The sequence below is a fragment of the Trichosurus vulpecula genome, chromosome 2, assembly GCF_011100635.1.
Source record: "Trichosurus vulpecula isolate mTriVul1 chromosome 2, mTriVul1.pri, whole genome shotgun sequence".
Lineage (NCBI taxonomy): Eukaryota > Metazoa > Chordata > Mammalia > Diprotodontia > Phalangeridae > Trichosurus > Trichosurus vulpecula.
In genome coordinates, this window is record NC_050574.1 from 7,753,383 (window position 1) to 7,897,561 (window position 144,179).

The 144,179-nt window shown below is 41.6% G+C and overlaps 5 protein-coding genes across 5 annotated transcripts in view; all 5 read left to right on the top strand.

The window, feature by feature from the left end:
• Positions 1–9,154, top strand: part of LOC118840394 (zinc finger protein 883-like) — a 12,779-nt gene extending 3,625 nt beyond the window's left edge. Inside the window, exons 3-4 of the mRNA XM_036747886.1 lie at positions 167–293; positions 6,717–9,154. Coding sequence (XP_036603781.1) covers positions 167–293; positions 6,717–8,560 — 1,971 coding nt within the window. The 3' untranslated portion in view covers positions 8,561–9,154. The remainder of the gene's footprint in view (positions 1–166; positions 294–6,716) is intronic.
• A 20,874-nt stretch (positions 9,155–30,028) lies between these two features.
• LOC118836180 (zinc finger protein 317-like) lies at positions 30,029–49,563 on the top strand. Its single transcript, XM_036743541.1, has 6 exons — positions 30,029–30,111; positions 40,919–40,970; positions 41,594–41,663; positions 44,475–44,601; positions 49,224–49,439; positions 49,535–49,563. The coding sequence occupies exons 3-6, from the start codon at positions 41,631–41,633 to the stop codon at positions 49,561–49,563; spliced, it is 405 nt and encodes a 134-aa protein (XP_036599436.1). The 5' UTR covers positions 30,029–30,111; positions 40,919–40,970; positions 41,594–41,630.
• Positions 49,564–49,573: 10 nt separating this feature from the next.
• LOC118836181 (gastrula zinc finger protein XlCGF49.1-like) lies at positions 49,574–51,237 on the top strand. The gene has a single exon (XM_036743542.1). It carries the CDS (start codon positions 49,574–49,576, stop codon positions 50,375–50,377), a length of 804 nt encoding a protein of 267 aa, XP_036599437.1. The 3' UTR covers positions 50,378–51,237.
• Positions 51,238–74,140: 22,903 nt separating this feature from the next.
• LOC118840004 (zinc finger protein 345-like) lies at positions 74,141–99,425 on the top strand. Its single transcript, XM_036747515.1, has 5 exons — positions 74,141–74,275; positions 78,316–78,425; positions 80,991–81,076; positions 88,408–88,534; positions 94,289–99,425. Exons 3-5 carry the CDS (start codon positions 81,044–81,046, stop codon positions 96,457–96,459), a joined length of 2,331 nt encoding a protein of 776 aa, XP_036603410.1. The 5' UTR covers positions 74,141–74,275; positions 78,316–78,425; positions 80,991–81,043; the 3' UTR covers positions 96,460–99,425.
• Positions 99,426–141,867: 42,442 nt separating this feature from the next.
• Positions 141,868–144,179, top strand: part of LOC118838155 (zinc finger protein 665-like) — a 13,501-nt gene continuing 11,189 nt past the window's right edge. The window contains exons 1-2 of the mRNA XM_036745381.1: positions 141,868–141,967; positions 143,259–143,373. Coding sequence (XP_036601276.1) covers positions 143,290–143,373 — 84 coding nt within the window. The 5' untranslated portion in view covers positions 141,868–141,967; positions 143,259–143,289. The remainder of the gene's footprint in view (positions 141,968–143,258; positions 143,374–144,179) is intronic.

Below are 144,179 nucleotides of genomic sequence, written 5' to 3' on the forward strand. Positions count from 1 at the left end.
TTAATGACTGGTTTCAAATGTTGACTCTGACACTCATAAAGGTTATATGAGTTGTGGGCACATCCCTCTTCTGTGCTTCAATTTCCTCTTCTAAGTTGTTGAGGTGTGGACTAGATGAATTCTGGAGTCTCTTTCAGCTCTAAATTATGTGATTTTGATGGTTTAGGAGTTGGTGACATTCAAGGATGTGGTTGTGGACTTCACTGAGGAGGAGTGGTGCCTCTTGGACCATTGGCAGAAAGAGCTGTACAGGGAGGTCATGCTGGAGAATATCCAGAATTTGCTGTCCCTGGGTAAGGACCATTTCCTCTCTTTTCTTGGTGTTAATTGTCAGACCAAAATTTGCACAATCTGCAGAGAATAGATTCATGCTCTGTTGCATCTCAGCCTCATAAGGTGATATGACAGCCCAATCTTCTGTGTGCACCAACTGTCCATCTACTTTGGTCTTGACTTTCACCCTTTTCAAGTTAAATAATTTACCATCATTCAGGTAGCTGGAGATAAAGATCTGGGTTTCTTCTCAGAGGAAGCAAGTGAAGTTCAAAATACCCACTCCTCCTTAAAGAGATATTTCAAATGGTCACAAGCCCAAAAAGAGTTCTTGGAAGAACTTAAAAAGGATTTCAAACATCAAATGAAGGAGTGAGGAAAAATTAAGGGGAAAAAAACATGAGCAGCCTAGGAAATAAAAAAAAAATATGAAAAGAAAGTCAACTAATTAAAAAAACAGATCCAAAAACTTAAAAAGAAAAATAACTTCTTAAAAACTAGAATTGGGCAAGAGGGAGCTAATGACATTATAAAACACCCAGGAACACTAACTAAAAATCAAAAGAATGAAAAAGTAGAAGGGAATATGAACATTTCATTAGAAAAGCAAATGATATGGAGAATAAACCAAGGAGACACAATATAAGAATTGTTGGACTACCTAAAAGGTATGATACAGTACAAAGCTCTAGATACAGTATTCCAAGACAATATTAAGGAAAATTGCCCTGAAGGTCTAGAACGATTGGTAAAGTAGGAATAGAAAACAATTTACCATTTGCCAACTGAAAGTGATAACAAAATGAAAACTTATAGTAACATTATAGCCAAGTTTCAAAGCTCCCAAGTTAAGTAGGAAACACTGGATGCAACAAGAAAAACAGGATGTAAATACTGTGGAGCTAGAATCAGATAACACAAGACCTAGCAGCTTCTACATTAAAAGACTGTAGGGCTTGGGATGTTATATTTCATAGAGCAAGGGAGCTGTGGTTTTGAACAAAAATAAATCGCTCAGAAAAGCTGAGTCTAATCCTGAATGGAAAAAAGGACAAGTGAGAGACATTCAGATGTTTATGAGAAAAAAGAGCAGAGCTTGATGGCAAATTGGACATGGATGATCCAGGAGAAATATAAGTTAAAAATTAAAGACCAGTTATAAGGGGCTCAATGAGGTCAAACTGTTTACTTTTTATACATGAAGATGTTATCAGTGCCCTTAAGAATGTCATCATTACTTGGGTAGTTTGAAAGAAAAGCTTAAGCTGAGTTGAGTATGATGGGTTGATTCTAAGAAATAAAATTCGGTAGGGAGAAGTAAAATGGAGAAGTTATTACACATTAATAAGTCCTGAAAGGAAGAAGTGAGACAGGAAGCAGATGGGAGTGGAGGACTGGTAGTGGGGGAACCTTATTGTCATGAAATTAACAGGCAAAAAAAAGAATATCTAAACCATCTTGTTTTAGAAAACAAAATTGAACTGACCACAAATGAGCTTCCTAAGAATAAAGCAGCAGGACCAGATGGATTTGCAAGGGAATTCTACCAAATCTGTAAAGGTCAGCTAATTCTAGTATTAAATAAATGATTTGGAAAAATAGACAAAGGAGGGCAACTACCAAACTCCTTTTATGATACGAATATGCTGATATTCAAATCAGGAAGAATAAAAAAGGAAACATTATAGGACACTTCAATTAATGTATTTGGATGCCAAAATCCTAAATAAAATACTAGCCAGGATATTACAACAATATATTGCAAAGATTGTACATTGTGACCAACTGGGATTTATACCAGGAATGCAGGGTTGGTTTAACCTAAGGAAAATTATATACATGATTTATGATGTCAGTAATAAAAATAACAATCATAGGAATATATCACTTGCTGAAGAATAAGCTTTTGATCAAATTGAATACTCATTTCTCTTAGGAACACTTGGAAGCATAGGGGAAATGGATTTTTCCTTAAATTGACAAAAGCAGTTACCTAAAACTGTCAGCAAGAGTTACTTGTTATGGGGAGAAGTTAGCAACCTTCCCAGAAAGAGCCAATGTTCAATAGAAATGGCCATTGTCACCAATATTATTCAACATTGTAATGGAAATCCTAGAATAGCAATAAGAGAAGAAAAAGGAGTAGAAGCAATCAGACTAGGGAATGAGGTAATAAAAATATCTCTTTTTGCTGATAATATGACGCTATCCATGGAAAATCCCAAAGACTGAACTACAAACTTGGTTGAAACAATTATTTTAGCCACGTAACAGGATATAATATATACTCACATAAATCATCAGAATTCATATACATCACCAAGAAAAACCCTGCAAGAAGAGATAGTAGGAGGTACTGTATTTTAAAATGTCTAGACTAGATGTGGGGAATCTATGGCCTTGAGGCCACATGTAGCCCTAGGTCTAGGTCCTCAAGGGTGGCCCTTTCAACTGAATCCAAACTTCACAGAACAAATCCCTTTAATGAAAGGATTTGTATTGTAAAACTTGGACTCAGTCAAAAGGCAGTGCTTAAGGACCTAGCAGGGCACATGTGACCTGGAAAGCACAGGTTCCCCACCCATGCGGTATAAAATTCCTGGGAGTACAGCTGCCAGAACAAACCCAGGAACTACATGAACACAAATTAGAAAAAAAAAATCCAAATCCAAACATACTTAAATAATTGGAGAGCTATCAGTTGTTCATGGGTAGGGAGGACCAATATGATAAGACTGACAATTTTACCTAAACTTATTTATACCTTCAATGCCATCCCAATGAAATTATCAAAACCTTATTTTACTGAGTTAGAAAAAATAATACCAAGACTCATTTGGAAGAACAAAGGTCAAGAATATAAAAGGAACTAAGGAAAAATAATGTAAAGGAAAGAGATTTTGTAGAACCTGATCTTAAACTGTAGTAGAATGCAGTAATTATCAAAACTGTTTGGTGTTAGCTAAGAAATAGAAAAGTAGGTAAGTGGAACAGAGTAGACGTACAATTTACAGCAGCAAATAGAGTGATCATCTATTTGAGAAGTGAAAAGACAACATTTTGGGATAAGAATTCAGTATTGGGGCAAAATTGTTGGGACAGCTGGAAAGACGTATGGCAGAAATTGGGCATAGACCAACATTTTACACTTTATCAAGATAAGGGCAAAATGGATACATAAGCTATATGTAAAGAGAGATACTACAAGAAAATTGAAGATCATGGAACATGTTACTTATTAGACTTACGGACAGGTGAGCAATTTATGAACAAACAAGAGACATGGAAGAGAATGAGGTCTGACATGGATAATTTTAATTACATTAAATTTTTTTTTTTTAGAAATAAAAGCAATGTACCCAAGATCAGAAGGAAAGTAGAAAATTGGGGGAGGGGTGATTTTCTTTGCAGTTTCTCAGATAAAGTTCTCATGCCACAAATATACAAAATATACAAAGATCTTTGTAAAATCTGTAAGAATATGAGTCATTCTGCAGTTGAGAAATAGTCAAAGGATATGGACAGACAGTTTTCCAATTGGAGAAATCCAAACAATTTAGTCATATGAAAAAAATACTCAAAAGCATTATTGAGTACAGAAATGCAAATTAAAACAATCTTGAGATATCATTTTACACCTATCAGATTGGTTAAAATGATTAAAGGGAATGAGACAAATATTGGAGGGGGTGTGGAAAAATTGAGATACTAATTTATTGTTGGTGGGATTGTGAACTGATCCACCCATTTTGGCGAGCAATCTGGAGTTATGCCCAAAGAGTTATTAAACTGCCACTGCCCATGAACTTGATGATTTTAGAAAAAAGATGCATAGACCTGCACAAAATAATGAAGAAGGAGCAGTAACAAGAGAATGTTATATATAGCAACAGCAAAATATTTTTAACAACAACTTTGAGTTCAATTAGCCATTTTGACTATTATAAACAACCGAAAATAGAAAGGACGTGTGAGGGAAGGCGCTTTCAGGCTTTAGAGAAAGAACAGAAAAATAGAAATATGTTTGGAATGATTTCATGTATACACACATATACACACATATCTGTTGGTAGACATCTCCAGGGCAAAGGGAGGAGGGAAAGGAAAAAAAGAAATTTACATGATAATTACCTATTTAAAATGAATAGGAAATTGTTGAGTCATAATTGATTTGCTACTTCATGTGCAATCATCTTTTTTTAAATTATACCATGTTATAGAAATGCTTATTTTATTCCATGAATTAAAAATAAAATAAAGAAAATAAAAAGAAATCACTAATGGTAGTAATATTTAAAAAGCTATCTAGAGCTGGCTAAGAGATAGAAAGGTAGATGAGTAGAACAGAGTAACTTTGTGTTTGAAAAATGCTGACAAGTTTTTGTGATAAGAATTCCTGATTTGGTGAAAATTGTGGGGAAAGCTGGAAAGCAGTATATCAGAAATTGGACAGAGACTAATATACTCCATTCACCAAAATAAGGTCCAAATGGATACATGACCTAGATATAAAGGAGACATCATAGGAAATTCAAAGAATATGATAGAACATATTACCCGTCAGACTTATGGAGAGGTGAACAGTTTGTACATAAGCAAGAGATGGCATGGTGAGGTGCAAAATGAATGATTTTCAATTACAGTAAGTAACAAAGGTTTTGTACAAATAAAATCAAGGTAGTCAAGATCAGAAGGAAAACAGAAAATTGGAGGAAAAAATTCTAGACAGTTTCTCAGATAAAGGTCTCATACTTTAAATATATAAAGAACTTGGTGAAACAGTAAGGCAGTAATAACAATGTAGGTGATAATTGTCAAAATGCCTTTGTAGCTCTGTTATCTCAAAGTATACAAGACTCTCCACATAGAAGGTAGGAGAAGTAAACCATTTATTCAGACACCAGAGAACAATACCCCATAACCAGATGCTCACCTCTCACAGTCAGTCAGTCCACTTCATCATAACAGCAAGGAACCACAAAGATTTAATAGAGAAAATCACAACATGGAGCCTGATCATCCCAAAATCTCTCTGACCCCCTGCTGGGGTCTTCCCAAAACAAACTCTCAGGACAGCTAAGTCAGCCTGTTCAGTTCTTTTTTTTTTTCCCAGGATTGTTATTTATTTTATTTTTTTTTATTCCCTTGGGATAAAAAACCCCACTGGCCTTGTCCTAGACACAGTTCTACTCCTATGATCAATTTAAATATACGACTTAGAACTTTTCATTGGTCCCATTGGAGGTGTGAACAATTTGAGGGTGGGAATCTAGGTTACTTCTCACCTGCATGACAAAGCCAATGTTGGGGCTCCTCCTCTCCTCCCCCCCACCCCACTCCCTCCTTCACTTTTTATCACCTAACACTCCCCTACTTCAACCTATTTGTTTACTGTTATACAAACTTCCAACCTCACTCCTAGAACGATAGAAAATCAGCACCTCAGAGTTGTGACCCAGGTACTATAGCTGCTACAAAGATGCTGTTATGAAAGTCCCCTCCTTCCCTTGGCACAACACACTCAGTCCTGCCCCCATTGTCTTTTTTTTTTAATTTATTTATTTAATTTATTTAATATATTTAGTTTTCAGCATTGATTTTCACAAGAGTTTTAATTACAAATTTTCTCCCCATTTCTACCCTGCCCGCTCCAAGATGGCATATATGCTGGTTGCCCCATTCCCCAGTAAGCCCTCCCTTCTGTCACCCCACTCCCCTTCAGTCCCCTTTTCCCTTACTTTCTTGTAGGGCAAGATAAATTTCTGTGCCCCATTGCCTGCGTATCTTATTTCCTAGTTGCATACAAAAACTTTTTTTTTGTTTTTGAACATCTGCTTTCAAAAGTTTGAGTTCTAAATTGTTTCTCCTCTTTCTCCCCACCCACCCTCCCTAAGAAGGCAAGCAATTCAACATAGGCCACATGCGTATCATTATGTAAAACCCCTCCACAATATTATTTATATACATACACACACACACACACACACATACACACACACACACACACACACACACACATATACATATTCCCTTCAAGTACCCTAATACTGAGGTCTCATGAATCATACACATCATCTTTCCATGTAAGAATGTAAAGAAAACAGTTCAATTTTAGTAAGTCCCTTGTGATTTCTCTTTCTTGTTTACCTTTTCATGCTTCTCTTGATTCTTTTGTTTGAAAGTCAGATTTTCTATTCAGCGCCGGTCTTTTAGCTGAGGAAGCTTGAAAGTCCTCTATTTTCTTGAAAGTCCATATTTTGCCTTGGAGCATGATACTCAGTTTTGCTGGGTAGGTGATTCTTGGCTTTAATCCTAGCTCCACTGACCTCTGATAGTGATGAGAAGGTCATGAGCTGCATAAATCTTCAGTATCCATTGCTATTACATTATTTATTTGTGCAAATCATTTTTTGTATGTATGTTTGATGGATTGTTTTCTTCAGTTGTAGGGACCAGGTTTGAAGTAAATGAAATAACTAGAAAGCTGGGAATTTTTGTGGAAGGATGTGACCTGCAAAGATTCATGAGTGATGCTCCCTGTGACTTCCATTTGAGAGAAATCCATGACTTTAGTATCGAGGAAGACAAAAATCCAAAGAGCGACTGTGAATTCAGTGAAATTGGAACAAGATTCAAACAGTCTTCGATCCTGAATCACTGTAAGAAAATTACCTCAGGAAATGACTGTCCTCCAGATATTGATTATAGGAAATGCTTTACTGAAGAGGGAAAGTTTTTTCAGTCCCTACCAAAGGCTTCTAAAATGCAAATGTATCCTGGTAATCAGTGGCAGATGGCCATCAGCTGGAGTTCAGACATCAATAAGCATCAGAAAAGTGATATTGGAAAAATGCTTTCTGTAAGTAAGAAAGATGCGAAGGCCCTGATTCAGAACTCTAAGCTCAGTACTCATCAGCAAATTCCCATTAGAAAGGAGTCTGATGAATATAATGAGTGGGAAGCAACCTCATCCCACCAATCAGCTATTCCTTGCCAGCCTAGATTTCAACCAGGAATGAAAAGATATACATCTCTTCAGTGTGGGAAGGCCTTTGGTTATAACTCAGACCTTGATAGACCTCAGAAGATTCATACTGGGGAGAAGTGTTATGACCATAATGAATGTGGGAAGGCTATCTGCTATAGATCTCTACTTATTGGCCTTCAGAGAATCCATACTGGAGAGAAACTTATTGAATGTAATCAGTGCGGAAAAGCTTTCACACAGAGATCCAGTCTTATTGCACATCAGAGAATCCACACTGGAGAGAAACCTTACGAATGCAATCAATGTAGAAAGACTTTTAGAATGAGCTCCAGTCTTACTGCACACCAGAGAATCCACACTGGAGAGAAACCTTATGAATGCAATCAATGTGGAAAGACTTTCAGAATGAGCTCCAATCTTGATACACATCAGAGAATTCACACTGGAGAGAAACCTTTTGAATGTAATCAGTGTGGAAAGGCCTTCAAACAGAGGGCCCATCTTGTTACACATCAGAAAATCCACACCGGAGAGAAACCTTTTGAATGTAATTATTGTGGAAAGGCTTTCACATATAGGGGCAATCTTACTGCACATCAGAAAATCCACACTGGAAAGAGGCCTTTTCAGTGTAATCAGTGTGGAAAAGCTTTCACAGAGAACTCCACTCTGGCTAAGCATCAGAGAATCCACACTAGAGAGAAATTTTTTGAATGTAATCAATGTGGAAAAACTTTAAGAAATAAATACACTCTTGCTTTACATCAGAGAATACACACTGGAAAGAGACCTTTTGAATGCAGTGAGTGTGGAAAGGTTTTCACACAAAGGGGCCGTCTTGCTGCACATCAGAGAATCCACACTGGAGAGAAGCCTTATGGATGTGATCAATGTGGAAAGGCTTTCACAGAGAGCTCCCATCTTGCTGCACATCAGAGAATCCACACTGGAGAGAAACCTTATGTATGTAATCAGTGTGGAAAGGCTTTCACAGAGAGGGGCTATCTTACTAGACATCAGAAAATCCACTGTGGAGAAAAGCCTTACGAATGTAATCAGTGTGGAAAGGCTTTCACACAGAACTCCAGTCTTGCTAAACATCAGAGAATCCACACTGGAGAGAAACCCTATGAATGCAGTGAATGTAGAAAGGCTTTTACACAGACGGCCCATCTTGCTGCACATAGGAGAATCCACACTGGAGAGAAACCTTATGTATGTAATCAATGTGGAATGGCTTTTAGACAGAGCTCCAATCTTGCTACTCATCAGAAACTCCATGGTCGAGAGAAGCCTTAGGGATATAATCAATGTGGAAAGACTTTCAGATTCCCCTCCATCCTTACTTTACATCAGAGAATTCACGCTGGGGAGAAACCCTAGGAACTTTATTCATCCCATATTAGGGCATGATATAGTTATTGTGTTCATGTGTCAATAATCCTTAGCAGTGTTGGTTCAAATTCATGCAGTATTCATTAACTTTTCCTTACACAACTGTTGCTTTCAAAATTCACCACATGCACATATGTTCTCAATTATATCCAAATAAGTTTTTGATAGGTCTTAAAATTCCAGGCTTGGTCTGGTCTGTAGGTAGGCTAGAGGAAGGGGGAGTACATTTGGTGGACTTGAAAGGACAGCTTGCCAATAGAAATTTAAAATCTTTAATTCACTGAATAAGTAGAAGGGAGCAACTACCATGGGAAATGATGGAGAGGAAAGCTGCTGGAATGTTGGATAAGGAGGACAATCAGCACAAATAGTAAATTCTGGAGTCTTGTATCAATACAGTGAGGACTAGTGTACACCCAATGAATAAATAGTTGGTTCAAAAATGTAACTTTATGGGGCATCTAGGTGGCGCAGTGAGTAGAACACCTGTCCTGATGTCAGGAGGACCTGAGTTCAACTCTGGCCTCACACGCTTGACACATTTACTAGCTGTGTGACCTTGGGCAAGTCAACCCCAATTGCCCTGCCTTCCCCTCTCCAAAAAAAAAATGTAACTTTACTATATGCTAATTATTAAAATATGTAATTTGATTATTTTCTAAATGATAGCAGATTATTATTATCACTTATTATTTAAAGTTTAGCCCATCAGTTACCTTACTTTGGCTAGGAGAGGTCCTAGTTCCTTAAATTGCAGCCTTACAGTCACTGAACACTGTCAGCAGGGCTGGGGAGATCTGTTCACAGGTTAAGTCAGAAGTGCAAAGGAACCTCACAGACAAAGATTTCTTCAGAGGATTTTGCTATGCTTTTCTCCCAACAGTTAGTCACTTATTATTATCATTAGTTTCTGCGTTAAAACAAAATGTGCTTCATTATTTTTCAAATATTTTGTTTCGTCCTATAATAGATACATTTAAGGTCTAAAGCATTCATGTTAAAGGTAACCTGCCTTAACTGCTTTTTTTTTAAGTTAGAAGAGAAAAACGGTTCAATAGAATGGGTTTTCAAAATATGTTACAGGGAAAATCAGTCACCCTATCGCCCTTGACATTTTAGTAATCATATGTGATGGCATCAAAAACCCAAAAAAACAGTCAGTTAAAGAAATAGTGATACTTCATTTCTACAGGATTTACCACAGGCCTGGCTTTTCTCCCAAAGCATTTCAGAGAGCTGTGAGGGCTTCCACCCAGCTTGCACTTGCCTCCCCCTGCCTCTAGGTGACATACCACCTCCTCTCTCTCCCAAGAGTTTAAACTTGCCTGTTGTTGTGATTTGTCCTTCATCCTAGAAGAGGATCGTGATGTCAGGCAGGTGATGCCATGGCATGCAAGTCTGTTGGATTTAAGTGAGGCAGGGCTGTGCCAAGTCACCAGCCTCACTTTCTCCTCCTGGGCCATCTGGGCCTAGTGGCAAGATATAGATCAGCAGAACTGAAGATGGCCCAGGATGCATTGGGGATTTTGGCCATTTCAAGCTATGGTCTTTTGCAAGTCTCAGTTTGACTGAAGCAAGGTCCATTCAGTGATTCAACAACAAGAATTGAAGCAAAGAATGGTCTCTTTACCTAGCAAAAATTAAAAGTTAAAAACAAAACAGTGTCCTGGATGGGGAAGACCCTCAGGATTTCTGGCCAAGACAGAAACAATCGCTATTTACATTTTTTTAAAATGGGTATTAATATCATAGAAGAAAACTTCATCAACCCAGAAGAGGACTGAAGACATGGGAGATTCCTGAGTATGCTTTAAATGCCAGTAACCTTTCAAGTTTATCCTTGCTACTAATAATAAATTATTGTACTGTACTTAAGCATTCGGGTCCATTTTATCAGGATCATAATGAAAACCCTACATATAGGATTTTAGCCTTTTAAACTACTGTTACATTTATTTTCTTGAGTATTACTGTTTCCACTTTATAGCTGAAGAAGTAGTTCTCCATACTTCTGTAGCAACAATGCTGCTTGCAGCTGCTGTAGGGGTGTAAGACCCAACAAGACCAGCAACAAAAGCTGGCAGCACAGGTTCTTTGATCTGCTTTCCTAAGGAAAGTAACGTTAAGGGGTTAACAATCTCACTTTTTAATCAAACATGCATATAGAACTCAGTTTGGGAGGAAAAGCCAGCAACCTGAACTTCAGAGCAAATACAGACAAATTACAAAGAGACAATATAAACAGACCAAATCACAATTCATAGTTACCGAAGAACCAATGAGTCTGGGTTAGCAAAGCCAGGGGGCAGTTACAACGGCTTGCCTAGTCACACACCACTCTTCCAGTCAGTGATAGCCCCCAAGGAAAAACGTGAACTTCTGAGTTTATATACCCTGTTTAGGGTCAAAGGGGGTCACAAACATGTGACTCAAACCATGTAAACTAGGCTTTCCCTTGAGGTAGGCAGGTCATCCAAGACTCCCAATTTAATCAAAGAAACAAAGGCCAGACTTATCGAGGGCTCCTGATGAAATAAATGCTCCAAAAGAGAAAACAGTAAAAAAGTCCCACCTTAATTACTGATAAAATTTCAAACTAGTTTAAATTGCAAATCTAGTCATCTGGGAGGATGATATTGCTTCTTTCATTGTTGACAAATGTTCCAGAATGTGCAAAGCTGGCTTTGCAAGAGACAGTGCCCCTCAGGTTGTCCTCCCTTCCATTATTGGGCACCCCAGACATCAGAGAATGATGGTAGATATAGGCAAGAAATCTCTATGAGGGATGAGGCCCAGAGCAAGAGTGATATTCTGACCCTGAAGTACCTCATTGAACATGGAATTTTTAATCCATACTTCTTTCTCTGGATGTGCATAGCATTTTCCATCAGGAGTCTTTTGGAATTGTCTTGGATCATTGCATTGCTGAGAACAGCTACGTATAACAAATTCGGTCATTGTACAATGTTGCTATTACTGTATACGATGTTCTGCTTCTGCCCACTTCATTCACCTTCCAGGTTGTTCTGAAATCTGCCTGCTCATCATTTCTTATGGAACAGTAGTATTCCATTACATTCATATACCACAGCTTCTCCATTCCTCAATCCATGAGCATCCCCTCAAGATTCAAGGCAGTCCTCCCTGTCCCAGGAGAGACTGAACCAATCTGCTCTCTGAGGGGAGGTACTGAATTGATGTGGCAGATTGGTTCAGTCTCTCCTGGGTCACAATCTTCCCTCTATGCCCCTAACATGAAACTCCTTGGTCTGTTCCCCCCTCTCCAACATAAGTCCCATGTTCAAAAATGGCAGAAAATTCCTCCCTGGGGGTGTGTAAGGTAATAATTAGCCAATTAAGTGTGCCTGGTAGCCATTTGACCCAGTTTTCTCTTCAGCCCTGACCTTTGTCTGGCCAATTTAGACCAATTTTCCTAAAATCCTGGTTCTGAGGTTTCTGCAAAACCACAAACTCTCTTCCCATTGGCTTGGGACCCTCGTGTTGATTAACTTTTATTCCTTCTTTGTTCAAACCGACAATTAATTGTTCTGCATAACTCAATTACTTATTCTGTAGAACTTAACTCTTCTGTGGAAACTTAACTTTCCCTAACTTTTACTCATCTCTCACATAAACAAGCCCTTTTGAAGTTTATAAAACAAGGGGGATTGACAGGGACCCCAGAGACTGGGCTTCCTATTCACCCCATCTATCCTTAGAACTGCTGTGGGCTGTGCCTTTTCACTAGCCCTGAGGATTGCTCTGAATGGGCAGAACCAGTCTGAATAAGGCTTTCACCTTCCCCTCCTTTCCACACACATAGTAATCCATTACCAGTTTTATGTTTCAGGACTTAGTTAACAATCTTACAATTATCATAAGTTAGAGGCAAATTCTTTTAGCTTGCAACTTCCTCTGAGCTATAGGCTAAGGTGAAAGTAACCCAGTTTTCTAAATGGCAGTTACAAAACATGACAGGGGTAGCAGGAAAACCATTTTTTTTTTGTTGCCCGAAGGCATCACCACCTTGATTATATTCATAGTTTTTCTCAAGTGTGGAACTCTTTCTATTAAATATGCTAATATTAGTAAATAAAGGTCTGTCACATTAATGACACTCCTGAGGTTGGTCTTCAGTGTGGATTCTCATGTTTAGTAAAGTTGGAGCTCAGTGTGAATTATTCCACATTGATTATATTCATAAGGTTTCTTTTCAGTATGGCCATTTTAATGTCCAGCAATAATGGAGCTGTATCTGAAAGCCTTTCAATATTGACTACATTCCTAGCAAATAGCAAATAAAAGAGCTGATTTCATGAAAAATAAACAGTAACATAGATGAACCTTTCATTATTTGATTTTAAAAAAAGAAAACCAAATTACCAGTATCAAAGCTGAAAAGGGTGAATTCACCACCAGTGAAGAGGAAATTAAAACAATAATTAGGAGCTATTTTGCCCAACTGTATGACAGTACTAGAAATGTTAACTTTAGAAATAAAAGAAATTGAAATTAAAGGAGTTAGAATAGGCAAAGAAGAAACAAAGCTGCCAGTTTTTGTAGATGATATGAAGATACACTTAGAGAATCCTAGAGAATCAAGTATAAAACTTCTCAAAATAATGAGTAACTTTAGCAAAGTTGCAGGATATAAAATAAACCCACAGAAGTCATTGGCATTTCTATGTAACAAAGCCCCACAGCAGGAGGTAAAAAGAGAAATTCCATTGAAAGTTACTGTAGACATTATAAAACATTTGGGAGTCTACATGCCAAGACAAAACCAGGCACTAGATTAACACAATTAGACAACAGTTTTCACATGAATAAAATCAGATCTGAATAACTGGAAAAATATCAGTTGCTCATTGGTGGGCCTGGGTAAGATAATAAAAGTGCCAGTTGTACACAAGTGATTTATTTAGTGCTGTGCCAATGAAAGTACCAAACATCATTGTATAGAGCTAGAAAAAAATAATAAAATTCATTTGAAAGAATGAATGGCCCAAAATATCAAAGGAATTAATGAAAAGAAATGCTAGGGAAGGTGGCCTAGCAATACCAGATATTAAACTGTATTATAAAGGAGCAATCATCAAAACTACTTGGTAGTGGCTAAGAAATAGAAGGGGAGATCAGCGGAATAGGTTAGGTACACAAGACACAGTAGTCAATGACCGTAGTAATCTACTGTTCAATATACGCAAAGACCCCAGATTCGAGGATAAGAACTCACTATTCCAGAAAAACTGCTAGAAAAACTGGAGAATAGCATGGCAGAAACTGGGCATAGACCAACATGTTACACTGTATACCAAAATAAATTCTAAATCGGTACACAATTTAGATATAAAGGTTGATACTATAAACACATTAGGAGAGCAAGGAATAGTTTGCTTGTCAGGTTTAAGGAGGAATTTATGACCAAAAAAGAGATAGAGAACCCATTATAAAATACAAAATAAAAAATTTTAATTACATTAGGTTGAAAATTTCTTGCACAAATGCAGCACAATCACAATTAGGAGGAATGCAGAAAGATGCGAAACAATTTTTTACAGTAAGTATTTCTGATAAAGGCCTCATTTCTAAAATATATAGAGAACTGAGTCAAAAAATTTTTTGAGAATAATAGTCATTCCCCAATTGATAAATGGCCAAAGGATATGAACAGACAGTTTTGAGAGGAAGAAATTAAAACTATCTACAGTCATATGAAAAAATGCTCTAAATCACTATTGATTAGGGAAATGCAAATCAAAACAACTCTTAGGTACCACATCACACCTATCAGATTGGTTGCTAAGACAGAACAGGAAAATGACAAATGCTAGAGAAGATGTGGGAAAATTGGAACACTATTGCATTGTTGGTGGAGTTGTGAATTGATCCAGCCATTCTGAAGAACAATTTGGAACTATACCCAAAGGACTATACAAATGTGCAAAACCTTTGGCCAAGCAATACCACTTCTGGGGCTGTATCCCAAAGATATAAGCTAAATGGGAAAAGGACCCACATGTACAAAAACATTTATAGCAGTTCTTTTTATGATGACCAAGAACATTCCCCATCAATTGGGGAATGTGAACAAGTTGTGGTACACGAATGTAATGGAATACTATTGTGCTATAAGAAATGGTGAGCCAGCAGGCTTCAGAAAAACCTGGAAAGACTTACATGAACTGATGCTGAGTGAAGTGAGCAGAACCAGGAAAACATTGGACACAGTAACAGACACATTGTGCAATGACTGACTTTGAGAGACTTAGGTCTTCTCAACAATCCAAGGACTTGAAACAACTCAGAAAGGTTTGTGATGGAAAATGACATCCACATCCAGACAAAGAAATATGGAGTCTGAATGCAGATTGAAGCATTTTTTGTCTTTTTTGGTTTTGTTTTATCTTTCTCATGGTTTCTCCCATTCATTCTAAATCTTCTATACAACATGACTAATGTGAAAATGTTTAATATGAATGTACAGATAGAGCCTGTATCAGAATGCATGCTGTCTTGGAGAGGGAGGTGGGAAGTAGGGAGAGAAAATTTAAAACTTGTGAAGGTGAATGTGGAAAAATAGAAATAAACAAATTTTTTAAAAAGTCAAAATGGGTACACAATTTAGATATAAAGGCTGATACTGTAAGGAAACTGGGAGAGCAAGGACTAATGTATCTGTCAGATGTATGGAGAATGGAAGAATTTCTGACTAAAGAAGAGCTAGAGAACATTATGAAATGCAAAATGGATAATTTTAATTACATTAAATTGAAAAGTTTTTGCCCAGTCAAAGGCAATGCAGCCAAGATTAGGAGGGAAACAGAAAACTGGGAAAGAAATTTAACAACCAGTGTCTCTGATAAAGGCCTCATTTCTCAAACATACAGAGACCCAAGTCATTTTATAAGAATACAAGTCTTTCCCCAACTGACAAATGGTCAAAGAATATGAACTGGCAGTTTTCAGAGGAAGAAATGAAAGCCCTCTTTCATATAATCATATGAAAATATACTCTAAATCACTATTGATTAGAGAAATGCAAATCCAAACAACAGCTAGGTACCATATCAAACCCATCAGATTGGCTAACATGGCAGAACAGGAAAATTATAAAGTTATTATTATAATTATATAATTATAAAATATTGTGTATTCTTATGTGTGTGTGGGGGGAGGGCAGGTAAATGAATAGTCATTACTGAGGAAAGGAGAAAGAAAAAGGAATGATCTAGAAAATTTCCTAAAAGTCTGAAATAATTCTTTACTAGATAAAAGTATAAAAAGGCTTTTAAAGAGAAATTACTCGCAAGCTGACTCACAACTGAGTGGTATGAAACTGTTCCCAGTCAAGTGAAGAGTTCTCTGTTCTTATACTGAGGGGTTAAGATGACACTGGCTATGATGTGTCATGGACAAAAGCATCTGCGGCCCTTGCTTTATGATTAATTGCAATTGCTCAAGGAATACATTCATTCATTCATTGCATTATTTAATTATAGAGAAACAAAAGGAACTATGACGGGAAGGAGGGTTCCTTCATTTAGTACAAATGTAATATTTTGTGAGCTGGAGTTGGAGATTGAGCTAATGCTTGAGAGAGACACTGACACTATGTATGAAAAATGGATTATTTCAACATGCCGATAGAACTCGAGCATTGGCACTCGGGAGTCAAGAGCAGACTGATAGATATCGTACAAGAGAGTGGAGCCATCTGTAAAGCCTTTGATACCTGGGAGGGCTCATCTGTTTATGAACCTGCTACATGTAGAACACGTGTTCAGCCAATGAACTTGGCATTCAATGCTCTTCCATTTCATTTACTTCCATTTCCAGCCGAAGGATGGAGCACTCTTCCAGTTTTTCTATTATTTTAGAGCAATTCTCTTTCAGGTGGGCAAAAATCTCTGTTCACTTTTGTCATTTTGATTTTATTGACAACATCTTATTTATCTTCTCTTTATAATCTATATTTTCCTTTTAGCTTCCTTTATGTCTAATGATGAACTTTTGAGTAATTAAAGAATTTATTAGACTTTTTCTGATTTTTTAGATTCCCAAGAATTTACAAATTTTCCTTTTCACTTGGTGTTCTGAGTCACGATTCTACACTGGATTATATTTATTAATAGTATGAACAACCACTTTAGGAAGGCCATGCTTTTATTCATTGATAATTCATCTACTGCATCCCTCACTTGTTCTTAACAGAAGCACTCCCATCGTCTCTCTCCTTCCCCATCTTCCCACATTCTCTCTTCCCCTTGAAAGTCTTTCTTCTTTTCTATTTTAATCCCCAGGCCTAACATGGTTCATGAAATATAGGAAGTCCTTAACAAATGCTTATTGACTACTGACTATCCAAACAATATAATCTGCACATCTTTTTATTTTGCTTTAAAGGCCCATCATGACCACCATTTACTTCTGCCATCTTCTTCCATCTCTTTTCCTGCTACCTTCTCTGATCCAATGACACTCTTCTCTTTTATATGCCAGGAAGAAGACACTCTTTCTCTGGGCTCTGGACATTTTCTCTTGATCTCCAGAGGCCAGAATTCTCTTCCTCTTCATTTAGGCCTCCTGGGGTCCTTCAAGTCTCAACCAAAGTTCCACCTTCTATTTTTCCCAGATCCCCTTTTTTCTACTGCCTTTATTCTATTAATTGCATCCAATTGACTTGTCTATACCTTTTAGATACCTGTCTCCCCCTTAGGCTGTGAGCTCCTTGAGGACAGACACTGCTGTTAGTCTTTTTACATGATGCCTACTAAGGACAGTAACTGGCATGTTGGAGGCACTCAATAAGTGTAGAATGAATAACTTTGCATCCTCTCCTCAGAACCTCTTCATGTGGTCTTACAGTACATTCTTTCTGCAAAGGCCAACCACTTATATGCCCATTTAATCCCCACATACAACCTATCCTCTCCACCAGTTACCACACTCAATCATTCCCCACACCCAGTTCCCTCAAATTTTTAACCTTCTCTATCAACTGGTCCCTTTCCTAGTGGCTTCAAAAATACCAATCTTCCCCATCTTTAAGGAAGTCTTCTCTAATCCCTCACAACCCTATGAGCAATCATTCTATCTCACCTCCTTTTCTCAGCCAAACTCCTTGACACATCTGGTTGAACTTTCTCCTTTCCTCTCTCACTCATTCTTAGTTGTTATTCAGTTATTTCAGTTGTGTCTGACTCTTCTAGATGCCATCTGAGGTTTTCTGAGCAAAGATCCAGGAGTGGTTTCCCATTTCTTGCTTATGCTCATTTTAAAAATGATGAACTGAGGCAAGTGTCTGAGGCCAGATACGAACACTTGAAGATGAGTGTTCCTGATTCCAAGCCTAGTGTTCTGTCCACTGGGTCACCTTGCTGTCACCCCTCACTCCTTAACCCTTTACAACTTGGCTTTCTTTCTTCCTTTCCTCTAAGTGTTCTCTTCCCACTTGGACTTGATGCTTTAATTGCCAAATCTGATGGTCTTTTCTCAGTCCCCTTTCTAACTGACCTGTGTTTTATTCAATATTCTTGACAACCCATCTTCTATAAGAAGCCCTTCTTGGTCCACTTTCTCTCTTTGATTTCCTGAAATTTACCTTATACAATGTGCCTACTATGTGCCAGGCACAAGCACTTTACAAACATTATGTCATCTGATCCTCACACTAACTCTGTTATGTAGGTCCTACTGCCACCATTATGCAGTGGACAAAACTGAGACCAGCTCTCCAGGGAGTGTCTGAGGTCAGATGTGAACTCAGCTTTTCCTGAATCCAGGCCCAGAACTCTAACCACTGTACCTCCTAGCTTCTGATCATGCAAGGACATGCGTATGTATGTACACATGCATGCATACATGTATGTATGTATGTAGGTGGGTGTGTATGTGTGTTTGAATTAAATATAAATCGTCTCGTTTTCCTTTTCTGTTCTTGGAACCCCAAGAGCCTATGAGTTGCTTGGATCACACTAGATGCTTAATAAAACCTCATTGACTTGTTGACTAAAGCCATTGGAAAGTGAGCTCCTTGAGGGGAGGGGCAGCTCACCTTATTTTATACCCCCAGCACTTACCAGAGTGGCTGGCACATAATCAATGCTTGCCGACTTACCATGAGTGAGTCCCCCAAATTGTGGGGCTTGGAGCCATTCTTTTATTTTCTGCATTCCAACATCTGACAACATCAGCTACATTCAAGGAAGGGGTCCCATTCTGAATCAAGGTGGGGGCCTGTTGAGAGTGAATCGTCTCAAACATGTGAACCCCATGTGATGTTCCAGGTGAAATTGTGTGCTTTTCCTAAACCACTTCCGTACTTTCTTTGGGCAACTTCTTTGTGGGTTCTTATCCAGGAACAGCAGGTTCTGGACATTCTCCAGTGTGAACTCCCTGTATAGCTCTTTCTGAGAATTTTTACAAGAGACCCCACTCCTCTTTAGTGAAGGCCACAAACATATCCTTGAATGTCACCAACTCCTAAACCATCAAAAGTCACATGGTTTAAAGCTGAAAGAGAGACTCCAACATTCATCTAATTCGAACCTCATTAACTAAGAGGAAGAAACTGAAACACAGAAGGAATTTGCCTAACATTTTATAACCCTTATGAGTATCAGAGCCAACACTTGAAACTAGCCATTGAGAACCTAAGGGCATATTGAGAAAAGCATTTTCTATTTGAAGTGAGAATCATGTTGGAGTAATAAAAGCTGGAAAATGTCTTATCATCAAATCCTTCTCTCAGTGGAATTAAGGAGATGCTATGTGTTATAATGGTGGGTTATAAAAATCTGTGGAGGAGAAAAAGTGATATAGCCAAAATGGTGGCACCTGAGCTCTCCACCCCCCCCAAACACTCCAAATACCTTTAAAAATGGAGCCATCTTGAAACAACTATCCAGCCCAAGACAACTTGGAAGGTCATCGGGAAAGATCTGTTGCACCAAGGTGAGAGAGAAGCTCATTTCAGCACAGACTGTGTCAGCACAGAACAGCCCAAGCAAACCAAGGACAGGCCTTGAGAGTGACAGAATCAGCAGCAGCAGCAGCCATGGCAAGGCCTGCTTCTAGAGCTCTCAGCCCACAGAGGTAAGGGAATCAAACAACTGGTCAGAAGGAGATCGCAGGGGTCTCTTTGCTAGGACTGAGGCAGCATGTTGCTTTGCCCATACTCAGTTCTGGGTCTCAGTTCCTGGGTGGCAGTCCCAGTATGAGGAGGACCAATAGCCTAGGAGAGCTTGCAGTCACAGTTCCGGGGCAGCCTGCTCACATTTCCAGGGCAGAAAAGAGTGCCTTTGGTCACTCACAGGTCAGGAGAGTAGTAAACATCTCTCCTTAGATCATACCACCTTGCAAGACCTGAAAACCTCCAGGTCCCTAGAAGTATCTCTGAGAACAGTTGCACAAAACACCTGAAGCTTGGGACAGTGCACCCTCCATGCTGAAAACAGAGCCTTATTTTAACAAAGAGTTAAAAGTCAAGTAATAGGCTAGGAAAATGAGGAAATAATAGGAAAAAACTCTACTGAAAATTAGAATGGCAACAGGGAAAATCAAAACATATTTTTTTATGTTTTCTTTTAAAAGATGACTCATGGATATATTTTGCATGACGACACATACATAAGGTATAGCAAATTGCTTGCCTTTTCAAGATGGAAGGGAAGGGAGAGAATTTGGAACTCAAAGTTTTAAAAATGAATGTTAAAAATTATTTTTTTTCATGTAACTGGAGAAAAATAAAATATCAAATAAAAGCTAAAAAAAAGTAATGTGAAGTTCCTGTCTACCAGAAGTGCCGTCAGTGACATATTAAGAGAATTTTCTGAAGAGTTTGTGAGAACCTGGTAAGTATTGTGTATTCTGGGGAAGAAAACATTAACAGTGATCACTGAGAAGAAGGGAATTATCTAGTACATTTCCTAAAATCTGAAATAAAAGCTTCACCAGATGAAAGCATGAAGAAAGTTCTAAAGAGACAGTACTCACTCTGGCTTCAAGCAAGTGGTATAAAATGGTTTCAAGTCAAATGAAGAGGAGTTGTCTGCTGTTATACTGAGTGTTTGAGGTGGCACTGGGTATGATGTGCCTTGGCCAAAACATGGGCCGCCAGTGTTTTATGATTGCTTTCAATCGTTAATGAAATATGTTCTGTGAGAGATATTTAATTGGACCCATATTTTCCAGGACCTTATTTTATTCCAATCAGTACTGATCAGTGTGATATGGTTCCATAGGGGTGGTGATTATAAGATCTGTATGTTAGGCACAAATTACAAGAAGCTAACGAGAGGGCTTCCAGCCCTGTTTTCACTTGTTATGGTGACCAAGGCCACCATAGCAGAGGGAACTTAATTATATGGAAAGTACCTCACCTATTTTTGTAGCCTCTCCATCCCTTGTCATCACTCTCTTGCCCAACATGGGGAGACAACCTTGAACATTTGGCAAGTGAGTGACCCTGGTTACTGGCCTGTGGACTGCCTTCCTACCAGTCCATGAGTGTGCTCATCAGGATCTCCTGAGAGGTCAAGATAGGTCTGTCAAGGTCTGCTCATCAGCTCATTTGTTAACCAATGAGATTCTGGATTTTGTGTAGATCCTCCTGGAGGGTCAAGGGCAAGGTCTATCCTCCAATAAGACTCTGTACTTGTGGTCTGCTCCACTTGTATTGCCTGGGTATCAAGCACTATAAAATAAAGGCCCTGGAAGAAGAAGGGATCTCAGATAAACAGGAAAATCTGAGGTCCACTTCATTAGAGAAAGCCATGGACCCTTTAATAAAGTGCTATTGGCTCAGGGTTCTGCCTCAGTTTCTTTTATTGCAGGTTGGAGAAGGCCTCCTCACTTATGCCTCCTGGGGTCCTTTAAGTCCCAACTAAAATCACACCTGCTCTGGTATGGGAAGCCTTTCTCACCTCCTCTTCATTCTAGTGTCTTTCTTTTAATTACATCCTGCTCACCACTTTGTAGCCTGTGTGTACATGTCTGCATGCTTGCTGTCATCCCCATTAGACTATGAGCTCCCTGAGGGCAGACCTTGCTTTCTGCATGACCTCTACTAAGCCCAGTGACCTACACATAGTAGGCATTTAATAATCGTTTGTTGAAAACCTGCCAGCATTCCCTCCTTCTCAAAACCTCTTCATGTAATCTTGCAGTGGCTTCTTTCCTCCATTTTCATTTGTGTGTGACTCTTTGAGACCCCATTCGGGCTTTTCTTGGCCAAGTTACTGTAGTGGTTTGCCATTTCCTTCTCCAACTCATTTTACAGATGAGGAAAATGAGGCCAATGAAGGTAAGTGACTTGCTCAGGATCACACAGCTAGTGACTGTCTGTGGCCAGATTTGGAATTGTGAAGATGAGTCTTCCTGATTCCCACCCCAGAGCTCTGTCCACTGGACCACCTTGCTGCCCCCTCCCGACTTGTTCCTTAACCCTTTACAAATTGGCTTTCATACTCAGTCTCCTGAAAGTACTCTCTTTTAAGTTATCATTGAACACTTTAATTGCCAAATTTGTTGGTTTTTTTTTTTCAGCTGGAATCTCTTCCTCATTCAACACTCTTGATGGCCCATCTGCTACAAGACACTTTTTTTGGGCCACTTTCCCCCTTTGATTTCCTGAAATTTACCTTATACATATTTTGTGTGTAGGAAACAAGAAGGAGCAGCTAGGTGGCGCAGTGGATAGAGCCCCCAGCGTGGAGTCAGGAGGACCTGAGTTCAAATCTAAGCCTCAGACACTTGAAACTTACTATGAGACCCTGGGCAAGACACTTAACTCCAAACGCCTAGCGAAAAAAAAAAGAAAGCAACACATTTCTTAATGCCTACTGTGTGCCAGGCACAAGAACCTTACAAATAGAATCTTATCTGATGCTAACACTAACTGTTATGTAGAATCTACCTGCCACCATTTTACAGTATAGGAAATTGAGACCAACTCTCTAGGATGTATCTGAGGCCAGATTTGAACTCAGGTCCTCCTGACTCCAGGCCAAGATCTCAACCCACTGTATTTTCTACCTTGTGATTTGTTGGCTCACATGTGTCACTGCTATATGTGATATATTAGGTAGGATTTTCTAATTTTCCTAAACGACTTCATTACAGTCTTTAGGCAACATCTTTCCCAGGCTGATAAGATTTTATGGCCTTGCCCAAAAGAAAGCCCCAAAGTCCCTACCTGCTGAATCTCCAAAGAGCTTCCCACATAAGGAGAATTTACAGGCTCCTTTGTACTCTTCACAGAAAGAAAGCCGTTGTTATTATCATAATGGGTTATAAAGCAGAATACCCCTAATCGCATATGGAAAGTTTTCAACATCATAACCACATACTCTATCACAATAAAAGAAACATTAGAAGCATGATAATAGTATAAACTTCTTTCCAATCGAATGACATCAGTTCAGCTGAATGCATTTCTGAATTATCCTTAAAAAAGTCACTTTATCCCTTTACCAATGTGATCCTCTAGACTGATCGCATTCTGATACCAGGACAAGGCCGTTTTCATCCAATGATGCTCTTAATTCTTATCCTTATAATTGCTTTAATGCCACATTTGGAGAGTATTTGTCATCAAGGTATGATGCACCTACAGAGGGTCAAACATCACAATTATGCTAAGAGAAGACAGGAGATTTTAAAACAGACCCCATTATAAGTTAGTTTAGGACAAACTCAGTCCCATCAAACCTGGATTTACTGCTACAAATGGTACCATAGAAAATCTCAATTTGCCCAAGAGTCATTTATTGCCAGGATCTCAAAATATAGGTCCCTCTCCTTTGGGTTAGTCTACTGCCAAAGAAGGAGAAGGGTCTGAGTCCCACAGTAGGATGAAGGAAGGAGAGTAGGAAGGGATAGGCAGATGAGGGAGGAGGAGCTCTCCTGGAGAATCAGTGTTTTGCATTTTGGCCCAGGTAGAATTTGAGCCCTGGGGGGGAGGGTGGGGGGTGGAAATTGGTGGAATAGGAGAAAGTCAAGGCAGAAGAGGGTCATTCTCATCGCCATGGCATTGCAGCTGATGGAGGCCAGGAATGGGGCAGAGAGGAAAGCAGGGGCCTGAAGTTTCTGGTCCACTGAAGCTTCCTCTGCTTTCAACATAGCCTACATGGTGACAAGTTCTGCCCTGGCAATCCCCACTGGCTGGAGGAAGAAGCCCTTTTAGTTCAGAAATTGGCTCCTAGAAATCCAGTGCTGGGCTTACAGTTCACAGGCAGGTCTAATCCAGGAGGTCAGAGAGACCAGATGGCCTACCTGTACTCCACCTGACTAACCTTCTAAGAACAAGAAGTGGGGTTTGATGCCACCATCAGGCCATGCTTCCTATTTCACTCAATTCCCTAGATTCCATCTAGAGGCCCTGCTCTCCTCATTGGGGAAACCTCTCAAGCATCCCAACCCTTACACACCTACTTCGGCTCCCTGTCCACCCACAGCCAAGCTCTTTCCTCTTTTCACTCTTAGAAGCACAATCACAATGTCCCCTTCAGTACCTCCCTTACCCACTTACTGAGAAAACTCAGACTCTAAAGTGCCTGACACACAGGAGACACATTCTAACTTCTTATTGCCTTGACCTAAGATATGGGGAATGAGAGGGACTCAGAAAGATCAGGGAAGGTTTGTGTGGCCTGAGGCAGGAGGACATGAGCAGAACCTGGAGGACAATTTCTGCTCTGCTGACAGAGTCTTATACCACTCCTGAGGACAGATTGTGAGGAATCCCTCTATAGAATTCTTTTCATGCTTTCATCTACTTGAGATTTTGTTTAAGACTTTTAGCAAATTTCCTAGATAATTTCTTCTCTTCTCAGTGATCACTGTTAATGGTATTTTTTTAACCCCAGAATACACAGTACTTACCACATTCTCATAAACCCTTCATAGAGTTTTCTTAGTATTATCACTTATGCTCTTCTGGTGGAGAGGAATTTCATATGACCTTCTCTCTTTCTCCTGGACAGATTCTTATACCTTGCTGATGGAACACATAACTTCTCCCTAATTCCATTGGGAGAAGCATTGTATAATAAAAGGTTTTTTCAGCTTTTGTAACTCCAACATGATTCTCATTCAAATGCAAAATGCTTTTCTCCATATTCCAGTGGGCTCTTAATGACTGGTTTCAAGTGTTGCCTATCACACTCAAAAGGGTTACATGAGTTTTAGGCAAATTCCTTCTCTGGGCTACAGTTTCCTCTTTCTCAGGTGATGAGGGGAGGACTAGATGAATTCTGGAGTCTCAGCCTAAATCGTGTGACTTTTGATGGTTTAGGAGTTGGTGACATTCAAGGATGTGGTTGTGGACTTCCCTGAGGAGGAGTCGTGCCTCTTGGACCATTCTCAGGAAGAGCTTTACAAGGAGGTCATGCTGGAGAATGTCCAGAACCTGCTGTCCCTGGGTAAGGACCAATTCCTTCCTTTCCTTGGTGTTAATTATTAGGCCAAAAGTAGTAGAAGCAACAGAGAATTGATTTGTTGCATCTCAGCCTCAGAAGCTTCATTGAGTGCACAGTCATCTTCCTGCACCAACTCTCCATCCATTTTGGTCTTGGCTTGTAGCCTTTTGAAGTGAAATAATTTGCCATTAGTCAGGTAGCTGACCCAGATGACATATTCCTCCTTGGTCTAGATGTCTGACAAGGTCTTTGAATATATCATGCTAAAAAGAATGAGAGGCAATTCTGGGAAGGTGGCAGAACAAGACAGGAAGTACTTGGCTCCTCAAGAATCTCCTCCCAAAAGGAAAGAATTTGCCTCAAAGTAAATTTTGAGCAGCAGAAATGGTGAAAAATCCAGAAGTTATCTTCTTATGACAACTTGACAGCACCTAGGGAAGGATCTGACCTCCCTGGGAAGAGGTTTGGCCCAACTGAAATGCAAACACCTAGTGGCAGACTCTGCTGAATCAAGAAGCAGCAAGCTCTGGGACAGCTGGGTTAGGCTCAGCTTCAAGAGGTTTCACCTCAGTGATAGTGTGGGTGGTGTAGAGTCAGACAACTGAGGGGCAGGATTGAAGGACCCTTGGCTGTGGCTGGACACCAGGCCCAGTTGTGCTGACCAGACATGGACCCAAGCTATGGCTAAGAAGGAGTGGGCAGGTGTGTGCTGTAGTAGAGGGGCAAGTACCTTGTTAACTGTGGGCATGTGTGGGAGAACAGAATCCCTGGTTATAATTCTTGGGTACAGGAGTGAGTTGAGGTTTACTATTACAGACTGCAGAGAGTGGGAGCATTTGCCCCATAGTGTGGCTGGGGGCCCTGGCCATGACTCAGGGTTAGAGAAGAGTGCCCAAGGTTGGGCCTTCAGACGCAGCTCAGGAAATAACATTAAGAATGCCCTGATGCCTAGTGTAGCGTCCCCAACACCTTAGGACTAGAACCTGACAATAATAAGTGGCTTAAAATAAAAATTAAAAAAAAAACAACTATAGGTAACTACTATTGGGATTGAGACAATCTGGGCTAATTCTCAGAGGAAGAAGGTGAGGTTAAGAAAGCCATGTCCACTTTAAAGAGGAATGTCAAATGGCCACAAGGCCAAAAAGCCTTCTTGGGAAAAAAAATAGAGACTTCAAAAATCACATAAATAAAGTTACCAAAGAAAAGTATGGAAAGAAAGTCCACCAAGTAGAAATGGAGATCCAAAAAAACTTCAGGGAGAAATCAACTTCTTCACAATTTGAATCTGGCAAGAGGAAGCTAATGAAGATAGAAGACACCAAGAAGTACTAAAACTAAACCAAAAGGATGAAAAAAAGACAGTAGGAAAACAGGTCGAGGAGAGACAGTATTTGAATTGTTGGGTTACCTTAAAGTTATGATCCAAAAAATAGTCTAGGTAACATATGGTAAGAAATTATTAAGGAAAATTGCCCTGAAATTCTAGAACAAGAGGGTAAAATGAAATGGAACAAAAAATGTACTGCTCACCCCCTGAAAGAGATATCAAGATGGAAACTCATCATAGTACCATAGCCAAGCTTCAAAGCTCCCAGGTTGAGGAGAAAATGCTAGAAGCAACAAGGAAAGAAAACCAATGTAAATACTGTGGAGCTACAATCAGGAGAACCCAAGATTTAGCCGCTTCTACATGAAAAGACCTCAGGTCTTGGAACATTATATTTCATAGAGCAAGGGAGCTGGTGTTCGACCCAAAATGCCTTACCTAGCAAAGCTGAGTATAATCCTGAATGAAAAAAAAAATTGGACATGTAAAATGAATTGAAGGACATTCGGGTATTTCTGACAAAAAGTCCAGAACCCAGTGGAAAATTGGCCATAGAAGATCCAGGAGAAACAAGGTTGAAAAACTAGTAAGACAAGTTATAAAGGACTCACTTGGTCAGAGTGTTTACTTTTTACATGTAAAAATGTAATCAGACCTCTTAAGAATGTCATCGTTACTTGGGTAGTTTAAAGGAAAAGCTTGGGCTGAAGTAAGCATGATGGGGTGATTCTAAAAAATAAAGTTGGGTAAGGAGAGGTAAAATGGAGAAATTATCACATATAAGTGAGTCCTGAAAGGAAGAAGTCATACAGAGGAAGCAGGTGGGGGTGGAGGGCTGGTAGTGCTAGAACCTTATTCTCAGGGTGAAGAGGTTTGGGGTTGAGGGGTGCTTGACACCCCAAAGTACCGACACACCAGGTCCTGCCGAAAGAATTCAACTCAAGCCTTCTCAGCCAAGGGAAAAGACAAAGTTTATTAAGGGTTTGCCATAATGGGGTGCAGGCCAAATTCAGTCTACTGAACTAGATTGAATCTGAGCCCCTTCATGGAGGCAAGATGGAGATTATATACACAAAGATTGTGGGAGAGATTGAGGGGTGGTCTGGGGTGACTAGAGGAGGGGTTTAGGGAGGGACTTGAGGAGTCTAAGGAGGAGCTTGATGGGATTGAGATGAGGTCAGACTCCAAGGTGGGAAATAGCTGAAGGCTACATGGAGATGACAGACAGTACAGGGCTAGGGTAACAGAGCTGGGGTATAGATATTTTGATCAGGTTGGGAAACAGCTGGACAATAGAGGGGTAGGCTAGGCAGAGACTGGGGCCCAATGATAATGCAAGACCCATGGCTTTAGGGGAAAGCCAGATCCAGTTGGAAGACTCAAGGAGAGTTCAAGGGGGCTCCCAGAGACTGTACTCCAGGTTCAAGGGATTTCCCAGAGACTGTGCCCTTATCAAGGGGATGATCACAAGAGCAAAGGGACACTTTATGGAAAAATTAAATTGTTTCAATATGCAGCTAGAACTGGAGAACTTGGGCAATCAGGAGTCAAGAGGAAGAGGGATGGATATGATACAAGAGAATGGTGCCAATGTAAAGCCTTTGGTACTTGGGCAGGCTCATCTATTTATCCAATTTGGTACAGGAAGAACACATGTTCAGCCAATAGACTTGACATTCCATGCTCTTCCAATTCATCGTCTTCCATTTCTGGCACAATGATAGGATTCACTTTTTTAGAAGAGCAACTCACTTTCATGTAGGTAAAAAGCTCTTTTCACTTTTTTGTCACTTTGATGACATCTGATTTATCTTCCATTTGCAATCTGTACTTTATTTTATTTATCTGTATTTTGTTTTAGTTTCCTTTTTTCTATTATTGAACTTCTGAGCAATTAAAGAATGTATTACACTTTTCCTGATTTTTTACAATTCCCAAGAATTTACAAAATTTCCCTTTCCACTTGGTGTTCTGAGCCAGGATCCCTCATTGCACTGTATTTGTTCATAGGATGAACCATCACTAGAGGAAGGCCATGCTTTTCTTCATTGATAATTCATCTCTGGAATCCCTAACTTGTTCTTACTAGAAGCTCTTGACCATCTCTGTCCTTCCCCATCCTTACTAGCTATGTGACTCTAGGTATGTCACTTAAGTCTGTTGGCCTTAATCCAAAGGAGAGGAAAATAGCAAACCACCCCCAGAATAGTTGCCCAGAAAACCCTGTGGATGATATTGGCCAGCTGCGGTCCACAGGGTAAGGGAGAGTCAAACAAAACTGACCTACAACAAAAGGCCAAGCACAGGGCTAAGCACCAGGGATACAAAAAGAGACAAAGGACAGTCCTTGCTCTCAGGGAGCTCACAGTCACATGGGGGAGACAACATGTAAATGCTTACACCGTGAGATGAACAGGAAATAACTAATAGTGGAATGAAGAGGGGTTGGAGAAGCTTCCTGTAGAAGGGGGGATTTTAGCTGAGCCTTAAAGGGAGCCAGGAAGGTGAGTGGTTAGAGCAGAGGAGGGAGAGTATGCCAGGCATGGGGACAGCCAGAGAAAATACTGGCAGCTGAGAGCTGTAGGGTCTGAGAGCTGGATGGTCTTGTGAATGAAACCTCCAGGAGACCAGTGTCACTGTTATACCAGAAGCGAGTGAGACACGCCACAGAGTATAAGTTTTAAGTGGAGAATTTATTAGCCGGTGGCCATTGGGGTACTGCGACCACAAATCAATGGCCAGGTTTTGAAGTGAAAGGGTAGTTTATATAGGGAATTTACATGCCAGGTCACAGGGTGGTCTGGGGGTACAGGAACAAAGGTCCTGACATCACAGATTCTGACAGGTTATCATTAAGTGGGATAACCTTATCTATTGACATTCCTTGTAGGAATCACGGAGCCCAGGGACGTTTGCTAGACTCCAAAAGGTCTGAGTCCACTCTTTAGTATGCAAAACTGGAATTTGTAGTTAGGGGCTGGGGGCAGGGTTTTTCTAGCAATAGCTGGCTACTCAAGTATCACGTCACCACACTGAAGAGTACATGTGGAGGAGAAAGGTGTGAGAAGGCTGGAAGGGTAGCAGAAGGCTAAATCAGGCAGGGTTTTGGATGCCAAGCAGAGCATTTTGTGTTTGCTCCTGGAAGCAATAGGGAGCCACTGGAGTTTATTGAGTGGGAGATGGGGCTGACATAGTCAGACCTGCACTTTAGGAAAATGCCTTTGAGGCTGGACTAGAATGTGGAGAGATATGAGGCAGGCTACAGGCCTTTGTCTCTTCTGAAGTAGAGAAGAATAACTGAGATTTCGAGGGAGTCCTAAATCTGATTCAGTCTGAGGGGGTGAACTGAGATCAGATTCCCCACAAAAAAGGAAGGTGGCCTCTCTGCATTATTGGGGTAGGGGCAGTAGCACTGAGCCCAGGCCACTTAACTAACACTGACTAGTTAATGAGAGCTTTGGACATAAGGCCCTCCCCCTACCACACCCCCACATACCTAGGCTGGGAGGAGGCAGAGTAGGGAGGAGCCAAATTTTAGTTCCCCTGGCTCTGAAAGCAAAGGGGTGGAGGGAGAAGAGATATAATATTGGGAGCTCTGGAAGGTTGGAGGACAGATTCCAGGGAGCAGTCAGTCTCTGTCTTCATTCCACTCTTTGGCCAGACTGAGAAGACATCAAAGGACCAGGAGTCTTTGGTCAGAGAAAGTAAGTCTGGATCTCAGGTGATCCCCAACCCCCTCCCAAACCCTAGCCTGGATGGCCTGACAGCTATCTGCCCTCCCCCAACCTGGTCTGGTAGTTAGACCACCTTGGAACCAGGAAATGAAGGATTTTTCACAATCCTTTTGTCTTATGCCCTCCCCCTCCCCCACAAGAATGCTTCTCCTTTCCTCCCAAGAGAAACCTCTTCAGCAGCCTGTTCCCTCACCCATGCTGTGAGGTTGCCTGGTAGAGGCTGGGAAGAGCTGTGCATTTGGAATCAGCATCTGGGTTCAAATCGAGCTTCCCAGGTCCCACTACCAGACTGTGTACAGTGCTTTACACGTGTGATCTCTTTGATCCTCACTACAGCCCTGCCAGAAAGGGGCTGTTATCCCCATTTCACATACGAGGAAACTGAGGCTCAGAGGTGCAGTGTGTTTCCCAGAGTCTTAGCCAGGACAGGTCAGAGGGATCATTTTCTCAGGTCTAACTGACTCTAGGCTCTCTCCACTTAGCCTTCGCTGCTAAGTCCCTGAGCCTCTGTGTTCTCCTCTGTAAAGTGAGAGGGTGGACTTGGTGACCTTTCAGGTTTCAGATATATGTGCATTCCTGTGAATGCTCAGAAAAAAAAAAAACCCTCACGTAAGGTGAGAGTAGGATGGAAGTCAGAAAATGATCTTGGAGTTCCCTAGTGGTGTAACTCTGTGACCCAGGCTGGAATCCAGGCTGTTCCTTAATGCCCCTATGACCATGGGCCAGTCACTGACCATTCTGAGCCTTGTTTCTTCAGGCAAAATGAGGGCTCTGAGGCCCCTCTTGGCTCAGCTTAGAGTCCTTTTAGAGCTAGCCATTTGAAAAGTGGACTCCAGCCTGTTAAACCATATCTTTCCCCTCTCAATTTCCTGGTTACCTGCTGCTGTCCTACCTTGGACAGAACCCCAGCCCATGCTGGGGCCCAGGCTCAATTGGGAGAATCCTTCCAACACATTTTGGGGACCTGAATGAATCCTCATCCGACCACCAACTTTCTCCCCTGCTCCAATTTCCCCAAGCAATTAGATTCCTGTGGGGGCTTTTCATTCCCCACTCCTCTGTGCTCTGCCCTTCTCTCTGGGATAGGCTCAGGCCTCCTAGTCATTCTCTCCTAGAATCTCTAAATGAACAAACATAAAATACCCTCCTTCTCTCCCTCTAGCACTGGCCCATTTTTAAAGACTCTTCCAAGAAGCTCTGTTGGCCTTAGCACAGTACATGGCACACAATAGATGTTCATTTTTTTCCAGGTTTAAAGGTTTTCAGTCATGCCTGACTGTTTGTGAGTTATTTTGGATCTTCTTGGAAAAAGTACTAAAGCAAATTGCCATCTCCTCCAGGTCCTTTTTACAGATGAGGAAACAAAGGCAAATAGAGTTAAGTGACTTACCCAGGGTCACACAGCTAGTGTCAGAGGTTGCAGTATCAACTTAGGTCTCCCAGACTCCAGAGCAGGGACTGGGTCCACTGTACAACTAATGGATGCTTATTGATGGATTGGCCTGTTCAGCCTTATTGGCTGATGGGGCATGGAAGTTGGTGATCTCTGAGGTTCCTCCTTCATCTAAGAACCTAGGAGCCTTGGGGCTGTGACCCCTCTCTGCCCCAGCTCAGCTTCACTTTGTCAACTTGAAAGTTTGGTCAAGAGTCAAACAGGCTAGGCGGTATATATTTATCTTATTTATTCCTCAAACCTAGGAGATACATGATCATGGAGTCAGAGAAAACATTCTGACTGATATAAGAATGAGAAGGTTTAAATTTGCTTTAGAACAATCCCAACTCCAATTTATGGCCTCCATATAGTGTGAAAGGAAGGTTCTTAGCTGAATAAGATTTAAATCCAATAAGACAACACACTGGACAAAGTAGTGTCAGTTAGAAATTAGGATCCCAAGACTGCCTCATTTCTCTAGTATAAGCAAATGCCTCTAGGATATCAAGATAAGAGAAGTCCCTGTATTGTAGCCTATCATTTAGTGGTTACCCACAGGAAGAACACTCCTTATGAACCTTATCTGGTCTTTGAAGTTGCTGACACAGGAAAAGGCATTTTGGGAGCAAAGCAAAGCAGTCTGATTGATTAGTTCAGGCTTTGGATCTTATTGGGGGTTCACAGCATCTGAAATGATTGTCAACTTCTAAGTGCCCAGTGGGCAGGGCCTGGGACTCCAGAGCCAGGAATCTGTGGCTGCCTCTTAAAGTCCTTCCTCTGGTCTGCCCTGGTCTCTTTTCCCCCTGCCCACTTCGGTTCCCCAGGGGGCGGCTCTCCCTCAGTTCTGGGCCTGCTTTTTTGTAGCTGTTAGTCATCTCCATGAAGGGAAGCAGCTGGGTCGGGCAGCACATAGTGCTGGGTTCAAACCCTGCCTTAGATACCCATCAGCTGTGTCAGGTCACTTGATCTCTTAGACTCAGTTTCCTCATCTGTGTGTTCCAAACACTGCACTGGCGTTGAAAGTTGAAGCAGTGTCTGGTGTCGGGGAATTCCTCAGCCCAGAAGTCCCAAGAACTTCCTGGAGAGAAATAAGAACAAAAAAACCCTATCATTTGTACCACACCATGTGCCTGGCACTGCCAAGCACTTGGTCAACAGAATTTTCAGAGCAGCCTTTGGAGGGAGGTGCCGTTATTCTGCCCACTTTATAACTGAGGAAATTGAAAGAAACAGGTCTAGTGACTTGTCTAGAGTCACACAGCTAGGATTTATAAGCACTTGCTTTACAGTCTTCCCAGACTGCCACAGGGGCTCAGGTCCAGACTCTAACCCTCTGACTCTGTCTCTCTGACTCTGTCTCTCTCATAAATACACACACACACACACACACATGCACACAAATTGCACAAAAAGCTCCAAAGTCCCTGCCCTCAAAAGCTTCCATTTTCCCCAGAACAGGGAGAGGAGGGCAATGAATGAATGAATGAGCATCAGAAGTCAGCCACTCTTGCTGGATGCATGGCAGGAGGTCTTGGGGGAAGTAGGAAGCAGACTGGGAAAGTGGGAAGGGGACCGTTTGTGAAGTTTTAATGGCCAACATGGACAGAACTTTCTAGACCCTTGTATTGGTTGTAATCAGGAGCTCCTGCAGAACAAGGAAATGAACCCAGTTCATAGAAGTTTCTTTAGCAGCCCTCCTCCCCCCATTCTCATCAGACAAATATTCCTGGGAATTCTGTGCAATAGTGTGCCTGGTCTAAATGAGGTTGGAGGGGACAGAATTTGACCTGGCTTATCCTAATTGGGGATCTTCTCTGTTGATGGAGATGAGAAAGTCTTCCCACTGGACACGTGAGAGTTTGAGTAACTCCCACCAGAAAACATGGAGGGCAGTTGTGGTCTAGTCTGAATTACCTGAGAAATGCTCCAAAAGTTGTAAGGATTGCCATCTGGGGTAGCTTCTCTCTTCTCTCTGATGAGTCTGTACAATTGATGAGGGTTTGGGGTGAGAGGTGCTCGACACCCCAAAGTACCGACACGCCGGGTCCTGCCGAAAGAATTCGACTCAAGCCTCCTCAGCCAAGGGAAAGGACAAAGTTTATTAAGAGTTAGCCAAATAAGCCTGCCCCGAGAGATCCCACCCCTTGCGACGCCTGTAAGGAAAAAGGGCCAGACCCATCTGAGCTAGATTGGTTCTGACCCACCTCATGGAGGCAAGATGGAGATTATATACACAAAGGTTGTGGGAGGGATTGAGGGGTGGTCTGGGGTGACCCGAAGAGGGGTCTAGGGAGGGACTTAAGGATGAGGTCAGACTCCAGGGTGGGGGAAAATAGCTGAAGGCTATATGGAAATGACAACCCATCAAGGGCTGGGGTAGCAGAGCTAGGGTATAGATATTTTGATCAGGATTAAGGATGGGAAACAGGATTAAGGGTGGGAAACAGCTGGACAATAGAGGACTGGGCAAGGTAGGCATTTGGGCTTAATGGTTATAGCCTCAGGCCAAGGCCAGTTCGAATGGGAAGATTCAAGGAGAGTTCAAGGGTTCAAGGGGTTCCCAGAGACTGTGCCCTCATCATTTCCCCCTCAAACAAATGGGACCCAAATTCTTTTGGGGTCAGGGACGAAGGTCTCAGCTTCTGGAATTGCTTCCTGCTGACAAGGGGCGTAGAGCTGGCTTGATGGGTCCAGTTCAAGGGGTGCACAGTCATCTGGAAGTTGATGGCTTGGAGACTGGAGGAGACAAACCTGGCAAGGAAGTTAAGCAGACAACAAAACAGACAGCACAGGAGTACAGAGAAAGGACAATATCCTTGGTGGGAATTAAAGATGACTATTTCGTACCTAGCTCTCCTAACCACTTGTTCTGCTTCGGGGTTCAGGAGTGTGTAGCACATCCAAATTAGGTTGGGGATATCTAAGAGCAAGGATTGATGTTTGGTGAGCCTGTGGTTAGCCAGGCACTGGTGGCCCTCTGCTTCCAGGGTGCTCTGGCAAGGCAGAGCTTCTAGGGGCTGGTCTGCTAGAGGCTTAGAAGCTTCCTCAATTGGAATGGCTGTAGCAGCCAGAGAATTTAATTGTTTTGGAAAACAGGGGTCAGATTCTAAGGACTGGATTAGAATTTCCAATGCCTGTCCTCTCCTTCCTTCAGCAGAGTGAATGAAAGGTTTTTCTAGATTAGGTAAGGCTAATGCTGGAGTGGTGGTCAGTTTAGTTTTCAAAGTCCCAAAAGCTTGTGCTGGGTAGGGGCCCCACTCTAGAGGGAGTGAGTCAGGGCCTTGAGTGCCAATTAATGGTTGCAGCCCCTCCCAAGCCTTGGACTTAATTGGATATTGAAGGCAATGGAGGGGAACTATGGCTGGCGTGGCAGAAGTAGCTTGCCCAGGAATTCCCTGATCCCAAACAATTGGCTCAACCCTCTCCCATGCCTCTGGGGGAACATGGAGAGGTCTGGGAAACAGAGGGAAAAGGGAGTTATGAGGTTTAACTAGAGAAAATTGGCTTCCCAATTTCACCATCAGGTCCCTTCCCCAAAAGGGGGCAGGGCCAGAGAAGGAGTATTCAGACAACAGATCCTTGATGCCCATGACCTGATAGGTCAAGGGGCATGTGGGGCCAAAGCCACTAGTTAAAGTAAGAGAACATAGCCATGATAAAGTGGGTAACCTTACCTTCTGCCTCGATTTTGCCCAAGGCTCCGCGAGAGAGGTGGAGAAAGTGGGAGCACAGCCAAGCCCCAGGCTTTCCCCTCCTCCCGAGTACTGGAGGACAGGGTGCTGGGAGGAGGCTCTACCACTTTTCCAGCCTCAGGGACATGCTGAGCATGGTCCTGGAGGCGTGGATCCTAGAGGCTTCTTCCAGGGGGGCGCCCTAGAGGGGCACTCCTTAGACCAGTGACCCTCCTTGTTGCATCGAAAGCAGATTTCCCCTTTGCCAAAGTTGCCAGAAGCACCCTCCGGCAATCTCCTGGCCATGGCAGCCGCCAAGAATTGGGCATGTTCTCTGTCTCTGGCTTTTTCCTCTGCCTGGACTAAGTCTCTATTATTGAACACTCCGAATGCTGTCTCCAGTAATTGGGCCTTAGGTGTTTGGGGTCCCATTGCCAATTTCTGCAGTTTCCTCCTAATATCTGGGGCAGACTGATTAATGAAATACATGTTAAGTATTGCCGCCCCTTCAATAGAATCAGGATCCAAATTTGAATACTTCTTAATAGCTTCTACTAGCCAGGCTTGGAAAAGGACAAGGTTTTCTTTTCCTCCCTGAGTAATCTCCCTAATTTTTTGAAAATTTATTTGCTTTTGAAATGCAGTTCTTAGGCCTTCTAACAGGCAAATTTCCATATGGTCTCTCTTTTCTCTATCCTCACTCCTTTGATAATGCCATCCTGGGTCACTAGTTGGAACAGCAGCTGTTCCTGGGGGATATTTTATGGGGTTATTGCTAGCCAAACTGTCCCCAAATTTTTGAGCGTGTTCCCATATTCTCCTCTTCTCCTCAGTGGTACAACAGGTAGAGAAAAGGGTATGCAAATCACACCAAGAAAGTTCAAATTGTAGGGACAGATCCCTAAAACCCTCAGTAAACTTAGTGGGATCTTCTGAGTATCTCCCCAGTTTTTCTTTAATTTGGATGAGATCTGAAATGGAGAATGGAACATGCAATCTCCTTGTCCCAGCAGGGGAGGCAGGCATTTCCCTCAGGGGAAAAAGCCTTGAAAGCGCTGTGGGACCTGGAGCTTGGGGCTGAGGTAGATTAGACTGCAAGGCCAGGGCATCTGCCTGGCAAGGGAGATCAGCTAGTACCTGAGGAGGGGTAGAGGTCAGAGGGGAAGATACCCCAGAAACCCAAGTGGGTGCTACCTCAGAGAGAGAGGCTAGGGGAGGAGATATTGCCGTGGGGGCAGGGCCCGAGGCTGGAACCTGAGTAGGGATTGCCTTGGGGATAGGGCCCATGGTGATAGATGTTGCAGGGCCTGCAGTAGAGGCAGGGCGTGGGGTCCCTTCGGCTGGAAATTCCTTCCTCCTTAGTAAAGGAGAAGTTAGGAGTAATTGTCGGGAGACAAACAAAATAAAACAAGAAAACAAAATATACAGAAGGTACCTGAAACTTTCCCAAATTCCCAGCGCCGAAACAATTGAAAGGATCTGGCACATGCTTCCGGATGGGGCATCCGTCCATGTCCTTCGACATGACCACTGGACCGAGAACCACCTGATAGCGTCAGGTTGAGTTGACCACGACAGCCTGGCTGTCTGACTCACTGAGACCACTGGACCGAGCTGTCCGAGTGGACCGAGAACCACCTGATAGCGTCAGGTTGACCAGGACAGTGTGACTGTCCGACTCACTGAGACCACTGGACCAAGCTGTCCGACCCACCGAGAACCACCAGAGAGCGTCAGGTTGACCAGGACAGTGTGACTGTCCGACTCACTGAGACCACTGGACCAAGCTGTCCGACCCACCGAGAACCACCAGAGAGCGTCAGGTTGACCAGGACAGTGTGACTGTCCGACTCACTGAGACCACTGGACCAAGCTGTCCAACCCACTGGGACCTGCTGAGGTCAGGCCCGAGAAGCACATCCAAAATGTTTGGAGAGCGAGGAGGGAGATTGGGAGAGGGGGAGGCTCACATACCTTCAGTCTTGGCTGGAGAAGAACTTGAGATTAGCAGTACTTCCCGGTTCAGGGAACCATAAATGATGAGGGTTTGGGGTGAGAGGTGCTCGACACCCCAAAGTACCGACACGCCGGGTCCTGCCGAAAGAATTCGACTCAAGCCTCCTCAGCCAAGGGAAAGGACAAAGTTTATTAAGAGTTAGCCAAATAAGCCTGCCCCGAGAGATCCCACCCCTTGCGACGCCTGTAAGGAAAAAGGGCCAGACCCATCTGAGCTAGATTGGTTCTGACCCACCTCATGGAGGCAAGATGGAGATTATATACACAAAGGTTGTGGGAGGGATTGAGGGGTGGTCTGGGGTGACCCGAAGAGGGGTCTAGGGAGGGACTTAAGGATGAGGTCAGACTCCAGGGTGGGGGAAAATAGCTGAAGGCTATATGGAAATGACAACCCATCAAGGGCTGGGGTAGCAGAGCTAGGGTATAGATATTTTGATCAGGATTAAGGATGGGAAACAGGATTAAGGGTGGGAAACAGCTGGACAATAGAGGACTGGGCAAGGTAGGCATTTGGGCTTAATGGTTATAGCCTCAGGCCAAGGCCAGTTCGAATGGGAAGATTCAAGGAGAGTTCAAGGGTTCAAGGGGTTCCCAGAGACTGTGCCCTCATCACAATGATCCTTAAAATGGTTGGCTGTCAGGGGCAGCTAGGGAGTGTAGTGTAAAGAGTGTTAACCCTGGAGTCAGGAAGACCTAAGTTCAAATCTAGCCTCAAACACTAGCCAGCTGTGTGACCCTGGACAAGTCACTTCATCCTCTTTGCCTCTTTTCCTTATCTGTAAAATGGGGCCACACTGGAGAAGAAAATGGCAAACTACTCCAGTATCTTTGCTGAGAAAATCCCATGAACTGTGACCGCGGGGTCATGAAGAGTCGGACCACTGAGTGACCCAACCACAACAGGCATTGTCACTGCCATAGAATGAGAATTATTAGAGCTGGAGCAGACCTCAGAGGCTGAGTCATCCCTGAAGCAGACCTACAGTGGAGGTTATGGAAAAGGTCAAACAGGAATGTGTTATCCCAGCCCCACCAAAAAGCCCCCAGCAAGGAGAGGCAGCACTAGCTGTATGTATGGACACCATGCAAGTATGTTGGACCAGTCCTTGCCCCATGGCACTGTTTACCAACTTCAAGTGTCCAGCCAGAAAATGAGATAGAGATCCTGGAAGAGGCAGAAAGCCCTACCTCTCTCATGGCCACTACCCCCAACACACACACACACACACACACACACACACACACACACACTCACACACACACACTAGCTTTGGCTGTTACCTGAAACCAAGCCATTCTGCTCATCAGGGTATCTGTGCATGTGCCAAAGGTCCTTGTCCCAGCTTTGATCAGCTGACTGTGATGTCCTGTGAGAAGGGAGTTCAGACCAGTTGGAAAAGATTGTGTGTGCTGAGGCTCATTGCCTGTGTTAATTTGTTTTATGTAAGGAAGACTATATGCCATTAGCGTTGTCTGGACTTTGTGTTCTAGCCACTGACCTTTTTTCTGATGTATGATTTGATTAGTCAAAGGAAGCAGGGGGTCAAGGGAGTGTCACAGTTTGTGTGCAAAGTCTCAAAGCTTCAGAAGATCAACTTGGGAATCCAAAGAAAGAAACCAATAGAGAAGAGAGGAGGGATTTGCCAGGGTGCAAACCAATTAGAAACTCAATTTATGACTGAAGGGCAGTCCATTGAAAGGGTACCTGAGTGTATTTCACACAACCACACCCACACTACAATTCTATCTTAATCTATCAGATCTGAGGCAGTTTCTAGGTTTTGCCTCCCATCCTGATTTTAGGCCTTTGGTTTCAAAATGCTTTGAGGAGGGGTCTACAGGGCACATCTCTATATTTTTCTCTCTCTTCCTTCTTTTGGCTTCATTTTCATCCCCAAAGTGTCCTCTCCTTTCCAGTTCATCTAACAGATACCAAGATCAATGCCTACTCTGCTGGAGTACCTGGTTTTTGAGGGTCAGTCTATGCCCTAAGGCCCCATTCCCCAGCACTGCCATAGAGCCCCTCCCTGCCCACCACTCCTTTGGACTAGAAAAGGTCCTGAAGGGTGGGAACTGTCTTTATTTTTGTAGAAAAAAAAAAAGTCCAGAAGGATCGTTAAGGCTTCAGTGCTAGATTATGGAGCTCCCCCCACCCCCACCAGCAGTCCCACATCAGTCCTTCTCTGGCCTCTCTCCTAATTTCCTGACATCTTTGGTACCAGGACCAACACTTCCTGCTTTCTGCACATCTTCCCATTTGTAAAGGCAATCAGTGAATGAGAAGATCTTTCCCCCCAATCTGAGTGGGCTTCAGGGCGGGGCTCTCAGGATCCTGGGGGGAGTGGCTAGGACCAGAGGCAATGGAAGCCTGTGGTGGGAGGAGCTTGCTGAATGGTTGGAACAGAGCTAAGAGGCCCTTGGAGAGAGCAATTAAGAGCTGAAGGAGACAGGAAGCAGTCAGCTAGCTGGAACGCAGCTTGGAGATTGCAGCAGAAGCTGTGGTCGCAGGCACTACAAAAAAGCAGGACCGACCCTTGTGGAGACTGGAGAGTGCTGAGCAGGGTCTTGAGGCCAGTAGGTGGTCTTCTTGCTGGAAGGCCCTGGCATTGGCAGGAGGGGAAGCACCAGTATGGCTTGGCTTCCTGCCATAATGTTTTTCTGTGGCCTCCTGGTGACTATTGTGAGATGGTCATACTGGTTTTGGAAGATTCTTGCCAGGATGTCAAATCGGGGACACTGTCCATGGGTCTGCTACTTTTCAGTTTCAATAAATGCTTTAACTCCTCTGCCTTCTACTTAGAGAATTCCTTATATCCTGCAGGGATATTCATGGTTATGTTTGAAGTCATGAATTCTGCCTTAATGGTATACCATTAGAACCTGGCTTTTGGGGGGTGAAAAGGGACGTAGTAGGACCTCCCAGGGATGGATTTCAGTTGCTTAATCAGGTAACAGCCAAACCCCTAGTCACAGAGGCATATGTGAAGGTTTATATCAGTAGATAAAGTTTATAACATATGCCGTGGGATCAGGTCTCCTGCTGTCCTGGCCTCAGCTCCTCATCAGGATCCTGAGATCTTCCAGTGAGAGGACATCTCATAGAAAATAGGAACAAGGAAATAAAATCTAGATGGGGGAAACACCTCATTGTTAGGATTGTGGTATGGAAGGTCAAGAATGGAGATGGGCCAAGGTAGTAAATGTCTTCAGTATGGAGGAGAGTTCAATGGCGATGGGAAGGTCTGGGCTCAGGTTGCAGAGAAGAAGGGGTAGGCCTGAGGGATGCGGGAATCAGGGGAGGGGAATGGGTGGGAGAACCTAGATGGATGTAGGATGGGCATATCCTTGTGGGGAAGAACGGGCAGCAGGGGCAGATCAGGGGCAGAGCTGGGAGACCAGGAGATTCTGCTGAGTAGAGCTGGAGTCTCAGAGCTGGGTAAGGGAGGGAAGCAGAGAGGGGTGGAGCAGTGGGGGAGGGGAGCTCAGAGATGACTAGCCTGGTGGGTGGTGTCCCTGGGGGGGAAGATTGGAAGCATGGGAGGGGGTTGGAGGGGAGTGCAGGGCCAAACTTCTAGGATTGGGAGGGCCCATCCACAATAGGCTACCTGGAAGTGAAAGTCCTAGGATCTGTGATCTCTCTGCCTTCTTCCCTCAGCACTGACATCTCTCTGCTTTCTGTGAGCCAGCTCTGCACATGTAGGTGCCAGGTAGGTCTGAACAAGGGCCCCTCCCCACACCCACTTCTGCTGTCTGCCCTTTCTGTTGGGCCTCAAATTCCCCCTCTGACCTCTTGTTAACTGCCCTCCAGGCTTGCCAAGAGCAGGCCTCCCTCCAAGCCATGGCTCTGGGAGTTACCCCTGCTACTTGTCCAGGTTCACTGTCATATCCTAAAGGTCCTATGGTGCCATCCCCAGTTTCACCATTGGTTCACAGTGACCTGATCTATGTATCTTACCCAAAGTATGAAGTGCAGGCAAAGCTCTGCATCTGGGGTCATTGAGCCTCTGACTGGTGTCATCCCATATGGGATCTGAAGTCCCTTCTGCCTCTTGGGTTTCTGCAAGACGATGGGGGGGGGGGCATGAGGTCAAAGGGAAGGAGTTAGAGAGGGTGGCAAGTCCTCTTCCTCCTCAGACCAGAATCATTTCCAAGCCTGACCCTCTCTGGGGCCCTCATCCTTAGGTGGAGTCTCTCCCCTGAAGGCTGACCAGGCCCTTTGTTACCCTTCTGGGAGTTCACTGTCTGTCATTCCTGGCAGGTCAGCACTCACCCTAGGAAGAGAAGGCAAAGACAATGTCTCTTCCATTCTGAGATTCTTCTCTCTCCCCAGGTCACCTTGTAGAGCCCAAAGCCTAGAACCAGAGGAAATGGCCCCTGATACACAGAGACTCTCATCCCAGGTGAGTGCAGTCCATCCACAGGCCTTACCAGCATCAGCAAACCTGGAATCCAAGAGAGCCAAGGAAGCTTTATCTTGTTAGATGTAGGTTGTCCTTTGCAGTGCTGTCAGTAGAACAGAAATTGTTCTCCTGGTCCTGCTCATTTCCTCCTCCCTCAGGCCATATAAGCCTTCCCAGGTCTCTCTGAATCCCTCTCATTCCCCATTTCTTAGGTCAATCAATAAGCATTTAGAAAGTGGCCCTTCTGTGCCAAGCACTGTGCTAAAGTAGTGGGGATGCAAAGGAAGGTTGAAAAAAAAAATAGTCCCTGCCGTCCATGAGCTTGCACTCTAACGGGGAGATAACATGTCAGTCAACAGCTGTCTCTAAACAAGCTCTGTACAGTATGGATGGGAGGCACCTTGAGAGGGCAGGCTCTGGCAGTGTCAGGGACCAGGAAAAGCTTGTTTTCAGGTGAGATGTTACCTGAGATACAAAGGAAGCCAGGAGGCCCAGGTACAAGGGGAGGACATTCCAAGCATGAGAGACAACCATTGGAAAGGCACAGGGTCAGGGGATGGAGGGTCTTGTTCAAGGATCAGCCAGGAGGCCAGTGTCTCCTGGGTCAGAGGGAAGAAAAAGGCCAAGGTGTAAGAAGACTGAAAAGGGTTAAGATATGGCATCTACTTGTGCCAGGAAGCACATACATATTATTTCATTTAATCCTGCTCTGAGAATTGTCAGGGTCATCTAGGGATAGGAAGAATAAGGAAGTGCAGGATACAGCCAGACAGTAAACTGTGCTTCATTTATCCCCTCAAGAGGGTGACTATCCAAGAGTAGGTGATGGACGTGTGTAAATCAACTCTCACAGTTCCACAGAGGACACAGAGACACACTCCCCCTGGGGTATAGGAGCCATCCTTTGGGTAGGGTCAATATAAGCAAGCTTACAAAGAAATTTTGGGTAAGATTAGGTCAGGGAATACAGAGAAGAAAATAGAATCAAAATGATATAAAAGTGAAAAGAGATTTTTACCACCATGAAAGAGAATTGTTTTAAAATAAATGAAAAACTGAAAAAGTGACTTATCCTTCTGCTAGAAATGGAAGAGCATAGAATGCCAAGTGCATTGCCTGAACATGAGCTCTAAATGTAGCAGGTTGGATCAGTAGATGAGCCCCCCCCATTTATCAAAGGATTACAGATGTCCCCAATGTCTTGTATGATATCCATCAGTCTGCTTCTTCATTCCTGATCACCAATGTTCTTGAGTTCTAGCTGCATGTTGAAATAATTTCTTTTTTTTTCTTTTTTTTAAAATTTTTATTTTTAGTTTACAACATTCGGTTCTACATAATTTTGAGTTCCAGATTTTCTTCCCTCCCTCCCCGGCTCCCTCCCCAAGATGGCATGGCATCCCATATAACTTCCACGTATAACTTTGCATTGAATTAATTTATACACTAGTCAAGTTATGGAGAAGAATTGTGACCAATGAAATGAATCATGGGAAAGAAGAAACAGGACCAAAAAAAACAAAACAACCCCAAAACAAAAACAAAAGAGAGAAAAAGAAAAAAAAAGGGGGGGGGGAAGGCTAGCATGAAGTGTGCCTCAGTCTATGTTCATACTTCATAGTTCTTTCTCTGGATGTAGATAGCATTCTCCATTGAGAGTCCTTTGGAGTTGTGCCTGCACCTTGTGTTGCTGAGAAGAGCGAAGTCTGTCAGGGTTGGTCCTCACAGAATCCATATATCTGTGGTTGTGTATAATGTTCTCTCTTTCTTTTTTAATAAATAGTGTCAGTGTCTCTCTTATGCATTAGCTCAATCTCCAGCCCCAGCTCATAAAACACTACATTTGTACTGAATGAAGGAACCCTCCTTTCCTCACATAGTTACGTTCATTTCTCTATGATTAAATAATACAATGAATGAATATATTCCTTGAACAACCGCAAGCAATCATAAAGCAAGGGCCGCAGAAGCTTTTCATGATGACTCACCATAGTCAATGTCATCTGAACTTCTCAGTATAAGAACAGAGAACTTAACTTGGCCGAAAACAGCCTCATTCCACTCAGTTGAGGCCACATTGTGAGTAATGTCTCTTTAGAATCCTTTTCATACTTTCATCTAATTAAGACTTTATTTCCAACTCCAAGGAAATTTACTAGATCATTCCTTTCTCTTTGTTCTTTCCTCAGTATCTCTTTTGAATTCCCTAAACCGGGGCAGCTAGGTGGCGCAGTCAGTAGAGCACCGGCCCTGGAGTCAGGAGGACCTGAGTTCAAATCCAGCCTCAGACACTTGACACATGTACTAGCTGTGTGACCTTGGGCAAATCACTTAACCCCAACTGCCCTGCCAAAAAGCAAAAAAAAAAAAAGAATTCCCTAAACCTAGAATACACAGTACTTAGAAACAGCTTTTCACAATGTCAGTTTTCTTTATATGTCACTGATGACTCTTCTGGTGAGGAGGAATTTCAGATGACCTTGTCTCTTTCTCCACAGATGCTTAGGTCTTGCTGACAGAACACATGTATTTTCCCTAATTCTATTGGGAGAAACATTACATAGTATGAACTTTTTCCAGCTTTTGTTACTGCAACATAATTCTCATTTCAAATGTAAAATGCTTTCCTCCATATTCCATTGGGTTCTTAATAAGTGATTTCAAGTGCTGGCTCTGACACTCATAAAGGTTATATGAGTTTTAGGCAAATCCCTTCTCTAGGCTTCAGTTTCCTCTTCGAAGTTGGTGAAGGTTGGACTAGATGAATTCTGGAGTCTCTCAGCTCTACATCATGTGATTTTGATGGTTTAGGAGTTGGTGACCTTCAAGGTTGTGGTTGTGGACTTCACTGAGGAGGAGTGGTGCCTCTTGGACCATTCTCAGAAAAAGCTGTACAAGGAGGTCATGCTAGAGAATATCCAGAATCTGCTGTCCCTGGGTAAGGACCATTTCCTCTCTTTTTTTGGTGTTCATTGCCAGGCCAAAATTTGTACAAGCAGCAGAGAATTGATTCATACTCTGTCCCATCTCAGCCTTAGAAGCTGATGTGACAGCACAATCTTCTGTGTGCACCAACTCTCCATCCACTTTGGTCTTGGCTTTCGGCACTTTCAAGTTAAATAACTTACATCATTCGGGTAGCTGAAGATAAAGATCTGGGGTCGTTTTCAGGGGAAGAAACTGGAGTTAAAACTACTTGTATTTCAAAGAGAAATTTCAAATGGTCACAGGCCCAAAAAGAGTTCTTGGAAGAACTTAAAAAGGATTTCAAAAATCAAATGAGGGACTGAGGAAAAATTAGGGGGAAAAAACAGCAGCAGAACAGGAAGTCAAGAAAATTATGAAAAGAAAGTCAACTATTTAAAAAAACAGATCCAACAACTTAAGAAGGAAAATAACTTCTTAATATATAGAATTGGATGAGATGAAGCTAAAGACATGATAAGACACCAAGAAATATTAAACACTAAAAGAATGAAAAAGTAGATGTGAATGTGAAAAGATTCATTGGAAAAACAAATGATATGGAGAATAGATCAAGGAGACACAAGTTAAGAATTGTTACACTACCTGAAAGGTATGATCCTATATACAATATTCCAAGACATTAAGGAAAATTGCCCCTGAAAGTGATAACAAAATGCAAACTTAGAGTAACATTATAGCCAAGTTTCAAAGCTCCCAAGTTAAGTAGGAAATACTTGAAGCAACAAGAAAAACAGGATGTAAATTCTGTGGAGCTAGAATAACAAGACCTAGCAGCTTCTACATTAAAAGACTATAGGGCTTATACATTATATTTCTTAGAGCAAGGAAGCTGCGTTTTTTTTTTTAACAAATAAAAGCAATGTACGTAAAATAAAAAGGAAGATAGAAAATTGAGGGGAAGGGTGATTTTCTCTGCAACTTCTCAGATAAAGTTCTCAGGTCTAAAATATACAAAATTTACAAAGATCTTTGTGAAATCTATGAGAATTTTGAATCATTCTCCAACTGAGAAATGGTCAAAGTATATGGACAGGCAGTTTTCCAGTGGAGAAATCCAAACAATTCATAGTCATATAAAAAAATAATGCTTTATTAAGTGGAGAATTGCAAATTAAAACAATCTTGAGATATCATTTTACACCTATCAGACTGGTGAAAATGATAGCAAGAGGAGACAAATGTTGGAGGGGATGTGGAAAAATTGAGATGCTAATTCATTGTTGGTGGAATTGTGAACTAATCCACCCATTTTGGGGAGCAATCTGAAATTATGCCCAAAGACTTATTAAACTGCCAATACCTCTTGACTCAGTAATACCACTAATAGTTATATATCCAAAGATGATTAGGGAAAAAGGCAAAAATCCTATATATTCTAAAATATTAATAGCAGCTATATTTATGGTGGCAAAGACCTGGATAACCTTTACAAATGACTGAAAAAGTTGGGATCCATGATTATGATGAAGTGCTGCTGAGAACAATGGGATTGATGATTTTAGAAAAAAACATGGATAAACTTTCACAAAATAATGAAGAGGGAAAGGAGCAGAACCAAGAGAATATTGTATACAGTAACAGCAAAATATTTTTACTTACATTTATTTTTTTTCAATTTTTATGTATGTATTTATTTTTGGAGGGGTAAAGACAGGGTAACTGGGGTTGTGACTTGCCGAAGGTCATACAGCTGGTAAGTGTGTCAAGTGTCTGAGGTCAGATTTGAACTCAGATCCTCCTGATTCCAGGGCTGATTCTCTACTCACTGCTCCACCTAGCTGCTGCAGAAAAATATTTTTAACAACAAAGTTGCGTTGAATAAGCCATTTTGACTATTATAAACACCCCAAAATATAAAGGACATATGAGGGTAGATGCTTTCAGGCTCTAGAGAAACAACAGATAAATAGAAGTATATTCAGAATGATTTGTGTGTACACACACACACACACACACACACACACACACACACACATATACTTGTATCTGGTGGTAGCCATCTCTATGGCAAAGGGAAGAGGGAAGGGAAAAAAAGAAATTTACATGATGACTTTATTACCTACTTAAAGTGAATAGGAAATCGTTGAGTCGTAATTGATTTGGTACTTCTTATGCAATCATCTTTTTTATTATACTGTCTTATGGAAATGCTTATTTTATCCCATGAATTAAAAATAAAATAGAGGAAATGAAAAGAAAACTAATGATAATAATAAAAAAACTATCTGGAGCTAGCTAAGAGATAGAAAGGTAGATGAGTAGAACAGAATAACTGAGTTTGGAAAATGTTGGCAAGTTTTTGTGATAAGAATTCCTGATTTAGTGAAAATTGTGGGGAAAGCTGGGAAGTAGTCTATCAGAAACTGGACAGAGACTAATATACACCATTTACCAAAATAAGGTCCAAATGGACACATGACCTAGATAAAAAGGAGACATCATAGGAAATTAAAAGAGCATTACCAGTCACACTTATAGAGAGTTGAACAATTTATGCATAAACAAGAGATAGCATGGTGAGGTGCAAAATGAATGATTTTCAATTACATTAAATTACAAAGGTTTTGGACAAATAAGAGCAGTGTAGCCAAAATAAGAAGGAAAGGAGAAAATTGGAGGGAAATTATAGACAGTGTCTCAGATAAAGGTCTTATATCTCAAATATTTAAAGAACTTAGTCAAATGTGAAAGAATATGTCATTCCCCAACCCTAAATTGTCAAAAGCTAAGAACAGATAGTTTCTGATGAATAAATCAAAATCATACAAGAAAATTCTTAAAATAATTACTTCTTACAGAAATGCTAATTAAACTACCTTGAGATATCATCTTATACCTCTCAGGTTACAATGAAAGAAGGGGAAAGGGACAAATAAGGGGATATGAAAAATCTGGGACACTAATTCACTGTAGGTGGGACCTGATCCATCAGTTTTGCAGAACATGCCCAAACAATTAAGAGGTGTCTACCCCTTGATCCTGTCATACTATTCTTAGGTCTGCTTTGCAAGATGATTAAGGAAAAGAGAAAAAAAGTTTGAAAATACTTGTAGTAGATCTCTTTTTGGTAGCAAGGACTGTAACTTGTGGAGATGCCCATCAACGGGTGAATGGCTTGAGAGGGATTGAGTACAACCTGCAGTAAATGGACAGGAGCTTTAGCAGGGGTTGAGAATGGTCTCCTGAGAATACTATGGGAGTGTTCAGCCCAGCTCTCCAGGATCATGTGCTTATCACTAATCAATGTGGCTCTGTTAGCACTGAGATGTCCCCTACATGCATACTTCTTTGGCTCACAAATAGCTTTCAGGGGCTGGGCCATCTCCAGCTGTTCAGATCTCTATCTGCCCACTGGACCCAGAGGGCTCTGGAAGAGAAAATTAGGCTGGTGACTTGGCATAGCCTTTCCTCACTTATATTCAATTCAGTTGCAACTCATGGCATCATCTTTCTGATGTCATGGTCCTCCTGAGGAGCAAAGGAGAAACCACAATCATACAACCTCAAAACAAAATGTGGGGTCGGGAGATGGTTCTGCTGGCTCAGAGTGAATGTAAATAACAATTGTTTCTCCTTAGGCCAGTGACTCTGAGGGTCTTCCCAACAAAGACTTACTTTTTCTTTTTTATTAAAGGGGCCACTCTTTGACCCTCTTCTTAAAAAGGCTTAATCACTGAATTGGCATTGCCTCAGTCAAAGTGAGAAGTTGGAAGGACCTTAGCTTTGAAAGGCCAAGGTGTCCCAATGTATCATGGGCTATCTCCAGTTATCCTGATCTATTTCTTACCACTGAATATAGAGGGCTCTGGAGGAGAAAGTGAGGTTGGTGACTTTGCACCCCTCTCTTTCACTTAAATCCAACTTAAATGGAAGTCATAACATCATCTTCTTGAAGTCCTGGTCCTCTTTGAGAATGAAGGACAAATCGCACAGCTTTCAGGGCATCATAAACTGCTTTGGATATGGTAGAGTTAAATATGACTTTCTTCAGGGTGGATGAGGTAACCTGCTAGTCCCCCTGTTGAGTTCTCATTTTTTATTTAGTACCTTCTGAATTTCCCCATGATTTTCATCTAAACAAGTTTAGATATTTATGAGTGTTCTGGCCCAGATGAGTTAATATGATACTGTACAAGAAATCTTTAAAAGCTGGACACTCTTTTCCTGCTGGAATATTGGAAACCCTGTTTTGACTCAGCCTTCTCTCGAAGTTAGCAACAAATTGTTCTGCCATGGAGTCACTCTTAGCTGTTGACATTAATTCTTCTGGTCACTTGACTTGGGACTGCTGCTTTTGTTGAATATGAATGTTTAGTCTCTGATAGGTCCAGCACTCTTTGGCCCACATCTCCTTCATCACTCTCACATCCAGTCTGTTTCTTCTCCTTACAGTGACATGGTCTATTTAATGCCAGTGTTTGCTCCAAGAGTACATCCATGAAGTTGTATTGCCTTTAGAATGGTGATGAGAAGGTCATGAGCTGCATAAGTCTTCAGTAACCATTGCTATTACATATTTTGATGTGTGTATATCATTTTCTGTCTATATGTTTGATTCTTTGTTTTCTTCAGATGTTGAGGCCAAGTTCGAAGTAAATGAGATGCCTAGAAAGCTGGGCGTTTTTGTGGAAGGATGTGACCGGCAAAGATTCATGAGCGATGCTCCCTGGGACTTCATTTTCAGAGAAATTCATGACTTTTTTATGAAGATAGATAAAAACCCGAAGAGTGACTGTGAATTGGATGAAATTGAAAAGAGATTCAGACAGTCTTATATCCTAAATCACTGTAAGAAAATGTCCTCAGGGAATGACTGTCCTCCACATATTGAATATAGGAAATGCTTTACTGAACATGGAAAGTTTTTTCATTCCCTGGAGAAGGTTCCTGTAATGCAAATGGGTCCAGGTAATGAGTGGGAGATGGCTGTGAGCTGTAATTCAAAAATCAGTAAACATCAGAAAAATGATATTGGAGAAATGGTTTGTGTAAGTAATAAAGATGGAAAGGCCTTGAGTCAGAACTCTAACTTCATTACTCATCAGCAAATTCCCAACAGAAAGGAATCTGATGAGTATAACAAGTGGGAAGCTCAGAGAATCCAAACTGGAGAGAAACTTAATGAGTGTCATCTGTGTGGAAAAGCTTTCAGAAGGAGCTCCAATTGTCGTAAACATCAGAGAATCCATACTGGAGAAAAACCTTACAAATGTAATCAGTGTGGAAAAGCCTTCACACAGAGATACAGTCTTACTGCACATCAGAGAATCCACAGTGGAGAGAGACCTTATGTATGTAATCAGTGTGGAAAGGCTTTCAGACTTAGCGGCTGTCTTGCTGCACATCAGAAAACCCACACTGGAGAGAAACCTTATGTGTGTAATCAGTGTGGAAAGGTTTTCACACACAGGTGCAATCTTACTAAACATCAGAGAATCCATACTGGAGAGAAGCCTTATGAATGTAATCAGTGTGGAAAGGCTTTCACTCAGTACTCCACTCTTGCTGCACATCAGAAAATCCACACTAGGGAGAAGCCTTATGGATGTAATCAGTGTGGAAAGGCTTTCACACACAGGGCTGATCTTACTACACATCAGAGAGTCCACACTGGAGAGAAACCCTATGAATGTAACGAATGTGGAAAGGCTTTCGGACATAGCTCCCATTTATCTAGACATCAGAAACTCCATGGCCAAGAGAAGTCTTATGGATATAATCAATGACGAAAGGCTTTCACACAGAACTCCAATCTTGCTAAACATCAGAAACTCCATGGTTGAGAGAAGCCTTATGGATATAATCAATATGGAAAGGCTTTCAAACTCACTTCCATCCTTGCTTTACATCAGATAATTCACACTGGGGAGAAACTCTAGGAACTTCATTCCTCATATGTGGGAGCAGGATATAGTTACTGTGTTCATGTGTCAATACCCCTTAGCAGTATTAGTTCAAATGCATCAAGTATTCATTAACTTTTCCTTGCTTTCAATATTCAACAACTTTCAGTGCCAAAATTCAGAGCATGCACATGTGTTCTCAAGTATATCCAAATAAGTTTTGGATAGGTTTTAAAATTCCAGACTTGGTCTGCTCTGTGGGTGGGCTTGATGAAGGGGGGTACATTTGGTGGGCTTCAAAGGAGAGCTTGCCAATAGCAATTAAAAATCTTCAATTCACTGAATAAGCAGAAGGGAACAACAAGCACAGGAAATGATGGAGAGGAAAACTAGTGGAATATTGGATAAGGAGGACAATCAGCACAAACAGTACATTCTGGAGTCTTACATGAATACAGTGAGCACTCGTGTACACCCAGTGAATACCTGGTTCAAAAATGTAACTTTCCTATGTGCTAATTATTAAAATAATATAATTTGATTATTTTCTAAATGATGGCAGGTTATTCTTATCACTCATTATTTAAAGTTTAACCCATAAGTTTCCTTACTTTGGTTAGCAGAGGTCCTAGTGCCTTAGATTGCAGCCTTACAGAGTCACTGAACACGGTCAGCAGGGCTGGGGAAATCTGTTCACAGGTTAAGTCAGAAGTCCAAAGGAACCTCACAGACAAAAGATTTCTTCAGAGGATTTTGCTATGCTTTTCTGCCAACAGTCACTTACTGTATCTTTAGTTTCTGCATTAAAACAAAATATGCTCCATTATTTTTGAAATGTTTTGTCTCATTCTGTAATAGATACATTTAAGGTCTGACAGTATCCAGATGAAAGATAACCTGCAGTAACAGCTTTTTTTTTCAGTTACAAGAGAAGAGAAAAACAGTTCACTAGAATGCATTTTTGGTTATAATTCTTTACAACTGCACTGTTATGTAAATAAGTTCATTGTGAAGGTGAATATAGAACCTACATTGGATTACATGCCATCTTGGGGGAGGAGGGAGGAGAGGGAAGGAGAGAAATTTCAGAACCAAAAACCTATGGAACTGAATGTCGTAAACTAAAAATAAAAATAAAAGGTGTTACAGGGGAAATTGGTCATCCTATCTCCTTTGACATTTTAGTAATCATATATGATGGCATCAAAAACCCAGTATTTAGTGTGGAGTAAGTACAGTCAGTTAAAGAAATAGTGATACTTCATTTCTACAGGATTTACCACAGGCCTGGCTTTTCTCCTAAAGCATTTCAGAGAGCTGTGAGGGCTTCCACCCAGCTTGCACTTGCCTCCCCTTGCCTGTAGGTAGGTGACATACCACCTCCTCCTCTCTCTCTCAAGGGTTTAAATTTGCCTCTTGTTTGTCCTTTGTTCTAGAAGAGGACCATGGTATCAGGGAGGTGATGCTATGACATTAAAGTCTATTGCATTCAGGTGAGGCAGGGCTGTGCCAAATCAGCAGCCTCACTTTCTCCTCCTGAGTCATCTGGCTCCAGCGGCGAGATGTAGATCAGGAGAACTGAAGATAGCCCAGGATGCTTTGGGGACTTTCGCCATTTCAGGCTAAGGTCTTTTGCAAGTCTCTGTTTGACTGAGGCAATGTGCATTCAGTGATTCAAAGCTTAATAAGAATTGAGGCAGAGAATGACCTCTTTACCTAGCAAAAATTCAAAACAAAACAAATAGGGTTCTGGGTGGGAAAGACCCTCAGGATTTATGGTCAAGACAGAAACAATTGCTATTTACATTTTTTAAGTGGGTATTAATATGACAGAAGAAAACTTCATCAACCCAGATGGGGATTGAAGACATGGGAGACTCCTGGGTATGCTTTAAATGCCAGTAACTTTTTAAGTTCAGTCCTGCTATTAAAAATAGATTATTGTATTGTACTTGGGCCTTCAGATCCGTTTTATCAGGATCCATAATGAAAACCCTACATATAATAGTTTAGCCTTTTAAAACTACTGCTACATTTATTTTCCTGATTATTACTATTTCAATTTTATAGCTGAAGAAATAGTTCTCCATACTTCCAACTAGCTTTAGTTGCAAATCTAGTCACCCTGGAGGATGATTACTTCCCTCATTGTTGATAAATGCTCCAGAATGTGTAAAGCTGGCTTTGCAAGGGATGGTGCCCTTCAGGTTGTCTTCCCTTCCATTATTGGGCATCTCAGAGCGCAGGGTGTGATGGCGGGTATGGGCAAGAAAGACAGCTCTATGAGGAATGAGGCCCGGAGCAAGAGTGATATTGTGACCCTGAAGTAGCCCACTGAACATGGAATTTTGAATCCATACTTCTTTCTCTGGATGTGGACAGTGTTTTCCATCATGAGTCTTTGGATTTGTCTTGGATCTTTACATTGCTGAGAACAGCTAAGTCTAACAAAGCAGGTTATTGCGTGGTGTTGCATTACTGTGTACAATGTTCTGCTGGTTCTGCTCACTTCATGGAGCATCAGTTTATGCAAGTCCTTCCAGGTTTTTCTGAAATCTGCCTGCTCATCATTCCTTATGAAACAATAGTATTCCATTACATTCATATACCACAACTTCTCCATTCCTCAATCCATGAGCATCCCCTCAAAACTCAAGGCAGTCCCCACCCTCCTGGGCCTTATCTTGCAATGGGAAGTGGTGGGCAGGGAGGAGCTCAGTGGTTGAAAAAATCACTGAGCTTGAGTGTGGGGTACTGCAGTAAGGGTGGGTTTTGGTCTTGCTTCCTTAGGTGATTTGGAGGGAGAATAAATTTGGGGATGAAAATGAAGCCAAAAAAATGCTTCATTTACATACACATGGACCTGTAGGTACACCACGGTGTGCTACGATACACAATACATACACATATATATACACACACATATATGTATGATGTGGTTTGGGGTTGCTGGGAACTCTGAAATGTCAGTGTATAAGGCGAGTCTGCCTGGAAAGAATTCAAGCACTTCTTTCAATCTAAGTGGCAACCTTTATTATAATGCCAAAAGAAGAGGGCTGGGTTCCCAGTGAATCTGCCCCTAAATGGGGATTAAAGATTGATACTTACAGACAGAAAAGCAACAGTAAAAAAGATTGGATGGGATTAAGGATGGTAAATAGCCTGTGGTGGCCCACGTGTAACAGGGGTTTGGGGTGGGTAAGAGAGCCACAGTGAAAGGCCTACTGATTATCTACAAGGGCTGGCCTGGGGCACAACATCAGGGACTTGAGTGGGAAAATTCAGGGTCCAGGTCCCATCACCCTGCCATTCCCCCCTGGAGCAAATGGCACCCAAAACCTTTTGGCTTAAGTGTCTCGGCTTCTGAAACTGCTTACTACTGGCAAGAGCCATAGAGCTGTCATGGCTTATTTCAACAATCTGGCTAGCAGCTGTTGTAGGGGTAAAAGACCAACACAAGCCCAACAACAAGCATGCTACCAGCAGGCTGCAAAAGCCCAGGTTCTTTTGATCTGCTTTACTAAGGAAAGCAACATTAAGGGGTGCAAAAGGTGACTCTATTTCAGCATACAAATACCATTCTCTTAGTTCAGGGGGAAAAGCCAGCACCCTGAACTTCAGAGCAAATACAAACAAATTACAAACATTGACAGACAGATCCAATACAATTCATAGTTACCAACATCTAGGTTCAGCCCAGGAGCTCATAACAAGGGCTGGCCCAGAGTCACTCACATCACCATGGCTGTGGGAAGAGCTCCAAAAAATAGAAAGCCAACCCCTGGTTTTATATCTTTTTCAGGGTCAAGGGTGAGTCACACATGGGACTCACCCAAGTGACCTGAAATCTTCACAAATAGGCAACTTAAGCCTACATGGTCTAAAAGCCTCTGATGTCCCAAACATGCCACTCAAACCCATGTAAACTAGGCCCTCCCTTAGTTAGCCCCACCTGGGGCCCCACCTTGGTTACCAATTCACACCTACATAGGTTTAGCACCTAATTGGGGTTTGGGCCTGGGGCTTAGCACCTAGTAAGACTCAAAGACACTTAATTAATCATTTTAAAACAGTAAGAAAGTCCCAACTTAATTGATATTTCAGTGTTTTGAGGGGATCCCAGGAAGGAGGTTCACTGGGACCAAGCACAGGCTGAATCCAGGGGGAAAATGGGAGGGGGGTACATGGTCCAGTCCCCACTGTTTGCTACCAACTGTAGGTGAATGGCCTGTGGTCTGGAAGACATTAATCTGACAGGCAGGTCTGACAAGCTTGTTCAATAAGTAAAGCCCAAATATAGGGAGAAGTAAAAGTAGTATCAGAATGAGGGAAAACAAAGAAAGCAAGAGCCCATAGGGATCATTCTCATTTGACAGACAGGATTACCTTATGTTGTTACTTCCCCAAACTTCCACTCTGCTTCCAGTTCCATTAGATGGATCAAATGCTATTAGGAAGTAACAACCATTTTGCAGGTAGAGGTTTTCCACCCTTGGCCAGAGACTGACTCCAATTCTAACAAAAGACTTGAGAGGATACTTAAGTAATGGCTAGGTCAAATATCCATTTTTCTATAGGTTACCTCCTTCTAACAAAATTGATTGCACTGAAATTCTCTTTACCAAACCACACTGGAGATGTTTCTGATCTAATTTCAGTAATTAATAGCAATACCCAGTTACTAAGTTGTTTAGGATATAGAATGGAATATAATTTTAGGCTGAATAGCTCAGATCTCAAACACATTTTATTATCCCCGCCTTAGACTATGGGATAAAAATTCACAGGAACATGCCAACAGGCAGATGAGCACCCCAAGTATTAATTTACCTAGCTGTTTGGGTTTGGAATGTACACATTCAAGTCAAAACAGCAGTGTCTTACATAATTCCTTTGTGCTCACATATTTTACTGACCATTCACTCTGATTATAGAAGTTTGCTATAAAAAGATAAAGCAGGGACAAGTATTGCAAGTATGCCAACAATGCCATATCGTTCCCACCTCTTAGCCAGACTCAGGAATAGCCATGTGGGTAACATTCCTTTTCAAAGTAACATGACTGGGAAACTGAGCCAGGAGGATTCCATCTTAGACTACATCTAAAATTGCCCTCTCAGCTTTTCAGATTCACACCTCCTCCTGTATCACATTCTCTCTGTGTCACATTCTCTGAGGCTGAAAAGAAGAGGGGAGAACTTTCCAAGGATGGAGGGAGCAGAATTTGGGGATAGTTTTCTGTTTCTCGGAGGGTGGAGAAGGGGCAGAAAGGCCAGAGAGTGCAGCATGTGCTTGGAAGAGGGAATAAAAAAGAAGAGACAGGTCTGTAGCACACATATATTCAATCTCAAGGGCTTCATTTTCCAACTTGTGGAATTGGGGGTGTGGGGAATGATGGGAGGAGTTTTGTTTCCATAGGATTAAAAGTACTCCCAGCTTTAGCAGAATGTAAGTCAGCTGTTATCTAGCAGAGCCAGGCTTCTGATCAGTGAAGAGTTAGAAGCTTGTACTCATAATTAATGAGCTCTTGGGGGGGGGGGCAGGGCATGACACAGGCAGTTAAGGGGGTTGCATCTGGCCAATGAAGAGCCAGGTGGGAGATTTTAATTGGGAGCCAATAAAAGGGCTGGCATTTGTCTGAGTCCTTGTGCTCATCTATCCTCTGTTCAGGAGCCATACCTGTTTATTCAGAAAGAATACTGTAAAATATAATGAAAACCTACCTGACTTTCAAACAAGTATTGTTTATTCCTAGACTAAATATGTTTCTAAGAATTTGGGGGCTTGTCCAAGATTTCTAGCATTGGAAGAAGGAAAATTCACTATAAAGAAAGTGAGGCACCCCCACTGATTTCCAGTGGGCCTGAATATCCACAGGTTTCAATTTCCCTTCTTCAGACTGCTAACTTCCAGAGACTATTTTGTTTAATCCTTGGGAACCCAGGAATGTGAGTAAAGACATGGACTGAGAGTGAAACTGATGGGCCGGAGAAGTCAGGTACCTGAGGAACAGCAGAAAAATTCAGGATCTAAGTACTACTTTCTCATGTCTCAGATTATAGGATGATAAATCAGGTTTGCCTAAAATTGGAGAAGACCTCATGGAAGGAAATGGTTCTGAGGAGGAGAATAGAATTTCTCCAAGGATTTTATCTGGAAAAGCCCATTGGCATAATTTGCTGACTAACTGGGATAACAGTGGGTTAAGATTTGGAATAAAGGTTTGGAAATTTTTGGGTGGTAAAAATGCACTCCCTCTCTCCATTCTAACTCTGAAAACTTTCAAATGTGGAGAGAGAAGAAGGAAAGTGGGAAACATCCCTTCAGATCAGGGAGAGGCAGATTAATTTGCATTTAAACCATTCCCTGCCTCACATAAATGAAGTTAGTGTGGAAGGACACAGCTGAGATGTGATTTGGAGTTGTGAAGCATGAAATGTGTTACTCTTAATTTAATGCTTGGGATAGGTCTGAATTCGAATTCTAAATTGTTCAGGAAGGGGGAAAAAAGAACAAAGTAAACCATGCACAGCAGAGAACAAATGACAACTTACAAGGAAGCAAGGTAAAGATGGACAGCTCAGGACACAATGTGTAGTCTTTATTATAAAGGGTTTCTTTGAAATGAAATGTATTTCTGTGTATTCTGAATCCTCTCTTAGGCTATGCTGTGTACATGGCAATGCTTTTTTTTATTTTATATTTAAGTTATAGTATTCATATTTATAATTATTTCTTTTTCCTTTCCTATGTGTTCGTTTTAGTGTTTGGGTTTTTTAAAAAAGCTAAAGTAAAGAATATCAAGGGAATTAATGAAAAAAAAATACAAAGACCTTCCTAGTCTAGCCATACCAGATCTAAAACTATATTAGAAAACAGCAATTATCAGGACTATTTGGTACTGGCTAAGAAATACAGTGATGGATCAGTGGACTAGATTTGGTTCACAAGACACAGTATTAAATTATTACAGTAATCTAATAATATATTTGATAAACCCCAAAACTCTACTTTCTGAGAGAAGAATTACCTATTTCACAAAAACTGCTGGGAACTCTGGAAAATAGTGTGTCAGAAACTAAGGCTAGACCAACATTTCACACCTGATACCCAGATAACGTCAAAATGGCTCTATGATTTTGATATAAAGAGTGATACCATAAGCAAATTAGGAGAGCAAGGAATAGTTTGCTTGTCAGATTGGTGGAGAAGGGGAGAATTTATGTCCAAACAAGATATAGAGAACATTATGAAATGCAAAATGGATAATTCTGATTGTATTAAATTTAAAAGTTTTTGCACAAACAAAAGGAATACAACCAAGATTAGGAGGAAAGCAAAAAGATGGGAAACAGTTTTTATGTTAATATTTTTGATAAAGGACTCATTTCTGAAATGAGTCAAAATCTTAAGAACACAAGTCATTCCCCAGTTGATAAATGGTCAAAGGATATGAATAGGCAGATTTCAGATGAAGAAATTAAAACTATAATCATATCAGAAAATGCTCTACATTGATTAGAGATTGATTAGAGAAATGCAAATTAGTACAACTCTGAGGTACCACCTCATACCTATAAGATTGGCTAATATGACAGAAAAAGAAAATAATAAATATTGAAGATGATGTGGAAAAATTGAGACACTAATGCATTGTTGGTGGAGTTGTGAACTGATTCAATCATTCTGGAGAGCAATTTGGAACTATGCCCAAAGGGTAGTCAAACTGTGCATACTCTTTGATCTAGCAACATCTCTCCAAGCTCTGTGTCCTACAGAGATCATTAAAAAGTGGAAAAGTCCCAACCCCAAAAAATATTTATTGCAGCTCTATTTGTTGTGGCAAAGAATTGGAAACTGAGTGAATGCCCATCAATTAAGGAATGGCCAAACAAGTTGCAGTATATGAATGTTGTGGAATACTACTGTGCTATAAGAAATGATGAGCAGGCAGCTTTTAGAAAAACATGGAAAGATTAACATGGCCTGATTCTGAGTGAACTGAATAGAACCAGAGGAACATTGTCTGTAATAATAGCAACAGTGCTTGATGATCAGCTATGATTGATTTAGCTCTTCAAAGCAATACAATGATCTAAGACAATCCCAGAAGACTCCTGATAGAAAATGCTATCCACAACCAGAGAAAGAACCAAAGGAGTCTGAATGCAGATCGAAGTAGATCAAGGCTTTCACTTTCTTTTTTATGGCTTTTCCCTTTTTTTCTATTCTTTCACAACATGACTAATATAGAAATGTTTACACAATTGCACATGTATCACCTATATCAGATTGTTTTCTCTCTTGCAGGGGCAGCGTAGAATGGGAGAAGGCAGAAAAAATTTGGAACTCAAAATCTTATAAAAAGTGAACATTAAAAGTTTTTTTTTTTACCTGTAATTGCAAAAAATCAATCAACATGACTTAGGTCACTTAATCCTGATGCCTTTTCAACTGTGGTTGCTATCACCTCACCTACTGACAGAGGAAATGCCTGTTCCATCAGATCACTCCTCCAACCATATGGGACCACTCCCAACCTTGGGCTGTCTGGGCAGAAGAATCTGGCTCCACCCAAGCCCAGGCAGCTTCCAATGCAGTCTCATTATCAGGAATGTTCTTCTGAGGAGCTCTGAACTATTCAACCTAAAATTACATTCCTTTCTATATCCTAAACAACTTAGTAATTAGATATTGCTATTAATTGCTGGAATTAAACCAAAAACATCTGTAGTTTGATTTGGGGAAGAGAACTTAAGTGCAATTAATTTTCTTTTATCATCCCAGGTCTTTTGTTATAATTGGAGTCAGTCTCTGGCCAGGGGTGGAAAACTTCTCCCTTCAAAATTTGTTACTTCCCAGTAGCATCTGATCCTCCTAAAGGAATTGGAATCAAAGTGGAAGCCTGGGGAAGTAACAGGATCAGATAACATTGTGAGTCAAATATGAATGATTCTAATGGAGCTCTTGTTTTGTTTCTGTTTTGCCCCATTCTGGCATCACTTTTAATTCTCCCTGTATTTGAGCTCTACATATTATACTAGCTTGTCAGACTTGCTAGTCAGATTTGTGTCTTCCAGACTACAAGCTCGTAACAGTAAGCCAATAATAACAATGTAGATGATCATTGTCAAAATGCCTATTTGGTTCTGTATCACAAAGTGTATGAGACTCTCCACATAGAAGGTAGAGGAAGTAAACTATTTATTCAGACACCAGAGAACCACGTCCCACAAGCCATTTACCCAATCTATCAGAGCAGTAAGCATTCAATATATAATATCACAACGTGGAGCCTTGCCATCCCAAAACCTCTCTGACTTCCTGCTGGGGTCTTCCCAAAAACAAACTCACAGTACAGCTAAGTCATTCTGTTCAGATCTAACTATCAAGACAGTCCTTAGCAGCAATAACTGCTCTCTCTCCATTTCCTCTGACATAACTTCCTTTTCCTGTCAGGAAGCTCTTCCCACCACACGTGATTTAGGCTTCATGTGATGTAAGCAGGTCACATGGCCTATTAATGAGTGGGAAAGATTTTCAAATCTAAATTGCTGCTACATTTGGCCCCAAGATCTTTCTTATCCATTACATAGGGTAATGGAAATTTGGGATAACTGGTGTCAACAGAACTTTACACAACAATATAACAGGGATAACACAAGAAAAGCATGTAAAACAATATCACCATTCTCCCCTCGAATGAATGGGGCTCAAAATCTTGGGGTAATGGTGAAGGTCTCGACCTCCAAAGCTTCTTCCTGCTGAAATTGGATGTAGAGCTGTCCATGCCCCAAGAGGTAAAGAGTCCTATTCGAGAGATCAGTTCTTTAGCAAGCTGGCATCTGGAACTCAGTTGACGCCAGGTCCAGGGATGACACATCACGGTCGTGGACGGGTCCAGGGGTGACTTCTGAACACATCAGAGGATGACATCTGGCTTAAATGATTAGCTTCTGCAGGAAACAAATCTCACAAATTTAGCAGACAAAAATCCAAAAAGAAACAAAGAGACTATCATAGCCTCATTCAAGATAGAATACATGAGTCAAGGATACAGTTTCATAATTATTTTCTCTTGGGTAAAACACTGTTACAGTATTGTCTTTCCCATGTGCTATAATTTCTGCAGCCTTTGGAACATCATCCAGCTTCCATTTTATCCATACTTGTAACCAGAATGGCCTTTGTTTTCTTTGAATGACTCAGCTTACCTCATTGAGCTTCCCTGGACACTGGGGCTTGCTCTTCCGGGGCAGGAAGCCCAGCGACCATGCCAGGAATCAGAGAACTTCCTGTGTGATGAGTCATGGGTCTGGCTGAGGGGAGGTGTGTTAACCTGGTCTACGCTAGGGGGAGGGGCCAAGTCAAGAACCAATCGGCCCTGGTCATTCAGGCGGTGCTTGATAATGTCAAAAACTCTATAAGAGGGGAGGGGACAGCTTGAAGACCCCTTTTCCTTTTCCAGTTGGAGCCAGAGACGCCTACAGCCGAAGCTGAGCTGCCGGTAGCAGAGCTGACCCACGTGGAGCAAGGAGTGCTGAGCCAGGACTGGAGGCCAGTGGGTAATCTTCTTACCGTAGAGGGGAAACATGTATACGATTTTGCTTTATACTATCTTGCTTCTCTGTGGCCTCCTGGTTACCCCTGTGAGGTGGACTTATTGGGCCTGGAAGCTTTTGATGAAAATATCAAAATGGGGATGCTGGTTTGTGGGCTTGTTACTGTGGAGTGTAAATACATGCTTTAGTTCTCCTGCCTTCTGCCTAGAGAATTCCTTATATCCTGCGGTTCCGAACCTTTCAGGCACATGAGATTGTCTTTGAAATCATAAATTCTGCCTTCCTGATATAATACTTTAGCTCCCAATTTAATTCTATCAGTAGAGCCAAACCCTTCCTTTCTTCTGATAGTTATTTCAGAAGGAGGGTCAGTTTTCACAAGAGGTACTGTTCATAAGGAATAATAATCAATTGAACTATTCTTATCATTTTTACACAACTGTGCAGGCTCTTCACCTAAATTCTGGAGTGTCACAATAATTTCTCCTTGATAACTAGAATCTATCACTCCAGCCAATGCATGTACTCCCTGAGCTGCTAATTCTGGTTTAGGTAATATCCATGCAAAGTGATTCTTAGGGATTCTTATACATATCCCAGTAGAGATTTTTGTTATCTCTTTTCTATTCAACCAAAAGTCCTCTAAACAATGTAAATCATATCCTGCCGAACCAGGTATTCCTGGATACAGTGTTGTTCTGCCACCTGAGATTCCCCATCTTGCTGTGGTATATTTGCACTGTGGCACAGTGCAATACTCAATATTTTGGATCTTATATGTTTGCTGTCGTCTAATTTGCAGATTTGGGGTCATCATTCTGGCTAGAGGTATACTACCTCCTAATGGTCTCTTATTCAAATTATGTAAAGTAATAAATTATCCTTCCAATATTGATATGAATTATTAGAACTTATCTTTCTTAACTGTTTTTTTCAACAATCCATTCATTCTTCCTATAAATCCAGATGCTTGTGGATAATATGGAATATGATACACCCACTCTATATTGTTCAATACACAATATCTCTTCATCTCATTACCTTTGGAATGTGATCCACTGTCACTTTGAATCTGCATTGGGGTTACATAATATAGACCTATAATATCTATGGTTTTCCTGGTGTTTTTCTGGGTTGCTTTCTTATAAGGACAAGCCACTGGCATATCTGAATAGGTGCCAACACAAGTACATATAAATTTGCATCCTTTATCTTGGGGTAGTGGTCTGATACAATCTATCTGCCAAATCTGTGCTGGAACTTTTCCCCTTGCTATTTCTCCAGTTACTAGCCTGGGAACAGTTCATTCCTTTTCCAATTGACATACATGATATTCCTCTGTTACTTGCTTTAACAATGAATAAGAAATACTAATACCTCGATCTTGTGCTCACTGGGGTGTGGCCTAGACCCCTAAGTGGCTGGCTGTTTGGTGATCCCATTTTGCTACTAGTGGATCATCACTTGGTGTCAGAGTAGGGACAATATGATCCATTTTTCCAGTATGTAGTCAGATTAATATGGGGTCTGTAATCCATCTGTGTGTTTCTTTAATCTGAGCTGGGGCTCGGTGTATTCCCTAGTCTCCTTGAAGGTGTGACTCACTTGGATACAAGGGTTTGAGATCTGTAGGATTTGGATGGCAATTCTTATTTCTCTATTCCATTTGCTATTAAGCCCCTTATCTCAGTACATTTTGTATAGCTCATTAGTTGGAATACCATCTATTCTTCTAAAATATACCCCTGCTTTCAATAGAGCAGTAAACATTTCTTTCCTTGTCACTCTATTATAACTTTGAATCTGCTGGATATTTAGCCTTCTCTCTCGAGGAAATTTATCTTTTCCCCAGTCTCCTAAGTCACTTAACTGTGAAATCTTATCCAACACCTCTGAAAGAGGGTTCCCTACTTCTGCAATTAGCAGAGTCAAAATTACGTGTTTATAAGTGGCGGTGCCATCTTAACTACCAAATTCCTATGAAAGACTCCCAAGGGAGTTTCATAATAGACTTTGGCAGTCCCCAACATAATAGTAGTCCTCATTGTCTCCTTCTTTAACTTTCTCATATAGTCCCTAATTGAATACCGGGGTCTATCTGCAGTAGGCCACATAGTATCAGCAGGATATCCTCTCTTACAACTGGCCTCAGTCAAAGCTAACAGATTGGTTGTTTGGTTACCTGCTTGCAAATGATGAAAAAAAGAATTCTGACTGATACTTATCAATCTCATACAATCCACAGAACCTGCAGACACTACTGTGGCCCCTTCATCGCTTATTCCCACCATCCAAGATATTAATGATTCTCTCATTCTCTGGGCGAACCTACTCAAGATATCTGTGATTTCCTGCCATGTAAAATTTTCCAAAAGCTCCCTGATCACAGTATTACGATCCTGGGTTTCTTGCCCCCTTCACTGTATGTGGTGCACTGCTGACTGAGAGTGTAGCAATGTGTTATTCTCTATGTGAGAAGCACCATGCAACAAACTATCATCTCGTGCCTCAGGTTCTGATGTCATATCCTCCTGTCTAGATTCTCTCCCCCTGTTACCATGGTAACCAGACTGGCTGCTAGACTCCACCTGGGCTGAACTGAGGTGCACTCTTGACCTCCTTGGTTTCCTCTGCCTTCTAGCTGAATTTACGGCAAAATTAGTAGACTCTGGAACAATCTGTTGTTCTGCCACCTGAGATTCCCCATCTTGCTGTGGTATATTTGAATTAGCAGACATTTCAGTAACTGTCTGAGTTCCCTCTCATAATAGTATATCCCTTCTTTCATATATAATATGATAGGCAGCCTCATCTAGAAATTGCTGTTAGCATTTCCTTTCCTGGCTCAACAGTAACTTCTCTGAGACATTGCTCCAAATCTCTAGGTCCTCCCTGTTGTGCTGAAAAAACGCGAGCAAGACCCGGATATAAATTTAGATGTGGATTTATTGAAGCATGCGACTGTTTGGAGTAATTACTCAAATGGAACAGCCCTGAGCAAAGGGAGAAAAAGAGTATTTGAAGGGAAAGAACACAATTAGATTTCCATGGAGATGGGGACACAAACAATGGGACAAGCTGAGGCAGGATCATTTCTGTGGAGATGGGGACACAAACAGTGGGGTCTGTGGAGATGGGAGTACATGCAGTAGAGTGAGCTGGGGCAAGATAGAGAAACTGAAAAGGGGGGGTAGGGAATAACATTTCCCACTTTCTTTTCAAAGTGCGTCCATTCTTTGACACATTCTCAGGGGATCTGTCACAAGAATCAGGGGGACTGGGATTTGCAAATCTGTAATGGAGATCCCTAATCAATAGTAGTTTAACAGAGTTTATGCGGGACTTGACAAATTGCAGAAAACGATTAGTGAGGCAGGGGCCCACAATCAGAGCTATAATGAAGAGGAGGAGGGGGCCAGCCAGGGGCGTCACCAGGGTAGTGAGCCAAGGGGATCTACGGAACAGGGACTGGTGCCAGTTCTCAGAGTTTTCCAGCTCCCTTTGTCTATTGGCAATATTTTGGCGTACCAACCTCAGGCTTTCCCGCACCACCCCAGAGTTGTTAGCATAGAAACAACAAGCCTCTCCCAGGGCCACACATAGGCCACAGTGCTTGAGAAAAAGAAGGTCAAGGCCTCTGCGGTTCTGGAGGGCCACCTCCACCAACGAGTCCACTTGTTTTTCTAGGACTGAGATGGACTCCTCTATGTGGGAGAGGTCAGTGTTTACCTGTGCACTTAAGGCCTTATAGTTGAGATCCGCTTTGACTAGGGCTCCGTCGCAGTGGCAGCGAAGCCCACTAGCCCCAGGCCCACTAAGATGGGGATGAGGAGTGGTATTGCTTGCCTTTGACAGTAACTTGGTTGCCCTTTGGGGGAAAAATAGCACCAGCCTTCCTCACCCAGGAGGAGGGAAACCCGGGGAATTATGGCCACCAAGAGGCACAGGGGGGCCCTCTGGGTGTTGTTGGTGTCTGAAGAACACAGTAGCAGAGACACACTGGGTAAGGCCGTCGTGACACGCCCACCAGGCTCCGGGAGGGACCAGGAAGTAGTCTGAGCTGGAGGCCTGAATCTCCTGAGTTTGTTTGCAAATGGATCCATACTGAGAACTGGATGAAGTGGTGTTAGATGACGTAAGGCAAAGGCCTGTTCCCTGTATATCCCCAAGGGTGAGCCGTGGTTGGTTCCACTCACAGTTCTCCGTGTTGGAGGTAGGGGTGATGGAGGCATTTAGTGCCACCACTACATAGTAAGGACATTGGGGCTTAACACAGATCCAACAAGTTTTGCCCAGTATGTGGTTAGAGCTGTTAAGTGTCTTATGAACAGCCAATAAAAGGGCAAGCAAGGAAACCTGATAGGTATGGGGTTCCTGAGTAATAGGTGTTGGGGCAGGGATGGCCAGGTCCCCTATTGGGCCAATGGGATGGGGACCTGGTAAAGGCTTCTTGGCCACGGTCAGGGTCACCATCTCTCCCACATGCGGAAACCCCATGGTCACCCAAGGGATAATAATGAGTCCCAGTACCTGAGAGACTGGGCCTCTTCGGGCTGCGTCCAAATGGTTTAGGACAATAAGATCAAGTTTGGGGTGCCAGGGGTCAGACTTGATTATACAGATACAGAGTAACGAGTCTGAGGGTTGGTTCAAGCCCCTAATGCTGCCCAGTGAGACACACAGGGAGTCACTAAGGTCAGTTGAGGGGAGGTTGTAGGCCGTGATATAAGGGCAGGCACATGTGGTTGAGCATCCTGAAGTAGAACAGAGCAGGTAGCCTGCATCTGCTGGTGGGCCCTCAAAAAGGGTACTGGGGGGGGGGATGTATGTCTTTGTGACTTTGGAAAGTCCAGGACTGTTTGTTCTCTGTAGTGATTACCCAAGTATAGCTTAGCTTGGGGGCATGGGGATTGCAAGATCGAGGGGCTCTGCCTTCCATTGTATGATGTAGCTGCTTTCACACAGCTATGGTAGAGCCAGACAGGAATGGAGTTAACCTTGAATGCAGATAGGGTGGTCAGGATGACAGTGTAAGGGCCCTTCCACTTAGGCTCAAGATCAGAGGCTGTATGTATTTCCACCTTCATCTCATCACCGTTGACATAAACTTCACATCTGAGAAAATTCACGTATGAAGCAATTCTATTTAACTTGAACGTTTGTTTTTGCCAATCAATATACTAAATAATATTACAATTAAGAATACTATTACAATTTGGAATTACCTGTTATAACCAGGTCAGTTTAAAGTGACACACTGGACCAATATTTATGTTAGGTTTAATAGAACCTACTCACAGATCTAGTCCAAAGGGTGGGTGGACATAATCCCTTCTATCTCTCTATAACTTCATCTATTGGGTTTTTTAACTCAGGCTATCAAGCCTTTTACTCTAAGCTGCTTGCTCAAGATTTTAATTTACTAATCTTCCACTGTTATCACAGTCTCTCTTTTCCTTTCCCCATAAACTTTAGTGACAAGCAGTAAAATGAACTCTTATTTATCTTAAGCATTAAATTTCACTTTTCACTTCTTTACTGGTTGGGTCCCATCACACAAAAACTTTTTCTCCTTTAGGTAGAAAGAAAAAGGGTTAAAATACCTCTCTAGCTGTTTCCCTTTTGATCTCTAGGGAGGACTTAACTCTTCCTTATCTTGAAACATTTTTTAGTGCAGAGAAGTTCAAAGGAACTTTTCCCATGTACCTTTAAGTTTTTCTCCTGAGCAGTTACCTTTAAGTCTCTCTGCTCGGATAACTCTGCCTTTTGAGCAGAAGTTATGCCAGAGCCCTGAGAACTCGGTCTTAACACTTCTCAGGCTTTCTTTTCTCACATACCCTGTTTTCTCCCGTCTTCAACATAAATCAATCTCTCCCCACAACTTGACTTTAACTTATGGGTATTTCTCCTTATGGTGTTAAACTTTAACCAGACTACGGACACATAGCCTGCTCTGCTCCCTCCTCAGGAATGCCAGTGTGATAGGGAGGGGCAAGGGGGGAGTTTGCTGCCTGCTGTTGCTGCAGCAGCTGACAGGCTACTCTCACTCACGGACACACACACATACAGGCACATACAGTCAGACAAAAAAACACAAAACACAAAACAGACAGACACCCTGGGACATATACCAGAAACCAGAACAGGCAGAGGCCTAAAGTCTTAGTGCATGCCTGGGAGATTGGTACTTTTTTTCAGAAGGTGGGCCTCTCAGACTAATTAGGTCTGTCTCCCAGCCTTTCTGACAGCTAAAGCCACGTCTGGCCCCAAATCTCCACCAGAACCAGAAGGGAATTACCACCAGAAACCAGAAAACAGAAACCTGACTCAACTTACCCTCTGGGGCTCTGGAACTTCTCAGAGATTATTTTCCCCTAGAGGTTTTTTCCTGAATCCACAAAAGTTCAAATGGAGGCGAATGGAGGGCAAGTCGGCATCGGGGGATGGGTTAGTTCTCCTCCCTCTCGAGCTCCAGGGGCTCTGAAATGTTTGGAATGCCTCAGAGGCCAGCCCCCCTAGAAATCGGGAGGAGGAGACGCCCACTGCCCGAGGATGAGACCCTATCTGGCCCAGGTCTCAGGGGGTGCCACAGACCACTCCCAAATCTCGCTGGGGCCTCCAGAAATGTTGTGCTGAAAAAAAGCGAGTGAGACCTGGATATTAATTTAGATGTGGATTTATTGAAGCGCGCGACTGTTTGGAGTAATTACTCAAATCGAACAGCCCTGAGCAAAGGGAGAGAAAGAATATTTAGAGGGAAAGAACACAATTAGATTTCTGTGGAGATGGGGACACAAACAGTGGGACAAGCTGAGGCAGGATCATTTCTGTGGAGATGAGGACATAAATAGTAGAGTGATCTGGGGCAAGATGGAGAAACTGAAAAGGGGGGTAGGGCATAACACTCCCCTCTGTAACTTCTGTTTCCAGTCCTCACACAAACCAGTGCCTTTAAACCATTCTCTTGTTAGTGAGGAATAAGTTACATCCTCCCATCCTGGGATAACCATTTCTTCCTCTTAAGCCTTTCTACCTCTAAACAGAGATCTTATACCTTGTAATCCTGTTCATGATGTTCAGTGTATCAGTAAGGCAGTAATAACAATGTAGATGATAATTGTCAAAATGCCTATGTGGTTCTGTATTGCAAAGTAGGAGAAGTAAATGATTTATTCAGACACCAGAGAACCATATCCCACAAGCCATTTACCCAATCTATCGGAGCAGTAAGGCATTCAATACATAATATCACAATATGGAGCCTTGCCAACCCAAAACCTCTCCAATGCCCTGTTGCGGTCTTCCCAAAAACAAACTCACAGTACAGCTCTGTTAGCCTGTTATATTAGGAAGGCAGAATTTATGATTTCAAAGAGAATCTCATATGTGCCTAAAAGGTCCGGAACCGCAAGATATAAGGAATTCTCTAGGCAGAAGGCAGGAGAACTAAAGCATGTATTTACACTCCACAATAACAAGCCCACAAACCAGCGTCCCCATTTTGATATTTTCATCAAAAGCTTCCACGCCCAATAAGTCCGCCTTACAAGGGTAACCAGGAGGCCACAGAGAAGCGAGATGGTATAAGGCAAAATCGTATACATGCTTCCCCTCTACGGTAAGAAGATTACCCACTAGCCTCTAGTCAGCTCTGCTACCGGCAGCTCAGCTTCGGCTGTAGGCGTCGCTGCCTCCAACCGGAAAAGGAAAGGAGGATCTTCAAGCTGTCCTCTCCCCTCTTATAGAGTTTTTGACATCATCAAGCGCTGCCTGAATGACCAGGGCCGATTGGTTCTTGACTTGGCCCCACCCCCTAGCGTAGACCAGGTTAACACACCTCCCCTCAGCCAGACCCATGACTCATCACACAGGAAGTTCTCTGATTCCTGGCATGGTCGCTGGGCTTTCTGCCCCGGAAGAGCAAGCCCCAGTGTCCAGGGAAGCTCAACGAGGCAAGCTGAGTCATTCAAAGAAAACAAAGTCCATTCTGGCTACACCTGTTCAGCTCTAACTATGATGATGGCCCTTAACAGCCATAGCTGGACAGTATCTCTCTCCCTCTCTCTCCCTCTCTCTCTCCTCTCTCTCTCTCTCCCTCTCTCTCTCTCTCTCTCTCTCTCTCTCTCTCTCTCTCTCTCTGTCTCTCTCTCTCCTCTCTTCTCTCTCTCTCTATTTCCTGTGACATAACTGCCTTTTCCTGTCAGGAAGCTCTTCCCGCAACATGTGAGTTAGTCTTCCTGTGATATAAGAAGGTCACATGGCCTATTAATGGGTGAGAAAGAGCTTCAAATCTAAATTGCTACTACAAGCTCTTCTCTGAGCTGGAATAGTTTGTTGCTAACTTGGAAGGAAAGTTGAGCCAACACAGAGTCTGCAACAATTGATCAGAAAAGGAGAGGACAGCTTTCAGAGATTTGGTGTACAAAGTCAGTAAGCATGGAAAAGCAGGAAAAAGGAGTAGCAAATTCGGCTCAGTTAGAAGCTTTGGACCAATCTTCTTGGGATAGCTAGTTCATAAGTGGTGAGGAGGAATGTTTACTCATAGATCAGTTTTGTTGTGAAGGAAGAAAACATGAACAAACTGAAAAGGAAAACACTTATACCAGTTACTTGGACAAATTCTTTAGCAGGAAAGAAGATACTGAAATGCTAGAAACTGAGTCAGTAGAGGATGGCAAGTTTGGGGCAAGAAGTACTAGCAAAGATTTTCTTAACAGTAGTAGGGAGTTCCTCTTTAACAAGCAGCTTGAGTCTATAGGTGTCCCACAGTTTCATAGTCCAGTTGGTTCACTACTTGAATCAATCCAAGCCACATGAACACCTTCTGCTATGAAATCTTCCCCCCAGAGTCCCCGTAAAACATACAGCAGCATTCCGAAACATCTGGACTGAAACACTCAGCAGACAATTCTTTTTGTATTCATGAAATGTGTTTTGTCTTTTTTATTACTAGTATAAGTCATTTTTTGCTTGAATCAGACGGTGTCCTTTTAGTATGGATTTCATTAGTTCTTGGTTTTTAAAATCCAGAATTACTTCCTATACGTGAAATGTTTTCATTTTAAACTGGCATGTTGTTTGAAAACAAAATTAAAGAATAGAGGAAAATAATGCGATGCAGAAGGAGACAAAAGAAACGGACTAAGCCCAAACGGTCATCTGTTTTACAGGAAGAAAAGAATCTTGCCTTGAAACTTACACCAGGACTGTCTAAGACACAGGCCCGTGCACCCCCGTGCGGCCCGCCTGTGTCCACCACGTGCAAAGAAATCAACACAAATGCTTTAGTAGTTAAAGCATTTATGTCAATTTCCACACCCTTAGTAAAATTGCATAAATCACAAAACCGCATAAAATTGCACTGTGGTCTGAACTTTGGAGAGCCCTGATTTACACAGTGAGACTGTACATAATTTCATGAAAATGTCTATTTTTTTTCCTAAAACATTTTTCATTCATGAGCAGTTTCAAGTTTTGGGTACTATATACATTTCATAATACAAATGATAACAGCAGCAAATGAAAACGAATGTCAAATTTGGTACACGTGTTATCTACCTCAAGGTAACAGAAGCATGTGGCAAAACATGTACCACCCATACTGCTTCACAATATGCACTTCTATTTAGCCAGCTTTATTATAGTAACTTCTTAATAAGAATCATTCACTGTTTATAAGTGTTCTGGTATGCGTTCTTTCTAGTGAAGTGTTAATACACGTTATCTTAATTATGTTAGCAAACCAGTATGTTTTTGGTATTTAATTATAGAATGTTAATATAGTTTTTTAAAAATTACAAATAACGTTTTTCTATTTAGCACTATGGTTTGTTTCCCAAATAGCTGAATATTATACTGTCAGCTTGTTCTGAGGCTGTCCACACATTCAATTTACTGAAGTGTTCAAGTAAAGCGCTCACTGTGTACAGGAATTTACGTTTTGGAGGTGCTTGATAAATCTACAAAGAAAAAATTAGGAATTATTTTATTACAAAATGCTCCTAGAAGTTGTGTTTATCTTTTTGAAAAATTTGAATGTTAGACTTGTGTGCACGGATGTAATTAAAGTATATCATTATTATAGATAAAAGTTGTATATGGTAAAACATCTTTTATTTTTACTGAATGTTTTGACTGAATAATCTATTCCCTGTCCCAAAGCAAGCATGAATAAACTTAGGTTAAATGTAAAAAAAAAATGTGAGCAAATTTCCTTTGGGTAAGATCTGGGACCCTCTGTCTCTCTAACAATGTCTCTTTCTCTTTCTGTTTCCCTCTCTCTTCCTCAGTTGAACTATCCATGTTTTAGCCAACTCACTTTACTATGAGACTAATGATGCAAGAAATGATAGTCATAGCAGCCAGTATTTCTATAGTGATTTAATGTTTACAAAGCAACATACAAGGAGGAAGTGCCAAAGACTGAAATGGAATTCAGGCCTTGTGGTTCCACGGACAACACTTCATTCACCATGTCACTTAGCCCCTTAAAGAAAACATTGCAGAACTTAATATCCAACAGGTACCAAAACATTTAAAGAAGGAATTTTTCTGCCAGCAAACAACAGGAAACAAAGTGAATACCAGTCAATGGGGGAATGACTGAAGAAATGAAGTCTATGAATGTCATGATATATTGAGGAGGGATGACAAACACTAGGATTTCAGAGGAAAAAAACATTACATATATAGGGTTTTATGAACAAGATGGAATTTGGGGATTTTTAATGAGGTCTCCTTTGGTGGGAAGTCTAATGAAGTCTGTGCTGCAGCAGGGGGCCTTCCCTTGGAAATTAGATCCTAAAGCTTTGTCTCCAGCATAATTTTTCCCAAGTACGGTCAAGTAGGCTCGCTAGAGGAAGTCCTTCCCTTATCCATTGCCTTTATCCACCTTCAATCCAGTAGGAAAAAGGTTGTCTCCTGATCATCTTCTGCCAGAGAAAAGCACAGCCCCCATGGGACCATTTGTGAGGTTTTTTTTTGTTTGTTTTTCTTTTTCCCCATGGTGAAGCCTCTGATAGAAAGTAAGAGATGATCTCTAGCCTTCCCCCACTCGACCATAGGAAACTGTGTTAAACCTGAAAATTTGGTTGAAGGAAACAACAGAGCTACGTGATAGAAAAATCCATGTTGTTTATTATTTTCCCTTAAAGCATAGCTTTCCTTGTACATACTTGTACATACAGCTTACTTGTACATACAAGGAGTCAGAGCATAAGCTCTGGCTGCCTGAACAAAGCAATGAGAAAACTTATATACGTTATTTTAGCAGAGCTAGCAAGCCTGTATTACCTCACGTTTATGGCCCCCATGTATGTTTAACCATGATACAAGAAGAGGATTTTCCTTAATTGAATAGAGTTGTAAAGGATGTTGACAAAAGTCAGTTGAAACTACAGCCCAGCGTCTCTGTGTCTCATTACATTCCATAACATAGTATATACCTGTAGAATATTAAGCAAGGTAATCTCTCCTGGGGTTAGGGTAATATCCTTAGGTCAGTCTAATCTGCCCTTGTTGACAGAGGTAAGGGTATTTATTACCTGAGCAAACTTTTAGAGAGAACAAAGAAGCCCAGGTCCTGGATCTTCATCCAGTTACTCATTAATTCGGGCTCTGGGTCTAGTAGAAATTAAAAATATTATAAAATAGTATAATATTTTCCACAACTGGAATCTCAGAATGGTTTCCCTAAAACTGAAGAAGTTCTGAACTCCATTTGAATACTTTTCCTTCTGCCTGACAATGATCAGATTTCTATCTTATGAATTCTGAGATAGGAAATAAGAGATGATTATTGCCTGAAGGCAACACTACCTTGATTATATTCATAAGGTTTGTCCCAAATGAGGCCAAATCACCACCACCACCAACAAAAAAAAAACGCCAACCTCTGATCTTATATACTCATCTCAGTGTCAAGAAGCACTAAAACAAAAAACAGCAAAAAGTCCCATTTTGCTTGACACTACTTTTGAAAGGTAAGACTGAAAGCCTACTTGATTGTCTTAGCATTCCAAAAGAGAAAAAGAGTAAAAAAAAGTCCCACCTTAATTACCATAACAAGTTCTTAGAGAACCTGCAGTATATGAGAGGACACAGGTGAAGATTATGTAAGATATTGTATAGTAAGACACGTGCCAAATGTGCTAATAAGGTGATGGGGGCAGGATCAGGGCATGGTTAAGGCAAGTCAACTCAAGGTCAGGGCCGGTGGAACTACCCAGGCTGCCCCTCCACCTCTGCTTAGACGACATAAACCTGGGGTAGTGTCACATCTATCCCTGGGGGTATGGGGTCCGGGTGAGTGAAGCTCTTCCAGGCTCCAATAACTGGCCCAGGAGAAGGGCCGGGCCCTCCTCAGCCCCCGGGGGATCTCCTTGAGCCGATCATGATTCACAATCGTTTTAATTTTCACCCTCTCTATGAGGCAGAACAGCACAGGATCCCTCTATCCCTCCGAGTCCCTGTGATCGGTCCACCCAGGCTCGGCGATCTCGACAGTTGTGGCGCCCCCCACCCCCCAAGATCCTGGGGGGCGAGAGCCCGGCCAGATCCTCCACGAACTTCGGGGCTCGATCCCCCTGCTCCTCAGTGATCGGTCCAGCAAGGGGAGAGAAGGATGTCCGAGTCTCCCCACAAATCAAGCTAGAGAGTGATCGCTCTGAAGCCCTCCACAAACTCCTGAGCGTTTACAGAGCAAAGGCCGAGGTTTTCCTTCACGTGGCTGAGATCAGTGATTAAAAAACGGACCTGCACCCTGATGTTCCTCCACTGGAATCTATTACTTCCCCTTAAAGGAATAGTTTGGGGGGAACGGGCCAATCAGGAGCTTGGGATGGAGAGCGATAGGAAGTTACGCCCCTTGTAAGGAAAGGATTAGGGAGCGAGGGATTCTGGGAAACCGAGTTAGACTGTAGAAGTCTAGGAGACCAATGAACAGGCGGATCAGGTAGGCTCAAGGGCTGCTGGGAAACGGAGTCCGGAAGTGCCGCTGGCGGTGAACGCTCTGGAAGTGGAGGTTTAGGGAACCAATGAGCAGGCGGCACCTATGGATAAGGGGGCGGGACATCCTGTAAAAGCCGGCTAGCTTCCTGGTAAGGTCCCTGCCCTATGGTGGAGGGAGAAGAGACTAACAGGGGAGCAGGAGAGAAAGCGGACTGTGTCGGTCGCGTCCTGCTCCAGGAGCCGAGTGGGCCTGAGAGAAGGGGATCATTAGGTAAGTGAGGTACGACTTGTTTCCTTTTATTGCAGTAAATTTAACTAAGGGCACCCTACTTTGTTCCCTCAGCTCTGGGTCCTGGGGAAGGGACGTCAAAGCTCTCTTCCCGGCGGCAAAACCGATCGCGCCGTAAAATGGCCACGGAATTCAGAGCTCCGCCGCAGGCCATTTGTCCGGGTCCTCAGGAGGGTCCGGGCCGGGCAGTGTAGCCAGAGGACACGAGGCGCTTCTATGTAAGATCTGGAAGACCGAGGTTTTCCGGTTGTGTAAGAGGTGTCTTAGGGGCAAGACCCGGGTGTGGAGGCAGCCTGCCCCGGCCTGTAACCCCAGGGAGCTCCTGGAGTCCACCTGGGCCAAACAGTCTCTTAGAGGAGGCAGAGAGAGGGGCCATGTGTCCCCAGACAAGGCTCCCCATCAGGCAGGGGGATTATGTCTGAGCCTGTGTCGGGCTCAGCTCAACGTACCTGCAGGCCTTGGGCGGGGGAGGGAAGAAATCGGACTGCGGGGCTGGGGAGGGGCCTTCGCTTGTCGCCGAGAAGGCTGCAGACCTCTCACTGTGCCCACGTTGGCTCCGAAATGTTGAGGGAGATGCTGGGGATACGGGAATCCCGAGATCGAGATCCTGGGGCCAGGGCCTGGGATGAATTCTCCGACCATAGCACCCTTTAAGTCGAGGTGGCGAAAGTTCATAATTAGGCTTTACAGGGGCAAGTGTTCTTAGGGAACCTGTGGTCTAGTAGGGCACCCTGGTGATGATTATATAGTTACACCTTGGGAAGACAGGTGCCCAATATGCTAATTATGCGATGGGGGCCAGGTCAGGGCGTAATTAAGGACTGGTTCTTAAAGGAACATGCGCTTTGAGCATTTACTGCGCAGGCGTTGTGCCCAGAGTTCACTGGGAAATAGCTTTGGGGGCGGGGCCACATGGAGGCGTGGTTTTAGGCCTGAACGGTCACTAAGGCTGACCGGCAAATACCTAGGCTGCCCCATCAATTCCCAGTTAGACAAGGTCAGCGTAAGGGAGGACGCTCATGTCTGGCTCTAGGATACACGTGGTGGGTCAGTGAGTAGTAAATGTCTCCTTGACCCAGGACACGGCCAGGTCAGCCAGGGAACAGCTGGTTCAAACTAATACATTCTATAGGGGCAGCTGGCCACTGCGTCAGGAAGACAGGTAAATGGTTTTTTGGCTAGGGCATGCTGCCCTCGGCCTGGAGAGAAACGGCAGTGTTTTGAGGCCAGGGAGTGGCGTGATTTTGGAATTGGGGTCCAAGCACCCCATCACAACCCACTAAAAATGACTGAACTACAACTTTCAGCACTGAATCCACTGAAGTGCTAACAAAAAACATGAAACGCCCAGATCTCCCCCATCTTTAAAAGACCTTCACATAACCTTCTCATCCTTAAGCTATCCTCTTTCCTAATTTTCACAGGTAATTTCCAAGCAAAAAGCTCCCAGTACTGGAAAGTTTCTGCTTTTTCCACCCCCTGCTCCCTTCTCCACCTCCTGCAAATCATGCAGGCACCTAAAAGCAGCAGTATCCTTCTTTGTAAAGACCCTAGCCCATAGGTAGGAACGTGTGACCTTTGTTACTGAAAAATTAACAAGTATTTTTCGGTTTTTAAAATTATTCATAGTAGTTAAGATTTTTACAAAACATTGTACCTTTTTAAGTATACCTAATTGCAGTTTCTTGAATGAAGCCCTATTTGATAACGAAATTAATAACTTGAAAAGTTTCCCACCCCTGTCATTGCCCATTCATTGACTTTTTCCTGACTTCACTGTAGCAGTTGTTATTGTTTACCATCACTGTTAGAAACACACTTAGTCTAGGAATAAAAAATACTCATTGGAAAGCCAGAAAGGTTTTAATTTTATTTTATGTTTATTCTTTCCGAATAAATGGGTACGGTCACCTGAACGGAGTACAGGAGAGTACAAGGACTCAGACAGATGCCAGTCCTTTTCTTCACTCTCAGTTCGAATCTCCCACCTGGCTCTTCATTGGCCAAATGCAATCCCTTGAACTGGCCACCTCATATCCCCCTCAAACAGCTCATTAAGCATTTGAAATCTAGTTTCTGATAGGTCACAGCTCTGATTGGAACCAGTCACTTGGCTTACATTCTGCTAAAGCTGGGGTTGGGGGTGGAGTGGTGAGCTTTCAACCCTGTGGAAACAAAACTCCTTCCATCTGTTTCCCACAATTACTACATGTGGGAGAAACACTTGGCCTTGGAGATTCTCTCCTGTCTTGGTTCAACTCCTGCCTGTTGGCCTGATAACCAAGGTATCCGTAAGTCCTTCCTCTGATCTGACCTGGCCTCCTTTGCTCCCTGCCCACATCCTTCACCATGCAGGTAACTCCCTCAGTCCTGAGCCTGCTTTTTTATAGCTAACTCCATCATCTCCATGAAGGGAAGTACCTGGGTGGTGCAGTGGCTAGTGGTAGATCTCAGCTAGACCTGGATTCAGACCCTGCCTCAGATACCCATCAGCTGTGTCGGATCACTTGATCTCTTAGCCTCAGTTTTCTCATCTGTGTGTTCCAGACACTGCACTAGGGTGCAAAGGAGAAACAGTGTCTTGCTTTAAGCAAATTGAAGTGTTGGGGAATTCCTCAGCCCAGAGGTCCTAACACCCTCCTGGAGAAAAATCAATATAATAATAGCTGGCACTTAAATGGCCTGGCACTGTGAAGCACTTGACCAATGGTATCTCAGAGCAGCCTTTGCGGGGAGGTATCATTATACTCCCTATTTTATAATTGAGGAGAGTGAGACAAACAGGTCTAGTGACTTACCAAGAATCACACAGCCAGGAAGTATCTGAGGTCACATGAGAATTCACTTCTTCCTGACTCCAGGCCCAAGCCTCTCTCCCCTGTTCTACCTAGCTGGAATCCGTCCCTGAAGATAAAGTAGCATCAGCTCCCTGGCAGTCGCCCTGTGGGTAGCACCTCAAGGGAACAAGGGGAAACAGAGATGTACATAGGGTTTGACCCAACTTCAGTCTGTCTCGTAAAGCTGGGCAGCCACTTTGCTCATTGGAGTGTTTGGGTGATAGAGACAGGACATCAGGTGATGTGGATTTGGGGAGAAAGTTAACCTTGGTCCCAGGAGTAGGAAAGTTTATTTCAGTGGGTATGTTTTCCCTTGCCCAGAATGCCTGGTGGGGCCAGGGGATGTAGGTCTCTTAATTAATTCCTTCAGAACATCTTGATGGGGACTGGCCAGTTAGTGGAGGTCTCCTTGAAGATAGAATCAGTAGGAAAAAAAATACAGAGGAGGGTGGAGTTGTCTGTGGTGGGTGGGGGAAAGTGCCCTGGACCCCGGAGGACCCCACCCCGTTGGCTTTGTTGCCCTGCCCCCTCAGGACTTGTAATCAGGGGCTGGAGCAGTGTGGGGAGAAGGACATACCCCCCCAAGAAGGGCTTTATTTGGACATTTTGGTTTTGGATTGAAGGGATTATAATGTTATGTACTTTGTGTCTGTTCAAGGCCATGTGGCCTCCTAATGAGTTGTTATGTTATCTCTTTTGCAAATGTGATGTGTTTATTTTGTGGGGATTTTTTTTGTACTTAAGAAATGTTAATGTCTATGTAATGGATGCAAAAGATCTTGGGGCTCAATCTATTATTAATGTAGTTTTGTTTAATTTGAAGATCTTCCCATCCATTAATAGGCTCATGTGCCCTGCTTAAGTCACATGGAAGCCTAAGTTACATGAAGCCTGTGGTGGGAGGAGCTTGCTGAATGAATGAAACAGGAGGGGGTGGAGCAGAAAGAGCAGTTAGAGTTGTCTGACTCCAGCTTTGAAAAACCCAGATGTTAGTGCTTCTCTCTCTGGTGACTATGTGTATATTTTTTTGGTCAGTTGACTTGTGTTATTTTCTCTGCTTGTAATTTCTGTTTGTATTTTCTCTGAAGTTCAGGGTACTGACTTTTTCCCCTGAATTAAATGAATGATATATGTGTGTTTAATTAAATTAAGATTGTTAACCTCTTTTGAGTTGCTTTCCTTTAGAAAAGCATATCAAAGAACCTGTGCTAAGCAGCCCTCCTGTGTGCTGGTGTTATTGGCCTTATCCCTCTACAGCAGCTTCAAGTAGCAACATTGTTGCTACAACATCTAAGGTAACTGTTTCTGGAGAGAAGCTATTTCCCCGAAATTCAGTTTATTTCTTCCACATTAGCAACCTAGAAGCCATTCCTGACTCTTTACTCTGTCTTGGCTCCCTTTGCTAATAGCATATTATGCGCTAAAGCTTTTTGTTTATCCTTTTATTTTGTCTAAGACTGAAAGTGGTATATTATCATCTCCAAGTATTACAGTTTTACTATCTATTTTTGCTTTTCATTTTTTTCTTTCAAGAGCTGTCTGTCCCTCTCCCTTCCACTATTTTGCTGAACCACATTGGAATACTGGCTACAGGAAGAATTCTCTCTTTTGGGGCCAAGTAAACAAAACTGTCCATATGAGCCATTGCCACTCAAAGGACCTGTCTAGGAACTTAACTGGTTTGACTTCACTAATTTAATAGGCATTGAGGGGGAGGGGAATCTACACTGAAGGTAACAGATCTCTACAGGTCTAAGGTTAAGTCCTCCCCACATCACTTCCACTCAGTAAATTCCAGTGGCTCCCATAATATCTGTGTGCAATTACAGATGCATGTGTTTGCTACTTCAGAGCTCTCACACCAGGCCCCAGCGACTTCTACTTCTCCAAGTTGGTTACACACAGTTCCTCTTAGCATAGCACTGAGCTGCCAAACTGGCCTTTTGGCTTCTCCTCCTTTGTGATGCTCCATCCCAGGCTCTGTCTTTATCCTAGTGGTTCCCATGGTTAGAATCCCATTGTTAGCATGCTCTAAATCCCTGAGTTCCCTTGAAAAGCTCTAAAAAAGCTCTTAATTGTCAAGTGAGGAGTAAGTTTTACCACCAAGCCAAGCGGGTATATAGATATATATATGTAAATATGTGAATATGTAAATTTGTATGTAGATATATGCGTATGTATGTACATATGTATACTCCTTTTGGCTTTATTTTTCATCCCCAAAATTTCGCTCTCCATTTGAGGAAATGAGAGCCGAGGTGATATCCCCTCTGTTCCTGTACCTGGAGAATGAGTGTCAGTCTATGCCCTAAGGCCTCACTGCCTAGCCCAGCAACATTTTCTGCCATGAAGGCCCTCCCTGCCCACCCCTCCCCATTGTCAGATAAGTCCTAGGAAGCCGGGATCAGTCTTTACTTTTGTTAAAAAAAAAATGCCAGAAGCTTCATTAAGGATTCTGTGCTGGGGTATTGTGCTCACCCCACCCCCAACAGCTATCCCAGGTCAGCTCTTTTTTGGCCTCCTTCCTAATTTCCTGCCATCCTTGTGCCCTAGAACCAACATGTCCTGCTTCCTGCACCTCTTCCTTACCATTAGAACCCAGATTTTGATGGGTGAAAAGAGAAACAGTAGGGTTTCCCAGGAGATAGATTTCAGTTGTTTAATCAGGTAACAGCCAAACCCCTATGCTTAGAGGCAGATGTGGAGTTTTATATCCGTAGATAAAGTTTATAACGTGATCTGTAACATGACTTGGGACCCAGGGATCCTGATGTCCTGGTCTCAGATCCTCCCTAGGATCCAGCTATCTTCCAGTGAAAGAAGATCTCTTGGGAAATAAAAACAAGACAGAGGGAACAGCCCTTCAGTGTTAGGATTGGGGTATGGAAGGTCAGGAATGGAGGTCAGTCAAGGGGGTGAATGTCTCCATTTTGGAGGAGAGTTAAGTGGGAGTGGGCAGGTCTGGGTCCAGGCTGTAGAGAAGAAAGGGGGAACTATGGGGGGAGTGAAGCAAGGGAAAGGAATGGCTAGGAGAACCAGGAGGGATACAAGATAGGCATATCCTTGTGGGGAATAAGATGAGTGTAGAGTCCCAGAGCAGGGTAAGGGAGGGCGAGAGGTGGTAGAGAAATCGGGGAGGGGAGCTCAGAGATGACCAGCATTGTGGTTGGTGGCCCTGGTGTAATTCTCTCCCTAGGTTGAAGTTTGGAAGCCTGGGAGCTGGGCAGGAGAGAAGAGGAGTCAATCTATAGGATGGACAGCAGGACTGGGCAGGACTCTGGGGTTTAGGAAACCCAGCCAGAACAGGTTGGCTGGGAACAGAAGTCCTAGGAGCTGAGATCTCTCTGCCTTCTTCTTTGGGATCTAAGGTCTCTCTGCCTTCTTCCTTAGGAGCTAAAGTCTCTGTGCATCCTTCCCTCAGAACAGAGATCTCTCTACTTTCTTTGGTATCTAAGGACTCTCTGCCTTCTTCCTTGGTATCTAAGGTCTCTGCCTTCTTCCTTTGGAGCTAAGGTCTCACTGCATTCTTCCTTCAGAACAGAGAATTCTCCATGTTCTCTGGAGCTGAGGTCTTTCTCTGCCTTTCTTCCTTGGAGCTGGGGTCTGACTTCCTGGGAGCTGAGATCTCTTGGACTTCTTCCCTTGGAGTTGAGTTCAAGAGGGTGTCAAGGTCTCTTCCTCTTCAGAAGAAGTTCACTTCCAAAGGTGACCCTCTCCTGAGGTGGAATCTCTCCCCTGAGGGCAAGGCAGAGCCTTAGTGACTGCTCTGAAAGATCACCTTCTGTCACTCCAGGATGGACCCTAGGAAGAGAAGGTAAAGTCAGTGTCTCTCCCATACTTAGGTTCTTCTCTCTCCCCAGGCCCTGCTTCCTGAAGACCAAAGCCTATTGCTAGGTGAGAGAGACCAAAGAGAATGGCCCCTGGGAGCCAAAGACTGTCATCCCAGGTGAGTGCAGTCCATCTGTAGACCTGAGCACCATCAACAAAAGTGGAATCACAAAGAGTCAAGGAAGCTTTATTCTGCTAGACTTAAGTTGTCCTTTGCAGTGCTGTCAGCAGAGCAGAAATTGTCCTCATTTTGCTCATTTCCTCCTGCCTCAGGCCACACAAGCCTTCCCAGGTCTCTGAATTCCTCTCATTTGCCATTTCTTAGTTCAAGTCAATAAGCATTTAGAAAGTGGTTCCTTTGTGCCAAGCACTATGCTAACATGATGGTTGTGAAAAGAAAGTTTAAAAAATGACAGTCTTTGCTGTCCGTGAGCTTACATTCTAACTGGGAAAAAACAAATCAGCATCTGTGTCCAAACGAGCTCTGTATAGTATGGATGGGAGACACTATGAGAGGGAGGGGATGAAGAACAGCTTGTTCTCAGAAGGTGAGATGTTACCTAAGATGTGAAGGAAGCCAGGAGGCCCAGGTGAGGGGAGAAGACATTCCAAGCATGAGAGACAGCCATTGTGAAGGCACAGGGTCAGGGGTAGAGGGTCTTGGTCAAGGATCAGCCAGGAGGCCAGTGTCCCTGGGGGTCAGAGAGAAGGGGGGGACCAAGGTGTGAGAAGACTGGAAAGGGTTGAGGGACTGGTTACATGGTGTCTGCTGTGTGCCAGGAACCATATAAATATTATTTCCTTTGATCCTATTGTGAGAAATGTCAGGGTCCTTGCCAGGGACAGACAGAATAAGGGAACACAGATTACACACAGACAGTAAACTGTTCTTTCTTTATTTACTCAAGAGTATGACACACTCACTGACAGACATGTGTGTCTCACAGTTCCACAAAGGACTTAGAGACAGGCTCTCCTCCTAAGGTACATGACCCATCCTTAGGGTAGGATCACTGAGGTCTTGTAGGCAGGCAGGCTTACAAAGAAGTTTTGGGTAAAATCAAGTTAGGGGACAGAGAGAGGGAAAGGTAGATTTTCAGGAAAAGAAATAAAATGTGAATTTAGAGTTAGAGTTAGAAAGGTCTGTTACAAAGTTCCTTTGTTTTCTTTTGTTTTTGAATGCTTTTCAGCACTGAGATAATCAAGTACCTTTGATGAGTCTTGCCTTTCAAATGTGATGGCAAGCAAAGTGGGACCTTTTGTTGTCTTTTGTTTTTTAGTGCTTCTCAGCGCTGAGGCAATTGGGTGTCTTTGAGCCTTGCCTTTGTTTGAGTCAAGAGTCATTGATTGGAAACAATGTATATGATGTGGTGCTAGTGATTAAAGATCTTTCCCACATCCTTTTGCTAGGTAACCTTAAACACCTGAGCCCTCAGGGCCCTGAACAAGGTATATGAGCTCTGAGGTTGGCGGTTTGCTTTTGGGGGTACACTCATTGGAAGAGTGTTGGTGATGAGACTCTGGATAGCTGTTGAAACCTCCCCCCCCATCCCCACCTTGAAAAACCCAGATATTGGTGCCTCTCTCTGGTAACTATGTATATAATGTCCTGGTCAAACAGCTAGAGACCTGTCTGTTGATTTTTGTGTGTTATTTGCTCTGTTTATATAATGTCTGCTTGTAATTCCTGTTTGTATTTGCTCTGAAGTTCAGGGTGCTGACTTTTTCCCCTGAACTAAGTGAATGTCATATGTATATTAAATTAAAGTGTGATTGTTAACCCCTTAAAATTGCTTTCCTTCGAAAAACAGGTCAAAGAACCGGTGCTAGCAGCCCTCTTGTTGCTCTTTCACCTTCACAGCAGTTGCTAGCAACATTGTTGTTACATAGGCCCATGCCTTCTTCTCTACTCATATTCCTAGTCTCCGTCAGCTGCAATGCCATGGCCATGGGAATGACCCCTCTTCTGCTTTGACCTTCTCCTAGTCCACCAACTTCCATCCCAAGGTTCACATTGTACCTGTGGCAAAATGCAAAATACTGGTTCCCACTGAGAGGTCCTCTTCCCTCATCTGTCCACCAACTCCAATTCTCCCTACTTCATACTATTTTGGTTCTGAGTCCCTTCTGCTTCTGAGTAGAAAGACTGCCATTAATAGAACTATGGCAGCAGACTAATCCAAACGAGTGAGCCCTATATTTTGAGCACCTGGCAACAAATGTAACTGAGTGTGTCTTAAACTAAATTATGATGTGCTCTTCTCTAAAGTCACATGGATACTTGTGATGTTTTACCCTCTATCAGAGGATTATACCTTCATGAAAAATAATCTTAAAATTCGGTATTAAGGCCATATGTGCAGAAATTATAAAGATAAGAATGAAGAACATCACTGAATCCAAATGACTCTTTCCTGGTATCTGAATGAAATCAGTCAGGGGTGGGGAACCTGCGGCCTTCTGGGTCCATAAGTGCAGCCTTTTGACTGAATCCAAATTTTACAGAACAAGTTTGTCAGATTGGGCTATTAAAGCAAAAATGCTAAGTTTGCCGAGAGCCCTTTCAGGAAAGGAACATTGAAAGCCAAGTTGTGTAAAGGGTTAAGGAGTAGGGGGCAGAGCCAAGATGGCAGCTGGAAAGCAGGGACTTGCTTAAGCTACCCCCCCCAGGTCCCTCCAAACACCTATAAAAATGGCTCTAAACAAATTCTAGAGCTGCAGAACCCATGAAATAGCAAAAGGAAGCTGGGCTCCATCCCAGGATACCCTGGTTGGTCACTGGGAACGGTCTATTGCACTGTGCTGGGTGCAGAGCAGAGCACAGCGTGGGCTGCGCCCAGACCAACCAGACCCGGGAGCCAGGCAGAACAGGCAAAGTGCCCTGAATCAGTGAGCTGTGGCAGTTACCAGACTTCTCAATCCACAAGTGCCAAAGACAACAGAGAAGGTTAATGGGAAAAGCTGCTGGGGCAGAGTGAAAGGAGTTCGCCCGGTAAGGCACTGACCAGGGGGTGGCACTGACCAGGGGGTGGCGGAGGTGGTGCAGCTCTGAGGCTGCTTCCATAGCTACACCTGCAGTTCCCTCTGGCCCCAGGCCCACCTGCTGGGAGGAATTAAGGGGCGGATTAGAGCTGGAGTGGAAAGCCTGCTTTGCCCTGTCTGGATCTGGGGTGCAATCCTGCTTGGCAGTTCTTGGGGGAGAAGGTGCGCTGGTGTGGCAGAGCTTGCTGTGTAGCTCTGAAAATGGCGCAGCCCCTCAAGCTTTGGACAAAGTACTCTGTACTCTACAAGCAGTCATACCCTGACAAAAAGCTCAAGGATCAAGTAGTTGGCTGGCTACATGGACAGGCAACGGAAACAGACTCAGATTCAGACTCAGACTTTGGAATCTTTCTTTGGTGACAAAGAAGACCAAAACATGCATCCAGAAGAAGTCAACAAAGTCAAATAGCCTATATCAAAAGCCTCCAAGAAAAATATGAATTGCTCTCAGGCCATGGAAGAGCTCAAAAAGGATTTGGAAAAGCAAGTAAGAGAAGTAGAGGAAAAATGGGGAAGAGATATGACAGTGATGCGAGAAAACCATGAAAAACAAGTCAATGAATTGCTAAAGGAGACCCCAAAAAATACTGAAGAAAACAACACCTTAAAAAATAGACTAACTCAAATGGCAAAAGAGCTCCAAAAAGCCAATGAGCAGAAGAATACCTTGAAAGGCAGAATTAGCCAATTGGAAAAGGAGGTCCAAAGACCACTGAAGAAAATACTATCTTAAAAATTAGAATGGAGCAAGTGGAAGCTAGTGACTTTATGAAAAATCAAGATATTATATAAAAAAGAACCAAATTAATGAAAAAATGGAAGACAATGTGAAATATCTCACTGACCTGGAAAATAGATCCAGGAGAGATAATTTAAAAATCATTGGACTACCTGAAAGCCATGATCAAAAAAAGAGCCTAGACATCATCTTTCAAGAAATTATCAAGGAAAACTGCCCTGATATTCTAGAGGCTTAGGGTAAAATAGAAATTGAAAGAATCCACCAATCAACTCTTGAAAAGAAACTCCTGGGAATATTGTTGCCAAATTCCAGAGCTCCCAGGTCAAGGAGAAAATGCTGCAGGCAGCCAGAAAGAAACAGTTAGAGTATTGAGGAAACACAATCAGGATAGCAAAAGTTCTAGCAGCTTCTACATTAAGGGATTGAAGGGCTTAGAATATGATATTCTGGAGGTCAATGGAGCTGGGATTAAAACCAAGAATCACCTACCCAGCAAAACTGAGTATAATGCTCCAAGACAAATTTTTTTTGTCTATTTTATTGAAAATCCTTTTCAAGCTTTCTCAATGAAAAGTCTAGAGCTGAATAGAAAATTTGGCTTTCAACCACAAGAATCAAGAGAAGCATGAAAAGGTAAACAAGAAAGAGAAATCATAAGGGACTTACTAAAGTTGAACTGTTTTGTTTATATCCCTACATGGAAAAGTGATGTTTATAATTCATGAGACCTTTCTCAGTATTAGGGTAGTTGAAGGGAATATACATATATATAGACAGAGGGTACTGGGTGAGTTGCATATGAAGGGATGATATCTAAAGAATAAAATCAAATTAACGGGTGAAAGAGGAATATATTGAGAGAGGGAGAAAGGGAGAGATAGAATGAGGTAAATTATCTCACATAAAAATGGCAAAAAAAAAAGTTCTTTTGGAAGGGAAGAGGGGGCAGGTGAGGGGGAATGAGTGAATCTTGTTCTCATGGGATTTGACTTGAGGAGGGAATAACATACACACTCAATTGGGTATCTTACCCCACAGGAAAGAAGGAGGAAGGGGATAAAAAAGGCGAGACGCTAGAAGGGAGGGCAGATGGGGGAGGAGGTAATCAAAAGCAAACATTTTTGAAAAGGGGCAGGATCAAGGGAGAAAATTGAATAAAAGGGGACAGGATAGGAGGGAGCAAAATATATTCTTTCACAACATGAGTATTGTGGAAGGGTTTTGCATAATGATACACATGGGGCCTATGTTGAATTGCTTGCCTTCTTAGGGAGGATGGTTGGGGAAGGAAGAGGGGAGAGAATTTGGAACTCAAAGTTTTAAAAGCAGATGTTCAAAAAAAAAAAGTTGTTTTTGCATGCCACTGAGAAATAAGATATACAGGTAATGGGGCATAGAAATCTATCTTGCCCTACAAGAAAGTAAGGGAAAAGGGGATGGGGGGAATGGGGTGACAGAAGGGAGGGCTGACTAGGGAACAGGGCAATCAGAATATATGCCATCTTGGAGTCATGGAGAGGGTAGAAATGGGGAGAAAATTGGTAATTCAGAATCTTGTGCAAATCAAAACTGAAAACTAAAAATATTAGATAATTTAAAAAAGAAAAACAAAGAAAGCACTTAACAAAAAAAAATAGAAAGGGTTAAGGAGTGGGTAGAGGGCATGATGGTGGCCCAGTGGGGAGAGTACAGGGCTTGGGATCAGGAAGGCTCCTGTGAATGAGTTCAAATTTGGCCTCAGACACTTACTAGCTGTGTAATCCTGGGTCACTTAAGTCACTTAAGTGTTTGCCTCAGCTCATCATTTTTAAAATGAGCATGAGCAGGAAATGGCAAACCACTCCTGTATCTGCTTAGAAAACCTCAAATGCGATCTAGAAAAGTCAGATACAACTGAAACAACTGAATAATGCCATGCACTGTATTAAGGCCTGGGGAGTCAAACAGAAAAGAAAGAATGGCCTGTCTTCCTAGAGTACACTTTCCATGGGAAGACAGCACATCAAAGGAAGAGATTTTAGGCAAAAGACACTGGGACGTGGTGGCAAGGTCAGTGAGAAGTTTCAAAGTAGTGCCTCAAGGTACAAATGTGCCAATGTGGAGATATGGGAGCTGACCCTCTTCTTATGTAGTTTTTTGGAGTACATGAGCTCACCCCATTGTGGGGGAGAGAGAATGTGGGAGGATGTGGAAAGAAAGAGATGTGCAAGAGCTTCTGAGAAGAATGAGTTAGGGATTTCAAAAATGAATTATCAATGAAGAAAAGTATGGCCTTCCTATAGTGATTGTTCACATTATGAATGAATAGAATGCAATGAAGAGTCATGACTCAGAGCACCCAGTGAAAAGAAAAAAAATTGTAAATTATGGGGAATCTAAAAAAAAATCAGAAAAAGACTAAAAATTCTTTAATTGCTCACAAGTTCAGTAATAGAAATAAAGGAAGCTATAAGTGAAATATAGAAATACAAGATAAATCAGATATTTTAAATGAAATCATAATCATAAAAAGGTGAAGATTTTAATCTACCAGAGAGAGAATTGCTCCACAATAATACAACTTCTTAAACAGTGAATCATACCATTGTGCTAGAAATGAAAAGCATCAAATGCCAAGTGCCTTGGCTAAATGCATGTTTTGCATGTAGCAGTTTGGAAAAATAGATGAGCCCTCCCAAGCATCAAAGGATTTGAACAAGTGGCCACTTTCTGATATGATCCTCCATCAGTCAGCCTCTTGATTCATTCTTTTGACTCCCTAAATCCCCAGTGTTGTAGAGTTGTAGCGGCGTGTTGAAATAATTTACTTTTCATGAATTGTCAATGTCTTTCTTATACATTAGCTTAATCTCTAAACCCACTGGATAAAATTTTACATTTTTAATGAAGGAAGGAACCCTCCTTTCTTTACATAGTTACTTTTATTTCTCTATCATTAAATATTAAAATGAATGAATGCTTTCCATGAACAATTGAAACTAATCATAAAGCAAACACAGAATATGTTTGATTATGACTCGTCATACCCGGTGTCACATCAGCCCTTCATTATGAGAATAGAGAACTCTTCTTTGGCTGGAATCAGTCTCGTTCCACTCAGTTGAGGTCAGATTAGGAGTAATCTCTCTTTAGAATTCTTTTCATACTTTTCTCTACTTTGTATTTTATTACAAACTTTGAGCAGATTTACTTGATAATTTCTTCTTTCTCTCTTCAGAGATCACTGTTACACTGTTTCCTTTTCTCCCAGAACATACAGCATTTACCAAGTTCTCACAAAATGTTCATAGAGTATTCTTACTATGTCACTTGGGACACAGGAGGAATTTCCCATGACCTCACTATCTCCTCCACAGATTCTTGTGCGTCACTAATAGAACACATATCTTGTCCCTAATTCCATCAGAAGAATTGTATAGTAAGACATTTTTCTGCCTTTTATTATTCCATCATGTTTCTCACTTCAAATGTAAAATGCTTTTGTCCATATTCAATTGGGTTCTTGATAATTGATTTCAGGTGTTGGTTGTAACACTCATAAAGGTTATGAATTTTAGGTAAATCCCTTCTCTGGGCTTCAGTTTCCTCTGCTAAGTTGAAGAGGATTGGACTAGGTGAATTCTGGAGTCTCTCAGCTCTAAATCATGTGACTTTTGATGGTTTAGGAGTTGATGACATTCAAGGATGTGGCTGTGGATTTCACCCAGGAGGAGTGGGGCCTCTTGAATCATTCCCAGAAAGAGCTGTACAAGGAGGTGATGCTGGAGAATGTCCAGAACCTGCTGTCTCTGGGTAAGGACCATTTCCCCTCCTCTCTTGATGTTAATTGTGAAGCCAAAATTTTCACAAGTGGCAGAGAATGAATCCATATTCTGGTGCATCTCGGCTTCAAAAGCTTCGTTGAGTTGCACAGTTTTCTGTGTGCACCAACTCTCCATCCACTTTGGTCTTGTGTTGTCACATTTTCAAGTTAAAAAATTTACCACCAATCAAGTGTCTGACCTTGATGCCATATTCCTCCTCTGTGAAGATGTCTGACAACCTCACTGAAAATGTTATGCTAAAAAGAATAGGAAGGGATTCTGGCAAGGTGGCAGAATAGGACAGGAATTACTTGGTTATCTAAGAATCTCCTTTTTTTTTCTAAGCACTTTTGAAAAAATTAATTTTTTTAAATTTATTTTGTATTTTTAGTTTACGACACTCAATTCCACAAGTTTTTGAGTTCCAAATTCTCTCTCCCTCCCTCTACTCCTCCCAAGATGGCATGTAATCTGATATAGGTTATACATATACCTTCACATTAAACTTATTGACATAAAGTTGTAATGGAAAATTATAACCCATGGAATGAATCATCAGAAAGAAGAAACAAAACCAAAAAATAAGGAAAAAAAAGCAAATACTTTGCCTCAGTCTGCATTCAGACGCCATTATTCTTTCTCTGAATGTGCATAGCTTTTTCCATCATGAGTCTATTCGAGCTATCTTTGAACCTTGCATTGCTAAGAAGAGCCAAGTCTATGAAAGTTAGTCCTTATAGATGCTGTGTGTCTGTAATCATATATAACATTCTCCTGGTTCTGCTCCTTGTTTCCTATAGCACAGTAGTATTCCATTATACTCATATACCACAACTCTTTTAGCCCTTCCTCAATTGATGTGCATCCCCTTGATTTCCTCTTCTTTGCCACCAAAAAAGTATCAAGTCAGTACTAAAACTCTGGTAGTGGCTAAGAAATAGAAAGATCAATGGAATAGTGTATACATACAGCACCAAATAAATATAATAACCTGGTATTTGAGAGGTGCAAATAATATTTTGGGATAAGAATTCATTATTTGGTACAACAAAATTGTTGGAAAAACTGTAAAGCAGTGTGTCTGAAACTGTATACACACACAAACGCACTGATACACACCCACAGAAACATACCTATTTGTATGTCATGGTAGCCAACTCTGAGGGGAGGGAGAAAAAAAGAAATTCATATGATAATTCTGTTCTAAATTTGAAAGGAATAGGAAGTTCATAGATTTGCAGTTTCATGTACAATCGTCTTTTTTTTTTTTACTACTATGTTATGGAAATGCTTGTTTCATTACATAAATTCAAAGAAAAAAATTTTAAAGTAATTTGTCAAAGACATGAAAATAGTTTAGTTCTGTGGTCTGTGAATTCCCATGATCTAAGATGGGTTATGATGGCAATGAGGGCAGGTAGTGCTGGAACCTTATTTTCATGGGATTAACAGAAGAGGAAATAGAATAAGTAAGCCTAATTTAGGAAAAGAAATTAAACCGGCCACAAATCCATAAATGAGCTTCCTGAGAAAAAAAGCATCAGGAGCAGATGGATTTGAAAGGGAATTTTGCCAAACATTAAAGATCAAGTAATTCCAATATTAATTAAATCGTTGATTTGAAAGCCAGAAATCAACAAAGTCAGAGCTTACATCAAAAGCCTCCAAGAAAAATATGAGTTGGTGTCAGACCATGGAAGAGCTCAAAAAGGATTTGAAAAAGCAAGTAAGAGAAGTAGAGGAAAAATTGGGAAGAGAAATGAGAGCGATGCAAGAAAACCATGAAAAACAAATCAACAACTTGCTAAAGAAGACCCAAAAAATTACTGAAGAAAATAACACCTTAAAGAATAGACTAACCCAAGTGGCAAAAGAGCTCCAAAAAGCCAATGAGGAGAAGAATGCCTTGAAAGGCAGAATTAGCCAAATGGAAAAGGAGGTCTAAAAGGCCAGTGAAGAAAATACCACCTTAAAAATTAGATTGGAGCAAGTGGAAGCTACTGACTTTATGAGAAACCAAGAAATTACAAAATAGAACCAAAGGAATGAAAAAATGAAAGACAATGTGAACTATCTCATTGGAAAAACCACCAACCTGGAGAATAGATATGAGATATCTTTCAAGAAATTATCAAGTGGAACTGCCCTGATATTCTAGAGGCTTAGGGTAAAATAGAAATTGAAAGAATCCACCAATCAACTCTTGAAAAAGATCCCAAAAAGAAACTCCTAGGAATATTGTTGCCAAATTCCAGAGCTCCCAGGTCAAGGAGAAAATACTGCAGGCAGCCAGAAAGAAACAGTTTGAGTATTGTGGAAACATAATCAGGATAACAAAAGATCTAGCAGCTTCTACATTAAGGGATTGAAGGGCTTGGAATATGATATTCTGGAGGTCACTGGAGCTGGGATTAAAACCAAAAATCACCTACCCAGCAAAACTGAGTATAATGCTCCAAGATAAATAAGGATTTTCAGTAAAATAGAGGACTTTCAAGCTTTCTCAATGGAAAGTCTAGAGCTGAATAGAAAATTTGGCTTTCAACCACAAGAATCAAGAGAAGCATGAAAAGGTAAACAAGAAAGAGAAATCATAAGGGACTTACTAAAGTTGAACTGTTTTGTTTATATTCCTACATGGAAAAGTGATGTTTATAATTCATGAGACCTTTCTCAGTATTAGGGTAGTTGAAGGGAATATACATATATATAGACAGAGGGTACTGGGTGAGTTGCATATGAAGGGATGATATCTAAAGAATAAAATCAAATTAATGGGTGAAAGAAGAATATATTGAGAGAGGGAGAAAGAGAGAAATAGAATGGAGTAAACTATCTCACATAAAAGTGGCAAGAAAAAGCAGTTCTTTTGGAAGGGAAGCGGGGCAGGTGAGGGGGAATGAGTGAATCTTGCTCTCATCAGATTTGCCTTGAGGGGAGAATAACATACACACTCAATTGGGTATCTTACCCCACAGGAAAGTAGGGGAAGGGGATAACAGAGGGGATGATAGAAGGGAGGGCAGATGGGGGAGGAGGTAATCAAAGAGACGCACTTTTGAAAAGGGACAGGGTTAAGGGAGAAAACTGAATAAAGGGGGACAGGATAGGATGGACAGAAATATAGTTAGTCTTTCACACCATGGCTATTGTGGAAGTGTTTTGCATATTGATACATGTGTGGCCTATGTTGAATTGCTTGCCTTCTTGGGGAGGGTGGGTTGGGGAGGGAAGAGGGGAGAGAATTTGGAACTCAAAGTTGCAAAAGTGGATGCTCAAAAAAAAAGTTGTTTTTGCATGCAACTAGGAAATAAGATATACAGGCATGTTTCAACAATCCGGCTAGCAGCTGTTGTGGGGGTGAAAGACCAACACAAACCCAACAACAAGCACACTACCAGCATGCTGCAAAAGCCCAGGTTTTTTTGATCTGCTTTACTAAGGAAAGCAACGTTAAGGGGTCAACAAGCTTTCTTTAATTCAGCGTACAAATACCATTCACTTAGTTCAGGGGAAAAAGCCAGCGCCCTGAACTTCAGAACAAATACAAACAAATTACAGGCATCACATGGACAGATAGACCAAATACAATTCATAGTTACCAACATCTAGGTTCAACCCGGGAGCTCATAACAAGGGCTGGCCCAGAGTCACATACACCACCATGGCTGTGGGCAAGAGCTCTGAAAAAGAGAAAGCCAACCCTTGGCTTTATATCTTTTTCAGGGTCAAGGGTGAGTCACACATGCAACTCACCCACGTGACCTAAGATTGTCACAAAGAGGCGGCTTAAACCCATGTGGTCTAAAAGCCTCTGATGTCCCAAACATGTCACTCAAACTCATGTGTAATTTAAGCCCTCCCCTGAGGCAAGGAGGACACCAAGGTCTCCCAGTTTAATCAGGGCACTTGGTTGAACTGAGTGCTAAGAGCCCATTTTGTTTACCAACACAAGGCAATGGGGTATAGAAATCTATCTTGCCCTACAAGAAAGTAAGGGGAAAGAGGATTGGGGGGGGGAGGGGTGACAGAAGGGAGGGCTGACTGCGGAATGGGGCAATCAGAATATATGCCATCTTGGAGTGGGGGGAGGGTAACAGTGGGGAGAAAATTGGTAACTCAAAATGTTGTGGAAATCAATGTTGAAAACTAAAAATATTAAATAAATTACTTTTTAGAAATCCTTGAGAGGATAGGTATTTTAGATTTTCCTTTAAATTGATAAAAAAAAATGCACTTACCTAAACACATCAACAAGCATTATTTGTATTGGGGTTAAACTAGAACCCTTGCCAGTAAGGTCAGGGGTGAAACAATGATGCCCACTCTCATTTAAATTATTCAATATTGTATTGCAAATACTATGAATAAAAACAGGAGAAGAAATAAAAGTAATCAGAGTAGGGAATGAGATAATAAACCTCACCTTTTTTTTGGATATGATGATATACTTGGAAAATCCCAAAGACTCAATCAAAAAGTTTTTTAAAGCAGTTAATACTTTGAGCAAAGTAGCGAGGTATAATTTAAACCTGTATAAATCATCACCATTCCTGTATTTCACCATCAGAGCCATGCAGGAAGAGATAGTAAGAGATACCCTAGTGAATAACTAGATGGTATATAATTCCTGGGAGTACAGCTGTGAAAACAAACTCAGGGACTGGTAGGCCCTGTAGAGTTTTCATTATTTCTTTATTAGGGTTTGCATTTCCCCATAATTTTCATCAAACCAGTTTGGATGTTTACAACTATTCTGACCCAGATGAGTAAATGTGATGCTGCACAGTAAATGTCTGAAAGTTTCTCACTTTTCTGCTGGAATGCTGCAAATCCTGTGTTAGTTCAGTTTAGTAACAAACTGTTCTCCCATGGAGAATCACTGTACCCTGTTGACATTAAGTCTGGTAGCCATCTTGCCTTGTGGCTGCTGCTGTTGTTGAATGTGAGTGTTTGGTTTGGAGTGAATGAGTCTGATGGGTCCAGCACTCTGGGATGGTACACATCCTTTGTCACTCTTGCAGCATTTCTGTCTCTTCTCCTTACAACAGTAGTCTTTTTAATGCCAGCGTTTGCTCCAAGAGTACACAAAGTTTATTGCGTTTGGATTGGTGATGAGAAGGTATATCAGCAAGGTAATAATCACAGTCTCAATGATAATTGTGAATATGCCTATGTTCTATATTGCAAAATATAAGATATTCTCTATATAGAAAGTGGAAGTAAAACATTTATTCAGACATCAGAGAACCAGATCCCAAAACCAATAAGTCCAAGCCATCCAGGCAGCAAGCAAATCCCCAAACCAGTAAGTCCACTTTGTTATAACAGCAAAGATCTTAAAACACTGTATCACAGCATGGAACCTTGCCATCCCATAATCTTCCCCCCTGTTGGGGCCCTCTCATAAACACTCACTCAAATCAGAGCTGCCTGCTTGTCTGTGTCCTTCACTCTGGAAGTTTTAACTTGCTCTCAGCATTTCCTGCTGCACCCTTTCTTGTTCTTCTCATTCAACAAACTCCTCCCACCAGATGTAACTTGGGTTTCCTGTGACATATGCAGGTCACATGGGGCTATTAATGGGTGGGAAAGATCTTCAAATTTATATTGCCAAAAAAAATTTTAATTACCGTTACAGAACATCATGAGCCATATAAGCATCCAGTTCCCATTGCTATTGCATATGCTTATATGTGTATATCTTTTGGTGTGTATATGTTTGATTGTTTGTTTTCTTCAGATTTAGAGACCAGGTTGGAAGTAAATGAGGTGACTAGAAATGGTGGAATTTTTCTGGAAAAATGTGACCTGCAAAGATTCATGAGCAATGGTGCCTGGGACTTCAAGTGGAGAGAAATTCATGACTCTGATATCAACTTAGATAAAAATCCAAAGAGTGAATATGAATTTGATGAAATTGGAAAGAGATTCAGTCAGTCTTGTATCCCAAATCACCGTAAGAAAATGACCTCAGGGAATGACTGTCTTCAGGAGACTGAAAATAGCAAATGCTTTACTGAAGAGAGAGAGCTTTTTCAGTCCCATGAGAAGGCTCCTGAAATGCCAGTGTATCCAGGTAATCAAGGGGAAATGGCCTTGAGCTGGAGTTCAGATCTCATTAGACATCAGAAAAGTGATACTGGAGAAATGGTTTCTGTAAGTAATAAAGGTGGGAAAACCATGAGTCAGAACTCTGAGCTCATTCCTCATCAGCAAATTCCCATTAGAAAGGAGCCTGATAAGTATAATGAATGGGAAGCAACCTCATTCTATCATTCATCTTTTCTTTGCCAGCCTAGATTTCACTGTGGAATGAAAAATTGTGCATGTCCTCAGTGTGGGAAAGCCTTTGGTTGTGACTCAGATCTTGATAAATCTCATAAAATTCATACTGGGGGGAAGTTTTATGAATGTCATGAATGTGGGAAGGCTTTTTGCCGCAGATCACTCATTCGCCATCAGAGAATCCATACTGGAGAGAAACTTATTGAATGTAATCAGTGTGGAAAAGCTTTCACACAGAGCTCCAGTCTTGCTGCCCATCAGAGAATCCACAGTGAAGAGAAACCTTATGAATGTAATCATTGTGGAAAGACCTTCACAGACAGGGGCAATCTTACTGTACATCAGAGGATTCACACTGGAGAGAAACCTTATGAGTGTAATCACTGTGGAAAGACTTTCACACAGAGCTCCAGTCTTGCTGCCCATCAGAGAATCCACAGTGGAGAGAAACCTTATGAATGTAATCACTGTGGAAAGGCTTTCACAGACAGGGGCAATCTTGCTGTACATCAGAGAATCCACACTGGAGAGAAACCATTTGAATGTAATCTATGTGGAAAGGCTTTGAGAGACAGAGGCAGTCTTGCTGCCCATCAGAGAATCCACACTGGAGAGAAACCGTTTGAATGCAACCACTGTGGAAAGACTTTCACACACAGGGGCAGTCTTTCTGCCCATCAGAGAATCCACACTGGAGAGAAACCTTATGAATGTAATCACTGTGGAAAGGCTTTCACAGACAAGGGCAGTCTTGCTACACATCAGACAGTTCACACTGGAGAGAAACCTTATGAATGTAATCAGTGTGGAAAGGCTTTCACAAGGAAGGAGAGTCTTGCTGCCCATCAGAGAATCCACAGTGGAGAGAAACCTTTTGAATGTAATCAATGTGACAAGAGTTGCAGAACAAGCTCCCAGCTTGCTAGACATCAGAGAATCCACACTGGAGAGAAACCTTATGAATGTAATCACTGTGGAAAGGCTTTTACAGAGAGCTCGCATCTTGCTACACATCAGAGAATCCACACTGGAGAGAAACCTTATGAATGTAATCAATGTGGAAAGGCTTTCAGAGACAGGGGCAGTCTTGCTGTACATCATAAAATCCACAGTGGAGAGAAACCTTTTGAATGTAATCAATGTGGAAAGACTTTCATAACGAGCTCCTATCTTGTTGCCCATCAGAGAATCCACACTGGAGAGAGACCTTTTGAATGTAATCAATGTGGAAAGACTTTCATAGAGAGGTACAATCTTGCTGCACATCAGAGAATCCATACTGGAGAGAGACCTTTTGAATGTAATCATTGTGGAAAGGCTTTCACAAACAGGAGCAAACTTGGTGCCCATCAGAGAATCCACACTGGAGAGAAACCTTATGAATGTAATCATTGTGGAAAAGCTTTCAGAGACAAGGGCAATCTTGCTGCCCATCAGAGAATCCACACTGGAGAGAAACCCTATGAATGTAATTTATGTGGAAAGGCTTTCAAAGACAGGGGCAGTCTTGCTGCCCATCAGAGAATCCACACTGGAGAGAAACCTTTTAAATGTAATCACTGTGGAAAGGCTTTCACGCAGAAGGGCAGTCTTACTGCACATCAGAGAATCCACGCTGGAGAGTAACCTTGTGAATGTGGAAAGGCTTTGACAACCAGGCAGAGTGGTGCTGTATATCAGAGAATCCACAGTGGAGAGAAACCTTAGGAATGTAATCATTGTGGAAGGGCTTTCACAAGCAGACAGAGTCTTGCTGCATATCAGAGAATCCACAGTGGAGAGAAACATTATGAATTTAATCATTGTGGAAAGGCTTTCAGGGACAAGGGCAATCTTGCTGCCCATCAGAGAATCCACACTGGAGAGAAACCTTTTAAATGCAATCACTGTGGCAAGGCTTTCACATAGAAGGGCAGTCTTACTCCACATCAGAGAATCCACGCTGGAGAGTAACCTTATGAATGTGGAAAGGCTTTCACAACCAGGCAGAGTCTTGCTGCATATCAGAGAATCCACAGTGGAAAGAAAGCTTTCGAATGTAATCAGTATGGAAAGACTTTCAAGAAAGAGCTCCCATCTTGCTGCTGATCAGAGAATCCACACTCATGCAAAACCTTATGAATGAAATCAGTGTTGAAAGGCTTTCAAAAGGAGGCAAGAGTCTTGCTCCAGGAGACCAGTGTCAGTGGATGGAAGAGGAAATATGGGGGAGAAAGGTGTAAGAATACTGGAAAGGTCAGAGAGGGCCAAGTTATGCGGGGTTTGGATTGCCAAACAGCATTTTGTATTTGCTCCTGGAAACAGGAAGCCACTGGAGTTTATTGAGTGGGAGAGGGGGAGTGACATGGTCAGACTTGCACTTTAGTAAAATGCCTTTGGGGCTGGACTGGAATGGGGAGAGACTTGAGGCAGGCAGATCCCCTCCCTCAGCAGCTATTGTAATACTCCAGGTTTGAGGTGATGGTGTTTTGTTAAAACCTGATTGAGAAACCTTAATATGGAGTATAAAGGTGAATGATTGCAATATATTATTATTTTGTAGGGAAGAAGAGGGCTTGGGTAATTGGGGAGGGAGCAGGCTACAGGACTTTGTTTCTTCCAAGGCACAGAAGAATAACTGAGATCTCTCTGGGGAGTCCTCAATCTGATTCATTCTGGCATTGGAGTGAATGGGTTATCAGATCCCCAAGGTTAGAGGAAGGAGTGTCTGCTTGGAGACCTTTCTGCATTATTGTGACGGGGTGATACCACTGAAAACAGGCCACCTAACTCAGGCTGGGTAAAGTGACCTTTGGACTTTCAGCCCTGCCCCTCACTTACCTTTTCCACACCTGGACTAAGAGGAGGCCAACCAAGCAGAGTGGAATCAAGTTTGAACTTGCCTGCTGTAAACTTCCCCCAAGATGGACATGTCCATTTTCCATGAATTACCATACCAGGCACATTCACTGGACACTAAGTAAGCTTGTTTGATGGAAGGAGCCTGCAGGGAGCCACAGTTTTGCTCACTCCTAGGTATGTTTGCTGGTGTTCCCTGGTGGACCTTGCTAATGTACACCGCTCCACCCCCGCTCCCCCCAGACTAGGCTAAACCTGCCTTGCAGTCACCAGGCCCTGCTAAAGATCCTGCTTCTGAGTTCACCTGTTTCTGGAAAAGATTGTCCATTCTTTTCCCCAATACCTCTCTGAACTTCACCTTTGTGGTTTTTCATGCATAAATCTCCCCTGCCCCTCCTGGGTTGTTGAGTTTTTGTATGACACTAGGGTCTGATGTTCTTCCTAATAAAACTTTTCTGTTTTCAACTCATCTGGGACGACTGCATTTTCAGGGATGGGCTTCACCTGGTTGAAAGAATACAACAACCTTTGTAAGGAAATTATAATTTTCATATTAATCAATATGATATGTCTAATCACTATAGTAATAATTTTGTTTTCTCAAGAGCTGCATCTCTGGCTTAGGAGTCAGCTCACAATGCAGCTTGAACTGATTAATCAAAACTATTGACTACTCACAATCGCCTGACCCTAAGTGAAGGGAATGAAAGATTGTAGAACCTGTTCCTGCCACAGAACTCTGGTTCTGTACTTTAGGGGAGGTGGTCACAACCCCCAAAGACTTGACTCCAGAATTGTTTTATTGTGGGACTTATTTATTTGTCATGGAAAACCACTAAAAATTGTAATGCACTCTTCCCCAGTTGTGATTTAAGTATATAACCTGTGCTTTTACTTCAGCTAAGAGAACAGTCTTTATTCTGAAACCGATTAATTAAACTACTTAATTATTGGCACTGCATTATCTAGGCCTCCTTTGTTTCGCTCTGAGCATTCTCAGGTTAGAGACTGACTTAGTAAAAATCCTGACACTGGTGTCACAAGTTTTTAAGGGGTGGAGGTAGGGTGAAGCTTTGAACTCATCAGTACAGGAAGAAGGGAGGCTGGAACATGTAGGCTGGATTCTCTAAATTTGTGCATGCTGTGTTTCCTTTGAGCTGTTTCTGGTGCCACTGGATTTTTCTTTCCTAGAAGTCTCAACTCACTCGACTGACAAATTCAGTGCTCCCAACTGTAGCTCCATTACAGGCCCCAGCCTCTAATCAAGCCCAACTTTTCATTGTGAGAAATGCTTCACAGCCCCTTTTGCTGAGCAGGATCACTTTGGTAAGGCCTGTGGGTTTTTTGTTTGGTGGTTGGTTTTTGGCACGCAGATTTGGCTTTGCATATGTCTTTTCACTTATGATGCAGAGCCAGCTATGGCCTGGGATTTTTCTCTTCTCTCTTTAATAAATGCTGAATGGGGTTTTATTTTTGCATGTGGTAAAAAAAATTTTTTTTGTGTAAGACTTGCTTTCACACTTGGTTTTATGTGCAGTTAAACAAGGTGAAATTAACTTTTTTTTATTCTGTGCTTAGTTAGAAATGTTTACTTCTATAATTCAACTGAATTGGGAGCAAAGTGTGGAATGCTTGTAATTGTGTACTTGTATTTTGTGTATTTGTGTTGTTCTATTCTCTTGCCGTGTGTTTGTGCATTCTGTTGTTTGGTTGTTGTCCCTTCTTGAGGAGAAATAAAATGACATCTTTATCCTAGAGTCCAGTTTCAATGTGTCTGGCTGTGTCTGATCAAACCAATATGAACCTGGAATGCTCAACCACAAGTTGGGCACAAGTAGTCCATGTGAACATGTAGGCTGGATTCTCTAAATTTGTGCATGCTGTGTTTCCTTTGAGCTGTTTCAATTCTGCTTTGTTCATAGAGCACAGCACCTTTTCTGATGTGGGCACTGTAGCAACAATCTACTACCAGCTGCTGTAGTGGTCTAAGACCCACCAACAACCAGCACACAGAAAGCTGCCAACACAGGTTCTTTGATCTGCTTTCCTAAGGAAAGTAACTTTAAAGGGTTAACAATCTCAATTTAATCAAACATACAAATATCACTCACAGTTCAGGGGGAAAAGAGCAGCCCCCTGAACTTCAAGGCAAATACAAACAGAAATCACAAATATCAACAGACAGACCTTGTCTGATTCAAATCACAATTCATAATTACCAGAGAAACACCAATATCTGGGTTGCAAAGCTGGGGGTTGCAGTTTGCAGCTTGCCTAGAGTCTCAACACTCCTTCCATAAGGGTGCCCCAAAAGTCATACACCAAGCTCTCCTCAATTATAACCTGGCTGGGTATGGAAAAGTTCCCCATCCCCAAGTATCACATCATGTACAAATAAGTGACTCCCAGTTGTCTCAGTGCTGAGAAATGCTCCAAGACGAAAAGCACAAAATCATTGAAGGCACTTATGAGAAGAAAAGCAAAAAGTCCCACTTTAATTACTATTATAAGCACTCCACGCTGAGCAGTCCTGTGCCACTTTCTCCCATGTCACACAGTCAATTCCAGAGTTCACAAGAGAGACCTTGAGAGTGTCCTGGTATTGCCTCTTCTAACCATCATGTGAATGCTTGCCCTTTGTTAGTTCTCCATAAAATAGTCTTTTTGGCAAGCATGTGTTTTGCATTCAAACAACATGACCAGCCCATCGGAGTTGCACTCTCTGAAGGAGACTTTAAATGCTTGGCAGTTTAGTTTGAGAAAGTCCTCAGTGTCTGGTATCTTTTCCTGCCAGGTGATCTTCAGAATCTTCCTAAGACAATTCAAATGGAAGCAAATCAGTTTCCTGGCATGGCTTTAGTAAACTGTCCAGGTTTCACAGGCATACAACAATGAGGTCAGCACAATGGCTCTGTAGACCTTTTAGTTGGGTACTCAGTCTAATACCCCTTCTCTCCCATACTTTCCTTCAGAGCCTCCCAAGGACTGAGCTAGCTCTGGCAATGCATGCGTCAACCTCATTGTCAGTGTGTACATCACTGGAAAGTACACTACCAAAGTGAGTTAACTTATCCATAGCATTGAAAACTTCTCCATTTGCTGTAACTGAAGGTTCCATTTATGGATGGTGTGGTGGTGGCTGATGGAACACCTGTGTTTTCTTGGTATTAATTGTTAGGCCAAAATTTGGACAAGCAGCAAAAAAATCAGTCTTTGCTGCATTTCAGTTTCAGAGGCTACCTTGACTGCATAGTCATATGCAAACAGAAAATCATGCACGAACACTCCCTCCCCTTTGGTCTTGGCTTTCAAGTTGAAGAATTTACCCTCAATACAGTAGCTGACCTTAATGCAGTGTTCATCCTCAAGGAAGACATTTGACAACATGGCTGAAAACATCATGCCAAAAAGCATAGGAGCAAGCACATAGACTTGTTTCATTCTATTGGTGACTGGGGAGGCCTGAGAGCATTGCCTGTTATCTAGAACCCAGGCAGGCATGCTGTCATTAAATTGATGTACAATGCTGATGAACTTCTCTGGGCAACCAAATTTTGATATAATTTTCCATAAGCCCTCACAACTGACAGTTGTGGCCTGGGTCAGATCTACAAATGTATACAGACCTCTGTTATGCTGGCATTTCTCCTGGAGTTGTCAGGCAGAAAACACCATATTGACCGTTTCTTGGTCCTTTCTGAAGCCACACTGGTTCTCAGGTACATGCTCATCTTCCAGATGAAGGATAAGCCTGTTAAGGAGGACTCTGGCAAGAATCTTTTCTGCACTGACTGAGAGACTGAGGGCTCCCCTTCTCCCCACTCCCCCATGGTCACAGAACAGTGTGTTTCCTTTACCTTTATATAGATGAACAATGGAAGCATCCTTAAACTCCTGGGGGATAACCTTCTCTTCCCATATAACCTGGGAAATTTCAGTCAGCTTTTGTATGAGCAATGGACCCCCTTCCTTGTAAATCTCAGCTGGAATAGAATCAGGGCCAGGTGCTTTTCCACATGAAAGGAGCCTAATGGCATTCAAAACAAATTCTTCAGTTGGAACTTCAACTAGGGAGGGATTGACATCAACCTGAGGTAAAAGGTCAGTGGCCTCAAGCATTGATTGATGATGGTCTGTTGAGAACACTATAGAAGTGTTCAGCCCATCTCTCTAGGATCATGTCCTTATTACTAATCAATGCAGCTCTATCAACACTGACTAGTTGAGATGCAGCACAGATCTTTGGCCCATAATTAGCCTTTAGGGCATCATAACAGTGCTTTGGAATGTTACTATCAGTATAAAACTGAATTTCAGCTGCCTTCTTAATGACCCAAGAATCCTACATCTCTTTAAGCTTCGCTGGTACTTTACTTTTGATGGAATTAAATGCTGCCTTCTCAGAGATGGATGCTGGCAAACCCTGTGGAGTTCTGTTTTCTCATTTAACAGCTTCTGAATTTCCCTGTCCTTTTCATGAAACCAGTCTTGATTTTTGTAAGTGTTCTGACCCAGATAAGCAAATGCTGTGCTATATGCCAAATCACTGGAAGCTGCCCACTCATTTTTTGCTCCACTGTTGTGTTGTCTCAGATTTCTCTCCAAGTTAGCAACAAGCTGTTCAGCTCAGAGGAGAACTTTAATCTGTTGACATTAATTTTTGTGGGAGTCATTTTGCCTTGGGACTGATTCTTTTGTTGTATGGAAGTATTTATCTTGGAGAAGATAAGTCTATGGTCAGTTAAGCACTCTGCTCCTCACATTGCCTTTGTCATTCTCACATCCTGTCTCTTCTCCTTACAGTCACATAGTCTATTAAATGTCAATGTTTGCTGATTGTGCATCCACGACATTTAGGTAAACGGAAGACAGTGTTGGTGATGAGAAGGTCATGAGATGCAAAAGTCTTCATTCATAAGTGACCATTATTGTTGCTGTTTCCAACTCCATTCCTCCTTAGGACTCCCTGCCAAGACTGGTAGTCTAAGCCTACTCTAGGACTAAAGTCACTCAGAATTTTAAGCTTGTCCTCTTTTGGCACATCGATGATATGGGTCTCCCACATGAAATCTGATATATTCGTATTTTATATATATATATATATATATATATATATATATATATATATATATATATATATTCCTATTAGTAATGTTGTAAAGAAGAATTAGAACCAATGGGGGGAACCATGAAAAAGAAGAAACAAAAACAAAACAAAACAAATAATATGCTTCCATCTGCATTCAGATTCCATAGTTGTTTCTCTGGATTTGAATAGCATTTTCCATTTTGAATCTTTTGGAATTGACTTAGATCCTTGCTTTACTGAGAAGAGCCAAATCTTTGAAAGTCAGTCATCACACAATATGGCTGTTACTGTGTACGATGTCCTTCTGGTTCTGCTCACTTCATTCAGCATCATAAGTCTTTCTAGGTTTTTCTGAGGTCCACCTGCTCATCATTTCTTACAGCAACACAGTATTCCTTTATATTTATATATCACAACTTGTTCAGGCATTCCCCAATTGATGGGCATCCCCTTCATCATACCCTGATGAAAAACTCAAGGGTGAAGTAGTTGGCTGGCAATATGGCCAGGCAGCGAAAATGCACTGAGATTCAGACTCAGACTTTGGAATCTTTCTTTGGTGACAAAGACCAAAACATACAGCCAGAAGAAGTCAACAAAGTCAAAGAGCCTACATTAAGAGCTTCCAAGAAAAATATGAACTGGTCTCAGGCCATGGAAGAGCTCAAAAAGGATTTGGAAAAGCAAGTTAGAGAAATAGAGGAAAATTTGGGAAGAGAAATGAGAATGATGCAAGAAAACCATGAAAAACAAGTCAATGACTTGCTAAAGGGGACCAAAAAAAAATACTGAAGAAAACAACACCTTAAAAAATAGACTAACTCAAATGGCAAAAGAGCTCCAGAAAGCCAATGAGAAGAATGCCTTGAAAGGCAGAATTAGCCAAATAGAAAAGGAGGTCCAAAAGACCACTGAAGAAAATACTACCTTAAAAATTAGATTGGAGCAAGTAGAAGTCAGTGACTTGATGAGAAATCAAGATATTATAAAACAGAACCAAAGGAATGAAAAAGTGGAAGACAATGTGAAATATCTCATTGGAAAAACCTCTGACCTGGAAAATAGATCCAGGAGAGATAATTTAAAAATTATTGGACTACCTGAAAGCCATGATCAAAAAAAGAGCCTAGATATCGTCTTTCAACAAATTATCAAGGAGAACTGCCCTGATGTTCTAGAGCCAGAGGGTAAAACAGAAATTGAAAGAATCCACCGATTGCTTCCTCAAAAAGATCCCAAAAAAGAAAACTCCAAGAATATTGTAGCCAAATTCCAGAGCTCCCAGATGAAGGAGAAAATACTGCAAGCAGCCAGAAAGAAACAATTTGAGTATTGTGGAAACATAATCTGGATAACACAAGATCTAGCAGCTTCTACATTAAGGGGTCAAAGGGCTTGGAATATGATACATGCATGGCCTATGTTGAATTGCTTGCCTTCTTAGGGAGGGTGGGTAGGGAGGGAAGAGAGGAGAGAATGTGGAACTCAAAGTTTTAAAAGCAGATGTTCAAAAAAAAAAGTTGTTTTTGCATGCCACTGGGAAATAAGATATACAGGCAATGGGGCATAGAAATCTACCTTGCCCTACAAGAAAGTAAGGGAAAAAGGGATGGGGGGAGTAGGGTGACAGAAGGGAGGGCTGACTGGGGAATGGGGCAATCAGAATATATGCCATCTTGGAGTGGGGAGGAGGGTAGAAATGGGGAGAAAATTTGTAATTCAGACTCTTGTGGAAATCAATGCTGAAAACTAAAAATATTAAATAAATTAATAATTTAAAAAAAAAGGTTTTGCACAAATCAAACCAATGTAGCCAAAATCAGAAGGTTAGCAGAAATTTGAGGGCTATTCCTGAGCCTTGCTATGAGGTAGAATTGTTACTTCATCCTTGGTTGTCAACTGTGACTCTTACCTGAAACCAAACAGAGCTAAGGATGCTTTATCCTACCATATATGTTCCACTAGGCTTAAGCCTCAAGGATCAGTTTCATGCCATTATGATCATATCCCTGCTTTTTCCTTTTGTAGCAGATTTCTATAAACTGAGCAAGTGGTCAATAGAAAAAATGAGCACCATGCAAGTATGTGAGATATTGCTGTCTTCAATCTGAATGTGAATATGGAAATTCCATATCCCCAACAACTAGGTAAATTAGTAGTTGGGGTTGTCATCAGACTGCTAATGTTTACATAGTCATGTGTAAGATTAAATTCCTGAGGTGGGATGGAGCCAAGATGGCAGCTGGAAAGCAGGGACTTGCTTAAGCTCTTTCCCAAGTCCCTTCCAAACCCCTTTAAAAATGACTCTGAACAAATTCTAGAGCTGTCAAACCCACAAAATAGTAGAGGGAAGCAGGTATCCAGCCCAGGATGGCCTGGATGGTCATTGGGAAGGGTCTTTCACACGGTGCTGGGAGCATAGCGCAGCCCAGAGTGGGCCACACCAGGGCTGACCAGACTGGGAGTCACCCCAAAGCAGGCCTTAGGGCCATTAATCATTGAATTGTGGCAGTTACCAGACTTCTCAACCCACAAACACCAAAGACCACAGAGCAGGTTAGTTGGAAAACTGCTAGATCGGGTTGGAAAGCGGTCCAGCCTCAGCCCTGGGGGTGGCAGAGGCAGCGTAGTGGTGGCAGCAGGAAGCTCCTGTAGCTGCTTCCAAAGCTCCCGTGTCAGCTGCTTCTCTGGAGAGTTCTCTCTTGGAAGAAAGGAAAAAGGATTCTTCAGGTAGGGAGAAAGGAAACTAAAAGGATTCTAAAAGTGCTTCATTTCTTGGTCCCAAAGTGGTCAATCTACCTAAGGAGGTGGGGGGAGGGCAGATACCTGTGGGGCTCTCTGAAACGGGGATGGGATAGGTGGTAGTACCTAAGACCCAGACTTATTTCTCTGGCCAAAGACTCCAGGTTCTTTGCTGCCTTTTCCATCTGGCTAGAGAGCTGAATTATGGAGAACAAGCTATATCCTGTTTAGGCCTCATTAGACCTCTATGAAGCAGTCTGTTAGATCTCTGCATGGCAGGATCAATTGAGAATGGGTCCATGCACAGCAAAGGCCATGTTTAGGATAAGAACACCTGGCCAAGAAAACCTGCCTTCATAGCTGATTATCCACATGGGAAGGAACTGAAATGTTTCAGTATGATTACCCATATGGAAAAAAAAACAGAAATGTTTCGATTTGGTCTGTAGGAGACTGGTGCCTCATTCCCAGGAACAAGGAGATAAAAATATTAACCAATGCTCCATTGTACTCTTCTGAGAAGTTAGGATGACTCAGCAATTAACCTGTATAAAGTACTGTCAGTAACTCCATTAAAATTAGGCTATAGCCTGACTATACGACTCACTTAGCCCCATGTTTATGTCTTTTTGTGTCAATTACTTCATCATATATTCGTGCCCCTGCTGGCACACTGAATGAAGACAGAGGGACTGCTCCCTGAAATCTGTCCTACAACCTTCCAAAGCTCGTTTTAGTTATATTTCTTCTTCTTCCACCCCTTGGCTTTCCCAGCCAGGCTAGGTTAAATTTGGCTCCACCCTCCCCCAGTGTGTGTGTGGGTGAAGTGGGGGGAGGGCCAAGTGTCCAAAGCTCCCTTTACCCAGCCTGGATTAGTTATGTGGCCTGGGGTCAGTGCTGCCATCCCTGCCCCAATAATGCAGAGATGTCTCCAAGCAAAGACCCCTTCTTCCTTTGAGCTGGGGATCTGATCCCAGACTGGCCCCCGCTACTGAATCAGATATCAGACTCTCCAGAGATCTCAGTTATTCTTCTATGCCTGAGGAGAGGAGACAAAGACCTATACCCTGTTTACTTCCCCACTTCCCCAGGCCCCCTTCTTCCCTGTAAAATAGTAATGAATTATAATCATTCACCACAAGTTTTCTCAATTACTATTTAAGAAAACACCATCACCTCACCCCTGGACTAACACAATAGCTGCTGGGGGAGGGGGTCTGCCTCCCTCAGTTTTCTCTCCATTCTGCTCCAACCCCAAAGTTATTTTCCTAAATTGCAGGTATGACCATGTCACCCCCCCCCCCCCCACTCAGTAAACTCCAGTGGTTCCTTACTCTTTCCAGGAGCAAATACAAAATGCTCTGCTTGGCATTCAAAGCCCTGCATAGCTTGGCCTTCTGCCACCTTTCCAGTCTTCTTTACCCTACTCTCCCCCACCTCCATCCAGCGACACTTGCCTCCTGGAAGTTTCACTCACAAGACCCTTCATCTTTGTGGCCATCTTTTTTCCCTGGGGCACTGTCCCTTCTCTACTCTGACCACAGGCCTTCCTTATACATATTTGTAATGGGGGTTTTGTTTTCTTTTCTTTCTCATTTTAAGGTGGGCAGTAGAGGTACGTGGAAATTTTTCTGATGAAAATGTATATTTTTAAAAATAAAAGTAAACCCTCAGATAATTTCACAACTGTGGCTAGGAGAATTCGTGATCCAAGATACAGATTTTTAAAATAGGTAATTCTAACTACAGACAATTTAAATGCTTTTTAAAAAGATCAAATCAGAAGGCAAAATATAGCATGCAGAATGTCAAATATTACATGAAAAATTACACCCCAAAATCATTTCTCTCCATGATAGGGAGAGAACTAACATCCATGTAGACTAAGCCAATAGATGAGTTCTGAAAGGATGGGAAGTTTTCCAGAGTCCTGAGAGCCAGAAATGACACATGAAAATATGCTCCAAGGCACTGATAATAAGAAAGTCAAGTGAAAATAGTTTCACCATTTCTTGTCATGCCTCTCAAATTGGTGAAAATGACAGGCAGGAAACCATCAGTTTTTGATTTTTTAAGCTGGCAATTCACAAACATGAAATAAAATGAGTATTTTGTATATACCATAGAATAGAAAAAGAGGATTATACATGAAAAAATGTCCATAGCCTGACTTTATTTTTCAGTAATAATGAATTCAAAATAAGGAAGGAAATCAATGTTTTATTATAATATACACAATAAAACAGAAGGAATGAGAAAGCTTTGAAAGTATTATTTTGAGAAAAAATCATTTATAAGACTTTATGCACAGTATAAAATCTGGAATACCTAAAGAGGGATCATATTGGGAGATCTAATGAAGTGTGTGCTACAGCAAGAGGCCTTCCCTTGTCAATCAGATCCAAAAGTTTTGTCTCCAACTCTAGGTGAAAGAAGCCCTTTCCACACTTACAGCTTTTATAAGCCTTCATTCCAATTTGAATGTTCTGTTGTCTAGTGATCTTGCTCTTCCAGAGAAAAGCATGTTCCCTTTAAGAAGACTGATCAGTCTTCTCTGCAATATGAATCCTGTGATGTAAAATAAGAGATAAAAGCTGGCTGAAGGCTTTGCAACAATGAGTCTATATAGATGTTCTCAGGATGATTTTTCTACTGCTAAACTAGTTCTGTAGTTCATTTGAATGCCTTTATTTGTGACAGTAATAAGATTTCTATCTAGAATGAATTCTCTGATGGGAAATAAGGGATGATCTGCCCAAAAGACTTTACAACATTGACTATATTCCTCAAGTTTCTTTCCAGTGTGGATTGTCTTATAACCAATAAACTTACAGTAGTAAGGAAAAAGTCTGCCACATTCATAAAGTTTGTCTGTGTTGTGGATTTTTTTATGTTAAGCAAGATGGGAGCTCTGTGTGAAAGACTTTCCACATTGATTACATTCATAAATTTTCTTTACACTGTGGATTCTCTGGTGTTCAGCAAGACTGGAATTAAATCAGAAAACTTCCCACTGATCATGTTCATAAATTTTCTCTTCAGCATGGATTCTCTTATCAACGGGCAACAAGATTGGAATTCCATTGGAAAGCCTTTCCACTCATTACATTCATAAGGTTTCATTCCAACGTGAATTCTCTGATGTTCAGCAAATTATTATTTCATTGCAAAGTTTTTCCATGTTGATTAAATTCAAAAGGTTTCTCTCCAGTGTGGTTTTTCTGATATAGAGTGAGGTAAAAGTGCTCACCAAATGCTTTACCAAATTTCTGACACTGATGAGATTTTTTCCTTTGGATTCTTTGATGCCAAATAAGACTAGACCTACATTAGAAAGTTTTTCCACACTGATTACATTCATAATGATTCCCTCCAGTGTGTATTTGCTGATGTTTATCTAGAGTAGAGCTGCATTAAAAGTGAAAGGAACTCAGTTATTGTTTTTTTAAGCAAATGTTAAAAATTTTTCTTACATATAATTGGGAAAAATGAAACTTTAAAAATGAATGGAGCTTCATCTGGAGGTCTTTCCACACTCATTATGTCAAAAAGTTTCTCTCCAGTGTGAATTCTCTGGTGGCCAGTAAGGGTTAATCTGTAGCAGAAATCCTTCCCACATTTATATATCTTCTCTCCAATATGAATCTTCTTATGCCTAATAAGATCCGAGTTCCAACAAAAGGCTTTTCCACACTGATTGCATGTATATATTTTCATCTCAGTATTGAAATCCAGGATGGGAAAGAAGAGATGATAATACAGTGACACCTTCATTACATTCATAAGATTTTCTTTTGAGAGCAAATTTTCTGATGGCTAATAATAAGAGTTCATGCTGAAGGGCTTTCTTCCTTCATCACATATGTAAATCTTTTTCCAAGTATAACTTTTCTGATATCCAATGAAGGCTGAATTGAAATTGAACATCTTTTCCTACTGATTACCTTGATAAATTTGCATTTCAGTTGACTTCTCATGGGATTGAAAAAGCTCACGAACTGAAGTCGTAAGAACCATCACTCATGAATCTAAGGTGGCAAGATTCTTTCACAGAAATGCTCAGTTTTTTAGTAGTCTAATTCACTTCAAATTTGATCCCTGTATCTGAAGAAACATAAATATAAACAAACACAAATACATAAATATATCCTCTATTCTCTCATGGCAGGAAAGAAACTGATTTTTCTTCTCTTTCCCTAGTGAAAAAAAAATTCACACTTAAAAAGGTAGAATCAATCATTTGAAAAAGCCAAGAGCTCACATCAGCAGGATGATTTAATTTACAAAGAGCTTCACATAAAATAACACTGGATCTTCACAACAGATCTATGACATAGTCAGGGAAGGATTCTCATAACACAATACAATGCAGGCCATAAGCTCAGGATGGCAGAGTGACAGATCCAAAATCATTCCAACAAAGGAACAAGTAGGGAAGTCCTTACCTTCCTTGCAGTAATCGCCAGATCCCCTGGAAGATCTCTGGGGTCCTCATGACCTGTATGTCCTGGCTTCACACCTCAGGCCAGGAGCTCAGAATGGCTGAGTGCTGACTCAAATCCCTGCAGCTGGGACTAGGACTTAAACCTTGTGACTGGGGTGGGGGGCTCCTTCCACAGTATTAGAGGGCCTTTTTCCATTGACCCTTCAATAATTTCTTCAATCACCTATTTCATTTTTCTTTTTATTTTGTCAGTCTCAGGTACTTTTCCTGCTTTTCTGTACTAATCAGTTTTGGTGCACTATCACATGGTTATTCTTTTTAAATTTCTTCTGATATAATTGAGAAACAGGTTTACTCTTTTGAACTGTCATGTAATAATATACACCAATAATATTCAATGTTGTATCTAACTTTTCTCATATTCTATATTAAGACAAATGGATATTTTGTCATTTCCTGCACATATCTGTAATGTTCATATGATGTGGCTACCTATTAAATCATTAAGTATAATAATTTCTCCGGTGAAGCTTTTCAATCTTATTTTTTTCTGTTGATAGATATGAGACCACAACATGATTGGCAGGCACTTTTTTTCTATTCCCCTAAGATAAAACATTGTTTTGAGCAATCACTGCTTTATGATAGCTATTACCCATGTATTTTTTAAAATATGTCTTCAGTGACTACAAACTATCATGATCAATACATGTATACTACATAATGACTTTGATGTTTATGCAGTAATTACATCAAACTCTGTCCACTTCTAAGTGAAACAAATTCAGTTTCTCAATCTGACATCAAATTGTTTCCAAACTGCCAGATAGGTAGGACACACAAGTGCAAATGAATTATCTTGATTTCTTTTCTGTACACTGCATCAAAGTAGTCACTTCATTCCAAAGTTACTTTGTAATCTCATGTCATCAGTGCTGTAATCACCACATCAAGATGCTACAAATGTTTGTGTTCTTTCGTTGCAGAAAGCAGACTCTTTGAAAAACATGATGGGGAGGCATGGATCTTACAAATCATTTTGAAACCATCATGGGCCACCTACCCCAGATCTTCTTAAAAAACAGAACTTACATTGCCTCTCACTGAAGTGTTAAGGCTACTTTCTGATTTGAACTTATTTTTCTGTTTGTTATCATTCTACTATCTAGGAGATTTCCAAGGGAACAGTTTGGTAACACAAGTCAGTCATTCCATAGTTTCTGTGAGAGTATAGCAAATGTGCCAGTGGAGAGAGAAGAAAGAAGTATCTGACGAATTCTTTCCTTCCAAAAATTGCTGTATTCTGTCCACCAGGTGAAGCCCATTCCTGAAAACTCAGAGGAGTCCAAGCTGGGTTAAAAACAGAAAAATTTTATTAGGAAGAACATCAGATGCTAGTGCCATACAAAAATCCAACAGCCCAGGAGGGGCAGGGGAGATTTATGCATGAAAGTCACACAGGGGGCTGTTGGGGAAAAGGATGTACAATCTTTACCAGGAACAGGTAGACACAGAAGCAGTACATTCAGCAGGAACAGTTGACTGCAAGGCTGGTTTTGATGGGGTGCTTGGGTGCTTGTGTTTGGACCCTAATTCTAACCACCTCTGCTTGGGTGCTGTGCCTGAACCCCAATTCCAAAACCACATCCAGTTTTAGAATCACATCTCTCCCTAGCCTGAAAATACTGTCTCTCTAGCTCAAGGGCAGCATGCCCCAGCAACTTATCTCTACTCCTTTCACAGTAGGCAGCTGTGCCTATCTATAGATTGATTCCCTGTGTACTTGGCTGTGCACTGGGTCATGACAATATTTACTACTTACTGACCTTACTGATATGTATCCTAGATATAGTCAAATGTATGCTGTCTTACATTTATTTTGTCTAATGACATTTGATGAGAGCCACCTAGATATTCCCAGTCAGCCCTGACAGTTAGTTAACTTAGTGTCATTTCACAGTCAAAACCACTCCTCCTAGTAGCCGCACCTTGGGCTATTCCCCAGTGAACTCTGGGTAATATGCCTGCGCAATAGGTACTAAATGTGCATGTTCCTTTAAGAACTAACCACTCCTTAACCACACCTTAACCACTTCCCAATCCCACCCCAAAACACCTAATAGACACCCCTAAATCTCTTATAAAAACTTTTCCTCATCCCTGTAAGGTTGCAGGTTCCCTAAGAACTCTTACCCACTGACTTAAAGAATGCTTGAGATCATGAATTCATTCTGGACAGCCCTGAACCTCTCCAGTACTCAGGTCCTTGAGGGGTACTTCCGCTCAACGACCCTATCTGGGAACTCCAGTACTGGCAACTCTAGTTTTGTGATTCCTGAATCTCTGGGTTTTGCTCCCTCGATAGTTTGGGCTAGTTTGGAGGGGGGAATGTACAACTCAATGTGTTCAGTCAGTAAACACCAGAAAAGAAATCTGGGAGCGAGCAAGACTGTGGCTCACTTCCGGCTCCTGACTGCCTGAAGGCACCTCTCAAAATATTTGACCTAGGTGGGGAGAATGGATTTCGGCTAGTGCTTTGAAGAAAAGCACTGGTGGGTTGACCCAGGGAAAGGGATTTGAAAGTTTGGTAGGTGGTAAAAAATATTCTCTCTCAGGAAGAAGTAGATTGATTTGCATTTCAAAACCTTTCACTGCTTCACAGAAAGGAGGTTTGTGGTGGGGGGGTGGGGTGGGGGTGGGCGGGATACACAGCCTCCAGGAGAGATGTGAAGCATGAAATATGTTATTTTTAACTTATTGCTTGGGATGGGTCTGAATTCAAATTCTAAATTGTTCATGTGCGATGTCTTGTGTAATGTCTAGTCTGTGTGTTTAAGAAAAGTTTTCAAAAGAAAGGCCCCTGGGAGGCTGTGGAGAAAAAAAAAACTGTTTGGGAGAAGAAATAGGCTCCTTTAGTATGCAAATTGTCAGTCATTAAACTTTAAGTTTTCAGCTGGAAAAGAAGCTTGGTGAGTATAGTTTTTTTTTCATTTATTTGAAATGTTTGAGGTAGTTTGGGTCAAGATTAGGAAAGAAAGAGATTGAAATTGGAGTGAGAATGTTTCAGTAAAGATTGGGAAAGAAAGAGAGATAAAAACTGGAGGTAAAGGGAATTTGAGTGGGGATGAAACTACAGGTAAGGATCCATGTGCTCTTAGCCACCCTGTCTCCAACCCTTCATATTGGAAGACTGTGGGTGGATCAATCAGGAGCTGGGGCTGAAAGAAACCTGTAGCCTGATTGGAAAATAAGGCTGATTAGTTAGTAATAAAGGGTCTTATTGAATCTGGGTATTGACTATATTAAAGATATTTATTTGTATAATTATAAAATATGCTTTGCCTGTGTAAGGTATGATTGAATTTTGTTTCCACAGAGATTGTATAAAATTATGATTTGAAGCTATATACTAGTGGCTAGCTCCCTGAAAATTAGCATATCTAAAAAGGACTAGCTTCTTTTGTTCTCAAATTATCCGAGGCAGACAAATAGAAAGGAAACTAAAATACTTTAGCTTGGTCCTTTTTGCTTGGAGGGGAGGTGGCCACACCTCCTTCAAATTCCTTAGGCTTTTTGTTAATTCAAACCTTTTTTTGGTAAAATCTCAGAAGAATTGGAGTCAGGAATTGGAATGCCTAAAATGGGTCTTGGTGAAAGCTGACCTGTGAGAGTCAAGGTGCCAATTTCAAATCTGGATGTATTATAAAAGCAAGTGATGGTATGAAGTGAAAATCTTTTTTTTTCTGGGTTGGCTCATGTCCAGGCAGATATTCCTAGTGCCTGGGCCAGAGGCAACAGTTGGCTAAGAAGAGCTCTACAATGCTAAATAAATAAATAGATAAAAGATATTTAAAGTATTGATGTATTAATATATATTTTATTATGTTAATGTATTAATATATTTTATATATATTAATGTATTAATATATACATACCAGAATTAATAGGATCAATAATTTCTATATGCAATAATCTGAAAATGTAATTGAGGTCATTTTATTTCTAAATTGTATTCTTAGAGTTCTCTTAGGCTGTAAAATTTGAGAGACCTTTGTGAGCTCTGAATTTTGTTATATATGAATTGATCTTTTAAAAAGGGTGTGATAAAAATGTGATAGTTTGAAACTTATATTTGGTTATGAACAAGTAATATTACAGCAAAATTTCCTTTTGAAATCTGGGCTATTTATATATCTAGAAATTCTGTAATAACAAAGGATTTAGTTGTTACAATACTTTGGGAATTTATGAAGAAGCAATTTTTCTTATAATCTTGATGTTAGGCTAAGAATTGTGCAAATACATACATATATATGTATGTATATATGTATATATATGTGGATAGATAGATAGATAGATAGATAGATAGAAAATAAAGAATGAATAAATTAGGATAGATTTCCAAACTCTATCTCTGTGCAAAAGGTTTAGGTGTGATAGAATTCCTATTGAGCAAATGAGAATCCTTGGAAAAATATTGGGGTGTGATTTTCAAGCCTATATCATCTAAAGATATATTTATGCATGTTAATCTCAAGGTTTATGGAATAATTTGTGATGACACTGTGGGTATTTGTGAAAGAATCCCAATGTTTAAAGGAGGAGAGAGACACATATTTTAGAGCTGTCCAACTGATTTTCTTCACGAAGGTTTAGTGACTATTCTTCTTAATATCAGGATAAATTTTCAAGATAATTTATTACTAAATTAACGTAATGAGTTGTAAAGCACAATAGACTTTGCTGTCTTGATATGAATTTGTAGCTATTCCACAGCCTAAGCAAGGGTTAAAACTAGTGTTTGAACTTATCATATGTAACAGATTTGATTGCTGAAGTATCTCTTTCTACCAGACTGAGTATAACTAGAAAAGGGTAAACAAGTTTGAGAAACAAAGTTGTGTATCTATTCAGTAGTGAGATCGAAGTCAGGAACCTCTTTTGTTTAAGGCAGAAGTTTGGAGACAAATGGGGGTTATCCAAGCCCCTCCTGTCCCTACATAATTGTTATGTTGACAGAGTGTGAGGAAGTATTTTTTTTGAAGACAGAAAAGTTATGTAACTTGATTTGACAATTAATAGCTTAATCGAATTTGAGAACAGTATCAGATTGATTCCTCTAAGAATTATATACAGATGTGTATGTTTTGGTAAATAGATCTTAAATTCGGATTTTTGAGGTATCTGATAATTTTAAAACATAGATGTGCTCATTTTCTGTTAACTAAAACAAGGATTCTTGGCATAAATTCTTATCAACCCTGTGTGAAGGCTTGAATTTTATGAGTCCCTCGATGGGACCACGGATAGAAGATAAGGCAGAGACAGGGTTAAAAAGTTGGGACTGCTTTGAAAAGCCAGTCTCTTCCCCCATTTTCCCTCCTCTCCTTTGATCTAGATAAAAAGAGAGAGCTCTATCTCCACCTGGTAGAAGGGATGGAAGGGGGAGGGACAGCAGTTAGTGGAATTTAAATTTTACTGAAAGAGGGAGAACAGCAGGAGTCACAAGCCAGTGGACCTCCAAACCTGGCTTTTTTAAGTCAGCAGAACTGATTCCTAGTGATGCGGTTTGGGGATAAGATTAGAATTTGAGACGTGGGTCTTGGTAAAGTTTTTATTAGTGAAATTTGCCATCTGATGTGAAAGAACCAACCCTCTGGGAGAGATGATATGATGCTGCCTTTTTTATGGCAGGTCTCTGTAATAAAAAATAAGTAATTAGTAATAAAAGGAAAGGTATCTGCTAGAATCTGTTACTATTGTGAAGTTGTGGTACTTAAAGACCTAGAAGGTTTTATGGGAAGAAATGGAAAATTTGATTAATGCAAATATGTGAAATCTTGCTGTTTTTAATCAAATGATTGGGTAAATTGGTACTCTTGTGTAGTCATGTGACAGATAGCATTCTTTCTAAATATTAATGGGAATAATTGGACAAAGGGAAAAAGAAGTTTGTGAAATAAAGGTACAAATGTAAGGTTGAATCATCATCCCATAAATTAAGGCTGGGATTTAAAGTTACTTCATATCTATGTGGAATAACGTCCTTAAATGTTTTAAGGTGATGTAAGAGCAATTGGGTAGTCATACAAATAGTGTAATTAATTACTGGAATTAAATCAGACATTTCTAGTTTGGGGAAAAGAATTTCAATGTGTAAGTCTCTTTAAGAGAGATAAGTTGTAGAATACTTTTGCACTGATGGGAAAAATTAAATGTGGCTGTTTGGATTTGAATTCATTCCATGGTCTAAAACATAAACCTGTTTGAACCTATCATATTTATATGGTTCAATTCTTGAAGTATATCTCATTCTTTCAGATCAGGCATAGTTAGAGGAGAATAGGAAAGCCTGGGAACTGATGCAAATGTGTTAGAGCAATAACTTACGATCTTAACGGGAAGATTTTATGAACAAGGGAGGAAATGCATGCAAGATACTTAGAGCTCACTTTAAGGATGTTCCTTAAGCAATGTGAGATTATCTTAAACTGATTATTGGAACTTGTTATTCAAAGACTTAATGGGAGTGTTAATTGACTGTTTTTCTGAGTCTAACTTCAGGTGTGAATATCAAGGAAGGCTGTCTGAGCCACTGATCCATGATGCCAGCATCCCTGTGAGGGGCAAGTATGAACTGCAGGTATGATTTCATGGGAAGGTTGAGAAAGCAACTTCTTCATATGCTGAGGTGGGACTCTCTTGACTTCCTTAACTGAAACCTGGCAGACTGTAAGCCTGGCTCAATGCAGCTTGCATTTTGACATAGCTTCTTCCTGGATTGGACGTGAAGTTTGGGAAATGTTTCCTTACTGTAAGTTACATCCCTAATCTCCTAGTGGAGATTTTACATAATCAGAAGGTTTTGTAAGTACAGTAACAAATCTATTAAAATAACTGATCATGGAACATCTTAGGTTACCATAAAACCGGGGATAGTGATCCTGTATAAGTTAGGGTAGTTTATGGGGGTCCTGTATAGGATCATGTATAAGTTAGTGTCTTTTAATTCTTGGTAATGATATAGAGACAATTGGGTCAAGGGCTTCTGAGAATATTATTTTGTTATTTGGTTAATATCATGCTTGTCTAAATTTTTGTTACAATCAGTAATGTTAAAAGAAGAGTGGCTTGTGGTTTATTTTGTAAATACCATCAAAGAAACATGGCATGACTAAAAGGTTAAGATTTTATATATAGTGTGTTAAATATTGATTATTTAATGTATTTATGTACTTACTGGAGCCTTTTGTTAATTCCTTAGTGAAATCTCATCCTCCTGGTAAGGAAATTAATAGTGGGTTAATGTAAAGTATAAGAAACTGGGTTCTGATGTGAATTTCCTAAACATGACAATTGGCCAAGGTTCCAATTTTGAATTTGTAAAAATGATCAGCGTATAAGGATTAGAAATGGTAACTTGAAATTGTGCTAAAGTAACTTTTATAGGAGACAAGAAGAAGATGCTGAGATGCTGTGCTGGAGATGCCTGGAACAAATACCAAGGACCAGAGGACTTCATTGATGATGTTCCCTGCTAGACAGCTGTATGGGAAGAGACTTTTGAATCTTAAAGGGACAATTGCATTATTGTTTTCTTTTGGGGCTCTGTATCTGTATTTATAAAGGGTACTGCCCCTTTTGATTTGTCAATGCGTCAATCAACCTTTACCCCTCCCCATACTTACTTAAAGGGGTGATGGTTAAGGTGGAAAATTCAGATGAGAAAGAGTAAGGGAGTATTAAAGATGTGTAAGCAAAATTTGAATAAAAGAAGAGGAGGATATTGTAAGAAATGGGGGGGGGGGAGCAATTTTGTTTCCACAGAGTTGAAAGTATTCCTCTTCCTCCCCCTTCCCCCCACCAGTTTTAGCAGAAACCTGGCCTCTGGTCGGTCAGGTGAAAGGTTAGATGCATGCTTAAATGAGCCATTTGAGGAGGGCATGATGTAGGCAGTCAGAAGTTTGCATCTGGCCAATGAAGAGCCTGGCAGGAGATTCAATGTGGGGGTCTATAAAAGGATTGGCATCCATCTGAGTCCTTTGTACTTTCTCCTACACTCTGTTCAAGGGATGTACCCATTTATTCAGGAGGAATAAATGTAAACTATATTTTTTTAAAAAATAAAGCATTACAGAAATTAATGTCCAACAGGTACCAAAACATTGGAAAAAGGAATTTTTCTGCCAGCAAACAACAGGAAATAAATGAGTACCAATTAATGGGTAATGGCTGAAGAAATGAAGGCTATGAATGTCATGAAATATTGAGGAGGGATGACAAACATTAGGATTTCAGAGAAAAATCCTTACATGTATAAGGTTTTATGTACAGGATGGAATTGGGAGATGTTTAATGAAATCTCTTTTGTTGTGAGGTCTAATGAAGTCTGTACTGCAGCAGGAGGCCTTCCCTTGGTAATTAGATCCCAAAACTTTGTCTGCAGCATGACTTCTCCAAAGTACAGTCAAGTAGAAGCTCTAGAGGAAGCCTTTCCTGCAACCGTTGCCTTTATCCACTTTCATTGCAGTAGAAATAAGATTGTCTCCTGATCACCCTCCTCCAGAGAAAAGCATGGCCTCCATGAGCCCATTTGTGAGGCTTCTCTCCACAATAAATCCTCTGATAGAAAATAATAGATGATCTCTAGCTGAAAGCCCTCCTACACTGAGTCCAAAAGGAATTGCTCCTCAGAATGGTTTTTCTAATCCTGAAGAAGCTCTGAACTCCATCTGAATGACTTTCCTTATTCATGACAATGATCAAATTTCTATCTCAGGTGTATTCTGAGATGAGAAATAGGAGATGATTGTTGCCTGAAGGCATCACCACCTCAGTTATATTCGTAAGGTTTTTCTCAAATATGGAAACTCTTCTGTTAAATATGCTAAGAGTGATAACTAAAAAACTCTGTCAAGTTCATCAGATTCATGAGGTTTGTCTCCAGTGTGGATTCTCTGATGTTTAACAAAATCTGAGATGAGTGGGAAATCATTCCACATTAATTCGAGTAATAGGTTTCTCCTCAGTGTGGACTATTTGATGTCTTGTGACTGAAGATCTCTCTGAAAGTCTTTCCACACTGATTACATTCATAAGGTTTCTCTCCAGTGTGGATTCTCTGATGTGTATCAAGATAGAAGCTCCTTCTGAAAGCCTTTCCACATTGATTATATTCAAGAGGTTTTTCTCCACTGTGGATTCTCTGAAGGCCAATAAGGAGTGAATTGTAGAGAAAGCCTTCCTACATTCATTACATTCATAAAACTTCTCCCCAATATGAATCTTCTGAGATCTGTCAGGATATGAGTTCCTACCCAAGGCCTTCCCACATTGAGGGCAGGTATATCTTTTCATTCCAGGGTGAAATCTAGGATGGTAAGGAAGAGATGAGTGATGGGAAGAGGTTGCTTCACATTCATTATATTCTTTAGGCTCCTCTCTAATGAGAATTTGCTGATGAGTAATGAGCTTAGAGTTCTGACTCAAAGCCTTCCTACCTGCACTACTTAAACAAAGCATTTCTCCAGTATCACTTTTCTGATTTCTAATGAGATCTGTTGACCTTAAAGTTTGGTTGAAGAAGGAAAACAAGCTAGGTGATAGAAATTTTATATTACTTATTCATTTATTCCCTTAAAGTTAGCAGATACATACATGTATGAAGCCAGACAAAGTCTGACTGCCTGAGCAAAGAAATGAGAAGGTTTAAATACATTTCCCGTCCCAACTCAGCATGCCTGCATTACTTCACTTTTATGATCCCCATGTATGTTTAACAATGATACAAGACAAGGATTTTCCTTAATGGAATAGGTTGTAAATACAATAAGTCAAGATAGTTGACAAAGTGTCAATTGGAATTACAACCCAGGATCTCCATGTTTAATTTACCATTAACATTCCATAACATGGTATATGCCCATAAAATAATAAGATAAGAAAAAATCACATTATTCAAGATAGTTTTCTCAGGTTAAGGATCTTATCCTTAATAGCCTTAGATAGAGGAGGAAGGAATGCTCTTAAGTTAGCCCAATCTGGCCTTGTTGACATAAGAAGAGGCATCCTCTGAGCTTACTCAGAGAACAAAGAGGCTGTTTGTTTTAAGCTGGTTAATCGGTTCATTCTCTTCTTCTTGTTAATCAGTTCAGGCTCTGGCCCTTATTAAAGTTACAAAAATGATATTAAATGATCATCAGATCTGAACTCCAGTTCCAGGCCATTTCCGATTGATTACCTGGATACATTGGCATTTCAGGAGGCTTCTCGACCTCTTCAGTAAAGAATTTGCTATACTCATTATCCTGAACACAGTCATTCCATGATTTAGGATAGAAGAGTGTCTGAATCTCTTTCCAAATTCATCAAATTCACAGTCACTCTTTGGATTTTTATCTAACTTGGTATTAGCCAGGTTTAACTCCAGTGAGAGTTAAGTGCAAGCAAAACTTAGAGAGATGCTGGTTTCTTGGCTCAGTAAGAAGGCAGAAGAAAGCCTGTTGTGTGCTGAGAGTAACTAAATGGCTTTTTAATGCCCTCAAGTCTATTTACAAGCCAGTAACCTAAGGTGCATCTCAACTACTCAGTGCTGATGGAGCCATATTGATTAGTGATAAGGACATAATCCTAGGGAGTTGGGCTGAACGCTCCCATAGAATTCTCTAGAGACCATCCTCAACCATTGCTGACACTATTGGCCATTTAACTCGGGTTGTACTCAATCCCTATTAAGCTATTCCCCAATTAACTGGCATACCCATAACTTACAATTCTTGCCACCAAGAAGAAATGTGAAATAATATTTTTTAGAATATAAGGGTTTTTTTTCCTTAATCAGCTGGGGAAAGATACCTAATGGTGGTATTGCTGGGTCAAAGGGTAGACACTTAGACACTGTGTGATAAGTCTTTGGACATAATTCCAGATTATTCTCCAAAATGGATGGATCAGTTCACAATTCCATTAACGATGAGTCCCAAATTTTTCCACAGCCCCTCCAACATTTGTCATTTTCCCTTTCAACTATTTTAGCCAATCTGATAGGTATAAAATGATATATCAAGACTGTTTGAATTTGCATTTCTGTAATCAATAATGATTTAGATCATTTTTTCACATGACTAGAAATTGTTTGGATTTCTTCATTGGAAAACTGCATTTATCAGTTGGGGAATGACTTGTATTCTTAAAGATTTTACAAAGATCTTTGTATATTTGAGATAGGAGTACTTTATCTGAGAAACTGTATATAAAATTTTTTTCATCAGTTTTCTGCTTTTCTTCTAATTTTGGTTACATTGCTCTTACTTGTACAAAAACTTTAAGCAGAATTATCTATTTCACACCTCATTCTGTTCTCTATCTTTTCTTTATTCATAAATTTTTCTTTTATCCATAGTTCTGATAAGTAACATATCCCACATTCTTCAATTTTCTTGTAATATCTCTCTTTACATCTAGGTCGTATATCCATTTTTCCTTTATCTTTATAAAATCATGTGAAATATTAGTCTGTGTCCAATTTCTGCCATGCTTCTTTACAGTATTCACAACAATTTTTTTTTTTACCAAATAATGAATTCTTATCCCAACATCTAAAGTCTTTACCCTTATCAAATACTAGGTTCTTCTATTTATTTGTTGCTGTAAATTGAATGTCTACCCTGTTCCATTGATCCACCTATTTCTTAACCAGTACCACATAGTTACGATAATTACTGCCTTACAATACAGTTTAAGATCTGGTTCTAATAAACCTCCTTCTTTTACCATTATTTTTCATTAGATCCTTTCATAGTTTTGTACTTTTGTTCTTCCGAATGAGTTGTTTTTACTTTTTTCTAAATAAGGAAATTTTTTTTGGTAATTTATTTGGGGTGGCATAGAAAATATAAATTAGGTCAAATTTTAATTCTTATTATATTGGCCCTGCCTATGAATGAACAATTAATATCTCTCTATTTAAATCTGATTTTATTTGTGTAAAATGTTGGACTTCTTTATATTTATGCACATATAGTTCCTGGGTTTTTTTGTAGCACATGTACTCACATGAATTCAATACTGTCTAGAGTTACTTTAATTGGGGTGTCTCTTATTATCTCTCCTTGCAGGGTTTTAGTTGGTGATATATATGGATGCTGATGACTGATGTGGGCTTACTTTCCATCCTGCTACTTTGCTAAAATTATTCATTGTTTCAACTAACTTTTTAGTTGTCTCTTTGGGTCTTTCCACATATATCATCTGCAAATAGAGATGTTTTTATTACCTCATTCCTTTGTCTGATTCCTTGTATTTCTTACTCTTCTCCTATTGCTATTCTACGATCTCCAATACAATATTTAATAATACTGGTGATGGTGGGCATTTTTGTTTCACACCTGACCATTCTGGAAAGGCTTCTGGCTTATTTCCACTACAAATAGTGCTGGCTGATGGTTTCAGGTAATTGCTGTTTATTGATTTAAGAAAAATCCATTTGTAATTATGCTTTCAAGGGATTTTAATAGAAATGAATGTTGTATTTGATCAAAAGTTTTTTCTTCAATTATTAATACATTCATATGGGTTTTTTATTGATATGCTCAATTATATGAATATTTTTCCTTAGGTTAAAGCATCCCTGCATTCCTGGTATAAATTCCAATTGGTTACAACACCAAATCCTTGTAACATATCATTACAATCTCCTAGCTAGTATTTTATTTAGACTTTTTGCATCCATATACATTAGTGAAGTTGGTCTGTAATTTTCTTTCTCTTTTTTATTCTTCCTGATTTGAACATCAATACCATATTGGTTTCATGAAAGGAGTTTTGCTGGGGCAGCTAGGTGGTGCAGTGAGTAGAGCAGTGGCCCTGGAGTCAGGAGGACCTGAGCTCAAATCTGTCCTCAGACACCTGATAAACTTATTTGCTGTGTGACGTTGGGCAAGTCATTCAACCCCAATTGTCCCTCCTTCCCCCCTCCAAAAATAAATAAATAAAAGGAGTTTGGTAGTATCTTTTTTTGCCTATTTTTTCCAAAATCACTTATTTAATATTGGAATTAGCTGACCTTTAAATATATGGAAGAATTCCCTTGCAAATCCATCTGGCCCTGATGCTTTTTTGTTAGGAAGCTCATTTAGGGCCTGTTCAATTTTGTTTCTACAGTAGGATTATTTAGATATTCTACTTCCTCTTCTGTTAATCCAATGAGGATAAGGTTCAAGTACTACCAGCCTTCCACTCCTACTTGATTCCAAGAGGATTCATTTATATGTGAGAATTGCTTCATTTTGCTTCTCCCCACCCAATTTAATTTTTTTTCAAATCAAGCCATCATATTACACTAAGCTTAAGCTTTTCTTTCAAACTACCCAAGTAATGATGACATTCTTAAGCATACTAATATTTTCATACATCATTAAATGTCTTTTTTTAATTCAGGTTTTCTAATTCACTTAGCTGAGTAAGTTATTTTGGGTCACAACTCCAGCTCCCTTGCTCTATGAAATATAATGTCCCAAATCCTATGATCTTTTAACGTAGAATGCTAGTTCTTGTGTTATCTTGATTGCAGCTGACAAGTATTACATTGTGTTTTTCTTGTTGTTTGTAGTATTTTCTCCTTAATTTGAGAGCTTTGAAACTTGGCTATAATATTCCTGTAAGTTTTCATCTTGGGATGTCTTTCAGGGTATGAATGGTGAATGTTTTACTATTTCTACTTTGCTTCTTATTGTAGAACTTAAGGACAATTTTCCTTAATAATGTCTTGAAATATTGTATCTAGACTCTTTTTTTAGATCATACCTTTGAGGTAGTATAACTATTCTTACATTGTGTCCCTTTGATCTATTCTCTTTTGTCTTTCTAGTGAGATATTTCACATTCTCTTCTACTTTTTCTTTCTTTTGGTTTTCAGTACTTCTGAGGGTCTTATAATATTAGCTTCCTCTTGCCCAAATGCAGTTTTTAAGAAGTTTTTTTTCCTTTTCAAAAAAATATTTATTTTTTGTTTTCAACATTCACTTCTATAAGTTCTTGAGTTATCAATTTTCTGCTCTTCCCTCCCTCCCTCCCTCCCTCCTTCCTTATTTTTATCATCTATTTAGGGTGCAGATTTGGTGCAATATTGCTGGATCAAAGAGTTTTAAGTTTTATAGCTCTTTGGGCCAAGTTCCAAATTGCTTTCCAGAGTGGTTAGATGAGTTCACAACTCCACCAACAATGCATTAGTGTTCAATTTTCCCACATCTTCTCCAACATTTAGTATTTTCCTGTTTTTTCATGTTAGATAATCTGATAGATGTGATGTGGTGCCTCAGAGTTGTTTTGATTTGCATTTCTCTAATCAATAGTGATTAAGAGCATTTTTCCTATATTTATCAATAGCTTTAATTTATTCACCTGAAAACTATCTGTTCATATCTTTTGACCATTGGGGAATGATTTGTATTCTTATAAATTTGACTCAATTTAGAAATGACACCTTTATTAGAGACACTGGCTGTAAAAATTGGTTCCCAGGGGGCAGCTAGGTGGCACAGTTAGTAGAGTACCAGCCCTGGAGTCAGGAAGACCTGAGTTTAAATCCGGCCTCAGACACTTGATACATGTACTAGCAGTGTGACCTTGGGGAAGTTACTTAACCCCAATTGCCCTGCCAAAAAACAAAACCAAACAAACAAAAATTGGTTCCCAGCTTTGTGCTTCCCTTCCAATCTTAGTTGTATTGGCTTTGATTATGCAAAAACTTTTCAATTTAATGCAATCTAAATAGAAATAGAGTGGTGGATCAGAGGAATAGGTCAGGCATGCAAGACACAATAGTCAATTACTATAGTAATCTAGTGTTTGATAAATCCAAAGACTCCAGCTTTCAGGAAAAGAACTTACTATTTAACAAAAACTGCTGGGAAAACTGGAAAACAGTATGGCAGAAACTAGGCATAGACCAATATCTTCTTCCCTACACCAAAATAAAGTAAAAATGGATACATGATTAGCTATAATGGCTGATCCTATTAGCAAACTAGGAGAGCAAGGGATAGTTTAACTGTCAGATCTATGGGGAAGGGAAGAATTTATGACCAAACAAGAGATAGAGAACATTATAAAATGCAAAATAGATGATTTTGATTACATTAAATTGAAAAGGTTTTGCACAAAGCCAATGCAACCGAGAAGTTATTTTCTTTCTCAAGCTTTTAGATCTCCTTTTCTAATTGCCTGTCTTTCTTTTCATAATTTTTGATTTCCTTAGATTGCTCTCGTTTTCCCCTGATTTTTCCTGAGTCTCTCATTTCATTTTTGAAGTCCTTTTTAAAATCTCCCAAAAACTCTTTTTGGGCTTGTGACCACTTGACATTTCTCTTTGAAGTAAGAGTGCTTTTTAACTTCACTTTCTTCCTCTGAGAATGAACCCAAATCTTCTCTAGCTCCAGCTGCCTGACTGATGGTAAATTATTGAAGTTGAAAAGGCTGAAAACCAAGACCAAAGTGGATGGAGAGTTGGTCCACACAGACGACTGTGCACTCAATGCAGCTTCTGGAACTGTGATGCAACAGAGCATAGGTCCATTCTCTGTCACTTGTGAAAATTTTGACCTCACAATTTACACCAAGAAAAGAGAGGAAATGGTTCTTACCCTGGGACATCAGATTCTGGACATTCTCCAACATGACCTCTTTGTACAGCTCTTTTGAGAATGGTCCAAGAAGCACCACTTCTCCTCAGCTAAGTCCACAACCACATTCTTGAATGTCACCAACTCCTAAACCATCAAAAGTCACTTGTTTTAGAGCCAAGACTACAAAATTCTTCTAGTTCAACCCTCATCAACTAAAAGGAAGGAGTTGAAGCAGAGAAGGGATTTGCCTAAAACTCATATAACCTTTTTGAGTGTCAGAGTCAATACTTTGAAACCAGTCATTAAGAGCCCAGTGGAATATTGGGAGAAGCATTTTTGAAGTGAGAATCATGTTGGAGTAATAAAAGCTGGAACAATGTTTAACTAGACAATGATCCCCCCAATCAAATTAGAGAGAAGATATGTGTTCTGTCAGTGACATATCATGAGAAATTCCTCCCCACCAGAAGTGTCCTAAGTGACATATTAAGAAAATTCTATGAATGGTTTGTGAGGAGTTGGCAAGTACTGTGCATTCTTGGGGAGGAAATTGAACAATGATCACTGAGGAGAGAACAAAGCAAAAGGAATGATCTTGTGAATTTCCTTAGAGTCAGAAAATAATTCTTAACTAGATGAAAGCATGAAAAGGATTCTAAAGAGAGATTATCACAAGCTGACCTCAACTGAGTGAAATAAGACTGGTTCCAGCCAAGTAAAGAAGTATTCTCTACTCCTATGCTGAGGGGTTGAGATGACATTGGGTATGATGTGTCATGGGCAAAAACATCAGCTTCCATTGCTTTACAATTGCTTGCAATTGTTCATGGAATACATTCATTTTAAGTCTTAATTATAGAGAAAAAAGAGTAACTATGTGGGGAAAGGAGGGTTCCTGCCTCTATTAAAAAGGTTGGTTGGTTGTTGTCCTGCGTTCTCAAAAAGGACCAAAATGACATCACTATGCTAGAGTCAAGTTGCAATTAAAAAGATAATATATATTATGGGCTGTGGTTGAAGATTGAGTTGATGCACAAGAAAGACATTCACACTTTATTTCTGAAAAATAATTTACTTCTACATGCTGCTAGATTGTTAGCGATCAGGAATCAAAAGAATGAGTCCAGAGGCCGACTGATGGATATCATACAAGATAGTGGCCACATCTGCAAATCCTTTGATACTTAGGAGGGCTCATCAATTTTTCAAAGCTGCTACATGCAGAACGTTTTTAGCCAATGGACTTGACATTTAATGATCTTCTATTTCCTGTTCTTCCATTTCTAGCAGAATGGTATGAGTCACTTTTTCAGAAGTCATATAATTTTAGAGCAATTCTCTTTCATGTAGATAAAACATTCTTTTCACTTTTTTGCTATTTTGATTTTATTTGAAATGTCTTAATTATCTTGTATTTATAATCTATATTTTACTTTTAGCTTCCTTTTTTTCTATCATTGAACTTCAGAGCAATTAAAGAATTTATTAGTCTTTTCCTGATTCTTTAAATCCCCAAGAATTTAAAAAATTTTCCTTTTCACTGGGTGTTCTGAGTCATGACTCTTCTTTGCATTGTATTCAGTCATAGTGTGAACAACCACTATAGGAAGGCCATGCTTTTATTGCTTGATAATTCATCCCTGGAATCCCTAAGTTGTTCTTATCAGAAGCTTTACACATCTCTTTCCTTACCCATCCTCCCATATTCTCTCTTCCCCACCACGAAGTAAGGTCAGGTACTTCCAACCCTCCACATAAGGAGAGGATCAGCTCACAAATCTCCAGCATTTGTACCTGGCTACACTACTTTGGAACTCCTCATGGACTTTGCCACCATGTCCCAATGTCTCCAGTCTTTTGCCCCAAATCTCTTCCTCTGGTGTGTTGTCTTCTCCTTGAAAGTGTAAACAGGACAGGGACAGGACAGTCTTCATTCTTTATTGTTTGAATCTCTAGGCCTTAACACAGTGCATGGTATATAGAAGGTCCTTAATAAGTGCTTATTGACCACTGACTACCCAAACATTCTCAACTGAATATATTGCTTTTTATTTTGCTTTGAAAGCCCATCATGACCTAGACATCACTTACTTTTGCAGTCTTCTTACACCTTTTTCCTGCCACCCCCTCTGATCCAGTGATACTGGTCGCCTTTATAGGCCAGGCTCTGGGCATTTTCTCTATCTCTCCAGAATGGCTGGAATTCTTTGCCTCCTTATTTAGGCCTCCTGGGGTCCTTGAAGTCTCAACCAAAGTCCTACCTTCTATTTTTTCCAGGTCTACTTCATTCTAGTGCCTTCATTCTCTTAATTATATCCCAATGACTTGTCTATAGCTTGTTTGTACGTAACTGTGCTTTTTGTCTCCCCTTTTAGACTGTGAACTCTTTGAAGGCAGACACTGCTGTTTGCTTCTTTTTGCATGACCCCTACTAAGTACAGGGCCTGGCATTTAAGAGGCACTTGATTGGTTGGTTGGTTGTTGTCTTTTGTTCTGAAGATGACCAAAATGACTTAAGCTAGAATCAAGTTTCAATGTGTCTGACTGTATCAGTAAGGCAATAATAACAATGTAGATGATAATTGTTAAAACACCTATGTGGTTCTGTATCACAAAGTATACCAGACTCTCCACATAGAAGGTAGAGGAAGTAAACTATTTATTCAGACACTAGAGAACCATATCTCACAAGCCGTTTACCCAATGTATCAGAGCAGTAAAACCTTCAATATACAATTTCACAACATGGAGCCTTACCATCCCAAAACCTCTCTGACTCCTTGCTGGGGTCTTCCCAAAACAATCTCACGGTACAGCTAAGTCACAGTCTGTTTGGTTCTGTCACAATGGCCATTAACAGCCATAACATCTCTCTCTGTCTCTCTGTCTCTGTCTCTCTCTGTCTGTCTCTGTCTCTCTCTCCTGTTTCTCCTCTCTCTCTCTCTCTCTCTCTCTCTCTCTCTCTCTCTCTCTCTCTCTTTCCTGTGATATAACTTCCTTTTCCTGTCAGGAAGTTCCTCTTACCCCATGTGACTTAGTCTTCTGGTGACATAAGCAGGTCACATGGCCTATTAATGGGTGGGAAAAATCTTCAAATCTAAATTGCTACTATGCTGACTTTGGCTGATCAGACCAATATGAGCTTGAAATGCTCTACTACAGGTTGCACACAAATAGTCCATGTGATCATTTGGGGTGGATTCTCTAAATTTGTGCATCCTGCATTTCCTTTGAGCTGTTTCAATTTTGCCTTCCTCATAGAGCACACCTTCTCTGATGAGGGCACACTGCACTGAGACATTGTCTGCCATGTCACACAATCAGTTCCAAAGTTCTTCAGAGAGACCTCTAGAGTGTCCTTGTATGACCTCTTCTGACCACCATGTGAAAGTTTGCCCTGTGAGAGTTCTCCATAAAATAGTCCTTTTGGCAAGCATATGTTTAGCATTTGAACAACATGATGAGCCCACCAGAGTTGTGCTCTCTGAAGCAGAGTTTGAATGCTTGGCAGTTTGGCTTAAGAATGGACCTCAGTGTCTGGTACCTTATCCTCCCAGCAGATCTTCAGAATCCTCCTAGTTCAAATGGAAACTGAAGTGAATAATTTCATTTGGAGGTACTTGATAACTCCTACCATCCTCTTCTTCTCAGAACCTCTTCATGGGATCTTACAGTGCCTTCTTTCCTCTGTTCTCCAAGAAAATGGGAACCTTGTCTTTCCAAAGGTGAACTACATACATGGCCATTTGATCCCCACCCCCATTCTATCCTCCCCACCAGTTAGCTCATTCAATCATTCCCCAAACCCAGTTTCCTCACATTTTTAAACTTTCTCTATCAGCTGGTCCCTTTCCTACTGACTTCAAACATACCCGTCTCCCCCATCTGTAAGGAGCCTTATCTAAACCCTCACAATCACTATAGGAAGGCCATGCTTTTTTTCACTGATAATACCTATTCAGTCCCTAACTTGTTCTTATCAGAAGCTCTTGCACATCTCTTTCCTTCCCCATCCTCCCACGTTCTCTCTTCCCCACCACGGAGTGAGCTCATGTACTCCAAACACCTACATAAGGAGAAGGTCAGCTCACACATTGCCACATTTGCACATTTGCACCTTGGTGCACTACTTTGGAAGTTCTCATCGATTTTGCGACCACGTCCCAGTGTCTTTTGCCCAAAATCTCTTCCTTTGGTGTGCTGTCTTCCCGTTGAAAGTGTAATCCCTATTGGGATGTAATGGTAATGTAAATGGGAAGACCTTTCCCATCCATTAATAGGCCCATGTGACCTGCCTAAGTCACATGGAAGCTTAAGTCACATGAGTTTGAGTCATATGAAGCCTGTGGTGGGAGGAGCTTGCTGAACAGGTGGAACGGGAAGGGTGGAACACGAAAGGTGGTGTAGAACTGGGAGGAAGTTGGTCAGAGACATTAGAGCTGAGAGAGAGAGAGAGGAAGCAGGCAGCTAGCTGTGAGTGTTCCTTGGTGGGAAGGCCCTAGCAGGGGGAAGGCTTGAGGATGGTGGTGTCCCCTGCATTGTTATTGTGTATAGACTTCTTTGTTGCTGTGATCGGTTTGGCTTTCTGGTGTTTGAATAAATGTTTTGGTTCTGTGTTCCATGTAGAGATTCTGTTATATTTTGTGATTCAGAACTATGGCAGCATAATCATAGCCTCTGTAGGTGCTGTGAATATCGCACTAGCATTACATTTGGCAATGAGGATGGGACTGTGAAATATTGGACCTATTTGAAGGTAAAAAGGCTTTAGAGAGAGAAATGGATATCCCAGGATAGGAGGATTCACCTTATTCCTCCCTAGCAAGATAATGGGCTATAAAAGCACAGAGTTCTGTGAAAACTGGGAACTGAGGCTACAGAAGAGAGAACCCAGAGATTTAGAAAAATGTTTGCAAGGAATACCAATAAAACCAGGGGAAGTACTGGCAGGAGTGTATAGGAGAGGCTGGCTTTGCTAACACGTTATCATCTTATATGTAAAAGCAGAAACAATCTGCTGAAGGAGAAAGCTCAGATGGAAAGGGAGTTGGCTGGTTTGCATGGGAATCATTCTGTCCTCGTTCTGGTTCTCCTTCAGAAGAACAAGCTGGAGGGTCTCAGGTGGTAGAAGAACAAGCTGCTTTTCATTTATCTAAGAAGAAGCAAAAAACTAACAAAAGGAATGTCCCGCACCCTTGCACAGCTGGGCCTAGTTACCCCAAAAACTCCCAGGACAATGCGTGGGAGGAAAATGAAACAAAGTTAGATGAGGAGGCATATGGGAAGGCAGAAATTTGCCCAGGAGAACCAGGGGGGCCACACAGTGTTTAGGGAAGTAATTGAGGATTTTACTCAGCAGGAGGTCACAGATATTTTGTCAGTTCACCCAAAGAATGGGAGAATCCTTAGCGTCTTGGATGGCGAGAATCAATGATGAAAGCTTCTGAGGAGTATCTACAGACAGTGTTAGGCATTTGTCAGAATCCTTCTGTACAGCAAGCTTTTAGGGATCACCATATGCAAGGAGGCAACGATGCAAGTGATCTGTTCCCTTCGGCTGCGCGTGGATGGGACAGGCAGCACTCTGCTGGTTTTATGTGGCCTGGTGGAGACAGACCCTGGTACTCGCTTAGGGACCTATGAGAAAGTCAGAGGAGGAGGTAAGGAAGAAAGCAATAATGTTTAGAGACCCCAAAGCTTATTATGGTACTCCCTGGGCAGTTTCTCGTAGAAATATCATAGCGAACATGGCTCCTCCTGCTTATAAGCACCTAGTTCTGACTTTTCTAATTGGGGAAGTAGGGCACTCTCTTTCAGAGGTGCTGGATAAGATTTCACGGTTAAGTGACTTAGGGAAACGAGGGAAAGACAAATTTCCTCAAGAGAGAAGAGTAAATAGCCAATGGAGTCAAAGTCAGAATAGAGTGACAATAAAAGAATTGTTTACTGCTCTACTGAGAGCAGGGATAGATGTTGCAAAAACAGATGGTATTCCAACCAATGAGCTATATAAAATGTACTGAGAAAAGGAGCTTAATATTAGAAGGAATAGGGAAGTAGAAACCACCCCTACAGACCTTCCAAGATACTTGTATTCAAGTTTGTCACACCTTCAGGTCGAATAGGAAATTGGCCAAACCCCAACTCAGATTAAAGAAATACAGACCTGTATCAGTACGGCAATGATAACAATGTAGATGATAACTCTCAAAATGCCTATGTGGTTCTGTATCACGAAGTATACGAGACTCTCCATGTAGAAGGGAGAAGAAGTAAACCATTTATTCAGACACCAGAGAACCAGATCCCTCAAGCCATTTACCCAATCTATCAGAGCAGTAAAACATTCAGTACACAATATCACAACATAAAGCCTTGCCATCCTAAAACCTCTCTTACCCCCTGCTAGGATCTTCCCAAAAACAAATACAGTACAGCTAGGTCACAGTCTGTTCAGCTGTAACTATCATGACAGTGGCCATTAGCAGCCATTAACAGCCTTAACTGCTCTCTCTCTCTCTCTCTCTCTCTCAGCATTTCCTGTGATATAACTTCCTTTTCCTCTTAGGAAGCTCCTCCCACCACATGTGACTTAGGCTTCCTGTGATGTAAGCAAGTCACATGGCCTATTAGTGGGTGGGAAAGATCTTCAAATCTAAATTGCTACTACAAGACCCCATATCAATTTGACCACATATTGGAAAAAATGGATGGTAAGAGTTGGGAAATATTAGTGTTGAGTATTCTTCCCAGAATTAAAGAAGGAAAGAGATTGGCAGGGGGTGACCAGAGAGTAGCAGTCAGCGGACTTTGGAGACAGGAGGGAATTCCCCATCTTCCCTTCAAGGCTGACTGAGAATGCCATTTCTGTCCGCATCATGAGGGCTTCATCCAATGCCTTATGTGTCCACATCATGAGGGCGTCACCCCAGAGAAACTATAAACATCCCCTCAAATCCCTGGTGGGTGCAGCATTTACCAACTGTTCTGGCCTGTTGGACTGTCTGCCCCTCTCATTTGATGCCCAGAGAGCTTCTCCTTTGTCCTACAGGTCTCATCAAACCCCGATATGGGATGCACCTGGGCTCTGCCCCAACCCTTCCCTTCCTTTTCCTTGTCCCCATTTAGGTTTTGCTGCTGCTGTGCCCCACCTGCCTGCAGACCAGAGCAGCCTACCCATCAGGTGGCAGTGCTATGCCATGCACTAATCAAGCTGCCTGTAATGACTCCTGGAACTGTCCCTTCCTGGCAGAATCTGACTGAACCAGCTGGATCAGTAACAAGCCAAGGTAGACCCCAGGTACCTCCCTTTATTTCCTGAGCCACTGACTGAAGCTGAGCCTTGGGGGTGCTGGCAGCTGTGAGGACTGGATCACTGTCTCATTTCCCCTCTTAGATCCCTGAGGCAGCTGCCCTGATCATCTTCAGAAGTGTGGCACTGTTTCATGACTTGAATTCAGGGTGGAGGGTCTCAGGCCATGCCTCAGAAGTTGGGAACTCCTTTTAAATCCATTAGTATTGACTGAGGCTGTGACTAGGTGTGTTGGTAACCAAAAATGGGCTCCTTAGCACTTAGTCAACAAGTGCCCTTGACTAGTTTGGCTTTTTCCCCTGAACTGAATGCTGTTTGTATGTCGAATTGGAGTAAGCTTGTCGGCCCCTTCACCTTGCTTCCCTTGCTTAAGCTGATCGAAAGAACCTGTGCTTTCCTGGTCAATCCCTTCACCTTGCTTGAGCAGATTGAAAGAACCTGTGCTTTCCCCGGTGTACCTTACTCCCCCCCCGCAGAAGCCAGATGGTTAAAAACAGCTTCCATTGGAGCCGGAGGCTGCTACAGCTACAGCCAGAGCCGAAGCTGAAGCAGGAGCTGCCAGTAGCAGAGCTGACCTACAGGAGGAAGCTGAACAAGGACTTGAGGCCAGTGGGTAATCTTTTTACCATAGAGGGGGAAGCATGATTTTGCTTTACACCATCATGCTTCTCTGTGGCCTCCTGGTTACTCTTGTGTGGCGTACTTATTGGGCCTGGAAGCTTTTGATCAATATGTCAAAATGGGGATGCTGGTTCATGGGTTGGTTACTGTGGAGCCTAAATATATGCTTTGATTCTTCTGCCTCTTATCTTGAGAATTTCTTATATCCAGCAGTTCCGAACCTTTCAGACATATATATGATCCTCTTTGAAATTATAAACTCTGCCCTCCTAATATACTAGGTCTTCTGGAAGCCATGCCTTAATCAGCAGTGCTCCCTGCCCTCCCTGAAGAGAAGAAGGGCCAGGGCCTGAACCACAGGCTTCAGCCACAGGGAGCCCTCCCTCCATTCTGCTCCTTAGATTCATGAGCCACAGACCAGGGCCAGGCTGGGCCTTCTGGCCTACTGTGCCCAGGTGGCAGGGAAGTCTTTTTCTATTGGGATCTAGGCAAGGCTCCTACTCATTAGCCGCACAGTTCATGAAGAGGATTCTGATGGGAAGAGAAGAAGGAGCAAGGTCAAGCCTAGGGACCATAATAGTGGCTGGGTTGAAGTTAGGAGTAAACAGCATTGGGGATGCAGGGAGAGGTGATGTAGACTCCCCAGAACTGCAGGCATTGGCTTCATCTATTGGCAAGTAGGGGCCACCTGCTAAGGGTGGATGATAAACAAAAGACAAGGGGGTCACCAAGCAGGGTTCTGGAAGGGGGAGACATCCTCCTTTCCTTGTAAGAAAGTTTTAATTTACTGGAGAGCACCTGATCTGAGGGAGGATGACCTACCATGGGCACTGCTGGCGTGGCAGCCCAGTTGTTAGGTGTATGGGTTATGGTGCCCTTTGAGGGAAGACATATGGTACCAGGGTTGACCATTTGGCTGTCCTCATTGTCAGGGAAGGCTGCTCACATTGCCACCAGAGTTACAATCTGATAAGCTTTTGGCCCACCCCGTACTGAAGCAGACATACAGTACCCCCAGAAAGTAGAGGCAACACTGGTTGTATGTAAGGATGCCATGCAAGTGTATTGGACCAATCCTTTCTACATGGCTCTGCTTACTAAATGAAAGTGTCTAGCCAGAAAATGAGATCGAGATCCTGGGAGAGGCAGAAAACCCCACCTTTCCTCACTGCCTCTGCCCCAACACACACACACACACACACACACACACACACACACACACACATGCACACATAGATGGTGAGGGGAACTGGAAGGACAAAGGGAGGCAGCTTGGAAGCTGAGTCAGGATACCCAGTTCAAATCCTGCAAAACCTTCTTGTATTATGGTCTGTCCTTGGAGAGAAGATAGTGACCATTGTTAACCAGGGCCATAAATCCTGTGACTTGCACCAATTAGCATTATGAAGTTCACCTTTTGGGTACATGCATTTATTCATCAGTAAATGGGGGGCACTTAGGTGGTACAGTGGATAGTGCACCTGGCCTGAAGACAGGAAGACTCATCCTCCTGAATTCCAATCTGGCCTCAGACACCTACTAGCTGTGTGACCCTGGGCAAGTCACTTCCCCCTGCCTAAGTACAGTTTTCTCAGGAGGAGAAGGAGCTGGAGAAGCAAAGGGCAAACCCCTTGAGTATCTCTTCCAGGAAAACCCTAAATGGGGTCATGAAGAGTCTGACATGACAACAACTGCTGAAGAACAGCAAGAACATTTAATCACCTGCAGTGTATGAATAGTGGCCAATGATGGAGAAAGTCCAGGAGCCCAAACCTAGGGGAAGTCTTGGTCAGCACTCAAGGAGCTTAAAAGACAGAAGGAGCTTCTTTATCACTGAAGGACAGGCTTGAGGACCCAGAGCCTTTGGCTGTGACCTGAATCCAAGCCATTCTGCTCATCAGGGTATCTGTGCATGTGCCAAAGGTCCTTGTCCCAGCCTAGATCAGCTGACTGTGATGTCCTGTGAGAATGGAGCTCCGACTAGTGGGGAAACATATTGTGTCCTGAGACTTATTGCCTGTATTAATTTGTTTCATGTCAGGTAGACCATATGCCATTAACATTGGGTTTTGTGTTCTAGCCACTGCCTTTTTTTCTGGTGTATGATTTGATTACCAAAGGAAGGAAGGGGTCAAAGGAGCAGAGAAGTTTGTGTGCAAAGCCTCAGAGCTCCAGAGGACATGGCGTCCTTTTTGGTTTCCTAATCCTGGCCAAGTTGGGAATACGAAGAAACCAATACAGAAGGAAGGGGGAATTTATGACAGTGCAAACCAATTACAGACTAAACTTATGACTGAAGAGCAGTCCATTCCAGCAGTATTCTTGGTTGTGTTGGGAGTGTGGCTGAGTGTTTTTGATATAAGTACATTCAACCAGGGAAATGATGACACGTGACTTGGCAGCTGGGTTTGATTTGAGTGAGGCAGGACTGTAAGTTTGAGTTTATCAAATTAAAAAAAAAAAAGAAAAAAAATTAAATGGGGAGGGGAAGACCCTCAGGGTTCCCAGTGTGTGGGATACAAGATTGTGAAAGCTTCCCTATGAATAAATCAGGCAAGGTAATACTCAAATAGTACAAATTTACTTAGGATGTAGACCTCACTAGGCCTAAGTTTCATTTTCCTGTAAATCATATGATTTCGGGGAAATCAGGTGGTCTCCCCCTCTCCCTCACCCCTAGCCTACTCCCATGCCATTATCTTAACATTGAAATTTCCCTATAAGGTAACTCTGTAGTTTCTATGCTAGTATTGGGTAAACTTATTCTGGGATAGATTGTGAGGCCACCTGTCCCAGCAAATAGGGACAGGGGTCCAGCCTCTGGGGGTGGGATTTCTTAGAATTGTTTGTACAAGGTTATATATCCCCTTGCCTGCCTTCTCCCCCTTGCCTCTCTTCACTACCATCTCCACCTTGGTAGTGGGAGATGCCCAACTCTCACGAGACTTGATCCAATAAAGCTTCTGTTTTGTTTCTACCTTTGGAAAACCGAGACACCTCTGTTTTTTTATTTTGAGCCAGTGGTCTGTTGTCCCACACATACTTAAGCTCCATCCAAGAGAAAAACAAAACTCCTCCTCCCATTTCTTACATATAATATAAAAATATTTTGTTAAGAAGTTGGACAATTGCTGTAACCTAAGAATTTATTACCTCCAAGTTTTGTCTGGAAGTTCAGTTGAAATTGTTCTTGTTATAAATCAACTATTTTGTTACAATTTGGTTTTATAAACAGTAAGCTTTTTCTTTTTCAATGCAGAGAGTATTGGGCCTTAGAAATTAAAATGTTACCACTAGTGGTTATGAATCAGATTTGATTTGCTTATCCAACTCAGTTATGATCACTAGATTGGTAATTAATTGGAATCTGTTTCAAGTTTTAAATACATGATAATTGCTTGTGCTGTTAGAGAATAATTTCTCGTATTATCTGGATGTTGTTAGATTAAGAATTGTACTTAATTAAGAAATTGAGGTTGTTAACTGAACCGAGGACGTTTAGATATTCAATCTTGTGAAAGTTTTCAGAGTAGAGGGATTCCTATAGACAAAGTCTTTAAAAGTCCTGGTAAACTTTGTTATTGTAATAAAAGCTAATTTAATTGGGTCCATTACAACATCTTTTTGACTAAAGATTTTGTGATATCTAGAAATTCTGTAATAACAAAGAATTGAGTTGTTATAATACCTTGAAAAATATAGGGGTATGATTTTCAAGCCTGTATCATCTAAAGATGTATTTATGTATGTTAATTTGGAGGTTTATGGACTAATTTGTGAATGAATCCAAATGTTTAAAGGTTATTTTGCTTTAAGAAGGGAAAATACTTTTGAAAAATGTTCTGTAAAATCTTTTTGTATAATTTTAGAAGGCCTGCTGAATTTCTACCTGTAAGTCAATTGGTTGCAGTTCAAACCTATTGTGAGTTCTCGGAGTTTCTGGGTGAGAACCTTATTAGAATTATTAGAATTAATGCTTATCTATAGAAGCCTTGGGAGGGGGGCTGAAGGCCTATTCAATGTCTTATTCAAGGTTCTTTTTTGAGTAAGGAGGTTCGAAAACCGACAGTCTGAATTCCTTACTCCTCCCCGCCCTTAGTTTAGAGAAGGAGAAAAGAATTTCACCTTAGCCCACCTGTCAGAAGGGAAGGAAAGGGTAAGGGCAGCAATAAGAGGACGGTAGGGGTCAAGAAGCCTCCAACCTGGCTTCTTAAAAAAAACGGATAAGATTGGACAAAGACTGAGTAATGGGTTTGAAAGATTTGGAAAGGTAAATTAAGGTTGAGGGAAAATAGGAAAGGCAGATAAGAAGGTTTGGGGACAAATGAGAGTTATCTAAGCCTCTCCCGTCCCAAGAATGATAGTTTTAGATGGTCAAAGTAAGTTGGAGATGAGTGTGAGGAAGTATTTAGAAGATGGAAAAGTTATGTAGCTTGATTTGATAATTATTAGCTCAATAAAATTTGGGCAGTCTTATCTGAAGGATATTTATTTGCTATTTAAGATTTTATGGGACTACAATTTAATATTGTCTTAAGCTCTGATTACAGGACTAGGTCACATGAAGCCAGTAATGGCATGGCAGGCATTGCAAGCTGAGAACTTGAAAGGTCTGTGCCTGGGAAAAGTCTTGAGGACGACCTTGGACACAGCCTAGGTAGGATCTTCCTGACTTTATTTCCCAACTCTGCTATTTCCTTTCTGAAAAGGAAAGTCCCCACCTGGTTACACCTAAGCCCTGCTTTCAGCACCTGGTGACTATAAGATTGGCTATCAGATATGACTCATGCCTGGAATCAAACAGAGCTAAGGAAGTTCTTTCCTTCTGTTAAGATATATGACATAGTCCCTTTGTTTCTTTCATAGCAAATTTAAATTATCAAGAAGTTTTGTAAGCACTATGCTAAATCTGTTAGGTAATAGATGAATATTGAAATATCTCTGAGTTATTATAATAGGATGCAGGTATGAATAGCTTACAATTTTAACTTATGTTCATGACCAAATAAAACATTGAAATAATATAGGGATAACATTCTCCAAAAGGGGAAAACGATTAGGCAAAGCAAATAAGGCAAAGATGTAATGTGATCAATGTCTAATAAAAGGAAGGGATAGCGAATTTTCAAAAAGGCAATAGGATCAGATTGATTTCCCCTAAGAATTATGTGCAGATGTGTATGATTGGCTCTAAAAATTTATCAATTCTGGAAATTCAAGCTGATAAGTGTGTTTTGGTAATAAGATCTTAAATTTGGATGCTAACACAAGAAAATTGTATAAGATAGTGGTACAAGTGAAAATATATCCCCTTTGTAAAGTATCTGTAAGTTATAGTAAGTTAAAATTGTCTGAGAATTTCTAGATCTGAACCAGAGAAGCAGAGCTCTCCTTTACTATCAAGGGACCAGATAACTACAATCAGTCATCTGGGATTTTAAGAATACTGCTTTAAATGAACATTGTGACTGTAATTTAAAGTTACTTTGTATACAAAATGTGCAATTAATTGCTGGAATTGAATCAGAAACATTTTTTGCTTTGTTAAGGATGGTTTGTGGACTATTTGTAAATGCCATCAAACAGACATGGCATAGCTAAAAGTTTATGATGTTATATATGATTGTTAATAATGATTGCATTACTTTGTATGGTTCAGGTTTAAGTTTTCTTGTTGTCCAATTTATGAATGTAGAACATGTGACATGCAAATCTCCCCCTCTATGGTGAGTCATCTAAGTAATTGGTCTGTACCTGACCCAATGTAATTGTGCAGTTTGTGAATTATGGGAGAAACTTTATTGTCATTGTTTGGACTCAGCCCTATGCGGCTGGGATACTGAACTACTTCTTGTATCTGTTTGAACTTAGCCCTGCGTGGCTGGGACCTATGTTGTGTTTCTTTTCTTAATCATCAAATTACATGTGTTCTGGGAACTCCGTGTGAGGAGTGGACATCTGGGCCTATAGGAGACCTTGCCCTGCAGTTCCAAGAGCCTGAGAAGAACAGCACCAGATGCAGATGGCTTTCTCACGGGATCCGGAACCAGAACCTGAGCAAAGACCTCCTTTTTTTCCCTTCTGAGTCCTTGTGTTCCCAAGACTGTTTTCCTGAATTTTTATTATGTTCCCTCTGCTTACTTACAATTAGTATACAATTTCTGCCCATCCCTGGGGATGTCCAAATACAGAAAAGGGAAAACCTGACTCCACCTAGACAGGGATTTTATTATTGGATTAATTGGTCCTTAGGCGAAACTTTCAGTTTGCCTTTGACCAAAAAGGGGGAAAGGTGGAATGTTTTATACCATTTTTTTAAAATTTCTGGAGTGCAGTACCCGGGGAGGCTCCTTGGACTCTCCTTGAGTCTTCCAACTAGGCCTGGCTTTCCCCTGGGACCAACGACCTAGCATTCCTTTTATTGTCACCCCTGCTTAGCGTTTTGGTTGGCCTCCTAATTTTATTGCTATGCCCCATCAGGTCGTTCCTTTTTTTCAAGGATTTGAAACCCCCCATGAAAAAAAAAAGTGGGGAATGTAATACAAGGAAAATTACGAACCCTTGAGTAACCCCTAGCTACTGACAAGCACCCCCAGAAAGAATGGACTCAGATATCTTTGGCATTTAGCAAACCCCCTGGGACTCCATGACTCCACCAAGGAATGTCAAGAGATAGGACCATCCCACTGAAGGATAACCTGGCAGACCCTTTCTAGCAGATATCCCTGGGGCTCTGTGACTCCACCAAGGAATGTAAATGAGATTATCCCACTAGTACGATAACCTGACTGAATCTTTTGATTAGCCAGGACCTTTGTTCCTGTTTCCCCCCGACTCTGTACCCCCACATATCCTATATAAGCCAAGCCATCACCCCAACACATCGCCATTGATTTGTGATGCAGTACCCCAATGACCGCCGGCTAACAAATTCTTCACTTAAAACTTATACTCTGTGGTGTGTCTCGCTCGCTTCTGGTACAACACTACCTTGAGAAAACCGAGACACCTGTTTTTTTATTTGAGCCGGTGGTCTGTTGTCCCACACACCAGCCAAAAGAGAAACAGTAACTAGTTAGAAATACTCCCTGCAAGGAGGGCCGGGACCTATTGTCCAATCTATGAGCTCTCGAGTGAATTGGGCTGAAGGCTTGGTTAAGAAATAAATCTAGCCAGTACACCCTGCGTTAAGGAGAAAGCCTTCTGCCTTCGAAATGTACCTTCCTTTGGGAAGAACATGGAGAGGGAGAAGAAGAAGGAGAGGGAAAGGGGGAGGGGAGGCTATTCACAGGTTGTTTGTCCTTTGTTCTCAAAGAGGACCATGACTCCCCTCTCCCTCTCTAATGCTATGCATATCTCATTGGCTGCATTGGCTTTACACTGGGTGAGGTCCTGGACGCCTGCCAAGCCCTCCTTTGTAATATGGGGCTGGGGGAGGTTCTGAAAGAGACATTCAAGGCCCCTCCAAGAGGCACCAGGTTGTGAGTTCAAGAGTTTCCATGAGACAATTTGGAATCAGGTTGGTTTTCCCCAGTCTACTATGTCTTCACAACCTAGGAGGGGGGTGGGCTTATTATCTTTATTTTACATTAGAGGAAACAGTCAGCAGAGGTGAAGTGACTTGCCCAGGGTAACCCATGTACTGAATGTCTGAGGCCACATTTGAACTTGGATCTTCCCGGTTCCAGGCCCCGATTCTGTCCCTGAGCCACCAGACTCCTCTGAGTAGGGAGAGGTGTTCTCTCCATGGCGGGAGTCCCCCTGCTTCCCCAAAATGAAAAAACCGTTGGTGTCCCTTCCCAAGGGCACAGAAGGAAAGAACTGATTTCTGCCCCGCCCTTCCACCAGTCAGCTGCTAGCCTCTGCCTCAGTTTCCTTGTCTGCAAAAATGGAAAGATCACTGCAGCATCTCTCGGGGTCCTTTGGGGCCCTGCCCTCCAGGCGCTTACACTGCGAAAGAGGCCATCCCAGACCCGGAAGCAGAAAAGGGGGGGTGGGGAGGAGACCAGCCTCACCTTGGGCTGGGCGGAGAATGACGTCACAAGCCCCACAACCAATGCTCTGATCCAGAATGGGCAGTGGGGGTGGTGGGGAGAGAGGCGGCCATGTCCCTGAATGCCTGCGCCGTGACGTCACGCCCGTCTAGCCCCTCCTCCTGAGGCAATGCCGCAGAACTCGGGGCATGCTGGGAATCTGTTGGTGCATAGCCACAGCTTCCGGGAGGGAAGGCGGTTGGGGGAGGGGAAGGGGGTCAGTGCGCGGGCGCGGCCCGGTCTTCCGCTTCCCTGGGAGCCCCTCCTTCACTTTTTCCTCCACCGGAACACGTGGGGACCCAGTTCCGGTCGGTTCGTGTGGCCGAGTCCGCGGAAGGGTGTGCGTGTGCCCGCGTCTGCGCGTGCATGTGTAAGGCGGGGGATCTGAGGCCAGTGCGGGTGTGCGGCGCCGCGTGACGTGGGGTGGGGCTGGTGAGTGAATTGTGTGATTGTGGGCGCGTGTGCCACCGTGGGGGAAGGGCTGGGGTTTACTCATCTGTGTGCGACGTTGGGGGGGGGCGCCTTTCTGTGGGCTTCTCACGCGGTCCCCAGGCTGCCCCGGGTGCTCTTGGGAGGAGGGGCGATGATTCCCTGACCCTCACTTCCGCAGGCACCCCCCCCCTTCTCCCCGGCAATAGGGAGGGGGAGCGCCCCCGGCCTCCTGGTCCCGGAGTCCCAGGTGTGTCCTGACTGTGTGACCCTAGAACCCCCCCGGTCTTGTTTTCTTCCCTAGCATGCGCAGGAATGACATAATGAATTCAGAAACTTTAGAAATGCTCATGTTTCTCCCCAGACTTTATCCGGCCACCCCCCGCCCCCAGCTCTGAGGTTTCCCTTCCGTGGGGGTGGGGTCCATTTCTCTATCCACAGCCCCAGTCTCAGCCGATGCCTGGACATCCCCAGACCAGAGCAGTCTTCGTCCTTGGCTGGGGGGGGGGGGGGCGGAGACCCCCAGTGGTCTGATGGCGGGGGTAGCCTCACAATCGGTGACAGAGGGGAATCCCCGGGGGTGCCCTGCCCTGTGTCCTGGAGATGGTTCCGATCCCTGAAGGTCCGAGCTGGCCTGGACCTTGGACACCTGCCAGGTCACTCATCTCACTGCCAGCCTGGTCCGAGGTAGGGCTTGGACCCTGGGCTTCCTGATTGGGAGCCTGGCTCTCAATACCCAAGCGCTGAAAGATTCCTTAGATCAGGCTTTTCGAGAGAGCAGACACCGGGAAAGCGATCTGTGCAGGGAAGGCACTAGCGCCTGGGTTGGACGGAGAAGGGTAGGGCAAAGCTGCAGAAGGGAGGATTGCAGCTCCCTGTGAAAGGAGGCCAAGGGGAGGAGGGAAGGAACCTTCCAGGCTGCAGGGAGCAGGGCTTGGGGATCGTTGTCTGTGGGAGGCTGGGGAAGGGGCAGAAAGGAGGGTGATGGAGCCTGTGCCTGGAGGGGAATGAGGAAAGGGGATGGAGAGGTCTGTGGCACACCTGGGTTCAGTGTTAGGGCCTCACTTTGCAACAAGTAGAATTAGGGGTTCATTAGATGACATAATATGCCATTTATACTGGGCATAGGATTTTTAAAAACCTTTCTTTTTGTGACAGAGGCCATATTATTACAGAGGAGTGTCCAACTACTCCAGTACTTTTGCCCAAGAAAACCCCACAAGGGGTCAGGAGAAGTCCAACCAGGCTGAACTTAACCTCATCCTTAAGCTGTCCTCTTTCCTCCTTTTCACAGGTAATTTGCTAGGAAAAGCTCCCTGTGTGGGATGGTCTCTCCTTTTCCATCCCCTCCTCCCTTCTCCACCTCCTGCAAATCATTCAGGCAGCTAAAAGCAATGGTCACCTTACAGGTAAAGATCCTAAGCCAGGGGTGGGGAAGTTGTGGCCTTAATTTTAAAATTAACAAATAGTTATCATTTTTTAAATGATTAAGTACATAGTACTTAGATTTTTACAAAATAATGTACGTTATTAAGTATATCTAACTGAAGTTTCTTCAGTGCAGTGTGTTTTGATTGCAGCTAAATTAATAACATGAAAAGGTTCCCCACACTTGCAGCCCCTTCTTTGGCTTTTTCCTGACTTCTCTGCAGGGGTTGTTATCATCAACTATACCCACCTATTGGATAAACATTTGTTTTTGGAGGTTCTTTCCTGTCCTAGTTCTCCTTCTGGCTTTTGGACTGATAACCAAGGGATCCATAAGCCCTTAGTAAGTCCTTCCTCTGATCTGCCCTGGTCTCCTTTTCTCCCTCCCCACTTCCTTTCCCATGGGAGTAACTCTCCCCCAGTCCTGGGCCTGCTTTTTTGTAGCTAACTCTCAGTCATCTCCATGAAGGGAAGCAACTGGTTGTTGCAGTCTGCAGTTCTGGACCTCACTTAGCTAGACCTGAGTTCAAAACCTACCTCAGACACCCATCAGCTGTGTTGGGTCACTTGATCTCAGCCTCATTTTCATCATCTGTATGTTCCAGACATTGCACTAGTGTGCAAAGGAGAAACAGTGTCTGGTGTTGGGGAATTCCTCAGGCCAGAGGTCCTAAGAACCTCCTAGGGAGAAATAAATATAATAATTGTTGGCATTTATATTGTAGCCATGTGTCTGGCACTGCCAAGAACTTAACCAGTGGAATCCTCAGAGCAGCCTTTGGGGGAA

Excerpts from the sequence above, each read along its gene's own strand:
- LOC118836181 (XM_036743542.1), top strand. The coding sequence starts at position 49,574 with ATGGCTGTGAGCTGTAATTCAAAAATCAGTAAACATCAGAAAAATGAT.
- LOC118840004 (XM_036747515.1), top strand. The coding sequence starts at position 81,044 with ATGGCCCCTGGGAGCCAAAGACTGTCATCCCAG. Across the intron at positions 81,077-88,407 it reads GCCAAAGACTGTCATCCCAG|GAGTTGATGACATTCAAGGA; the intron begins GTGAGTGCAGTC and ends TTGATGGTTTAG. Across the intron at positions 88,535-94,288 it reads CCAGAACCTGCTGTCTCTGG|ATTTAGAGACCAGGTTGGAA; the intron begins GTAAGGACCATT and ends TGTTTTCTTCAG.
- LOC118836180 (XM_036743541.1), top strand. The coding sequence starts at position 41,631 with ATGGCCCCTGATACACAGAGACTCTCATCCCAG. Across the intron at positions 44,602-49,223 it reads CCAGAATCTGCTGTCCCTGG|ATGTTGAGGCCAAGTTCGAA; the intron begins GTAAGGACCATT and ends TGTTTTCTTCAG. Across the intron at positions 49,440-49,534 it reads GTCTTATATCCTAAATCACT|GTTCCTGTAATGCAAATGGG; the intron begins GTAAGAAAATGT and ends TCCCTGGAGAAG.